The sequence below is a fragment of the Xyrauchen texanus genome, chromosome 25 (assembly GCF_025860055.1).
Source record: "Xyrauchen texanus isolate HMW12.3.18 chromosome 25, RBS_HiC_50CHRs, whole genome shotgun sequence".
Lineage (NCBI taxonomy): Eukaryota > Metazoa > Chordata > Actinopteri > Cypriniformes > Catostomidae > Xyrauchen > Xyrauchen texanus.
This window is the reverse complement of record NC_068300.1, coordinates 28,844,060-28,988,238: the sequence shown is the minus strand read 5'-3', so window position 1 is coordinate 28,988,238 and position 144,179 is coordinate 28,844,060. Positions and strand designations below refer to the sequence as shown.

The following is a 144,179-nucleotide window of genomic DNA, read 5'->3' as shown; positions in this document are numbered from 1 at the left end:
ATCAAAACCTGAAGCTAAAAATAATGAATGCTATTTTTATTCAATTCAAGCAAGCTTTAGAGCATGCAAATGCATTTTAGATAAATTTTAGTTTTATAATTCCAATTTCAATTAACACAATTTAGAATTTGTATTTCTGTTCACGATGGTGCATGCAATGGTGTGGGGTGATGACCCTTTGTTGTTTATTTGTGCTATACTTATCTCTGGATCTATCTTCTCTTTGTGGGCACTGTAGGGTAATCAGGTGAAGAGTTGGAAGCTCACACTGTTGTTCTCTGATAAAACAAATCTGGCAACCTCAATCAACTAGTAACCGTTGCACACCATATTCAGGGGACCTGTTTTCCTGGGCTCCATTCAACCAAATTATAGTCTGCCAAAAGCCAGGCCAAGTCCCACAAAAGCAAGCAAATGCAGAGGAAATTAATATAATTTCTGTTTTGGACAATCTGTAAAGGCACTCTGCAATCTGAAATGAATGTAAAAACATTTCCAGTGTTTGTGTGAATCCTAATTGCAAATAGATGTGTTTCTCCTGTTGCTAGTGCAATTTGCGCCTCATCTCGAAAGGCAAACATATTATGCCTTATGACTTATAATTCAAATAATTCATTTGAAAAAGGATGCTTTTCTGAGTTAAAACATATCACCTATTTGAAAAGATACACCTTTTTCTCAACAAAAAGGTAACCAGCACATCACATGACACATGAACGGTCCCTCACAATAATGGCATATTGCAAAGACAAAAAAAAAAAAAAAACACTAGAGAATACTGAGACCATTGTGAAGCTTTTTCTCTTGAAAGCATGTTCATACATCTTGCTCTCCTTCTTAATAAGAAAAGAAGGCATCACCTGGACTCTTTGATGTCTTTAAAGGGATAGTTATCCCAAAAATGAAAGTTCTCATCATTTACTTGCCCTCATGCCATCCCAGATGTGTATGACTTTCTTTCTTCTGCTGAACACAAAGATTTTTAGAAGAATATTTCAGCGCTGTTGGTCTTTAAAATGCAAGTGAATTGTGACCAGAAATCTGAAGGTCCAAAAAGCATATAAAGACTACATAAATGTAATCAAATTAAGACAGATGAAAAGCTGATAAAAGGTTTGGTGTTTAAATAAAGGTCAGATCAGAATGAACACATAAGAGCATCTAATGACAATTAAAGATTTGTGAAGAAGGATGAGAGAAGGAGAGAGAATACAGAGGGACAGAGGTGGAATGAGTAAATACACAAACACAATTGCTGCAGGGACATATCTGGACAGACCCTTGTCATATAATTAGATCTTGTCTGTCTCCAACCCAGACCACAGCAGTAAAGCAAAAATTGATGGTATTTTCTGACTAATCTGGGGAAAAAGAGTGTGTGTGGGGGTCAGATTTTGTAGGGAACAGCCAATGGTTACTATGAGAAAACAGCTTAAATGCGCTAAACAATGTCTACTACTGCAAAATAATGAAAATTGAAAAATGCTAAAAGTTCCCTGTGAGGGTTAGGTTTTTCATTTATGGACAGAGTTAGGATATGGGTTTGGGTTAATCTATAGTCATTCTGATTAGCTGTAACATATACTCAGACTCGATGGTAGTGTTAAACCCGGAGGTGTAGTTTATTGAGGAAGAGTGGGGAGCGGGTAAACCGGGGTGATGACTGCAGTTCGATGGATAGCGGGTAAACCTGGGTGATGACTGCAGTTCGCTGGATAGCGGGTAAACCTGGGTGATGACTGCAGTTCAATGGATAGTGGGTAAACGGGAACTAGACAAAGGAGCAGTAGAGCTTGGTTCAAGGATACGTAGGAGCGTTGGAGAGGAGAACCAGGAAGGTCACAAAGTGTCTCCAGGAGGAAGCAGGTAAGTGAGTCTGTGATCGCCATTGAGACCAGACCAAGAGTGATAGGAGAATGGGGCTTAAATACTGTGAGGTTGATGAATGTGGGAACGAGCTTCAGGTGCAGGTGATTAGAATTCGGGAGAAGGAGATCGTGGGGTGTGAGTGCTGGGAGTGTCAAGAGGAACTGTGACATTACCCCCCCTCTTTAAATGGGCGACTCCTGGCGCCCCAAGACAGAAGAGGCTGAGGAAATGGGGAAGAATGATCCCAGGAGGATGATCGGGAACTGGGAGGCAGCCACAGGACAGGGACTGGATCAGGGGGCCTGGGAGCTGGCCATAGGGCAAAGTCAGGTTGAGGAGGTCTGGGAGCCAGCCGCAGGGTAGGGTCTGGGTCTGGAGATCTGGGAGTCGGCCTCAGGGCCACATCCATGGGGAACTCCAAGGGCGGAGCCGTGGTAGGCGGAGCCATGGAAGTTTCTGGTGGTGGGGCCAAGGAGGACGGAGCCGTGGAAGACTCAGGTGGCAGGGCCATGGATGTTCAGGAGGCAGAGCCGTAGAAGGTTCCGGAGACAGGGCCGTGGTAGGTGGAGTCGTGGAAGGCTCGAGGCGGAGCCGTAGAAGGCTCTGGAGATGGAGCCTTGGTAGTCTCAGGAGGTGGCGCCGTAGAAGGCTCTGGGGGCGGAGCCGAGGGAGGCTCGGAAGGCTCAGGAGGCGGAGCCGAGGAAGGTGGTGTCGTAGCAGGCTCTAGAGGCGGAGGCCTGGAAGGCTCTGGAGGTGGAGCCATAGGAGGTACCAGAGGCGGAGTCCTGGAAGGCTCTGAAGGCAGAGCCGAGGGAGGTGGCGCCGTAGGATGCTCTAGAGGCGGAGGCCTGGATGGCTCTGGAGGTGGACCCGTGGGAGGTGGCGCCGTAGGAGGTTCCAGAGGCGGAGACCTGGAAGGCTTTGAAGGCAGAGCCGAGGGAGGTGGCACCGTAGGATGCTCTAGAGGCGGCGCCCTAGAAGGTTCTGGAGTCTCTGGGGGCAGAGCCGTAGGAGGCACGGGAGGAGGAGCCGTAGGAGGCTCGGGAGGCGGAGCCCTGGAAGGCTCGGGAGGCGGAGCCCTGGGAGGCTCGGGTGGCTCGAGAGGCGGAGCCCTGGGAGGCTCAGGAGGTGGAGCCATGGAAGGCGGAGCTGTGGAAAGCTCAGGGGGCGGAGCCGTAGACGGTGGAGCCGTGGAAGGCTCTGGAGGCTGAGCCGTGGAAGGCGGAACCATGGAAGGCGGAGCCATGGGTGGCTCTGGAGGCTGAGCCGTGGAAGGCGGAACCGTGGAAGGCGGAGTCATGGAGGAGAGCACTGGCAGAGACTGGGGGACGACCTCCGTTGTTGTGAGCATTTGCAGAGACAGGGGAAAAGGTGCCCTCTTCCTTATCTTTTTCCTTCGGCCAGCAGGGAGTGTGGTTACAGGGACGGTCGAGGCTACAGGCGCTGGCTCTGGGACGGTCGAGGCTACAGGCGCTGGCTCTGGGACGGTCGAGGCTACAGGCGCTGGCTCTGGGACGGTCGAGGCTACAGGCGCTGGCTCTGGCTCGCTGACCGTGGCAGGCGTAGGCTCTGGCTCGCTGACCGTGGCAGGCGTAGGCTCTGGCTCGCTGACCGTGGCTGCTGCAGCAGTGAATCGGCCACTGGGAACAGGATAGGGTTAGCCCCCTCCCCAAAATTTATTTAGGCGTGGAGTTACCTTGGGGACAGGGGCCGTGGAAGGCTTGGCGACAGGGGCCGTGGAAGGCTTGCAGACAGGGGCCGTGGAAGGCTTGGCAATGTCCACTGTGGGAGGAGATCCCAAGTCCTCATCCTCCACACCCACAGTAAAAGGTGAGCCGCTGAGTTCTAGTGCCATCTCCACAAAGTTACAGAGCTTCCAGTGAGGATCCGCCGGAGGCATCTGCTCCTTCAGTGCACTATTCAGACCAGCTCTGAAGAAATATACTAGAGAGTGGTCCTCATAGTGCACCAAATTCGCTAGATGGAGAAACGCATGCACGTGATCCTCGACTGGACGATCTCCTTGTTCGAGGAGGAGGATTTGCACAGCAGGTAAATCTATAGTACTGGGTCAGTCCTTCTGTAGCAAACACAGGAGTAGGAAAAAAGACACTGGGTTAGAAAACCACTGCAGTACTCCGCCACTCCAGAGTAGGGCGCTGGGTTGGTAACGGGAGTTGCGGAATAACCAGGAGAAGGAACTGCGGAAGAGCTGGTGGTTAATGGAGGTGCAGAGGGATCGGATCCTGCCGGGTTCGTGATAATATTGTTGGTCTGGTCTTCTGTAACAGATACTCAGACTCGATGGTAGTGTTAAACCCGGAGGTGTAGTTTATTGAGGAAGAGTGGGGAGCGGGTAAACCTGGGTGATGACTGCAGTTTGCTGGATAGCGGGTAAACCGGGGTGATGACTGCAGTTCGATGGATAGCGGGTAAACCTGGGTGATGACTGCAGTTCGCTGGATAGCGGGTAAACCTGGGTGATGACTGCAGTTTGTTGGATAGCGGGTAAACGGGAACTAGACGAAGGAGCAGTAGAGCTTGGATCAAGGATACGTAGGAGCGTTGGAGAGGAGAACCAGGAAGGTCACGAAGTGTCTCCAGGAGGAAGGAGGTAAGTGAGTCTGTGATCGCCGTTGAGACCAGACCAAGAGTGATAGGAGAATGGGGCTTAAATACTGTGAGGTTGATGAATGTGGGAACGAGCTTCAGGTGCAGGTGATTAGAATTTGGGAGAGGGAGATCGTGGGGTGTGAGTGCTGGGAGTGTCAAGAGGAACTGTGACATTAGCTTTATATATATATATATATATATATATATATATATATATATATATATATATATATATATATATATATATAAAATAGAATCTATGCTACTGGATGCCTTTATTTCTATAAGGAAACATGTATGTGCATTTGTGGGTGCACCTAAAGTTCATTAAAAGCTCACCCCTATTGTCCTGACTGATAAAGCAGAAAACATATAAAATAAAAATGGAAATTTTAACCTTTACAGTAAATATTGTGTGTTTATTATTAAAGAGGCCTTAGAGGCATTTTATTCTTCTGTCTTATTTGTATCTGTATAGTCTCATTACTGGTCATTTCACCTTCATGCATTTTAAGGTGATGTACTGTATGCGCTGCATTTCATTTTCTAATAGACTACTCAAGTGGTTTACTTTCTTAACCATATTCCAAATCTCTATGAAAAATGCATTTGTGCTTCATTGTGCCTGGGTAACTACCACTCATGTTTTCTTTAGAAAATATATATTTTAAAAAACTTAGTCACAATTAATATTTATTTGTATTTGTGGCCCCAAAATGAGGACATAATCTTACTTGGTTGCCCTTTTTATAGAGTAGTCATTTAGTATTTAGTGTGACACTTAAATTGGAGATGAAAACGGACTTGACTTGTAGATTTCCCACTTCATTGATGTGACAGAACACATTAATCAATGGATCCATTAATCACTAATCAATTCCAGACAATGAAGAATGAAAGCTTTTAGTTATTTGTGAGGTAGATAGAGAGGCAAAGTAATTGTCTGAGCTTAAAACATCCTTCATTGTGATAGAAAAAGCAGCACAATGACATTCAAGAGGTTGTTTAATTAACAGTGCAGTCTAGCAGGTCCTCTGTGGCAGGATTCAAGGGGTCTGAATGGAGTAAACTATATTTGAAAGGTCAGTAATATATGCCACTGCAGTGAATCCCACCAACTCAATGAATCCCACCTTTTCAGTCATATGCACTCTATCAGGTTAAGGTAAGAGGTCAATGCTTGGATCACAGCAATTAATAACAGATGGAAAATGTGTCTAAACTAGGCAAATTACATACTTTAAATGACACAATAAGGACAATGTGTGTAACAGGAACATATTTTGTAGTTTCTCATCCTTGAACTAGGCAGGACAACTGTTTGAGTTGGAGGTAATTCAGGTAATACATAATTCCTGTTGGTGGAGTTTGCACCATGCAATAGTATGTCTATGTTTGGAATTTAATACTATTGAGCATGTGTAAATTCAATTTCATATAATAATTATTCCTCGTGACATTTGTTGAGGCAATGTTCCTATGTCTTGTCCAGCCGGGCTGCCCAAAGCAAAAAGATTGCAATTGTTTTCAATTTAATTAACACAGTTTTATTGACTAAACTTAAGCTTAAGATTTTGTACTAAAGACCACATGTAATGGCCTGAGGAGTCCAGTTTTCTGCCCTATGTTGATTTTTTGTTATTGAAACAAAACGTTTGGGTGGGACAAATAAAAAATACAATGCAATATATTTAAAAGAAATGCCAAACATCTGGATTGTGAAAATTCATCAAGACCTTATGACATTACAACCTATTAAATAAATTTTACACTTTCCCCACCACCCATTTTAATTAACTTCAAAAGGCATTTAGGTCTGACAAAGGTCCATTGTGTAATTTGCTACAACTTTATGCCACACATTTTAAAATTCATGGTAATTTGAACAGAACAAGAATGTGAAAATACCAGTCTGACTCCATGGGAAAATCTGTGACAGAAATCTTATATTAAATCAGAATATCAAATCTTGTCTATGCTTTCCAAATTTTTGAACTGTGCTCAGTGGCCGAAGCTGGAACTACAATCATGTGAATGTGTAATGACCTCAAAGAATATATATTTAATTTGTTTCATGTCTTTGTTTATTGAAAATAATTTGCACTAATATGTTATGATGATTATATGCAGCAATCCTAAGAAAATATATACTGTTGGGGGCACTGTAAGAAGTAGGATTAGAGAGTAAAAATATAGAGAATAAGCGGAGTACATGCCTGTTGTGAGTGTTGAATGGAACGAGAATCCCATATGAAGGCTGGATGGAAGTGGAGTTTTGTCTGTCTGGAAACACTGAGACTGAAGATTGGGGCAGACACCTGCTAGCACCAATTCACATTGCATCCAGTGAATTGGAGAAAGTAATAATCAGCTTTAATGTGATTGAAGAATTGGTTCACGCTAATGCAGCCCTGTAGATTCCTCTGAGTTTCCTTGTGAACACACTGAGTTCATCTCTGGAAGTTAGCTCTAGAATAGAAAAAGCTGTTCTAACACTCCTGAAGAAATGCAAAAACAGCAACAGTCATAATACGTATAATTCTCCCGAGGTGCACAAGAGTGAATGTCAGTTGTGGCAGACTGAATAAGACGATTCCTCTGGGAACACAGGTGATGTTGGTGCCTAATCTAGAAGTACCTTGGCCTGCAGGGATAAAGGTAAACAAACAGCTCATTGAGATGCCTCTGAAGGATAATGACAACATCACAGTGATGGTGGAAAATACCATGGATAAAGAGGTGACTCTTACTGCATGGACAGTCCTGGGGTGTTTGCATGCAGTGGATATCATCCATCAGCTGGAAGTAAAACCACCACCTCCGACTGGATCCCAACCTCAGCCATGACAGTGTGACAATGACATACCTCCAGAGACTTGGACCAGGGTTCAGAGTGAAGAACGGGACCCTCCAGTGGACCTCATTCACTTACCTGAGGAACAACAGGAATGTGTGAGAATGCTATTGAGAGAGAATAGTAGAGTGTTTGCTAAGGATGACTGGGATACTGGATGTATTCAAAACCTTAGAATGGACAGTTGTTTGAAAAATTACATCCCTTTCCAAAAGACGTACAATGCAATCCCACGACATCTGTATCAAGAGACCCACATACAGAACTTGCTGAGTTAGAGGTGATCCAAAAGTCGATATCCTCCTATTGCTCGCCAGTTGTGTGTGTGAGAAAGAAGGATGGGAGCTACGAGAAGACACACCCTGACCGGCATCCCATCCCACAAATTCTGGAGATCCTAGAAAATCTAGGGGGGAATTCCTGGTTTGCGGTGCTGGACTAGGGTAAAGATTACCATCTGGGCTTCATGAGTAAAGACAGTACAGCATACACAGCATTCATAACACCCTGGGGGTCTTACAAGTGGTATGGATTCCTTTTGGGCTCACAAATGCACCTGCTGCTTTTCAGAGGTACATGGAAGAATGTTTATGAGTGTTAGTACATTTTAGTATGAGAGGGATAATATTTTTGTTCCTTATCTTGTTGATGTGTTAGTCTTCAGTTAGGACTGCGACCAGCACCTGGAGGACTTGAGGAGAGTGCTACAGTGACAGGAACAGTGTGGTATCAAGCTAAGACAGAGGAAATGCTACTTTTTCAAATGAGAAGTCTGCTATGTGGGCCGCATTATCTCTGAAAATGGGTACAGCATGAAGCCCAAAGAAATAGAGGCAGTGCATGCACTAAAGTGGGAAACACCAGTACTGTCTGCGAGGTGAGGAAGCTCGTGAGTTTCCTTGGTTACTACAGATCATAGATTACTGACTTTCCCAGAATAGCCAAGCCTCTGTATGAGCTGTTAACAAATCTGTTGCGTGTAAGATGAAAGGCTCAGGAAAGAGAGGAAATCCTTCCTTGCAAGCACCTCCATCACAGCCAGTAGAGTGGACAGGGAGACATCAGGATGTGCTGGAGTTGCTGATCGTGGAGTTATCAAGCCCACCAATTATGGCCTACCCAAATTTTGAAAAGCCATTTGTTCTTCATGTGGATGAATCAGAAGAAGGGCTAGGAGCCGTATTATACCAATGACAGGGAGGCAAACTCTTGAGTAGTGAGGTTATGGATCTCGGACGTTGACCCCAGCTGAAAGAAATTACAGACTGCACTCTGGGAAGTTGGAGTTCCTGGGGCTCCAATGGGCAATCACAGAGCAGTTCCGAGATTACCTGTTTCATGCAATGCATTTCACTGGCTACAGTGATAATAACCTGCTGACATATGTCATGAAGACCGCAAAGCTCAATGCAGCGGGGCAACGTTGGGTTTCAGAGCTGGCAGACTACCGATTCACATTGAAATATAGACCAAGAATGACAAATCGAGATGCGGATTTCTTGTCACGGAGACCAGTGCCCATTGAAGTCACAGTCAGAGAGTGTACTCAGGAGTGTGAGCTAGAAGTTCTGGGATGAATCAGAGAAGTTCTGAAAGCAATACAACGTGGAGAAGTGGACTGGATATCTGCAATCATTTACAACATGGATGTCTTACCAGAGGAGTTGCAGGGTGGGTCAGAGATCAATCAATGGCTAACACCTTAGGATATCAGAAAAGCTCAACAGAGTGATCCAGTCATTAGCCGAGTACTCGAGCTGAAACAGAAAGACAAACTGAAGGAACCAGAAGCTGTAAGATGACTCCTGCGAGAATAGCATAACCTGCAGATTGATGAGGAAGGTATCTTGAAAAGAAAAATAATGACCAGAACTCAAGTAGTTGTCCTAGAAAGCTTGAAAAATATGGTAAGTATTTTCATGATGACACGGCTCACCTAGGTGCTGATCGTATGGTGGCAGCAGCTTGTGTATAGTTTTTCTGTCCAAGAATGAGAGAAGAGATAGAGCAGTGTGAAAAAACAAATCGGATCATGAGAACACCACTCCAGAGCATTGAGACCACAGCTCCATTGGAGATAATCTTGATTGATTACCTGCACCTGGAAAAAAGTAAAGGGGAGCAGATTATATCCACGTGGTCATAGACCATTTTTCAAAGTTTGCCCAGGCATATGCCATCTGAAACAAGTCTGGAAAGACAGCAGCCCGGAAGATCTTGTTATTCATTTTGGTTTCCTGCAAAGATCCATCATGACCAGGAGAGATAATTCGAAAATAGTCTGTTTCAAAAGCTGTGAAGTTACTGCGGAATTAAGCACTCACGTACCACCCCCTACCATCCTCATGCAGAGAGGTTTAACAGGACACTGTTGGGGATGTTGCGGACACTAGAGGAGACATAAAATTTGAATTGGGCAGACCACCTTAACAAAGTTGTCCACGCTTATTATTCTACGGTGTATGAATCAACTAGATTTTCTTTATTTTTTCAACTTTTTGGTCGAGAGCCTTTTTCCCATTGATTTGGTACTCCCTACAAAGCTAGTCCAGAATACTTAGACTCACACCGACTATGCTGAAAAATGGAAAAGGTCTATGCAAGAAGCCTATAAGATTACAACAAAGAATTATAAGAAAGCTGCTGCAAGGGGGCAGAGGAATTACAACCGAAAGGCGTGGAGTTCTGTCCTGGAACCAGGTGATCATGTGTTGGTGAAGAACTTGTCAGAAAGAGGTGGCCCAGGAAAGCTGTGAGCGTACTGGGAAAAGCAAACTTATGTGGTGAAAGAAAGGAGAGGAGGAGACGGCCCGGTGTATGCAATAGAACCATTGGGTAGAACTGGAAAGAAAAGAGTGCTGCACCGGAACCTTTTATTACCTTGCCGTTACCTGGTTGATAAGCGGGGGATAGCAGATATTAATCATTTTTAATCAATTATCTGGTTATTTATCTGATAATAATTTACTTACTCAATGCCAATCAGGTTTCAGAAAACACTTTTCCACTACCACTGCTCTCTTAAAACTCTCTAATGATATATTTTCTAGTTTTGATGACAATCTGTGTACGGTGCCATTTTCTTAGATCTCTCCAAAGCCTTTGATTTAGTTGATCACTATATTCTATTAGATAAATTGCATGCTATTGGTCTCATGAGATCATCTTTACTCTGGTTTAATAGCTATTTTCATCATCGATCAGTCAGGGGTGTCCTACAGGGGTTGTCAGTCAGAGTATACAGGTATAGTAAAAGGCATCCCTCAAGGTTCTTCTTTGGGACCATTATTATTTTCTATTTTTGTTAATGACATGCCCTTATGTTGTACAGACTGTAATATTCATCTTTATGCCGATGATACAGTCATTTACTGTAGTAAACCCACTATCTCCGGGATAAACCTCGCTTTACAGTATGACTTTAATTCTATACAGCAGTGGCTATTGGCAAATAAACTTCTTAATAAATCAAAGTCCTACTCTTTATTATTCCATAGAAAAACCTTGGATATAGGTGAAAACAACCTTAATCTTTGTTTTCTTGATTCCTCTCCTTTAGAGTCAACAGAGACCTTTAAATATCTTGGTGTTTGGTTGGAAACTGATTTATCTTTCAAAACTCATGTACAAGCATTGACAAACAAACTTAACTCTCGTCTTAAAATACTTTATCAATCTGTTAAATGTTTTAATTTTCCGGTCAGGAAAAGAATAGTCTTACAGCTGCTTCTGCCTATTTTGGACTATGCCGACATTATTTATCAGAACTCTCCTGCTTCTTGTTTGCATTCCATTGATGTGGTCTACAACAGTCTTTGCCGTTTTGTTCTCCGTTGTCCCTTCAGGACACACCACTGTGTGTTATACAGACAGTTGTCCTGGTTGGCCCCTTCGGCCAGGAGACAGTCTCACTGGTTACAGTTTATTTTTAAAAGTTTTTACTTGAATTATCCAGTTTATCTCAAGCAACACTTGGTGCTTTATAATTCGCTATACAGCCTGCGATACAATGATCAGATTTTTTTTGTTGTTCCTAGAGTTAAAAAACAAGTAGGCAAGTATGCATTTTGTTTTAAGACTCCATATGATTGGAACAATCTTCCTCTTTTTATCCGTTCTTTAACTTCACTTACAGCGTTTCGAAGGGCTCTCGAGGAAAATCTTCGGAATATTTGTCATTGTTTCTAGTTTTGTTTGTTTGACCATGGGCTTCAATGGTCATGTGTTTATTAATTCTAATTTTTATGTCTTCATTTTTATTCATTTATTTATTATTATTGTTATTTTTATCCTCAATTTATTTTTTCTTTTTTTTTCTTTTTGTATTACTCTTAGTCCTTGACCTTGTGCAATGCTAGTCATGTGGTTGTTTCTCTATCATGTTATCTATAGGGATCGTGTTGGGTAGGGTGGGGTTGAGCATTGTGAGCTGGTGTGTGTGTGTTGTTGTGTTTTTGTTGTGCGGTTTTTGACCGTGATATTTGCTCTGCTGTTTTGGTTCTTTTTTGCTTTGATGTACTGGAGGACCCCTCGAAAGCGAGATGCTTCATCTCAAGGGGTTAATCCTCGTAATAAAGATATGTTTATAAATAAATAAAATAAATAAATAAATAAATATTCGTCTGGAAGGAAAAGGATGTCAGAGGGATAGATCAAAATGGGAAGCACAACCACGATGGAATCCTCACCATGACAGCAAAATTTTGATTTGTGGGTTCCAATGCAAAGAACAGGAACAGATCTGGATCCACATGCAGCAGAATTTCACCCTAGAAGAGAAAAGAGGAATAGAAAACCTGAAAAAGCACCTGAATAAATAGTTGACAAATCTGTAAACTTACCCAGGGGTGTCCAATGAAGAGGTGCTTGGTGATCTTCAAGGAGAGCTGGAGCAGGATGAAGGATCTGTAAGAGAAGCTGAGCATGAAGGTGGTGACTTGGCATCAGAGACTATGAGGAGAACATCTGCTAGGACCAGGCGACCTAGGAATCTTTATATATATGACACCCTGGGTGAGCCCATATTCAACCAGTGAACTGGAGTGTTTATGGGAGAAACAGCAATGTGGTGACCTGCTGTGTATGACCCCAGCTGAGCATCTCCTGAATCTGTATCCTTTATACTAAGAGTTGAAATAGTTAAGTTCAAAGTAATATTTTTTTAAGTTATCAATAGTTAAGGGTATTGTAAGGCTACAGTTTTAATAATGCTATATACATCAGAATTATAGTTTTGCGAGCTTAGGGTATAGTTGAAAGGCTGGATGAATCCTAAGAGATTAATGCAGTACTGCAGTGACATTCAAAATGTGTCAATACATTGTGGAGGTGTATGTGGTTGTGTCCATTTGTCATTAGAGGATGTTCTGGGGGGCCCACCAGCAAGCCTAAAGACAAGACACCTCTTAACTCATGTCTAATTTTAGATGATTGTAGTAATGTCATAGTTGGTTAGTAGTAGAAGATATTGACTGTATTGTTAAGCTGTAAGAAATTGTAATATGTAATGTATATTACACTGTTATTGGATTTACATGTTAACTATTTACTCAAAGATAGTAAAAACATTTTATGTAGGATTAAACTTTTTTTAGTTGGGGAGGGTGTAATGACCTCAAAGAATTGTTATTTAATTTGTTTCATGTCTTTATGTTTATTGTAAAGAATTTGTACTAATATGTTAAGAGGATAATATTTGGTAAACCTAAGACAATATATACTGTTGGGAGCCCTGTAAGAAGTAGGATTAGAGAGTAAAAATATAGAGCGGAGTTAACGCCTGTTGTGAGCGTTTAAGTTTTCCGCCCTGAATCTATCGCAGAAAACAACTGGGGCAAATAAATCTACAGAAAAGAAAAAGCTTGTCATGGTCATTGTCCAAGTGGGCAACACATGCGCACCTTTGAAACTGCATTCTTTAACTTACTTTTTTGAATGGATTTAACATCAAAGGTACAGCACATCTGATTTTCAGAAACATTTGAGAGGTAATAAAATTATTATATACTACAAAATAATTTTCCGGGGCATGAGCATTTGCCTCATAATGGCACTTCTGAAAATTGCCACATCAGGATTAGAATTTGGTGGAAAAACATTCAGAGCTAAAACATTAATTTCTGGTGTGATCATGTTGCAGACACTACAGCAAAAACCTCAGAATTGATTAACTGTAAGCTGCACTATATGGGCAAATAAGTATGTGAACACCCCAACACCACACCCCCATTGTTGAACATCAAAATAAAATGTTACTGTTAAATATTATCTAGCGATAATCAAGTAAATTTGTGTTTATTTTTTCAGCTTTATTTACTTAATTTAAGAATTTTACAGTAATATTCCAATGTATGGCAAGTGTAGATTGAGATAGCACTGTTGAGCCTTTATTTGTGAGAGTGTTTTTTTGCACATTTATGTTGCAGATTGACATTGTGACCTTCACTGCTGTCCGTCAAGCTCTGTGTCTGTGTAATTGCTCTTCTGTGTCTTTCTCTCTACTGCTCTTCAGTAGGTCAGACAGATGGACAGGGGATGACCTGCCTACAGGAGTGACGTGTTGGAGATCTGTGCGGGAGTGTGCATTTGTGGAGGTTTGTGATATGAGACACACTCATAATAAGTACATGCACACACCCACAGGCTGGATTTTGTCCATCAGAAGAGGAGAGCAGAGAAAAACACTGAAAACAGCCAATAAAATGAAACCTTTTTACGTATAAATAATTTTAGAGATGTACAAATGTTTACAAATACTTTGAGGTTCATAACATAATTTAATGAATATGCTGATTTTGTTGTTAGTTACTTAAACATAAAATTATTGCTAATATATATCAGGGTGGAGATATTTTTGAAAGTCAGTCCATTTATTGATACAAAACTAGATGTCTTAACTACAAAAAAAAAGAAGCTATTGCACAGAAAGCTAAGCTATTCCACCAACAGTTGAACAACTTCAACTCAGTTTTTCACAATTCCTGACATTTAATTGTAGAAAACATTCCTTGTATTAGGTCAGTTAGGATCACTACTTTATATTTAAGAATGTGAAAGTTCACAGTAATAGAAGAGAGAATTAATTATTTCAGCTTTTATTTATTTCATCACATTCCCAGTGGGTCAGATGTTTACACACGCTTTGTTAGTATTTGGTAGTATTGCAAATCTCCTTGTAAACCTCCCAAACCTACCCACACACACACCGGAACTGTATTTGCCCCACAGTGACCACTCTCCAATAGAATCTTTCTTTGTTGATCTTTCTTTCCATGAAATGATCTTTATATGACAGTTAATGTGTAAATAAACTCTGGCCAGTTTTAATTGTCAAAGTGGTCAGATTTGACCATTTGACCAGCATCCCACGTCATGGTCGACGAGCCAGCGTCCCACGTCATGGTTGATGAGCCAGCGTCCCACATTATGGTCAACGAGCCAGCGTCCCATGTCATGGTCGACGGGTCAGTGTCCCACATCATGGTCGACGTGCCAGCATCCCAGGAGAAAGGCTTTCATTTCCAAGTTCGTTTCCATTTCATGCCCATGTCCACGACCACGGAGGTCATTTTCAAGTCTCTGTCCATGTTCACGACTGCAGAGGTCATCTCCAAGTATCTGTCTATGCCCACGACCACAAAGGTCGTACCCAAGACTCTGCTCATGTTCATGACAACTGAGGTCTGTTCCCAGTCATCTAGGACACTTAGTTTCAAGCCTCCCACAGCTCCACCTTCCACGACTTGGCCCCACGTCATGGCCGACCAGCCTGTGTTCCACGTCATGGCTGCCAAGCCTGAGTTCCACATCATGGCTGCCAAGTCCGAGTTCCAAGTCATGGCTGCCAAGCCCAAGTTCCACGCCTCAGCCTCAGCATGCTCCATGCCATGTCACAGCCATGCCTCAGCCTGCTCCATGCCATGTCACAGCCAAACCTCGGTCTGCTCCGTGCCATGTCACAGCCAAGCACCGGACTGCTCCATGCCATGTCACAGCCAAGCACCGGACTGCTCCATGCCATGTCACAGCCAAGCCCCAGACTGCTCCATGCAATGTCATAAGCCTGCCTCTGCTCCATGGTCCAGACCTGGATCTGCTCCTTGGACCAGGCCCACCTCTGCTCCACGGTCCAGCACTTAAACCTGCTACATCAAGTCACCACAGCCCCCACCCCCTCCCAGCTCCCTCTTTAACACTGTGTTTTTGTTTTGGGGCATCTGGAGCTGCCCCTAGAGGAGGGGATATGTCATGTCTACATGTATTAATGTACCTTGTTTGGTAGTCTCATTTAAGTCAAGATTATTTTCATGTTTATTGTTCATGTTTATGTTTTTATGGCCTTTATGTTTGTAAGGACACATGCACATTTGTGAACATGAACATGTAAAAAAGCATGTAAAACGCAAAGAGTTTGTGTGTGTATGTGAGCATTTGTGTGTTTGTGTGTGCGTGGGCTTGTGTGCGTGTATATGTATGTGCACAGATCTGAGGCCTTTGTTTGCAAGTGTGTTTGTTAGTGTGTGTCAGTGCACCTGTGTGTGTGTGTGTGTGTATGTGCACGTGCACAGGTCCGAGGCTTTTATACACACATGCACATATGTGAACATAAACATTATAAACATGCTCCTAAACACTCAATTTGTCTCTTATTTTTGATCTCCCTTATTTATGTTCAGTGGCCGGTCATTTTTGACAGGGAACACCACAAGCGTGACATTGCGCCATATTGTACAAAATAAAAGCATTTAAAAACAAACTTCCTGGTTAAACATTAAAGCACACTAGTGTAATAAATAGTACAAAATGTTTTCATATTTTATTTAATATTGCCTAAATTATCCACAAGTAATGATTTTTCACTCAAAAACTGAGGTGCATAAGCTCAATTCAATGTGGCCTACGATCAATAAGTTACAAAAAGAAATAGAAAACCTGTGCTAATTGAAAGAAAAAAAGTTTCCAAAAAGATCTAATCCAATATTTGGTGATAATATAGCATAATGGGAGAAATATAAGCTATTTTTATAGGCCTGTCATTTTTGACTGGGAACACCAAAAAAATCTATTTATATAAGTTATGATACCCTGTGTGAGCAAAGGCAGTAAGTTTTAGTTCAAAAGGATAACATTAACTAACATTTTCAGGCAAAATAAAATCCTCTTCGGGTCAAAATGACCGGAACACAATATAAAGGATAAGGCAGTTTTGAACCAGTGTTTGAAACCAACATAAGTGACCACAGCTCAAGAAAACATGCATTTAAGCAACTGGATTTTGTCTCAGAACCTTATAGTTACTAAAATGTAGCCAATGTGACAACTTTGTCATTTCAAACCTGACTGAGTCTCTCTCTCTAATGTATTTGTTTTGTGTTAGGATTTTGGAATGCAGTGACATTATTTGGGAAAAATTGCAACAGGAAAAAGGTAACAGGAAATTGTGGAGCAAGATAGGTAATTGGACTGGGAAATGACACAGGTTGAATTCAAACCCATGCCCCCACAAATTCAACTGCTATTAGGTTTTAGGAGTGCATGCTCCACCCACTGTGCCAACAGTTTCAATACTTTCAATAGAAACAAAGTTAACCTGTTGATACACACCCCTTTTTGAGCAAAAACCATGAAAATGACATTCCAACTGAAATGGTTGTATTTACTGGACCCTTTGGACTATGGACACAGTTGTAGTATCTTTTGAAAGAAGATACTTAAAAAAAGGGCTTTATCTTCCAAGTTTCAGAATTAATATATGTTGTTATTTTTTAAAGTTAGAGAAGCTGAAGTTTATAGAAATGGAAGTATTTTGTGCTGAACATGTTTTTATAATCTAAAAAAACAATTAAAGAACCAAGACAACCCAGAAATACAATGTTCTCAAAGCCCCAAGTCTAAAGAAGTTATGTTTCAAATTTTAAGATGATTTAACAAAAAATGTGGTTCCTGCAAGCTTTTTTTCTCTGTAAAATCGCTGGTGGTGTACAGAGTAAAATTAAGGCTCTGCCTTTCAAGACGACACACATTCTGACTGCACTGCTTGGCTATTATGAATAAAACTAAGCCCCATTTAAAAAAAAAATAGAATTTGGAGACAGGCTCATTTTGTTTCTGAGACTCATCATATATATAAGATCATATACAGTTTTACAACATGAATGCTGCTCAGATTGCATAGTTTGTTGAAGAACAATGACGAAGGGTAATTCTTTCAGGCGAGATCTCATATAAACAATGGAGAATATATCAATATTTCTTCGATTTATACATTTTATTGACAAAAACATGCTATTGGATGTTTTTCAATGAACACTTGTCATGGACAATTGACCCAAGTGTGGCGAACTGGATTCATCTGGCGATAGATTTTTCATAAAATAGGTATGAATTCCCATTTTGATATTGCATGTTTTCATTTGTACTCCTGACACAAATAACTAAATTTTTGTTTCTAGAGCATTGCTATCGTGAAACAGAGATCGGATATCAATGCTGAACCTAATTTGTTAACATGACTTATATTTAAATAATTGGGAGTGACGTCCCTACCACGTGTGGGTGATTGCGTATCAACAGGTTAATCAGCTGCTTACAAAGCTAATATCTATTTGAACTAGAGATGTGTAAAACTACCAATTAAAAAAATTGAATAATCAACTAGTCAGTGTTAAAGACAATAATGTATAGCCTAATTAGTCTATGTTATGTACATGTGACCCTGATCAGATCAGATGCTAAATGCAGAAATTTAACATGGTGACAAATGGATATTCAACAAATAAAAGGTTTTTAAAGTAAGGAATAAAAAAGGCTCCAATACAGAACAACACAAAATCATGTATGAACTTCCTGAATGCAGAATGATGCACTTCAGTGTAAATAGAGTACTTCAGTGTGATCCTTGCTTCACATTCAAAAGCGCAGAACTGAGAGATAATATTGCGGGTACACATCAAGTTCACGACATCAAGCAGTTTAAGCCTTTTTTACTGCCACTATTTAAAAGACTTTAATCTCTCCACAGCACCTCAGAAATAAATGAACATTACTTACAGCAGTGGATTTAATGTCCGAGTGATCGTCTTGAAAAGTATTGTGGATGCACTGCTTTTCTTTAACAACAGCACATCCAATAACAGGCTGTTATTCACTTATAAGCACAGCAGGTTATCATCATGCAAAAACGCTCTCAAAGTGGTGTCTCTCAATTAATTTGAGCACTGCATCTTCTATTAAAACCACCACGGCCAAAAATACTAGTGTTATTAGTCAACCACCCTATCACATCCCTAGTTTGAACAAAACATTCATAATAGACAATGTTCTATAACAATTTTTCAATGTAACAGATTACCATATATGAAATGAAACTAATTAGTAATTGTTTTTTAGTAATTCTCAGTTGTGTTCCTCTAATGGTAGCTCCAAGAATATAAAATGTTCAATCTAAAAACAGTGTTTCTCTCTGAAAAAAGAGGGACACATAATGTCTGAGTGTTATAATTATGATGTATAATTGTGTGTTTATATATATATATATATATATATATATATATATATATATATATATATATATATGTATATATAGCGGGTTACATAGTGGCAAAATTATTAAGACTTTGCATTCTATTGTTTCTCTTCTGGGAACTTTGTGTTCTCTCTCTGATTTCTCCCCTGCATACCATATAATGTGTCGATGCTCTGCGCTCTGCACTCTGCTTGGTAATAAAGTGTGTGTGTACTTTAGTTGACCCTACTGCTTATTCTTATTTTATGAAATTTCCACAACAATCTTGGAATAGTCAGCAGGATCATCAGTTGATTGATCAATGCACTCAGCGCCGAAGGATGAAAACTGTGCACAGTCGGGGATAGAGTTCCTTTAGCCTGAACCTTCCATACAAAAGAGGGTAAGACGTGGGAACCTGAGGGCAGAACTTAGTCAATGCACGATCCACGGAGTAGAAAGATAATGAACCAGCATACAGACTCAAGCAGCAATTATCTTTCTGGTTAGAAAATTCCACTGTGATTCTCAATAGAATATCATTTTTATAATTTTTATTTAGTTGAGGAAAGACCAGGGTCAGAATAGCTGGTCTGGGACTGCAACAGAAATTCAGCTGTGATTCTTAATTAGGGAAATTTAAATATGTTATTAAGGAAAGACCAGGAATAAATGGGATTCTAAATAATTTATAATATTATTTTAACCAATGGGTTCCGAGGGCAGGTCTGGGACCTCTGGAGTTTCACCTAAAATGGGTTCGAACAATAGTAAAAAATAAAATGAATGGGTAATAGAAGAACCAGATCGATATCTCCAAATAGCAAATACATGATAAATAATTATTGTAAAGGCTGCTGTGATCAACTGCAAGTTTGTGTAGTTGAATGTGGATTTCCAAAAACAGGAAGTTTCAGCACACGAAATTGAAACAATTAAGAGAAAGTTTAAAGGAGAAGGAAAGAAGAGTAGGGAATAACATGAAGGAATGTCAAAAAAGTAGGCAGACAAAGCATGCAGTATTTCAGGCAGACTGGAAAACATATGCAGATTGGCTCATAGAAGCAAACATCAGAGTAAGTAAATGTCAGGCAGGGACAGATAAAACTAACAACATATCTCAATGTCTGAGGTACTCAGATGATCCTGACCTGAACTCAGCTCCCACTGGTCGACGTCGAGATCAGCTGAACACATGATCTGATGAAGCAATGAGTCAACCCTGGGGTTGACAACAAAGCCCCAATCAGCTAGTTTGTCATCATCAGCACTGCCACCGCCACCCGCCATCATATACAGCAATTATGAAGGAGTTCACCATCACATGTGCACCAGAGAAAGTTGTACAGTGGGCTGCAAGATAGTTTGTCAAAGTTAGTGACGTCATCAAAATCACTGCAAACATCTCCTACACAGCTGTCATTTATATGCTGCAGATCCAAGTGGACTTTTACAGACATAAATGAAGTGGCACAAAACCCCTAATTTAAAGGGCAATATAAAACATTCCTTCTTGCTCTCTGACTGCTGTCCAATAAATTTGTTGGGCCATGATTTAATGTGCGCTTCGGGCATCAGTTTGGTAGCAAGCTCCTCAGGGGTAGTTGTGGCCAGGGAGGAAATTGTTGACCCACCAGAAAACATGATGGCAAAATGCAAGACGAGCACACTGTTATATGCTTATGAATGGCAATTACACAATGGCATAAAGAGCACAGTAGGAGGCATGCTTGTAAAACTGGCACATATGTGCATGAACCAAGAAAGAACTGCCTTTATGGAAGGGCATTTAGATAGTTCAGGAGACATGTGTCAAACTCTCTCCGGCATTCGTCACACTGAGGAAACAGCATCATGAGCTAGCAGACGTACCAAGTGATTTGTGGGCCCAAAGAAAAATGATGTGGGACAACTGAAGAATGGTGAACCAGTTGGGATCACTCCTAAATCATCATACAGGCCATACAAAGAACAATTGGAAGCAAAGGAGGGGTTACGTCCCATTTTTAAACATTATTAAAGTCTGGAATAATTGTGCCAAGTCCAACATCTCCAGTACGAACTCCATTTTTTCCTGTCAAAAAGATTTGTAATGCTGGTCAGCCCACAAGATTTTAAAGCAGTTTATGCAGCTGTACATGCTCAAGCTCCAAATGTTCCAAACCCACACACAATATTATCACAAGTGCAGGAAAATAGAAAATGGTGTACTGTAATGCCATTTTGAGCATTCCAGTTGATAAAGGCTCGCAATACTGGTTTGTTTCTCATTTGAGGGAAAAACATACACATGGACCCGGTCGTCCAAGGGTACTGTGAAAGACCAGCAATACATAATGCAGCATTGAAAGACAATCTTGAGATCCTCACATTAAAAGGAGGAAGTGCACTTCTGCAATATGTGGGTGATTTGATGATCTGCTCCCCAGCTCTATTAATTCAGCTTGCTGAAAATGGGCATAAATCAAGCCTAGCAAAGTTGCAGTGGAAAAAAAAGCAAAGTACAATTTTTTGTTCATGTGATCACTGCTGAGGGCAAATCCCTCTGACCCAAGTGCAGTGAAGCAATACAACTTGTGCCAAAACCACTGACAAAGAAACAAGTGAAGAGCTTTTAAGGATGACATCATACTGTAGACAGTGGTTTCCAAATTATGCCAAAAAAGAGGCACTGTTGTCTAATTGCATACATGGTAAGGGCCTGGCTGCAAATTATAGGGTTAGTTGGACAGAGGAAGCAGAGGAAGCCTTCATTCAGTTAAAAATAGCACTGCAATCAACTCCCACATTGGGCCTACAAGACATGACAATACCATTCACATAGACAGTGGATGAAAAAGAGGGCTACATGACTTCAGTTCTATTGCAAGAGCATGGGGGTAATATTAGACCCATGGCATATTTCTCATCAAAATTATTCTCGGTTGCAGTGGACCTACCAACATGTCTGAGTGCAGTAGAGCAGAAGAAAAAGCAGAACTTGGTTTGAGGGATTAACACATTATGTGTCTATGATACTATTAGAGCAGAAAACACGAGTGGTGGTGGTGTAGTTAAAATATGAGTGATGGTGGTGTAGTTATGAGTGGTGGTGGTGTAGTGGTCTGAGCACATAACTGGTAATCTAGTAATCAGATGGATGCTGGTTCGAGCCCCACAGCCACCACCATTTATGTCCATATATCCAGTTATATCCACATATCCATATATCCACAATGTATATCCCCCACCAGAGAGACCGTTTGACCATTTGCAAATTACTTAATTGAATTGACATCTAACAAGGTTATTTATATCTGGTTGTGGTGGATATGTTCTCAAAATGGGTTGAGGCTTTTCCAACTGCAAAGGCTGATGTAGGGGCGGTTTAAAAAATTCACTTGATGGGGAATTCTGTGTTAAATTAGCAGCGATAACAGAACAGCAGAGGCCCCAGTGAAGAAACAACAATGCCCAGAGAATATAGGACGAGCGCTCGGAGGGGGGTGGAAGGCGACGATGATGAGGGCTAACCTGTAGAAACGTAATATTAATCCTATTAGCACTGGTGATAGTAATCCCATTCTAATAACCCACCAGTGACATGGGATGATATTTAGTGACAACGTGGGCACTAACAGCAGTGTGGCAGAAGACACAATGAACAAAACAGGAAAGACGCAAAGGAGGGTGAAACATGACACTGTACGCAATGTGATATCATTGCCAACCACAACACTAAAGTAAAATCTATTCTGGCAATGAACTACACTGCCCACAGTTTGAGTGGTAGCAGCACCTATTGTGTCATAATACAAGGTATGTCCCAACTGTGATCCCAGTGCCAGTCTCTTATTGCAAATTAGGAAATAAAGATCTGTGTGCCCCTGAATGTGTCCTCCATCCAGACTATGGACAACAATGGCTGAGGGTCAGTGATGACTACTGTTTGACATTCCTGAGAGCAGAAGGGAGTAAACCACCACCTTTAGTATATGTCCACAAACAAGAAACTACATATGATCTTTGTATCTGTAATATGAATTGCACGCAAGATGTACGAATTTTAAGATATGAAAGAAGTGTTACCTACCCACATCAAATAATACCATGTCCGCAATCGAGCAAAATGCCCTGTCTGATCATACCAGACCTACACAACGGAATGGAGCCAGTCGCGGACGTATTCTGGTTCTGTTTTGTCGACAAATTGATGCAAAATTTACCGCAAGTCTGGAGAGGGTGCGGCAGTCTAATGCTGCTGACTGGTTCCTTAACAGTGATTCCTCTGGATGAGTCTGCTGCCTTGGGTCCAGATCAAACTGAAATGTGAAATGGATAAGCTATGCATGGTATAACCAACAGCGGTTTATGAATTTCCCTATATAGGGAAAGAACAATTACATGCCACTTCAGTCATGGCAATTAAAAATTGGTTCCTGTTAGAACAGTAGTTTTAAATGTTTTTGTGTCATGCCCCCCGTCCCCCGTCCCCCCCCCACAATAATCAAATCCAAAAATTATTTAGTTTTTACTGAAAAAAAAGCTTTTAAAAGATTAATATAAATTGTATTTTTTCTTCATTTGACAAAAAAGGTTTTATTTAAAAATACAATAAAAGATTTATGAAAAGTTTCACACAGAAAACCATATCCTCTATTAATTTGCATTTAACAGAAAGTGTTATATCTCATTGGAGACAATTTGCAATACCTCTGCGCCCCCACTATGGGGCATGCCCCACACTTTGATAACCACTGTGTTAGAGACAATGAGAGCATCAGGAGAAGGGGTGTGTACAATGTTTAGGGAGCAGTGTTGTTGTACGTTTATACCAATGCACAAGGTTCCTGAGGGAAACTTGAAACTAGACTATCTTGAAAGGCCTTAGAGATCTAAGGGACGAGGATGTGAGTAATATGGATACTGCCAGCCAGCAGGGTTGGCTATCATGGTTATTTTCAGCAGATTGGAAAGCTGGACTAGTTAGAATAAAAACAATACTGAGGACCATCATAAGTTTACTGATGGCAGTGTCATGTTGGGTAATACCATTACCATGATGGGATAATGCATACAATATATAAGAATTCCTAGGGTAAATGATGACTATGACCACTACAATCTAAAGAAGCAAACTGATCTTTTACCAGTCTGAGACTGGGTACCACCTTTTCAAGAATATGATGATGATTGAAACATTTCTGTAAAGAACTTTGAGGTTTAATAACTTACTCAATATCACACCCAAGGCATGGACAAAGCATGGACACTGAGTGGTCAGTGCAGAGAAGAGCCAGTCTCAACACAGGGTATCACTGAAACCATGCTCTGCATTTTATAAGGCAGAGGACACAAAGAGCTCTTTGCTCTTCACCTGAGGAAACCTATGATTTATGTATGGTGACTGAGACTACTTGCAAGTATTATTAAAGACCCAGGAAGAAATTTTTGCCTCTGAGTCTCTTATTTTATGGAATTTCCACAACAGGCACCTTTTGTTGTGTTCTCACTGTGTGTTTACAGTATTCCACACTTACTTTATGCCTTTGGGGGGTTGGCTAGCCAATCAACAGATCATTGGGGCAGTAGCTTACTGTGTGGAGGTGTGTCACATTCTGAGGACTTCCCCGTTTTGGTGCCAAGTATTTCCACTTGGAAGGTATGTGTTTGTTTGGCTAACCCGTGTGATATGTATAGGTTTTTTTTTTTTAAGGTTCTCTTTTTTTACAAAAGTCACGTCTATGCAGGAATTTTAATGTGGTTGGCTGATGGCTGCCCTCCCTCAGTTTCCCTGTCTTCAGTTCGGCATCCTAACAATGTGTGTGTGCAGAGCTTATCTTCCTTGTGTGTGTATACAGCCATATTCATGGCTGTAGCCTCATATTGATGATATGTGAGATCATTGCTAAATTCTGTGGACATAAGATGTGGAGAGTAAACATTTTGGTTGTATTTGTTTTTAGGCAAATTGATCTGTGCTTTAAAAAAGCATCCCTTAGAGCCTGCAGTGCGGCATTATTGGACTCTGCTGTTTTGTTTACAGCCTATGTTGCTATATTTCCGTTATGTTCTTCCTAACCTCTGTTACCGGCTCAGAAATGTTTTAAAACTGATGTGAGAGGTAGGAGCAGCCTCTCCAAGCATACATGCTGGGCAGTGTTTTTTAACCATTATAGCAATGAGCTACAAACACAGAGAGCATCTAAGCAACAGCATAATAACCTGGAAACCACATACTAAGTCAATGCACTAAAAAACAGAGCAGATCACCTTGACAAGTGCATAGCATGCCCAAGCAACCATCCAGAACACCCTAGTTTATAAACTTTTCTTGAGCGCTGGTAATTATTCATACACGTCACACCTTAAATGTAAAAGGTAAATGCGTTTGATTGACTTTTATATGAACAGTTTTCCTGGAAAGGCAGGAGACAGATCGCACTTAACTTCTTCATTATTTAACAACTTTCATAATATTTAAGCCTAAACTTATCAAATTAATTGTCAAAAACACATTTAAATTTAAATGAGCAGTTTCTTGTCTTCTCCTGTGGAAACAGGCGATAGAGCACACATTGTCTGCCACGTGCGTCACTTGTGATTTTGATTCAGAAAAGTGATTTGCAAAATTAATCATTCAAAACGCTTTTTGAATCTTTTTGATTGGTTCAAAGGAATCAAGTGTAAAAGAAGATTTGACTGAAATTATTCTTTCAAAAATCAGACATCACCGATTTGATGTTACTGGTTGAAAAGCTTGTTACTTTTTGCAGTGTTCAGTCACAAAATTAACAAAAGTGTCTGGAGAAATTTATCGGAGTAAAATAATAAATTTTCTTTAAAATGTTGTAAAGTAAAAGTTAAAGTCCAAATAAATATTTATACTCAAGTAAAGTGCAAATATTGAAAAACTGTACTTAATTACAGTAATGAAGTATTTGTTCTTCATTACTATACACCTGGGAGCCGGTGAGACTGTAGGGCTGTAAATTGTTATTTTTGGGTTTATGTGAATTCATTTTTGTTTGTTTTGAGTGAGTCTTTGTCGTTTTGCCTTTATACTGTTTGTTTCATTTTGAGTATGGTTTATTTTTTTATTAATTTTTTTGTCTTTGTTTAATTTCTTTTTGTATATCTTTGTTACCAGCTCCCAGCTCCACAATACTTGCCAACTTCAGACTTGATCATTCTCTCTGAACACTTATATGGGGAGCTGGTGAAAATGATTGCGTTTGGTTATTTTGAGGGTTTATTGAATAATTAATAATAATTATTTTAAGTGTTTCTACTTATGTTGGATGGGTGTGTGTGACTATTAGCAGGGTAGCATATTGCTAGTTTTTATACTCCTGCTAACCATTTGTTCACCACCATTACTATCTTGTGTTTGTATTTTTTGATTGTTTACATTGAGTTACTGTTTTGAACGTTGTTTGTTTTTTGTTTTATTAATTTATTTGTTTGTTTGGTTTAATTGTTTTTGGCCCAGGGCAGGCAGGCTAGCTGTTTCTCCTTTCCAGTGGTGGTACTTCTGTCATGGAATACTGTGTAATCAGGACTGATTTCACCTGTGTGCTTGTGTGTGTGTGAGCAGGATTTGTCCACTTGGTGGTGAGGAATTGCATTTTTATATAGGAGATTGCTGAGTTTGTCGCTAGCACCCACCTGTCACTAGTAAGCCTCACCTTTTGAAATATCTATTTGTCTTTCTTTTGTGTATGGGAATTTGTAAGGGTTATGTGGGGGGTCATACAGCCATTCTAAGTGATTCTAAGTTATTGTGATACTGCAGTGTTAAATAAATAACTATTTGTACTTTTGTATCCAGGTCTCTGTGCCCTGTTTGTTGAAACCACAAACCTGTGTGTCCCTTTTCTGGATGACTGGGACGATATTTTCCCTGTGTAACAGGGTGGCATAGTCAGCTTTTTATATTTCTCAGTCTTCTGCTTTTTCCCTGTGTACTCCGCCACATATAGTACATGTGGTCTCCACAAGGAAAACGGCTTACTAGGCATACAAAATAATGTCTAAATGAACATTTTTAAATACAGAAAGGTTTCTGTGATGGTTAGGTTAAGATGTTAGGGTAGGGTGACCAGACGTCCCCATTTTTGGGAACAATCCTGGTTTTTGGTGGTCTGTCCGTGACTGGAGCTGTTTCCCGAGCATTCAATACAGCCTGCATAGTGAATTATATTACATGGCAAGAAACATAGACCAAGCAGCAAAGCCTACCGTGTGCTTTTCTTTTTACCAAACGAGGGGCTGCTCGCTATAGAGCAGGGGTGCCCACAATTTTTTGCGTGATGATCTACTTTTAAATGATCAACTCAATAAGATCTACCAACTAAAAAAACACAGTTTCATTTAAAAAAAGAAAATGCTTGTTGGGACTACTGCATGTATCCCTACATGGAATTCATCTTCTATTTAATAAAAAAATATATAATAATGTTCAATGTTGATATCATTCAATTTTAAAACTAAACCCAAAACACCTACAGATTACAATAGCCAGAGCATTTACCTTATTCTGATGACTTGCACTGAATGGAATCAGACAGTTTTGCATAATCCGGGCAGTAGCTGCTGGTAGCAGGTCTCAAACACTGCTACCTTCGCAATTTCAACAAAAAAAACCTAGTTGTCATGGCAACTGAATAAACAAAAATCACGCCTGGTCAATATTTACTTGTCAAGTTCAAGTCAGACAGAAACTAAAAGAAGGAAAGACATTATATTTATTTTTATAAAAATTTCACGAAAGTACATTTACATTTTGTGCGATCTACCAGCATTGCCTTTGCGATCGATTGGTAGATCGTGATCGACGTATTGGGCACCCCTGCTATAGAAGTTCAATTCATTCGTCTTCCTTTACTGATTACTTGGACCAGGCAATTGAAGATAATTATCGTGATTGGTATAAACTTCAATGTAAGGCACATACTAGCTATTTATTTTATGAAGTTATATTGGTATGTATTTTATAACAGGTTCTGAGTTTGGCGCAGGATTGTATTGACAGTTTGGCCTTCATAATGCTGGAATTCCCACAAAGACCACACAAGCTGTAACATGCTGGTGAAAAGTAATCAAATTAATCCCTGCAGATGAACAAATAAAATCAATAATTTTATCTTTAATCAGTGTGTGTGTTGTGTATATCAGCACTATCGGCCCACCATCCCCACTCACTCACTCCAGCACTAGTAACATCACATATTTACTCATTTGTTGTTTTAACATATACCAGAAATACATTTAAAAGAAGAATATGACATTAATAACATGTAAAAATAAATAACAATTTATAATAAAATATTTGCAAACAAATGTACAGTTAGTCAGTACATCACAGCATAGATTACATTGGAACTTGCAGGGAAACAAGTAGCAGAAAAGGAGCACCATAATGCATAAGACTTGATCAAAATAAAAGGTGGTAATTAAGAAAAACAGGTCCATGTGGTACACAAACATTGGGTAAAATAGTATTACAATATTAATAATAATTATTATTATTATTATTCGACCACTACAATTATCAACTTTACCTCTGTGTTTGAATTTTATTGAGACAAAGGCTACAGAATTCAATACAGCATGATATAGTATTCAATAGAACATGCTAAAAATTATTTCCATGATATTTTTTTATTTTTTTTTTTGGCCAAATTCACTAATGTGTTCAGACAACATAAGAAGTTTTTAAGAAGTTTTTATTGAGTAAACTAACTTTTAAAATAAATCCACTAACTGTTATTTACTATAACATTTTATTCAAATTATTATTTATTTATTTTAAATGAACTAAAATTTTAAGGCAATCAGGTTACTTACTTTTTTTAAGTTAAACCAAAATAATTTCTTACACTGCATAGTTCAACACATTACCACATTCACCATGGTCAACATACATCAAATCCGATTTGTCCCCCTTTTTAATAAGTACCAGGAAATTTAAGTTACCTATTGACTACTGAACTTGAAAAGTCCCTGTTTTTCATTTCGGAAATCTGGTCACCTTAAGTTAGGGAATAGAAAATACATTAGCTCATTATAAAATCAATAGAAGTTATTGTAAAGACACTGCGTGTGCCTGTGCTTGAGTTTTTACAGGATAACTGCTAATTGGGGCACAGGGCTACTAACTGAGAATTGGTGATGAGATGGGAATCATTAGCTTAAAGTCAGTCCTGCTTTGTTTACGAAAAGGCCACCCACTGGCAAACTAACTGCTTTGTTTGTCTTGTTTGTGATTAATTTAAAAGGGAAGTGTGTGTGTGTCTGTGTGTTTTGGGACATGTTTGTGTGTTTGCGTAGGAGTGTTTGTAATTAGCTGAAATGGGAAAGAGAAACATTTGCTTGCTTTGCTTCTGACCACTGTGATAGAAGAAATAGCACATTTGAAAATGAGCTGAATACACGACTCAATTTTTTATATAATCTCTGTCAGTAGCATTTCTGAGCGTAATCACACTTTGACAATGACAGAAAACGTGAGCCTGTATTTCTAGTAATGCTGTTTATTTTGTTGTGCTCTGTTGTTTCTAACTGCACACATTATAAAAGGCAGAGGCTATAGTATACATACTACTACTATTTCTAGTGTAAATACTGCTTAAATACTGTTTGCACCCCAGAAACACACACACACACACACACACACACACACACACACACACACACACACACACACACACACACACACATATATATAAATAATTTAATGGGATTCAACACAGTTAGTGTTTCAGAAGTGTAAACCTGTCAGGCTAGCATTATATAGTTGATAAGAAAGGTGGTTTGGAACTTGAGGACAAAAATCAATAATAACTCAAAAACAGAATTTCAAAAATAAACAGACCACTAATATACATGTTATGATCTTTATCTCTAGATCCCTTTCTGTCTCTTGGTATTTGTCCACTTCTTTTGTATGTTACATATAATTGGATTTAAATACAATTGATTACATACTGACATTATCTGAACTCAATTTGTGGCTCTCAATTTGATGTTCCAAGTAAATGCAATCTTTATTCCCTTTTTTTCTTCCTCAATCAATGTCCCATATTCATCTCCATCTCCTTGGCTCATTATTTTGGGATGTTTTTCGTAACCAATAAGCTTCAGTCAATATGTGTCGAGTCTGTGCATTTATGCTCATGGGATTTCCCACAGAATGTAGCACTTGTCCATGTTCTGATTGCAAATCGTTATAGGGCATATCGCTATGAAACATTTAGACATGTTAAGCAGCCTATAAAAACTTGACAGACTGCTGAAAAATTCATGTAGAACAATGACATTGATAGGCAAGTGTCAAGAATGCTTAACTGAAGCAAATAGAAGACAGGCAAGTGCTGTGCACCCTTGACATACTGCGGTGTTCTGTAGTGATGTGAGTACATTTTTACATAGTTTATGCAAAATATATTATATATATATATATATATATATATATATATATACATCAATTAACCAAAACATTATGAGCACTCACAGATGAAGATAACACTGATCATCTCCTAACATGGCCACATGTCAAGGTCTGGGTAGATTACATAGTAAGCAAACAATCAGTTCTCGTAGTCAAAGTGTTGGGCAGGAGAAAAGACCTGAGTGACTTTGACAAGGGCCAAATAGTTATGGACAGATGACTGGGTTAGAGCATCTCTGAAACAGCAAGACTTGTGGGGTGCTGCCAGTCAGCAGTGGCGAGCACCTACCAACAGTGGCCCGAGGAGGGACAAACCACAAACTGGTGTGTTGGGCACCCAAAGCTCATCGACGCGTGAGGGCAACGTGTCCCATCTGGTCTGAACCAACAGAAGGTCTACTGTGGCACAAGTCACAGAAAAGTTTAATGATTGTTACGGGAGTACAATACCTCACAGATCGTTTATTCTACCATGCCTTTATACCTGTTTTGTTGCCCTGTTCCAAACAGCCTGTTTTAGTGTCTGTAACTTTAAATGCAAAGGAGCTGCTTCTCCCCACACTGCTTTCTGGAAGTGGGCTGTGCCTATCCTGCTGGTGCCATGGACACCCTGGCGACATCAATGCAGATAACACGGAGAACACACTCTAATTATTAACAGTCAATCATCTTACTGAATTGTGCATAACAAAGGTTGAGTTATGAAATATGAAAAACAGCTATAGTTGTCGAAAATACCACTATCGTTTTATAACCTTTTTTAAAATAATGACTGGTTTTATTACACAGAAAATCTTCATTACATGACCACTCAAGCAGGACAGTGGAGGACGGCAATCAGTTTATATCGTAAATTAAATAGAGCTACAGCTTCATTGTTATGGAATAAGTTAGTTAGGGACTAGTTTCTATGTTACACAACAAGCATTTTTCATGCAACGTGCAAACAAGAAAATTCAGAAACCCAAATTGCAAACATTAATAAAATCTAAAGTGCAAAACTTTCGACTTGCAAATCTGAAGTTGGGTCACGGATAGTTGGTATCAATCCATCCTTGATCCTTAGCTTTGAAGCAAATCCAGCCTTGTGTTGACCATCATTGATCAAGCAGTCTGAGTTAGCACAAGCGGTTCTAGTGAGGAGATAAATATGGCGGACTGTGCGCTGCTCGCTCAGGTTTTAATGAACTACTAAGCTACTCGGGTAGAACTCTTTGCCAGCCATGAGCGGTACCTTTCCACTTTTGACATCATAAGTAGGGCTGGACTGGTAATCTGGCATACTGGGCATTTTTGGGGCTCACTTTGGGCCCGACTGGCCATCGGGAAAACCGACGGTGGGCCGCGATATGCTAAAATTAGCCGCCGTATTGTGCAGAACGGACCACAAAACTGCACTGCGATATGCAGAAAAGCACCCGCTCAACAACTTTTGGCTGAACCAGGCAGACTGTGTGTGTGTGTGTGTGTGTGTGTGTGTGTGTGTGTGTGTGTGTGTGTGTGTGTGTGTATTTGGGCTGTCGATTGTGTCAAGTATTCTCCAACAACAGTGTCCTACAAACACAACGTTTATGATGCTGAAAACCATTGAGATGCCCAAAAGTGTCCCTCTAACTTATATGTACAAAGACCATGATTAAAAATAACGCAGATGGCATGCAAGAACAAGTACAATTTTAAAACCGCCAACACTGTGGATTTGTTGCATTTTAAAAAACTTGCTCTGTTTGTTTGAGCTTTTTGATGCACCACACACAGCAACATTGGATCAACCAATGGCATAAGTTTGGGGTGGGACTCTCTGTGTTCTGATCAATGGAAGATGGGCAAAACATTTTAGTAAACAGTCCTTATTTTTTTAATTACATTTGGTCATGCTAGTGCAGAAATTACACACTTTAATTTCAAACAAAACGTGAATAGAAACTGCATTCTTTAAGAGAACTCATAATTAGTAATAAATTACTTCTTGAAGGACGGTGAGTATCATTTGCTCATGAGGAAAAAGAAAATCACATTTTTGCTATTTATATCTTCTGCCTTCAATTATTCATCTATCAGGAGAGTAATCTCTAATGCTTGCTAAGAAAATGAGATAAAAGACAGATAAGGGCTTTAATTAATTACATAGTCATCCATGAAGTGAATTCTGAAACCTTACTTTTATTGGTTAATACAGTATACCTGAATAGTCTCTAGGGATTGTTTTGTTGCTGTTAAGGGATTTTCTCACATAGATTGTCGGTACAATAGAGAGAGGGGAAGAAAAAGAGAATTAAACAGAGAGGGAGGCTTGATCTTTTGAAAGTTGAGATAAAGCATTCCTCTGTCTTTGAGGATGGAGTGTTGAAGGAGATGACTGTTCATCTTCATTTCAGAGTCACTATTTCACCAAAATGCTCTTGCCTTTTTTCTACATTCTGTAGAAACCTACAAGACCACCACCACTACCCTTATCCCCCCATTAACCACAAACTGCTGACACAACTGTCAACATTTCCATTCCAAAGCACATCCATCAGTTTTTTTTAGAATTGACCAGACTGCAGTGACTAATTTCTGAGAAGTAAAAACCCTAAATGAACCCTATTTACTTAATATATATTCCTTGTCTTATTTTAAATTATTCATTTAGTTCATGCAATTCAAAAGAAAATAAATTTGCTCCTCCTCTAAAATGATTCTCCTTTTCAGGTGAAATCACCAAGCCCCCTTGTTTTTCATCCCCCTCCCCTCCAAGCTCTTGTTATATAGGGTCAATATGTTATATAAGGACCTAGTAAGCTGCCTCCAGATTCATCACTTTAATGCATAATAGGTGTGCTTCTGACATGAAGGCTTTTCCAAAAGGTAGGTAACTTAATAATGCTGCCTCCTAAGATATCTTGTTTTGGCCAAATTCTAAGGTATCATCGTATGTATCCCTCCCTGGGTTAGGATTCTACCAAAGAAGGTAGCTGCCTATGTAGGCACCAATTCTCACCTAACTAGGTTTTGGGAAAGACCCATAAAGACCACTTTTGGGTAAAAATGCCATTAATTTATCCCATAGACAAATTGATTTTCAACGATAATTTATATACCTTTAAAGACAGACCTACCGTGAGCTATGAGTTTGTTCATCAATGGTATATGCTTCCATTGAAGCCATCCATTTGCATTATTTCCACCTTATTGTGAGCTTGGATGGGCTCGCCAGCTGGCCCATGAGAAAATAAAAAATCTAAAAATTATTAACTACAGTCTTGACCAACACAAAATATGTATTGTTTGAAAGCTTAAAAACTCTACTCTTCAATGCATGTAGGCATTATGACCAAAATTGAACAAGTGCTTTGAAATTTGCAGACAAATTAGAAGTGTTCCATTTTGATGGATGTCATATGCCATGTGTCTTATGTTGTTGGAAAGCTTCGTAGGAGTTGAATACAACCAGCTGTTTTGTTTTACTCACAGACGAACACATAGTGAGTATTAGCTAAGTTTGTGTTTTACATTTATATATCATGTGAACAGGTGTAGATTATATGCCACGTATTTGCTTATAACTTGATGAAATATAAACAGAACATAAAATATCATATTTTTACAGAACATATTATTACATAGATGAGGCGATTATCTTTCAAATGAGCCCACACACAAGGTAAACGGATGCATATATCATTAGATAATCCACACGAAGCACTGTCACAAATGGCCACCAGGAGATGGGACCAATGCAGACTCATTGAGTCAAAAGGCACTCATGTGAAATCTCATTTCTAAAATAATTTCTCCATGCTATGAAAACCTTTAGTCATTGTTGTGTTTGCATGTGTAATTAGTTCAACTTTTATGTTTTATTTGTTTGGAGAGGCTTTTGGACAAATGTAGAAATTTTTGGACACGATGATAAATTATTTTTGTATTGGTATTGTCATGATTAGGAACAAAACAAAAACATAATTTTTCAGAAAAATAATAATAAAAAAAAAGAAAAATTGGGCTTTTGAGTGATTCTTTAGCAGTTTCTTATGCTGAGAGTCTCAAATTGTATCATAATCTACATCATTAAAAGATTTGAAAAGTTTTCTTTACAATGATACCAAATACTTTAAGCTCCTTGTTTTTTGTTTGTTTTGTTTTTTTAACAAAGTTATAAGTGTTTAATTTTTGATATGCCACTGAAACCTTTCTTTCAATCTTTAAAACACCCTCAGAGCTTAAAGTGTTAAATGTGTTTTATAGCGGAAATCATAATAAACAACTACATTACCATGGTACAGCAGAGAATTATCCACCAATCAGTGAACTGCGGCCGAAAAAAAACCCTGAAATGTGACCGCCCACCCCCATGATGCACTGTGAATGACATAATCGAGTCAGTCACCATTCACCCTTAATCTACTATTTAGTAGATGGATATTTTTCCATAATCATAAAATATATTGCTTCCATACTTCTATTCAACAACCTAAATCAATAGTTTTCAGGCCCGGTTCCAGATCAAAATCTCTGAGGTTGCTTGTGAATTTAGTGGGGGGTATTCTATTAGTTATACAATAAAAAAAAACTATGTTTTTCAATTGAGGGTTCTTATACCATCAAGCACCCCATAAAACTGGGCCTGCCACCAATACACACGCATATAAAAATTTTTTTTTTTTTTAATTATAACAACAGAGAAATGCTGTGACATATCTCTGAGAGATGTTCTTTCTTCCATAATTATTAATAATTTGAGTCATTTGAATGAAACATCACACTCTTGAGCCATCGCTCTTTCAACATTCACTGAATGTTGTTCTTTTTCCATCTGTCAGTGTCTTTGCACCCTGTTTTTGGAGATATGTTATAGCACTTACCCCCACTGTTTCCTCTCATCCATTATTGGTCATTTTCTGTTCTCATCGTGTCACTCCCAGCCATTACTGGTATCAGCCATCTTCTCTCCACAAACTTTCTCTCTCTACCTATCATTTTCGGCAACTCAATTCTTCAAAACTTCCTCTTCACACCAGCACACCCCATAATTATTTCTCCTCTATCTCTGATTTTAAATATCCCATAAACCCATGCCTCACTTTTGGACATGAATGGACGTATAGGGGGTAGTCTGTAGTTATTGTGATGAATATGATACATCCTCTAAAAGTCACCTTAGAACCAGTTGGTAATTGTAAGTAATTGCAAGTTGCTTTTGAGCAAAGGTCTAGTATCAGTTGTCACTTGACCTTTGGTTTGATATTTTGTTATCTAATACAATTACATTTAGTAAATTTTAGTGTGGCTTACAGGTCCACAAACTTTTCTGGGCCACTGTACATACATTGACAAATTGGTGTTTGTCAATGCCTGAAATACTCTTTAAGCAAGGGCTCAAAATGTTGCAAGTAATGATAAACCATGTTTCCCGTTTGTTATTACTTCTATGAAAGTGCCTAATTTTGCAATTATATTGTAATATTTTACCTAAACATCAGCTTGGTAACCACAGGCTTGCAATTCTATATTGTATGTATTTGCTTCAAACTACAGATATAAACCACTGCCTGTAGGTTATCTGAAATATGAAGGGACAACAAAGTCTACAAATAAGGTAAGCAAGTATGGGCTAACTAAAGGTTAATGTGATTATTTAAACGTGTAAAATGGGACCTGGAAACATGGTTCCCTTTGGGAAAGAAGAACTGCATTGCCAACTATAATGCACTACATGAGCACAGTCATTTGTCTGCTATCTATAATATAATGCCTTGTGCAAGAGAATGGGTGTAGATATTCATTAATTTATTGATTGAGAAGTTATAAAAGTTGTGTATAAAAGGACATATTTTATCTGAAATCTATTACGTAAATATTTATCTATTCAAGGGAACTGATTCAATGTTGGCCTGTTGCCTATGTGTACACAAGAGAGAGGAAAATAGATACTTATAATAGCACATGACATCAGCGATTACATCAGTACAAGTCTAATCATGCCAGGTTTTACAACACCATGCAGGACAGATTTCATTAGCATTTGTATGTTGCAACATTTTCACATTATAATTCACAAAGTGACATTTATAATGCAATTACCATTTACTATATATGAAATACCAGTGATCAAATGAATCCAAGCAGATAGTGCTACTAATTTCCTGGCTTGTAAATACACAGCAGGATATTTCACATCAACAGGTCTAATCAACTGGTCTTCCAATAATGTGGGCAGCATTGTAATATTGATGGTTTAAGAATGCAGGCTGGATTATTTCCACGAGCTAACATAGTAAATTGAGGTTTTAATAATCAGACGGTGTTCTGCAATTTTGAGATTGTTAGAATGTGCCAATAGTTGTTCTACCACTAGCCTTGACAATGTAATACACTAGTTTTTATATGTTTAGGGGATTTCAAATATATACTGAGTAAAAAAGGTTTGTTTAGTACACTGTTAAAAGTAGTAATCTGCAATTGATACCTTAAGGTGCTATTTCAAACTGGTCTAACTTAAAATCTTAACCTCAAACGCATGTTTTCTTTGGACATCATAAAACAAGAATGTTGGTGAAAGTGATGCATTGTGTCCAAAATTAGATTTGTAGGTACAACCTAGTGTATTCTGGTTGTTTCAGACATGCTACATATTATGTATTATAATTAAATATTATTGACTTGAGACTGTATGTCAAATTTAGGTTGATAAATGTCAGCACCAAGGACAGCGCCCAACCACAGTTATTCAGTCAGTTTTTTTCCCCCACCAGCAGTGAATGAAAAAAAAGTACATTTTAGAGAGCAGACTGGTCACTTAAAGGGAAAGTCTGGGTTCAGTACTAGTTAAGCTCAATCAACAGCATTTGTAGCATAATATTGATTGGCATAAAAATAAATTTTGACTTGCCCCTCCTTTTCTTTAAAGAAAGCTAAAATATGGGTTCCAGTGAGGCACTTAAAATGGCAGTGAATGGGGCCAATCTGTCAATGTTAAAATACTCACTTTTTCAAAAGTATAGTCACAAAATGTAAACAATTTGCAAGTGAACATGATTGTAGTGTTATGCAATTGCTTAATAACCTTTTCTGTGTAACATTATAGACAGTTTTACAATTTTGTTTCCATGACAATGCGATGTAAACAAGCCATACAACACTGTAAAAATTACAGTTTAAACACATTTAAAGCCAAATAATACCCAACTTTTAACAGAATTAAGTGCTTTTGTAAAATTATAAGATTCACATTTCTGCCTCTAAACCCTCCAAAAATTGGCCCCATTCACGTCCATTGTATTTTTTTTTTTATGAAAACGAGGAACTAGTCTATATATATATATATATAGATAGCTGTTTTTGTAGGATTTAAATATATATATATTAGTAATCAACATTATACTACAAATGCTGTCGAGTGAACATAACTTGTATTGAACCCGAAATATTCCTTTAAGCCAGTCGCACACTTATTCCTTTAATATGACTTGGCCCATAGACCTTTTTCACAGACTGTGATGATACCTACGTTTATCAGCGTAAATCTAGCATTTTTTTATATATATATATTATACATTTTACAATTTTGAGTTTTTATTTATAACATTATGCTTATAGTTATATTACCCTTGAATTAGTTTTAAAAATTAATTACCACAGCTGCGAGGGGCATTGCAGTTGCTTAGAGAGTGACAGTAAATTTGGCGTCTTCTCCATCTGACTTGCTTAATCCACCGCTCTCTATTATTTTTCCTCTTCTGGAAAGCCATTTAAACGTAAGAGATTTACTTTTGGTCTTGAAGCATATGGGTAAGTGAAAATAATATTTACTATATCTCCCATTCACTGCTGTCGAAGTTTACGTTTACTAGTGCCAAAATCCGGAGTGGGAAAAAGATCTATATTGCGAGAAATAGCTTATAGAGAAATAACTCTCGTAGCAAAACGTTAATGGGACAACATTAGCACCAAGTATTCTGAACCTCGAACGCATGTTTTCTTTGGACATCATAAAACAAGAATGTTGGTGAGCGTGACGCGTTGTGTTCAAATAAGGACGCTGTGATTTATCGCCAGTGTTATGGATCAACAGGGATCAGGTTAACTGGGGATGTGCGCGTGCGCCTGAATAATTGTACTTACATTTTCAGCAGACTAGTTTAATGTGAAATGTGAAGGAGCAAAGAAAAGACGTTTTGCACATTACAAAAAAAATTGGTATCATTATTAAACCCATTTCTTTTTTCATCGATGTCTGTTCCAATGAATTTGACACAGTTTACGAGGGATTTTAACATGGTTTCACAGGGTAACAGCTGGTTGCCCATGTTAACGTGAGACATTGGTTTTAATGAGAACTGGTGATTACACATGTCACAGCAGTAAATCGCATGTGGAAGTCTTTTATTTGCAACACTAAAGCATCGTATGCTGATGTGTCAATAATATAGCCTGCTTTCAGTTGCTTTTTCTTTTCTTTGCTTCTTGGCAATTCACATTGAACAAATTTGCTGACAATGCATGTCAAATTATTCACGTGCACGCGCACATCCCCAGTTCACATGATCCCCAGTTGATCGATCACCGGTGCGCCGACACCTGAGCACGAGCACCCCTTGTAGCCAGCACTCCCACTCATGCCCACGTTAAACGCTGTTGACTCAGTACTGCAACACGACTGAAACATTTAAGGCATCGCATACAACACGTATCACTGACTTTCAGATGGGAATGCGCAGTAGCTGCTCGTTAATCTCACGAGATGAGAAAACAAGTCTGGATGCTGAGCAGCAGACTGAGACACACTGCACTCGATGTTATCTTCAAACAGTAGCTGATGTGTTACCCGTAACATACATTTTTGCAAATAATGATATATATATATATATATATATAATGACAAGTGACATCCAAAAGTTAAACGTTCAAACATCTGCATTCACTCTCCATCTCTGACACCTGTTCAGGCGCGCTGTTGTAGGCTAATCAACGTTTGGGTTAGCGCGTGCATGAGAGAGAGAGAGAGAGAGAGAGAGAGAGAGAGAGAGAGAGAGAGAGAGAGAGATGTAAGTGGCTGCTGAAGATTCGCAACAACAAGCAAGTCCTTTACCGCACCTCCCCCTCCCCTTGCGTTCCCTGAGAAAAAAACATAAATCATGTTTCTCTTTTGCCTGAGATATAGGCTACAGTAATCTGAATATCTCTCAGCTGTTGGAAACACTGTGCTTTGAGAAAACATAAAAGAATAGCGGCAACAGTGAATTCCTCGCCCGCTTACAGGAGTCGGAGGCAGCCACACAAGCGACCGACCGGGATTTGGGGGATTTCTTCAAACAGAGGTATGTGATGATCTAATTGAACGCTTTTGCTGCAGTTCAGGTCGCTAAAGCGATATTGGTAGAGATTATTGAGTACTTTTTGCCTGGTCCGGTGTGGATATTCAGTTCTAGAAAATCCGTATGCTATGTTTTCTGTATAGCCAAACTGTCAGATGTATTTCATGCGCAAACTGTTGACAGTACAGATGGTACAGTATGCGCGTGAGATCCTGCATTAGCAAATCACATCTGCACCATCAACTGTATCAAACATGTATTTATGTAAGATTTATCCTTGAGATGAATCCTTGAATCAGTGAGTGAAAACGGTTTTCTTGACCGCCTGTTGTCATTGGAGTTACTCCGCGTGCTGTCTCAGCGTTTGTTTATGTGTTCTTGTGTTTTTTTTTAATGTTATTATTATATATATATATATATATATTTTTTTTTTTTTTTTTGCGGTAGTTGTACTCATGGAGTTCCCAAATGATTCCGCCGGCTTTGCTGACCCCAGACACTTCCGTCTGTACAACGAGTCCCTTTTCCAGAGCAACTTCAGCGCCTTCAACGGGACCGACATCTTTTTCCCGCGGGGCGTCAGGATCATTATAGCCGTGGTCTACATGATTGTCTGCTTGGTGGGGCTCGTGGGAAACTGCTTGGTCATGTACGTCATCATCAGGTAAGATCATCTGGCAGGTTAAACATGAAGGAATGGGGTATTATTTAGTAATAAAGTAAATGATTGTAGAGTCCATGGGTTAAGAATAGGACCCTGCACTGTTGTGGATGTGTTATTGAGGCCCAGGAGGAAAACCCTTCACTTCCTGACAGGCTGGACAATGCAGTCTGTCAAAAGGCCACTAGGTCATGACCTTGGGACACAGTGACTGACGTTTTTATTTACACCAGTGGACAAATCAGTGCCAAAAGTGGACATCTTTTTTCTTTTCATTTTTTACTTTTGTTTTCTTTTTTTTTATTCTTTTTTCTTCATTGTTGTCTTTGTTATGAGGGAAATAAAAGTAGTAACAACATGACTTTAAAGGGATAGTTCACCAAAACCAGGTCCTTAGAATGTGAGAGGATGGTGATTAGATATTTGTAGGTCCAAAAAGCACAGATAGTCAGCATAAGAGCAATCCATCCTATCTCCAGCAGTAATCACCATCCTTTCACATTCTAAGGACCTGCTGAGCCTGGATCTATTCTACAAATCTTCAAAAGTGTTTTGCAGAAGAAAGAAAGCCATACACATCTCAGATGGCATGAGGGTGAGTAAATTATCAGAGAATTTTCATTTTTGGGTAAACAATCCCTTTAAGAATCTTTAAAGGGGTCATGAAGTGTTTTATTTTATTACTGTATTGTCTTCCCTGAGGTCCAATGATAATGTTTTGCACCAAACCAGTCACAATTCAGTAATTTATTATAATTTTCCACACTGTTTTTGTCCCTCTGTCTGAAACACTCGGTTTTGGCCTTAGCACCTTCTTAAAACTTAAATGTAAACACCCACTTTTATGATTGCTAACGTCTTGCAGCCCCTCAAATTCAGCAAACTCAATCAGAAGAGAATGAACCTTGACATTATAAAACAAAATTGTAGGGTTTACACACAACACACTTCTAACACATTGCATCTGAATATTAAACTGTTCGTCTCAAGCACAACTTTTAACACTCAGCACCATAAACTATCAAACAGTCATGACATTTAAAACATTAATTAATTAAATGGTTTACTTAAGGTTTTGAAGTGTTTTTAACTGCTCCATCCTTCAATAACAGTTCCTTTACAAAGCTTGAATCGTATTTTGACTGTTCACAAACAATTCATGCTGGCATGAGCCAAAAAAAAATGAACACATCTTAGTCCAAAGAACGATTAAAATTATGCACATACTGTAGGCACAGTGAGGTGCACATCACCGGAGACACACTGAAACAGTCAAAGACGTTCATCGTCAAAGACGTCCATTGTCAAAGATGTCCTATGTTTACATACACCAACAATTCAAAATACCACATCTGGATGAAAGAACGCATCCATGACAGAGACCACAGATGAATGAGAGAATTGCCTCCCTTTCAGAGTTGTAACTTGACACTGTGTTTTTTAATAGCGGCGAGATACATGGCAGTGGTTAAAGAGTCTGTGTAGCTCATGCTTATATACAAAATAATTCAAAATAGTCCAGATGGGTGCCCTTAGTTGTTATGTTAAGAAAAGTTAGCCACACAAGGCCTGCTCTCTCGAACTGCGTGTCAGTGGGCGTGGCCAAGGGTGCGATGACATGTTGTGGGATGTGTAAATACAAATGAGCAATGTTTTGTGATGTCACAAACAGATTTCAAAACAAGAAGTTTTAGCAGGGTGTCAACTATAAATGCTCTTTTTAGAATGGGAAAACATTTTGAGTTCTGAAATTTACAGTATGTTTGTTATAGTGCAGTTACCTCTTATATATATAAATATAAAGGGAAAATGTATTCTCCATTTCTTGACCCCTTTAGTTCATCATGATAATACATCCAGTGTATACGGCTAAGTTTTCTGTCTACCATCATCACCCTCTGCTACTTAAAACCAATGGCGGAATTCATAATTAAAGCCATAATCAAAGTATTAGCATCATGTGTTATTGCTTTCATTGAATATGATCATATTGTTACAATAACTAGCAGGTGAAATGTGTAATTAACATTTACATTTAGTCATTTAGCAGATGCTTTTATCCAAAGCGACTTACAAATAAGTAACATAGCAAGCGATTTGTCATACAAAGTTCAAAAACATCTACAGTGTCGTGTTGAAATGGTCTCAAGGTGGCTGGAGTTGTATAGGCACTAGTGCAGAAGAAAGAGACAGAGTATAATTTTTTTTTTATTGTGCACAGTAGGTGCAATTTAAGTTCAACAGTAAGCACAATTAGTGTGGATTGGTTAAGTGCTCATGGAACAGATATGTTTTCAGCTGGTTCTTGAATGTTGAGATGGTATCAGCAGATCGTGTGGATGTTGGAAGCTCATACCACCACAGTGGAACAGAGAATGTGAATGATCATAAAATTGACTTTGAGCCTCTTTGTGATGGGAACACCTGGCTCTGCTAATCATAGACCTGGAGAGTGAGTTGGAGCATAGACCTGGAGTGTGAATTAAAGTTAGAGGGTGCGGTTCAATTGGCTGTCCTGAAGGCCAGAGTCAAAGCCTTGAATTGGGCAGCTACAGGTAGCCAGTGAAGGAAATCAAGAGTGGGGTGACATGAGCCCTTTTTGGCTGATTGAAGACCAGACACGGTGCTGCATTCTGGACAATCTACAGTGGTTTATCTGTGTTAGCTGTGAGGCCAGCCAACAGAGCATTACAGTAGTCCAGTCTTGAAATGACCAGAGCTTGGACCAGGAGCTGTGCAGCATATTCAGACAGAAAAGGTCTGATTTTCCTGATATTGTAGAGTGCAAATCTGCAAGACTGGGTGGTTGATGAGATGTGGGCGGTAAAATCACCACTTCCAGGTTCTGAGCTGTTCTGGTTGGTGTTAGTGTAGTTAGGCCAAGATGAATAGTGAGGTTGTGGTCAACAGATGGGTTGGCTGGGATCACAAGGAGTTCTGTCTTGGCAAGGTTGAGCTGAAGGTGGCGATTCTTCATCCAGGCTGAAATGTCCAAGAGGCAGGCAGAGATACGAGCTGAGACTGTAGGGAGAGGCTGGTGGAAAGACAGGTAGAGCTGTATGGCATCTGCGTAGCAGTGGTAGGAAAAGCCACGTCCCATATTGATCGGTCTGACTGTTGTTGTGTATATAGAGAAGAAGAGGGGTCCAAGCACTGAACAGCAGCAGCCCCACTTTATTACAGTTCAGACTAGTGTTGTCAAAAATACCGGTACCCCAGTACCAAGTCGGTACTCAAACAAAAAATTATTTACGATACCAGAATTTCTGAAGGTCCCGGGGTACAGAGTACCGGTTCTACCCGGTACCCACGCAGAAGCGGGAACTTTCTAACGCTCACAACAAGCAAAAGATGACGACAAGCAAAGCTGCTGTGGAGCCTCAACTGAATCATGTCGAAATTAAAAGTGGAAAAAGCCAGGTAATTTGAGGCTGATGAAAAGGGAAACATCACAGATCAGCAAAAACCTATTTGTAAACGCTGCTTTCGCAATTTTCTGATGATAGGAGGGAACACATCAAACTTAATAAAGACAGACACCCGGATTTATTCAAGCAAATAAAGCAGAGCTCGGAATGGAGATCTCGGGAAAGTGATGCTGGAGTACTGGAGATAGGAGCCTGGAACACGCCGAAGCGTTAGAGAGGAGAATCTCGTGGAACGTTTGCTGGAACGAAGGAGTGAGGAGTGTTAGTTGAAAGCCAGGAAACGTCTTGGAGAAGGAGCAGGTAAGTGAGTCTATGTTCACGTGTGAGATCAGACAAGAAGTGAATCGAAGAGTGGAGCTTATATGTGGTGAGGCGGAATGATGAGGGAACAGGTTTCAGGTGCGGGTGTTTAGTACTCTGGAGAGAGGGAGCGTGGCGTGAACGTGCTGGGAGTGTCAGGCTGAACTGTTACACTTGTGACCTCTTTACTATTTCAGAAATATTTTTTATACCTTGCTCTATGATTCCACCTGTTCCATCCTTTTCTGGGATATATGTACAACATGCTTCATCTACCATTAAACAGACCCTTCCCTGCACTGCAGTGAGCTGGTCTAATACCATTCGGTTCTGGAGCTCTTTCTTTATTCCCCCTAACACTTGTTCTGTAACATTCATAAACGTAACTAAATCAAACCTGTTCATTTCTACCTGATTCATAACATTTGCTATGCTAATGGGGCAAAGAATGATTGAAAAAACTTGTCCACTCTGTCCCAGATTCTTTGGTCCTCCGGCGTGTAGTTCGGCTGTGTCAGAGTGGAGGATGCCCTTTTTGTTCGGGTGTGGGTTGTTTAATCCACATGTTGAATTGTTCCCACATGTGGTGTTTCTTCTCAGGACCTAGGGCTCCTGCGTTATGCTAGCCACTGATGCTGCGTGTTCAGCTCCTCCAGTGGGGTCGAACTCAGCAGTTACCTGTCGGTCCCTCCTCTGGTGCTGGCTTAACTCGGGCTCAAAAGGAGAGAGTTTAGTTACACTTGATGGTGTCATTCAGTTTTGGGCAGGGCCGAACGGCCCTGCTTGTCTCTTAACAAATTACTCTGATCTGGTTTCACTTCATTCAAGGCTCAATGTTGAATATCAGATTCGGATGGGTTTTCCTGTAAAAGTTTTACATCAATATTTTTACTAAAGTTTTCTGCATCATAGAAACAGTTTCTTCAGCTTGATTTAGATCTGGTCTTATCACGACTTCCTTTGAAGCCATCTTTGCTACTTAATCAGCCAATCTGTTTCCTCTCACCTCCCCTGCCATGTGGCCTGCAACCTTTATGACAGCTTATTTCGTTGGCAGTTGTGCTACTCTGAGTAATTCTGCAACTAGGTCTTTGGTGTGATATGGGTTTTCCTTCTGCTGTCTTGAAATACCTGTCTTCACCCCATATGCATATTTTGAGTCTGTGTACATGTTAATGGGTTTTCCTTTCGCCAATTGTCATGCTCTAATTAATGCAAATAGTACAGCGGCCAGTGCCTCAATGATTCGATTAGGAAGTTTAGTTACGGCATAGCCGCACTAGTATACGGAATCATTTAGCTTCGAACAGGACCCATCGATGTACCGATGGTCCCCCTCCTCCAGGGCAGATGATGAAAAATCTGGCCTGCAGGAAGTTAATTTGTTTATACGGTCTAGATTGTCATGAGAGTCATTAGAAAAAGTACCTTTGGTAAGCAATTTGTGTAAGAAGATTTACGCACCGTGTATCACGGAGGTCACCTACCTGGTGAGATGTGTGCACAATGAGAGGAACAATACGCTCTGCATCTTGCACCATCAATACTGCAGCAGCCACGGCTCGCAGACACGCAGGGAGGCCTTTGGCGACCAAATCAAGGGTCTTTGAGAGGTACGCATCTGGTCTGTAGGTGCCGCCATGGGATTGTGCAAGGATCGCTGCTGCTGTACCTGCCACCTCGTACACGTAAAGGTGGAATGTTTCACCATAGTTGGGTAAGCTTAGGGCTGGTTGGGAGCTAATGCTGCTCCGGAGATGCTTAAAAGCCATGTCCATCTCAGCTGTCCACTTAATGGGTTCTTTGGCCCCTGAGAGTGTGGCTTCTTATAGAGAGCAGTTCGGCACCCAGGCTCTTTTGCAGTTCGTGACCGAGATAGTCAACTTTCAATTTCCCATTGCAGTTTCTCTTTGGATGCTTTGAAGCCAGCCTGTGCCAGAACGTTGCAGACAATAGTTGAGGCAGCTGTGCAGGATGCAGCATCGGGGCAGAAAACTAGAATGTCGTCTGCATATTGTAGCAAACAAGTCTGTGGTGGAAGCTTTGTGTCTTTCAGCGAGGCGTGCACAACAGCGGAGAATACAGCAGGCGAGTCTCGGAAACCCTGTTGCAGGTGGCACCAAGTGTACTATTGGCCCCTGTATGTGAATGCGAACAGAGGCTGTGCGGCATGAGATACTGGTACACTGAAAAAGGCAGAACACAAGTCGACTACAATCAAATGAGTGTGATCTGCAGGTATTTAATTGCACCACCGGTGAGAGTTAGATGCCAAGTGCCATTGGCTTTCTTTCATAATTAATTGGAGTGTTATATGGAGACTTTATAATACCTTTACACAGACATTGTTGTATTATGGGATCTATACCTTCCTCCTTGTCCTTGGATAGTGGGTATTGTTTTGTAGTATACCAACATGTCAGAGCAGAGTTTTGCAACATATCTGGTCTGATATCATTGAGGCCTGCCTCGTTTTTGTTGGCGGCCCATAGTGCCTGGTTGACTGTGGCAGGGCGGAGGGCGGGGCCGGGTCGTGATCCTACACACCCGGTCCCGTATTAGGCTAATTATGCCTCCGTGAGGGTTAAAGGTAGACTGCAGGGGATTGTGCGGGAGAGAGAGATCTCTCCGTCATGTGTGTGTTTATGTTGTCTTTTAAGTTTATCATTAAACTATTATTTATATTGAAAAGATGGTTCTCGCCTCCTCCTTTCCATTGATCACATTACACTGGTGCCGAAACCCAGGAAGGAGGAGGGATAAGCCTTAGTAGAGTTCTCGCCACTACCGTCCACCCCAACGGAGCAGCCGCGGCCATCTGCCGGGGGACGAGGAGCCCAGCCGCCTGAAAGAGGACGATGGCCGCCGACCGCGAGGGGAGAAGGGGCTCCTAACCGACCGCCTGGAGCGGTCAGGGCCGCTGCCAGGGGTGCAGGAGTCGCCCACCGGCCACTGAAACGCGCCGGGGTTTAAGACCAACCACCTGGAGCTGGGGAACCGCTGCCATGGGTGAGGGAGACCCCTTCTGTTCCCTGAGAACGCGGCGGGGCATTCCGTCTGGCAGGGGCTGGAGGACTGCCCGGAGAGGCACGGCTGTCGTCCGATAGAGGGTGGAGGAGTGGCCGAGGAACAATCTGCGGCGTATCGGAGAACTGGCGAGTTTTTTTATTTTTTTTCATCTCTCTCTCCTCTCTCTCTCTCACTGACGCTCTGCGTTGGCCTTTTCCCTCTTTTAAATTTTACAGTGTTTTTGGGGGGGTACTACACTTTTACAGGAAGTACCCCCCCCCCATTTTTATTATTTCTGTTTCCCTCCCCTTGTCCCCTCCCTCGTCTAGGTAGATGGGGATGACCTGCCAGCAGACTAGACGTAAAGCACGCCCTCCCCCAGGGAAAGAGGGCGGGTGGTGTGTACGTCAGGCCGGGGGCTCCCCAGCCTGAGAGAACGAGGGAGGAATGTGGCAGGGCGGAGGGTGGGGCCGGGTCGTGATCCTACACACCCGCTCCCGTATTAGGCTAATTATGCCTCTGTGATGGTTAAAGGTCGACTGCAGGGGATCGTGCGGGAGAGAGAGATCGTTTACGGACATGTCCGTCATGTGTGTGTTTATGTTGTCTTTTAAGTTTATCTATTTAAATAACTATTATTTATATTGAAAAGCCGGTTCTCGCCTCCTCCTTTCCATTGATCACGTTACATTGACATTTGGCAGTTCTGTTTTTGCTGCTGAGGATTCAACAGACGTGAAACTGCAGACATCACCACAACATCCTGTATACACAGACTGGGAATATACTGATGGGAACAGCAATTGGAGAGAGTTAGAGTCAACTTAGCCCCAATTTTATGCACCAGATCACAACCTAATAAGCAGAATGGAGATTCTGGTAAAATTTATATCTTGTCTATATGCTGCCATACTCTGCAGGAATGTGAGGAGGTCTTTAAAAAGCATCATTGTCTCCATATGCCTAGTCTATCTGGTTCCTTTAAAGTCTTTACCTGATCTAGTTCTTCCTTCCTCTATTTGTGGCTGATCAAATTTTGTATCCAAGTCACTTTATCAATTAATATCAATTCAGTTATTTCTAGAGGTAAGGTTTTGGATAGTATGAATCTATAATCACGTCCAGTCAATTGACTGTGTCGTAAGTTTCTTTAAAACATTCACGTATTGTAGAAGATACCTAACTGTGTCGGATAATTTCTTCTTTTTGTTTTTTTGCTAGTGCCTCTGTCATAGTGGAACGATTATTACAGTTAACATTTTCATCAGTGGTATGCAGTATTAAACATAATTACAATAGGAATTTTATGATCGTAATCAAAATGTTATGGACATGTACAGTACTATTATGCCTATGCTATAATAGTGTTAATTCAAAAGTAATTCAACTTCTGTATTTCGATGTCTGAGTCACAATCGATGGTATTTCCCATCTGAAATCGTAATGGGTCAGTAGGTGTTTATTCCTTTCAGACCGTCTATCTTTTATCATGTTCTTCATTGCGTATTGGCATTGTGTTGAAAACCAGGGGCCCTCTGATCTGCAACCATGCCAATAGTTGTTTTTGATTCTATTTATCTAATGGAAATGTTAGTACTTGAGTGCCAAGTTGTACTTGAATTTTATAAATTTGAACCATCGAGGTGTGACTGTAACCATACACATATCCCATGTATGTATCAGAGCTTAAATATATATATTGTAATCTAAAAATGTCATAACTTATCAGATTTACAAACGCGGATAAAATAAGGTATAACCTTCTATGGTATGGTTCTGTATTTATATTTCTGAACGTTTTTATACTTTTCTCTTAACCAATGTTTCACCAGACAGCTTTCATTTCCAACATTCATTCAATACATAAAATATGATCTTTTCTTTATTCAGACAACAGTCACTTTCATCATATCCCTTTATAGGGCTTATTTTCACACTTGTCCCTTTATTTACAGGGCTCATACAACATACACATTCTCATATGCACTCATGCTTCAGTCATAATTCTCACACTTACAGATACAGATGCTCTCACAAGCACACCCAAAAAATGTCAAACAATTACAAACATGTAACAAACAACATACAATTCTCCAAACACTCAGTTCTAACGCCTGCTGGACTGGGCACCTTCTTCTAACACTTTTTTTTTTTGTAGAACTTTATCCGTTCTCTTCCCACCTTAGTGAGGATATGTTAAACTGCTACAGTCAATCTGAGGTATTTTACCTCCTTTCTGTGTATCTCACAGAGCAAACGCTCCCTTTCCAGGGGCACACTGATGCAGAGAAACCCTTTCCTAATTCAGTTTCCTATTTTTAATTTAAATTTTGTTTTTGATGTGCATTTGTTAAAAATGGAGTGATCAGCTCCCTTTCTGCAGCTAGCAGAGCAATAACGTTCCCTTTTAATGAGTCCAACAATACTTGTGGATGCACATACTATAGGGTTCAGAGATACCCCAACAAACAGGTCAACATAAGTTTGTCCAAAAAATTGACCTTACCTGTTTGTGAGGTATCCCAGATGAAGCCCCCATACTATATTGGATCTAGTCACAATCTCCAATTCCCCGGTCCCGTCTTTCTATGTTCGTGCCCAGTGAGGTGTAGTCGTGAGTCTGAGTCTCTGGAGAATTTGCGAAGGAAGCAGAAGGAACGACAACACACAGTGTCTTTATCCAATCTACTCAATGTTTATTAGAGCAAGCATGTCATTTATATTTTCTTGAGACAATAAGCAGCAAATGGGAAAGCGGTAACAAGGAGAAAATGGGTGTACAGAAAAGAGGCCATATACAGATGTTCCAGCCGTGATGCCTTACGGTTGACCTTGTTGGACGGGTGTGACCTTAATCAGATCACAGAAATAAGTATGCAGAACATGATAAAGAAGAAGAGAAGTCCATTCTTCCCATCATCCCACTATAATATCTATCCCAATTCCTACTTATGCACCCCCCATTATAAGATATGGCCAAACTGTCTCCCCCAATAATTTATATTCTTGTTACTGTTCTGCTGCTGTCCATTATGCACGGTTGTCTAATTGTCATTAAGTTGTTGCATAGATTACATAATGGTTTAAAAAAGTTTATTTATTAGCATGCTCAGTGGTCTAGCACAGCTGGTTAATGTCATTTGAGACAACCAATCAAATAGAAAAAGGCGAGACTAACTTTTCATAGAAGCTAAGCGGGAACCTAAGATATTATTCCAGTACCACACATCAGCAAGGTCAGCATTTCAGGTGGAAGTGTCCAACTAAACATGCAATATTTGTCCTCTATGTTGTGATGGAAATCTTGCACACACCAACAGTAAGTTGGGATGCAAACTACATACTATTTGCAAGAATGCACACTACTCACTATTTGCCGAAATTATCCTTTTTGAATTGAAATGATGTAATGTACAGTACTTCTTCGAAATGTAATTCCCAGTTGTGCATGTGAAAACATCAATGTAGCAGTTTTCTTCTTACCAGCATAAGACAAAGAGCATAATGTGAATGAATTAAATGAATGTGGTTATCTGACTAGCTTTTTAAGTTGCCTTTTAGAAAATTCACTTTACACTATCAAAAAAACAAAACAAAAAACAAACTATAACATTGGTAAGACCTGTGGCTTTGACTTAATGTAAGTTTTTTTAGGTTTGGCAAGATAACGTTTCATATATTATTAATAAAAATATTATTTATAAATAATTTACAATAAATGTGATCTTTTCTAATTTCTTAACTAATTTCTTTATGATTTGTATTTATTCTGACTTTTGGAAAACAATCTCCTAAATGTTTTTTTTTTAAAATATACCAGGATTCATGAATTGTATGTATGTCTTTATCAGGTCTGTGCTCCTAAAGGGAGCCACCAGTTAAAAGAGTAGTTCACCTATAGTTCACCATAGTATCACAGTTTATAGTGAGCAGTAGCTGTCAAGCTTAAAAAAAAGTGCAGTAATGAAAACGCCATAAAAGTAGACAGCATGACTTATATATTCCAAGTTTTCTGAGGCCATACAGAAGCTTTGTGCTGTGTGGACTACTTTTATGATATGTTAATGATTATTATTATTTCTTTCTCTTTGAAGTATGACAGCTGTGGTTCTTGATTGGAAAAGAGCTGCATAAAGAGTCATGAAGAAAAGATTCAGCTGAAAAAACAAAACAATGAAGGTGATTTTTTTCCCAAGTGAGCTAATAAAGTCATGTCATTTTTCAGATACAGCAATAATGAAAAGAAATTCAAATGATATTTGTCTTTTCTTTGAGACAGCTCATAAAAGATTGGTAATCTGACTGAAACAGGAAAATTGATAGCAGTGCATACACGGTGGTAGTCTTTTCTTGTGAACTACCCCCACCCAGTTTAAAGCCTTTATTCCATAAAGTAATAGATAGATAGATCGATAGATAGATAGATAGATAGATAGATAGATAGATAGATAGATAGATAGATAGATAGATAGATAGATAGATAGATAGATAGATAGATAATAACACATGAAGCACATTGTTTATGTTAATATTTTTCCAGTCAACCTCTGTATACAGCTTTAGAAGGCAGCGTTTTATAGCATTCGGGACACAGCCTTGAATTGTCTATCTGTTTGTGTCTGATTGTCCTGTAATGATGCTGCTCTGCACATGGCACTCAGTGATGTACAAGACAGTAATCATTGGGCAGCATCAGCTTCCTGCTCTGTCCCGAGTCTTCAGGGCTTCACCCACTCAGGCCCAGCTCACCCACCTTCTCCATTTGCTGTCCCTCCCTCACCGAATGGAAGTGTATGATTATGAGCCTAATGTATGATTGCTTGTGCTTGGATGACTGCCGTCCTATTGGATGATTTCAGCTGTGAAGTTTTCACTCTGTTCTCTCTTATCCTCGCAAACACACAATATATTGCTCTGTCTTCCACTTGCATGCTCTGTAGCGTTGTGTGCATGTGTTTGTGTGTTGGACTATGGACATAAGCGGTTAACTATGGTAATGCAAGACCATCGTTTTTACCAGTCATAGCCAATCTGAAAAATCAACCCACCGGAGGTTGAAGGGAAACAGTATATCATCATTATGATAAGCTTGTGTTATATTTGCCAAAATGCTGCTTTACTGTAACAACGTTGTTGAAAATATGTTGTGATTAAATGCATGACTGATTTCAATAATTCCATGTTTTAGCTCTGTTTGTGTCTAGGTTGGGCATGATCAACATTGTCTGATATCCAGTCAAGGTTAAAATTGTTTGGACATAGGTTTAGCTGTAACAGTAGGAAGTAATTGCTTATTTCCATGATTCATACTGTATATCATATATGTCACTGATTCCAAACCAGATGTATGCAAAGCATGTTCCAGGGTGTACTTAGAATTATTTAGACATTAGGCCCTATTTTAAAAGTGCTGGTTCTAAGCGCAGCACTATGACATATGTCATAAGTGAAAAGTCAATGGCCATGGCCATGAAGTTCTGGTATTTTTGTGCAAGCATGCACTAATAAGTGCAAGTGTGTTTGGCGAAATCACAAAGTGCTAATGAGCTGGGTCAAGTGCAATTTAATTCTGAGGTTCTTATGATGTTATTGCAGCTTCTGTATCTCAAGCACCAGCGATAGTAACAAAGACCGGGGCGTGTCCAGAAGGGTGGCAGCTGTCACCCTAAAAATTTGCTTTGCCACCCCAACTCATATGTTGCGCAACACCTTAACTCGTCCGTGTCATGCGTGGTCAATCGTGGTTATTCCTATATAGACCGACCAATCAACAAACAGTATTTCAAATTGAACCAATACAGTTATCAAAGTTTTGCTAGCCTCCAATTCAGCACTTAATTTTAGGAAAATAAGTCTAGCCATTTCACCAACTCGTACTATTATAATGAATTGCCATGAGACCGGGTTGACTTAGCTAAGTTTGTCTATAAACCTATAAATCAGAAACACACAGTTTGTGTAAGTATTGTCAAGTTGTGTGAATGACACTTGAAGCAGCATATACTATTTGTGCACATCTATGAAGGTACATCTATAAACATCTTATTTACAAGTGATGCTTTATAAGATGATATTTCACAATCGTTGTGCTTCTATGATACTTAAATTCCACCACACAAGCCTGCCAATAACTTAACTTTTTTAAACATCACAAACCCAAACAGTTGAATTATGAGAAAATTCACTGTTAAGTCTTTCTTGTGGAACGTTTCTCCATGATTGTCCCCAGAAATCACAAAACTTGTGAAAAACAAGCTCAAGTGTTTCATTAAGTGAGAGGATGATACTTTGAGAATCCGTGTTTTATTCACAGTATTGATTGTTTTTAGATTTAAAGTGAATTATTGAAAATGTAGACACTAAGAATACTAATGACAATGCAAAAAAAAAAAAAAAAGATATATATATATATATATATATATATATATATATATATATATATATATATTCAGTATAATATATCAGTTCAAAGAAAAACTTTTTGGTTTTGGTGTTAGGAATAGTGTGCTTATGAATAGGCATTAGAAGAGAGTTCTCTTCCAGTTGACTCAGCTTAGGCCTGTCAGATCGATACACCAACTATAATGAATTTGTCTTCTCTCACTGGACTGAGGACAGTACATTACAAAGAAGAATGAATATCAAGCTGCATAACAGTATTAGCACTGCCCTGCTGATGCTTGCGCAAATGCTGTTTGGCTGTTGTGATGCTTTGTGGCTGATGTCAAGTTACACTGAGCATGAGGGCTCTGGTTTTGATGGCGGGCCCTCTGCATTTTTTTGCGTATTAAAATGATTTCTAATATAATCAGATTGCTTTATGACTGCCCTATATTAGATCGAATCTTTCTGCTCTTTCACCAAAAGAAAAAGACAGTATTGTTCTCTCCCAAAGCTTGATTTATATTTGTTTATTCATGGATGTGTGTTCAATATGCCTGGGTCTCAGTGTGTCTACTTTAGTGCCTCATTAAATGTGAGTTATGCTTTTACCCCCTTTCCCTTATTAAAGTTGATGTTATGAAATTGTTACCAACAAATTAGCAAGGCTTGCAAAATCATTAGACAGTAGCAAGCATATTATAGTGTATAGTATAGCTGATGATTGTAATTTATAGGGTACAATGGGGCAAAATACCCACCTTAAAGCTGATGTGTTTTTTCTCATTTCTCAATTTAATATGCAAAGACAACTTAAAGTAAGCATTAGGTTGATTTCACAAAAACATTCCTCTTTTTGTTTAAGCGGTCTGTCCAGGCCCACATAGCAACATTGGCTTGACCAATTGTGTTAGTTTGGGGCAGGACTTTATTTAACCAATGGAATATACGGGGAGTTTTCTGGAATCTATTTGAAAGCAGTGATGCATTTGTAGGAGACAAAGATTAGAGCACTCTGAGGTGCTCAGTAGGGCTACAACTAATGATTATTTTGATAATCTATTAATTTTACGGTTATTAGAAAGATTATTCGACTACTCTGGGATTATTGCTATGATTAATCATTAGCTCTTAACCTATTATTCAGCTTGTGCCCCGACTTAAAAGGTTGTATTAAATGTGCTTACTAACAATAAAGAGGACAAAATCATCTTTTAAAAATACCTCAATGATATTCACTGAATTAAAGGTAAAAAAAAAAAAAAATACTTTTTATTAAGTTTACTTCAGTATAGAAATTAACTGCAAAAAAATCCTATTGTTATCAGTTGTTCCCTGTCTGTCACTCACCTGATGTCGTGTCGATGTAGTGACACTAGGGGTTCACTCTTGAGAGCCCCAATAACCTTTGCTTTATTCAGAAAAGGCCAATGAAAATTGGCTAGCGGAATTTGCATGGTGGCTCAGCAGTTAAGGCTCTGGGTTACTGACCGAAAGGTCGGGGTTCCAGCCCCAGCACCGCCAAGATACCACTGTTGGGCCTTTGAGCAAGGCCCTTGACCCTATCTGCTCCAGGGGTGCTGTTTCATGGCTGACCCCAGCTTAGTTGGGATATGCAAAAACAATAAAGTTGAATCTTAATCTTAATAAAAGGAGATGGCTTTCACCGCTCATTCAGACTTGTTCCTAGGAGCCGAGCGCATGTGTGTGTTCGTCCCGTCACCTTGTTTTCTGCTGGAATTACGGCGCATATCAGTGGTCACCCTCACACGGTCAAGTGTTGTACTTCTTCTGGTTGCTTCGGCACAGAGTCCACAGGTGTAAAAGAGTTTATTCTAAAAGAGTATATTTCCTCTAAAAGAGCTCACGCAAACGATTGCCATCTTTTTAAAGATGTTCTTTTGCTTTTGCGAGAAAGCAAAAGAGAACATGCCCATAAGAAAGTTGTTGTCACAGCTCTCTTCCTTCTTTGTGAAGCAGAGAGCCACCGCTCACGTTGAGGAAGAGTTATCGGTCGCAGCATCGGAGGGCGGGCTTCTGCTTTCGGAAGTGGATGAATCTTCTGAGCTCCCGCACTCGGGCAGTAGAGCTCAGGATGAGGTGGATGCTGAGATGGCAGATGTGATTGCACGGATTTGAGTGGAACCCTCTGCCCTGCCCTGAGTGTTCATGGCTGGATGATTGGTTTCTGGGCTCGTAGTGCGACTCGCGGCTGCATCCCGCCCTGGTGCCTTTCTTCCCGGAAGTGCACAAGGAGCTTGGTAAGTTGTGCAAGGCACCTTTCTCTGCCTGTACATGCTTCGCCGGCTTGTCCACCCTAACCACCCTCGACGGCGGTGCAGCCAAGGGATATGTTGAGCTTCCCCAGGTAGAGCGCGCTGTGGCGGTGCATTTATGCCCGCAGGGCGCAGCCACCTGGAGGAACTGACAAAGGCTCCCTTCCAAGTTTACTTCGTCATTAGCGGTAAAGGCTTACAATGCTGTGGGTCAGGTCACCTCTACACTGCAAGCCATGGCTATCCTGGTCCACCAGGCCAAGGCACTTAAAGATCTGCATGAAGGTAGGACTGACTCAGGGCTTATGCAGGTACTGTGCACCACAACCGATTTCACTCTATGGGCAACGAAAGTCACGGTGTGCATCCTGGGTCAGATGATGTCCACCTTAGTGGTCCAAGATCAGAACCTGTGGCTCAACCTTGCAGAGATGCGTGACGCAGAGAAGGTTCTCGATGCGCCCATCTCCCAAGGGGGGCTCTTTGGCGACACTGTCAAGGAATTTGCCCATCAGTCTGCCTCTCGCCAGGGCCGTCCTCCTACAATTTCAGAGGAAGAAAGAAACCGGGGGTTTGGGCATGGCAATGAGCGGCACCCCGTCCCAACCGTGAGGGGGAGACGGAGGTTTCCATATATATATATATATATATATATATATATATATATATATATATATATATAATTTAAATCCTCAGACAAGAAAGTTCAATTCTCATTTCTCCCAAGCCACTGCATGAAAACTATGAAAAAAAGCATGAAAACAATTTTAAAGCCAAAAACCAATCAACAGATGAATTTAATTACAATAAGAGTAATCAAACATTTACATTTAGCCCTATTACTGTCATAAATCATTGATGAATCACTCATGTTTAGCTAGTTAATTTAGATGATAATTAGAAACCAAGGTGTTTTTTTCACCCACATCTCAGTTGCAGGTGTTCTAATGACTCTCCTAATTAAAAACAGTATTTATGCATTGCTCAACAATGGCAGCTTTACAAAGTATTCTACAGCTTGAGCAAAGAAGGTGACGCATTGTAAATAAATGCCTACAAAAGGACAAAGTTCACCCGGAATTGCTCTCTATCCGATGACGACATCATAAGAATATTGCGGCTTGGACCAAGATCCTTGAGAGGGCCACAAGAAGAAACTATTCCTTAAGTCCAGCAATGCAGTTCTTAGCTGCACTGTGTTATTATGCTGTGGGAAGTTTTATGGAGTTGGTTTGCAATGGCCTGTGGCTCAGCAAGTCTTCAGTCAGCAGTGCTGTGACAGCAGTAACACCTTTGCTGTTACAGCTTATGAAAACCATGCTGACTTCCTCCTCAAGAAATCCAGCTGGCCAATCAACAGTTCCATAATATTGCCAACATCCCCAGATTGATTGGTATCATTGATGGCACCCTTATCCCATTGGCAAGTATTGTGGTGAATGAGCACTTTTTCATTTGCAGGAAGGGTTATCATTGTGGCAAAATGGCCATGATGTACACATCGCTCTTTTAAGTGGGACAGTTCAGCATTTTGGTGACAGCTGGCTGCTTTGGTAACAATGGAACTTGCGACCGTAGTTGGGTAATGATGGAAACGCACCCCAGGTCGGGAGATGTGGGTGATATTTTTAAATTTGTTACTTTATCTATCTATCTATCTATCTATCTATCTATCTATCTATCTATCTATCTATCTATCTATCTATCTATCTATCTATCTATCTATCTATCTATCTGTCTGTCTGTCTGTCTGTCTGTCTGTCTGTCTGTCTGTCTGTCTGTCTGTCTGTCTATCGTATATTGAATCCTGCTTACCAATACCTTGCTCCCCTCTTGCATTTTTCTATGTTTATTTGGCTTTGGCTCATTGTCGGTCTCTCTCTCGTCAGGACAGTGCACACAAAATAAGTTCCCGTGTAAGATGTCAAGGTTTTCTGATTAGTTGTCTCGGTCATGGCGCATTTGTTAAAGGATTAGTTCACCCAAAAATTTTAATTCAGATATTGTTTAATCACCCCATATGACTTTTCTTCTTTTTCTAAACACAAAGGGAATTTTTTTTTTAAATGTTGTGCTCAGTGATGTCATACAATGGCAGTTTATGGTGACCACCTCTTCATGCTTCAAAAGGACACTAAAGTATAATTCAAAAGTCTAATACATTTTAAAAATGTAATTAAAAACTCATGTCTTGTTCTGAAGGAATACGATAAGGTAAGGAGTGTTCAAGCAAAAAATAATTTTTCTCGCTTCAACAGGACCACCAGTGATATTAACAACAGAAAACATAACATAGCTGCACACAAACCAGAGAGCAGAACTTACAAAATATGTCTGAAGAATTTGTAGTCGAAAAATGGATACAATTCTATGCCCAGCCTTATAATTGTTTTAGTTCTCAATCAAACATAGAGATGGGGCTGAAGGTAGCTACAGGCACACCATGTCCTACTCAGGTGCCAGATGACATGCAATTAAAGTGATCATTTCTATGTTAATCAGAGTTTTTGTCCTAAGCCACTGCAGCAATACAGTCAATAGCTTGGTTTCTATATTTGGCATCGCACCGGTTAACCCTGTCCGCTACGACATGGCACCACTGCAAAATAATTCTGATAACATATTTATAACATCTGATAACATATTTAACCAACTCACTTTCTGGTTAAAACTTGGTGATTTTAGCATAGAATGTTACACCTACCGACTGTTTTTGTGGAGTTCTGACACACACACACACACACACACACACACACACACACACACACACACACACACACACACACACATGTTGGGTTTCCATGTTTTATGGGGACTTTCCATAGACATAATGGTTTTTATACTGTACAAACTTTATATTCTATCCCCTAAACCTAACCCTACCCCTAAACCTAACCCTCACAGAAAACCTTCTGCATTTTTACATTTTCAAAAAACATAATTTAGTATGATTTATAAGCTGTTTTCCTCATGGGGACCGACAAAATGTCCCCACAAGGTCAAAAATTTCGGGTTTTACTATCCTTATGGGGACATTTGGTCCCCACAAAGTGATAAATACACGCTCACACACACACACACACACACACACTCACACACAAACACGTATGACTTTTTTTCTTCCATGCAACACAATAAGGAGATTGTAGACAGAATGTTAGCTTTGGTCACCATTTACTTTCAGTGAATGTGTATTTTTTTCTCTATATTTTGAAAGTGAATGGTGACTGAGACTGTCAGTCTCTAACATTCTGTCTAACATATTTGGGTTCCACAGAATACAGAGAAATGACGATGGAATATCAAATTATGGCTGAGCTATCACTTTAGAGGTGTAGTTTAACCAAAAATGAAAATTCTGTCATCATTTACTCACCCTCATGTCATCCCAGATGTGCATGACGTCCTTTCTTCTGCAGAACACATATTACGATTTTTAGAAGAATTATTTAGCTCTGTAGGTCAGTACAATGCAAGTGTATTGGTGCTAAATGTTTAATGGCAAAAAAAGCAAATGCAGGCACCATAAAAGTAATCCATATGAATCCAGTGGTTAAATCCATATCTTCAGAAGTGATATGATAGGTTTGGGTGAGAAACCGATCAATATTTGAATAGAAGGTGCGGGGTAAATGCGTAAATATTGCGTATGACATGCGGGATGCGGGACAAAGCACACTGATATATTGCTGCACTGATTTTTAAATGTACACTTAAAAACTGATTTCACATTAGCCCATATTTACAGAATCACCCTGAAAATGACCATCACCATGTCACAGAAAATCCAGCATTGTCATTAGAGCCAAAACCTACCTCAGTGTGCTGACTGAAGTTGGAGCTGCATTTTTATTCTTGAAATATCTGCTTGTCTTGGTATTAAAGGAATGCATTGCATGACAAAATTATTCTTTTTTTACTGTGCAGAGCGAAGAAAGTGTTTCACTTAGTTAGAAGAGCTTGAGCAGTAATGTACTCGTCTTGAGTGACACTCAGTTGCACTGTGTGTAGCTGTGTGAATTTCTGCTGTCGTAAAAGTTCTCTCAATAAATTACATATTAATTAAAATGAAACCCAGTAATGTAACGACAGGAACGCCGTCCATTGTAACGAAGTAAATGTACAAAAGATTCTTTCGAAATTCACTTGAGTGAGAGTAAAAAGTGCCCACTTTTATACCTATTCTAACAACACATTCTCACACCCCAACTCGTCACATATGGACGCTAGGGCAGGACCCCTTGCCGTCGCTTATTGACGCGCCGGGTGTACCTTTGGCGTCATTTTACGACGCGTCCAGTTTTGAAACATAAAAAACCAGTTGGAGGGCCATTGTAGCCTATTCCTTTTGATTTTTATTTATCGCGGTCTCGACTCTCGACCCATTCGCGGCGTGAGCTTACCCGAGACGTGACATTTCAACGCTGCACGCTCCGGTTCGGAGATATGTAGAATGGCGTCATTTTACGACGTGTCCGGGGTTTTAAACATTAAAAAACAGTTGGAGGCCCATTGTAGCCTATTCCTTTTGATTGTTATTTATCGCGGTCTCGACTCTCCACCCATTCGCGTCGTGAGCTTACCCGAGACGTGACATTTCAACGCTACACGCTCCGGTTCGCGGAGATACATAGAAGTCTATGGGACTACCCTGCGCGTCGAAAAATTACACCAAAGGTATACCCGGCGCGTCAATATGTGACGAAACTGCCCGAAGCGTCCGTATGTGACGAGTCGGGGTGAGAATGTGTTGATTCTAAAAGTACATTTTGTTCCAAAAAGTTACTAAAGTAAATGTAACAGAGTTAATGTAGTGCATTACTACCCAGCTCTGGTCTCCTGTACTCTCTGTCTGACTGTAGAATCTGTGTGTGTGTGTGTGTGTAGTTATCTTCAGTCTCCTCCACTATTTGAATGAGGACTTCAGTCCAAACAAATAGGTCTATGCATAAAAATGCATATATATTTTGACTGCAAACACTTCAGACATGTTTTTTTAAGTTTTGCTCTCTGGTTTGTGTGCAGCTATGTTGTGTTTTCTGTTGTTAATATCGCTGATGGTCCTATTGAAGTGAATCAAACAATTTGTCGCTTGAATGCCCCAACTTGCCAGCGGCAGCGTAACTGCTGTTCTACAGCCCTGCTAACTACAGCTCGTGCACACTCATGAACATGCACAGGAGATCAAACATCAGTCAAGAGTTTCACTTAATAATACGTTAGATTTTGGTTTGTTTTTCACTAAACCTTATTGTATTCCTTCAGAACAAGACATTAGTCGCATGCAACAATTTATTAGACATCTGAATGATACTTCTGTGTCCTTTTGAAGCTTGAAGAGGTGGTCACCATAAACTGCCATTGTAAGACAACATTTTTTTCACAATTTCTTCCTTTGTGTTTAAAAAAAGAAAGAAAGTTATAGGGCGGTTATAACAACACAGGGGTGAGTAAACAATAACTGAATTTTCATTTTTGATTGAACTAATCCTTTAAGGTAATTTTCATACAACATTTGCTACAATATAATGTTAATCTGCATTAAAGACAGTTTAATTAATTTTTTCCAGTTCAGGGAATTAATTCAATGTCGGACATGAAAGGCCATCAGTGCAGCCACATGAGTGAATTTCTGCCAGTTACATGAATTTGAATTAATTTCTTGAATATTCAGGAAGTCAAGTTGTTCTCCTAGTTGGAACAAGACCTAATAGACTGATACTAATAACATACCGGAACATGTTTGCATTCGTTTGCATTTTTTCGTGGAAAGAGGCATTGGTTTAATTCAGTAGGGATGTCCCAATACCAATGCTGGTACCCATCTGACCAATGTCATTCCATAAACATTCAGCGCACAAATTAAAATCACGTTATGTCCTAGTGAGATTATTTTACCGCAAAAGCTGGGATTTAATTATATAACTATATTGTTTACATGAGTGGCGTACTACAAATGTGAACACTCGTGAATGTGTGGAGACAGTGTCGTGCGACGCCAGCTGCACTTTTAATACTCCTTGGCTCATACAGGGAACTATGTCATGAGCATCGAGCGCTCTGTGTGTAGCTAGCTCAAAAGTTGTAGATTTCTGCATATCGCGGCCCCCTTCGGCATATCGTGGTGCTGTTTTGCGGTCCTCTTCAGCCAGTCGCGACCAGTTCGGCATATCATGGTGGCCCCGTTTCAGCTTATTGCCGCCCATTCGGCACCAATTTGTGTCCGGCCCACTGGGAAAAGTCCTGGTTCTCCTTATGGCCAGTCTTCCCCTGACGTGTGTCCTGGTACCATCTATGGGACCACTGTGTTTTGCTATTTTAGGTTAAACTTGAAGAATTGGTTATCGTCAAAGCGACTTGGTCATAACAACACAAAGACTTGAAAATAAAAGCTCTGCAAAAATACTAGCTCAATTTAAATGAAAAAAGTATGATAGAAATGTAACATTCACTGTTATACTACTACTACTATTACTACTTGTACTACTAGTAATTTATCAATATTAGTTGTGTTATATTTAAGCAATATCTTACATCTGTTATGCTCTGTAGTGCAGCACTTTATTTTATAAAATATAACCCCAATGTATTTAAAATGGTGCTGTGGGGTTCAGAATAAAAGCACTTCATTTGATAAAAATGATACAATATCATGTTGAAATGTAATTTTTATACTTTCATTTGATTAAAGTTTTAATTAATGTATTTATTTAAACACCATTTTGATGCCAACATTTAAATATAAAGTTAATATGCAGTTAAGAAAAAAAAAAAAGCAGGTGTCAGAATCTGTCGACGAGTACCAAAAGTAGTGGTACTTGTACTCTGCCTCAAAAAAATGCCACCTCAGGACATCCTTAATTGTAAGCAGTTCAAGCTGAATGCACATCACCCTGCTCTTTGCACGATCTGTGCCCTTGACTTTTCCTGCTTCACTGATTATATAGATTCTATACAGCTCACAGTCATTGAGGTCAATACTTTGTTAAAGATGGTGAAAAACACATTCATACATGTGTTTCTAACCCTCTCGACCATGGCAATTATATATGTGAAGATCAATAAACAAGACTCAGGTCCTTCAAAAGCTTCAGTTCACATTACTTCAGCCCTGTTTCAATTCAGGTCCTGGTGAATTCAAAAATTATTATTAAGTTCTGTGTAATTAATGACGTGTGTCCTCATCTTCTTGTGGCCCCAGAATCATGAGAATGGTGCTAAATGGTACCACAGAAATACCATGCTTTGAGGCTCCACCAGTGGACCTTTACACAAGGAGTTCTAATACCCGTTGAGAGCTATCCATTATTGTTCGAAAGCAAAATACAAAAACTCTGCTAGCAATAACACACATCAGTGCAATTGGACTTTTGACTCAAAGTCTTATTGTTACTAAGATATAGGCTTTGTGTCAACTTCCCTGTGTGACAACTAGCCCCTATCTCCACTGTGTTGTTTTAAAAAAATGGAGAAAGATACTTTTTGTCTCAGAATGGTGTAGATATGTCATCTTTCTTCATGTGTTAATTGAGGTATGCTAGCCAGCCAAAACTAACCCCTTTGCTTCCACCAGCAAACATACATTAAATTAATACATTTCTGATGGGAAAAAAAATCTGTTTACCTCTTGTGCAATGCAAAGTGCCTCATGGATTAAATTAAATTCAAACCTTTATGGCTGGCGCTGTTTCCTGACCTCTTTCGATGTCTTTTGTTCATCTCATTGTCTTTTACTTAATTATAGGTATGCATGGGCAAACATAAAATATCCCAACCCTATCATTATGATTAAAAAGAGACTTTCTTCTCTATCATCATTTTGTTACTTTGTTGTTATGCAGACACTTTTATCTAAAATGTCTTCCAGTAAGACCATTTCCATAAAAGGTGGATGACATTGTTATAGGGTGTATTACAGTTGGCATTATTAGATTTGCTTGATTGCTTCTAGTCTATTCTACAAGGAATGGTTTTGTGGATTGTTTCATATGAATTGTGAGCTATTTTGCACAACAATTCATTAGCTGTGATCAAAGAGCTCTGCTAAAAAGGAATATCGGAATTGCTTGTGGTATATAATATTATCTCAGTTTAAACACTGTATCCAACCTAAAATATTTCAATCATATCTCCTGAATAAAACAATATCCTCTGAGATCCGTGTATTTAAAGGCATACGCTTATCTAGGTCTTTGGCTTTGTCATTTTCTAAAACTGCAGCACCCGTGCAGTCAATCAACATGAAATTAAATTATATTAACTACATTATGTGGAACACAAAAGAAGATGTAAAGCAAATTGACAGCCTTAGTCACCATTCACTTTCAAATATATCTTTTTTTTCATACAATGAATGTTGAAGTGAAGGGTGACTTAACATAATGGTGGAATGGTACAACTAACATTATGACTAATACAATATTTAGTGTTTCATGAAATAAATAAAGTCATAGGGGTGTAGTAATTTTTGAGTGAGCTATTCCTTTAAGCCAGTTGTTTGATGCTGAACATTTAGGTAAATGTATGATAATATATTTATTGTATTATCATACATGTGAAAGTTAAAACAATAATGCTCACCCTGGCTGAAACTATTTAACTTAATGACCAAGCAGTTGAAAGTATTTTGCCCAAAAATAAAAAAGGCAAGTCACTTAACTTCTGCTCAGTCATTGATTAATCTTTCTAGGTAGGTGACAAAACAGACAACACATTGTGGGAAAAGTGGTGCACATGAAGGGAGATGACTGTGCCATGACTCGTAGCAGATGGGGATGAAAGTGTTAGTTGCGTAACTGAAAGTGTGATGTGTTTGGCCCTAAACTTAACCACTCCTAGGTAGACATGCACTGATCTCAGACCAAGATGCAGGTGTTACTGGAAGAGTTGGCAATATAGGAATTGACATTTGTACTAAATTAACAAAATCATTCTCTAGCTGATATGTAAGTCTTTAAAGGTATAGTTCATCCATCATACTTTACTGTCCCTCATGATGTTCTAAACCAGTTTGATTTTCTTTCTTCCATAGAATACAAAAAGAGATGTTTAGCAGAAAGGCAAAGCTGCTATTTTCCATTTAATGAAAGCATGCAATGACTAGTTACTGTCAAGCTCCAAAATCGACAAAAAAGCATTATAAATGTTCAAGAAAGTAGTCCTTATGACTCATTAATGGGGAAATGATCCATCGTTCTGGATCGAAATATCAATTAAATAACAACCCAGATAGCAAGCAACCACTGAAACAATGTTGACGTATTACAAGGTGATGTTGATTCAACATCACTTTTGCACCCTCAGTTAATGTTGAAACAATGTTGAAATAAAACAAAAAAATCTATTTTAATATAACTGAATCAATGTTACAGTGCGATGTTGATTCTACATCACTATTGTTGAATCAACATGGAAATTTCAACTAAAAATCAATGTTAATGTCATTAAATCAATGTTACAGTGTGATGTTGATTCTACATTACTATTGTTGAATCTAATGTTAATTAGGTCATTCACGAAAATGGAGAATTTTGTGTGGTCGCGTCAAAATGCAGGTCTCAAACAGTGTAAACCTGCAGAGAGTGACAGCAGTCATTGTAATGGGAGAGTTTGTCACGTTGCTCGATTTCTTAAAATGTAATTTTTTCAACATTTTTGTTTTGTCATGTTAATAATTAGGCCAATGTGAATTAGATTTTTACAAAATAGCAATCAAGTAATTCAGCTTAACTGTTCTAAGTTTGATTTGGAAGTGTAGCCTACATAAAGAATATGGCATGAATAGCATATTTCAGGAATCACCCTCATTGTTATCGCGTCTGCATTAATAAAACCTGTTTGCCACGCAGCTGGTATTAGTAGATTTAACATGTTCACGAATCGCACAAACTCCTATCACAAATGACTGTTTTTAATTTCCGAAGTGCACCACTGAGGCCAAAAATTATCTAACAATGATCTTACATGAACAAGATCACAACTAAAGATCTAATGGGATGAATGGTCCCCTGTCTCGTGACCAAAGGGCTTACTGAACGCAGTAAGTAACAGTCAATTTAAATCAGCTGATAATATGTTGGATTATTGAATATGTCATATTATTTACTGTATATAGACTAATATTTTAAGCAGTAATTTAGCAATCATTTATTTATTCTATACCATTGATATCCATTAAAAATATTTTTTATTTGGCCTAACATTAACAAACATTATTAAAACATTATTTAAAATATTATCCATCATGGAAATCTGCTACTCTGAAGAACCGCATGGTTGCTTAATTTGTGACGTCACGGTAATTTAATATTCGCATAGTGACATTAAAAATGACAATATCAAGGGCAATAATCGACCATTATGATTTTTGCTATAATCATGCAGCCCTATTTGCATCTCTAAATGAAAGTCAAGGGGTTGAAAATTATGCAGATAAAAATGAGGAACACAAATATTAACTTAAAGTTTGCTAGTTCACCTTGATATAACACCTAGTCTCTAGGGAACGAGACGTTGTGTCGAATGAAGTGACACAAGGGGTCTTTCTTGGGAGCCTCGCCTACCTCTGAACTTGAAAAAATAATTAGCATGCCCCGCCCCTGGACATACGGTATAAAGGGAAGCAGGCGTGCGTCTGTCAGTCAGGTTTTTGCACTGAGGAGCAGAGAATAAGGTCCGGCCTTTTACAGTGGTAGGTCTAGTGCTATGGCAGGAGGGACACAACTCCTCGTTCCCTCCCTCAGGGAATGGAGGTTATGACAGTAACCATGACATTCTCCTTCTGTCACTCACTCAACGTTCAAAAACGTCCCAAAACGCCACAAAAACACCACGCACTAGTCCGTGTTACGTGAACTGCTGAGACAGGTGCAAGCAGGCTGCTGCGTGCTAGAGGTAATTGTGTCAGCTGCACTTAACTCTCCCCAATGCCCCACAAAAGTGTCATATACAGACATTAGGTTCCCAGCACCCCTGAGTGGGTGCTACATGACTAGCAGGGCAGCAAGCCCGGCAGCCGCTGGCTTTTCTCGCTCTAAGTCTCTCGCATAGGGTGTGAAGCGGCTGAGGCTATCTTAGCGCTATAAAATGCGTCGGGTAATGAGGTCTTTTGCGATCCTATTCTTTCAGGGTGAAAAAGCCCTGCGGAGGCCACATCCTGCCCAGACTAGGGGGAGGTAGCATGTGGCAAATACACCATGAGGGTTGTGAAGCCGTACGTGGGAGCTACATGGTGGTGGGCCCTGCCTGATGAGGGAGGAGCTCTACAAGCACGGTAACTGGGGGCAGTGGGACTGCCCAAGAGAGATGCGGGTCCGCCGATAGGGGGACCGTACCATGGAAAATACCTCATGGGGAGTTTTCCTGGGGAGGGAACTAAGCCCGTGGAGCCCTACCCCAGTACAGAGCACCTGTGGCTCGTAGTGGGTCTGGACGCGAATTGCTCCGCTGAATTTGCAAGCCAGAAGATTAGGGAGGAAGAATATCCAGGAAGCGATGCTTAGTGGCTAACCTGGGAGAGAAGGATCACTGGATCAACTTGGTGAAGGGCGCTGTGTGCAAGCGGAACACCCTGTTGGTTGTGCCACGTTTCCGTGTTCTACCGGCTCGAACCTGACAAAACACGGGACGAGACCGACTCAACCCTGAGATTGTAAAATATGACGAAGGTATTGGGTGTTGCCCAGGCCGCTGCACTTCAGATGTCTGCTAGGGAGGTGCCGTTGGTCAGTGTCCACGAGGATGCCACACTTCTTGTCGAGTGTGCTTGGACCTGCAAGGGGATGGGCATGGCCTGGGTCTGGTAGGCCAGTGAGATGGCATCAATGACCCAGTGAGCTAACCTAAGTTTGGAAATGGTGTTCCCTTTCCGGCGTCCTCCAAAAGCAGACAAAGAGCTGCTCAAAACATCTAAAGCTCTGCGTGCGGTCCAAATAGATATGCAAAGCACATACCGGACACAGCAACAAAAGGGCTGGGTCTGCCTCCTCCCGGGGCAGCGCTTGCAGGTTCACAACCTGGTCCCTGAAGGGGGTCGTTGGAATCTTGGGTCTCAGGATAACAGGAGTATGCAGTGGACCGAACTCCAGACAGGTGTCACTGACAGAGAACGCTTGCAGGTCCCCAATCCTCTTGATGGAAGCTAACGCGATCAGGAGGACCATCTCTAGGGGGTCTCTGAAGGCCCGTGAGGACCACTGAGAGATCCCAGGAGGGAAACAGGCTTGGCCAGGAAGGGTTCAGTCTCCAGGCACCTCTAAGGAACCTGATAATCAAGTCGTGCTTACCCAAGGACTTGCCATCTACTGTGTCATGGTGGGCAGTGATAGCAGCTACATACATCTTCAAGGTCTCGGCTGGAGGGACGGGCTCTATCGCGTCCTTGAGAAGCAGATTCGTGATCTCTGCCCGTAAATCGCTGGCCATTTCTCAGCATACGGAGGTGGAGTTAATACCGCCGAAACGAGGTGGGAGCTGGGCGAACTGAATTGTATAGCCAAGTCAGAACGGCCCCACGGACGGTGGTCATTCACCGCATCCGGGCGGTCGGGCTACTCCGTCACCCGGCAGATGGCAGCAGCTCTCCCCAGGGTGGACGGCAGTGTCGAGGACTCTGCGACGGGCATCCCTCCTCCCTCCCGGGCTTCGGCACCAATGTAACACTGTTAAGGATGGGCAAGGAGGAGGCGAGAACCGGCTTGTCAACATAAATGATAATTTAATGAAAACTGAACTCAAACCAAAAGCATAAACATAAACACACATGACGAACATGCCCGTAATTCTCTCTCTCTCGACCCTTCGTCACCGGCCGCCTTTATCCCTTGCGCGCCTCATCAGGCCGATTGGGGACCGGGCGCGCGATATTCCGAGCTGGCCCCACCCCCCTCCGCTCCACAGTTCCTTTTGCAGCTTTTAGAAGAAAAGTGTTCAAATGGGCACATCAACTTGCATTAAAGTGAAAATGTGATTTGAGATTAGAAGACATATTAGGTTATACATCAAAGTTCAAATGTGATTTGATCTTACAGGGCAAATTAAGTTGTATCTACTGAAAGTTATGCCTTAGTAAAAACTTGGTATTACAGGTTGGTTAAATAAAGTTATATTTAGTATCTTAAACACTTTCTTTAATTTCAACAAAACCAGTTCATTTAGATGTTACCACATGAAGGAGATGTTGAACTGCCAAACACTGTTTTCAGTGTGATTGTGGAGAAACAAAGTGCTCTCTCACCCTCAACATACATTTTTGTAGGATTAATTAAAGGAAAAAACGTGGGATACAGTTACCTTAGTTGTTGTTGCAGATGGTAAGTTAACACATTCTTGGAAGTGTGTCGTTTATGTGAGGAAACACAAAAAGTTTTGGCTGGTGTTTGAACAAATATACAATATATTTCAATTTAATGGTTGTGCAAAATTACCATTTTCTGACTACATTATTAAACTACAGTAGGCCTATATTATTAAGAGTGACTGAGCCAAACCAAGTGATCAACATCCTCTGTTGCAAACAACATTCAGGCCCATTTTCCTCCCTCTTCCACTAAATGATGATGTGTGAAAGGAGTAGAGCTTATTGTACTGGCTGAACATTAAGAATTTCACAGGACTATATTAGATTACAACAGCATCATGTTTATAAGGCTATATTACGATAAAGTTTGAAATTCTTATCAAAAGTTCACTCCTGATTAACATTTGATAACTTTATATATTTATATAATTTTCTGTATAGAGCGCATTTATAAAAGCACAAGTGTTGTTTGTGATGCATTGCTTCAGCGTGCACAAACAAATGCAAACAAACAAACGTTCTAAGAGAATCAATATACTGTAAGATTGTATCATGATGAAACTTGCGATTTACACTAGGGATGTAAAACAAAACTGTAATGTATGATGGAACGCTCTCGAAACGATAGCGTATGTATCATTCTATACATAAATAAATACATAACTGGTAGTAAAAATATTGCTACTGATTTATAAATGTTTTAAACCGAGCAGTGCAACATTGAGAAATACAGTCTCCTCCCCGGAGAGGCAGCGTTGAACGCTCACAGCCCAGTAGTATCCAACTGCAGAACAGACAGCTGGTCTAAAATTGTTGAGCTGAGATCTTGAAGATCGATGGCAAACTGCAAGTTGATTGCAGCGTTACAGCTTGTCGAATTAACCAAACAATGGTGTCATGTGCTGGTGCTTCATCAAACATGTTGTTTTATTTACACCGACATCACCAAGCAAACCGTGGAACTAGCAGAAATTAGAGGCAGAAACACAGCAGCAGCAAGTTTGCCATACTGCTGCATTTAACAGACAGCCTCTCCCAGCTGACACGCAGCATGATTGCATGCACAGCAAGATGCAGATGACAATCAAAAACCAGCTTATTCAAAAAGCAGACAATGTTAGAAACCTGCATTTACATGAGACTTATTATTCACTGCTTTTGATGTCAAAATGTAAAAAGGTATGAGCACAATACAAGCACATTTGATAAGCCAGTAAAAATGCCAGTTAAGGTGTTTACAACATGGAATCAGGGAAAAAGGGCAAACAAATATTTGTGCTTATCGTTTTTTGCTCAAACTGCTAAATAATATTGATAGCATATTTACATATATCACAAAGACAGAGGCCAGCCTTTTCTCAAGATTTTTTCTCTCGACTAACGCTGAATGGAGTTTTTTTTTTTTCTTTTCACTTTTAGCTTGGTCACTGGGGCCTTAAGACATTAAGGGCCAGTTTGGGTATATCTGTAACTCTAGAGTTTACTCAGTGCTAGAGTTTAGATGGTGCAAAAAAATGTCCAGTGAGCAGCAGTTCTGCAGACAGAAATGCTTTGTTGATGAGAGATGTCTACAGAGAATGGCCAGACTTGTTTGAGCTGACAGAAAGGCTACGGTAACTCAGATACACTGTACAAATGTAGTGAGCAGAATAGCATCTCAGAATGCACAACACGTTGAACTTTGAGGCGGATGGGCAACAACAGCAGAAGACTACGTTGGGCACTTTATTGGGACCACGGTTTTCCTAATAAAGTTCTCAGTGAGTGTACACCCCTATGTCTCATGCACTATATTCTAAGGCTTCTGAAGACATACTGCATGACAGCAGGTCTGAATATGTGCAAGTGACAATTATATTTAAAGGCTATTCTGGAGGAGAAGAGATAAGGCAAATATCATCTTACATTTTTATTTTTTTCCCCTTAAAAAGCTGTCTTCCAAAAACTTTGTGTATATAGTGCATGAGTCGAATTAACTACTATTGTACATTTATGGTACTTTGTTGTGTTTTGGAGCTTGACAGTCACTAGTCACTGTATGCTTCCATTGAATGGAAAAAAGAAGCTTGAGCATTCTGCTAATCATCTATTGTAGTTCATGAAAGAAAAAACGTCAAATGGGTTTGAAACACCATGAGGGTGAGTACACGATGATAGGATTATTATAATTTGTTTTTAGGTGAACTATTCTTTTGAAGATAGTGTACAATACTTTTCAATAGGATGCCAGTTCTAACCTTTGCATTCTCTTTTGGTTGCATTATCTGTTTATACTTTATAGTGCAATAGGAGCTTTATGTCCTAAGTTAAAGAAGACATTGATATAACCCAAGGTGTTGACACCTTGGGTTATAATAATAATAATAATAATAATAATTCACTGTATTGATCACTGCCTTTCACAGCACTCAATGACACCGTACATAAAAAGCAACAATTAAGCAAGTTAAAATACAAAGAACAACAAATTATTCAATAAGTCCCAGATAATGTGTTATCTGTATATAACAGATTTGTATTTATATATATATATATATATACTAGTCTTATTGCATATTTCTATATATACTTTATATTTTTATATTGCTTTAAACGTGAGCAGTAAAATTTTATAATGCATCCGATATTGGACAGGTAGCCAATGAAGTTGAATAAGGGAGGACATGGTCTTATGTACAATGTGACAATATGTTCAGAAGTACAATGTGACAACCCTTGCAGCTGAATTTTGAATTATTTGAAGATGATGAACTAATTTGTCAGGGATACCAAATAAGAGAGAGTTACAAAAATCAATACGGGATATTACCAGGGGATGAATAACAACTTGAGTGCTATGCTGAGAAAGTGATGAGTGGAGTCTGGCAATACTACGAATAATAAATACTAAATGCATTACGTAAGTGTGGCGGAATAATCCACCCATTTGGCTCGTCATTGTTGCCCCGCCTCTTAGGGCCGCCCTTCAGCCAGTCTCACGATGGGAATTGGGCGGGAGAGCGAGATTGCCGATTGACCCAGCTTGTGCCCGGGCCTTCCATTGGACAATTCCCCACCCTTTCACAAAGCCCCATTCACCACGAGGATGCCAGATTCCCCCTTTATTATGAACACTATTCCCCTTGGACATTTTACTTTTATTTAATTTTTCCAATAAATGCCTCTCCGAGGCTTGACGCAAAACCCACCGTGTCTGTCTCTTGCGCACCCTGCCACAGTGAGATATTATTATTTTGTGGACCAAAGGAGAGTAAACCATCTAATATGTCATGAAGGCTTTTTATTTTCGAGGAAGTATTAACCAGACAGTCATCAATGGTGAAGGGTGAAGTTTTGGAAAGAGTTGACTTGGTCCCAGTAACAAGAATTTCACTTTTATTACTATTAAGCATTAGAAAGTTATTAGTCATCCAGGTTTTGATGTCGTGCAGGAAGTAAGTGCAGAAGGTGGAAGGGATGTACAGTATTGGGTTTTGTAGAAATACATAATTGGGTATCATCTGCATAACAATTAAAATGTATTCAATGATGACGAAAAATATTACCAGTAGGGAGAATGTAAATAATGAATAGAAGTGGCACCTTAACTGACCTCTGTGGTCAGTTCTTATCCTGAACAAATTGTTTACTATTGGTTAGATGAAAATTATTGAAGAACAGTATTTGTTACCACAATGCTTGCCAAAGTATCAAAGGCAGCACTGAGGTCAAGGAGAAAAAGGATGGACAAAAGGCTGGAGTCAGCTGCAAGCATAAGGTCATTCGTAATATAGCAATAACTGTTTCAGTGCTGTGTTTAGACAGAAAACCAGATTGAAAAGTCTCTTTTTTACTGTTTTTTGATTATTACTCTGTAAGTGTGCTTCGAATTGAGTAGCTACTGTTCATTGAAGAATTTTCTATATAAAGGGAAGATTAGAAATCGGCCGGTAATTATTTAGATCACTAGGATCTACACCCGATTGTTTAAGAATTTTAGTAATTGAAGCCATTTTTAGTGAGGAAGGAGCAGTAGCAGTAGATAAAGAAGAGTTTATAATGGCTGTAATAATGGGGGAAATTTAGGGAATTCAGATTTTAACCAAAGTAGTAGGCAGGGGGTCAAGTTTACAAGTAAAAGACTTATACTTGATAATACCTTTTGTAATATATTCTACTGATTAAGGTTTAAAGGTAGAAAAATTAGTAGCAGGCAACCACACTTGGCTATTCCAAACTGGAGAGTTGCTAGGCACAGAAGCAGAGCAAGCCAATTGTTGATAGATATTAGCAATTTTAGAAGAAACAACTTCTGGAGGCTTCAGTTATCATGCTATCAAGGTCATTTATGTTGATATTTTTAATGTTGAGAAATTATTTACAATGATTTTATTTAACTTTTGAGAGAACAGAGACATTGGATAAGACAGGTTTGTGATCTGAAATGGGAGGTTCAATAGAAGTAAAATTATAGAGCAACACACCTGAACAACAAACAAAATCTAAAATGTGACCTTTATTATATTTTGGAAAATTAACAAACTGATTAAGGTCATCCAAAACTATCCAAAACAGAACTAAAATCCTTATAAAGAGTACTAGTGGTATTATTAAAATAAATATTAAAATCTCCCATTAGGATAATGTTAGGGGACACAGAACACAGATTTGTTAGGATGGTGGAAAGTTCAGTCAGGAAATCACTACAACAATAGTAAGAATAGATCCTTTAAGTTGTACAAACAAAATTTCTGAATATGATGGTTCTGACACAGAAACTGGAATGATTTTAAAACTGTCACTACAAATCAGTGCATGAACACCCCCTTACCCAGTACAACAGGGTTTACAAATGTAAACATATCCAGGTGGGATTGTTTTAATTAAATACAAAAAAATCAATGTGTTTCTGCTAAGTCTCAGTAAGACAAATTCAATCAAGAATTTGAATTAGAATAAGATCATAAATGAGAGAGGCCTTGTTACTAAGTGACCACACATTAAAAAGCAGAGGTGGGGGACTCGAGTTACATGACTTGACTTGAGTCTGACTCGAGTCGCAAATATAAGGATTTGTGTCTTGTTTGACTTAAGGAAGAAAATGACTTGACTTGACTTTGAATTGAGAACCAGCAACTCGAGACTTGACTTGACTTGAACTGTGTGACTCGACAATGACTTGAATGTTTTTTAATATTATTTTCAATAACTTATTATAAACAGTAATGAAATGCATTTAAAAAAATATTGCGACATCGATTAATTGATATGCAAAAATGTAAGCCCACCAGCACCACTGATCTGCATCTGTGCACTTTGTTGACAGATGATTGTCAAGTTCCCAAAATAATCTCCTTTGGATATAAAGATTTCGAATTGGACAATGTGAATAAAATATCCGATACAACCACCACAACTTCGAACATTTCAAAAACCAGTAAATCATATAATTATCATTTCATTATCCAGAAAGATTAATATGTAATTACTGTTGAAATGTTTGAGGGTTGTATGAAACTTTTATTTATGATTTATAATTAATCTCATGTTTTGTAGCGTGACAAGTTTGAAATGACCCGACATTGCCTCTAAATGTGTGTGTGCCTTTTCTAAACCTTCTCAACAGTCAACAATATAACATAACCATTTGTTGGCAATATACTGTAAAAACATAACAGGCAGATTTGCAGTCACAACAATTTATTGAAAATGTGACAAGTCGTATAAAATATACAGAATGAATTGTGATGAAATCCAAGTGCTCTCGTAGTGATTATGACTTCTGAAGATTTTAACTAATGTCCTTGAATGCAATACCTTTATGACTATTTTATATAAATGTATCACTGAAGGGAACTCACTGTCTTCAGAAAAGTTGCGGTGGCATTTTCTTTTCATATTACCTCCGTATAATGAGTAATAAAGTATTGTTTATAAGCGCAGGGCTGCTTTGTGTACAGGCGTTACCAGGGCAACAGCTATATTTCTGTTGTTCCATAAGGGCCACTTACTGTCAGAAAGCGAATTTGCATTTTCATTCAGCCCATCTGCCGTTTTTGTTTGATCCATGTGAAAATCTGACCGCATTTTTACACAGCATACACGCAGTGTTAAACATTTTAACTGGTTAATTCTAAAAATCAAAAAATTCAGAAGCTAAGGTATCTGGAAGTATTCACAATAATTTTAAGTGCCCCGATATAAATACTGTGCATGTTCATTAATGCAATTTTTTTATATATATATATATATATATATATATATATATATATATATATATATATATATATATATATATATATATATAAATATATATATATATAAATATAGTATAACACATTACTGTTATACAATTAATATAACAAAGATACATATATAAGTTCATCTTTTCAGACTCGACTTGAATTGCTTGAGGTGAGTCACTGCACTTGACTTCTCTCGAGACTTGATGGTTAAGACTTGATACTTGCTTGTGACTTGAACATGTGTGACTTGCTCCCACCTCTGTTAAAAAGAGAAAAACTAAAAACAGGAGACATAATATCTGACTTGGGCATTGAAGTCAACACAATGTGGTCTGCAGATCTTCCAGTGCATTTTCAGGACTATTGAAATATCGTTAGTGAACATTTGCAGTGAACATTTGCAGTTCAGGACCAAATCTGACTCCTAAGATTTCACTGGTTGTAATCCAGTACAGTGAGGTTGATTCAGTCATATTCAATAATTTCTCTGACTTGAATAACTGTAGAATGAATTACCAAATGTTGAACAATGTATAGGTTAACTGTTAAAATATTTTACAGTGAATTATCAACATAACAGTTTGGGTTCTTCCCTATAGCATGCACATTTTATGGAGTGACGTTCAAACCATATTAAAGTTATTGAAATTTCAATGTAAATAAAATTAAAATCCTGAAAGGAACCATTAACAACATAGCTGTGCCTACCAGTGTTTTAATTTTCAGCCTGTCATCCACTAAATTGATCTAACATTGAATTGATACCATTTGGAAAATTAACTATATTGTATTACAATTACAATGTGCTATGAAGCATGTCTGTAGACCCTCACTGGATCACAAAAATGTATTATCAAATATCAGAGTACTTCATAAAATATATGTTATACAATACTGTATTTATTTTAAATTATTTTAATTAAATGCCTTTAAAATATTGAATCTTAATGGCTACAATGGCTGTTGGGATAAATTATGGTTCCTCTGATCATTTTTGAGTAATTTCAGAGCTAATACATAATTATCGTTCCCCTTCTGTCGCTCTCTCCACGTTGTGTCGGAGAAGCGACACTAGGGGTCTCTCTTGAGCGCCGATATCCACCTCTGACCTATTGAAAAGGGCCAATGAGAGTTGGCAGTCAGTATTTGCATACCCCGCCCCCGCATACGGGTATTTAAGCGGGGCAAATACGGAAGTTTAGTCAGAAAATTTCTTCGGAGCCGATGGTCTGTCTGCAGTTTGCTGCGAGTTACACACCACATTAAAACGTTCCTGTTTCCTCTGACGATCTGCATGCTGTTGGATCTTGACGGCGCACAACAGCGGCTTTCTCCTTTACATTGCACGGCGTGCATTGTTGCCCCTGAGCGCCGACAGCGCAGACACACACACACACTGTGTATTAAAAGAGTAAATTCCTATTAAAAGAGTAATTTCTCTAAAAGAGCAAAACACAGCGGCGTTGAACGTTCTTTTCAGAACGCGTCTTTTTCAAGATGCCCTTCCGCCCCTGTGTTGTTCCTGGATGCGGTAGAGTGCTCTCCGCTTCCGACGGCCACAGGCGCTGTCTCGTGTGTTTGGACCGCGATCACACCGAGACGGCGTTTGTGGATGGTTCATGTTCTCACTGCGAGAACATGACCATGACCACGTTGCGGTCGCGGCTTGCTTTCAACAGAAAGCAAGCCACCCCAGCTGCACCCCGCATTGCTCCTTCTTCCCACGGGATTGAGGATGATGCGGTTGGCGCTGGGGGCGATTTGGGGGTGGCAGCGGGTGCGGTTTCGCCGGGTAGCCCCCCGCGAACCTCCCGTTCCCCGACACACTCGCTGGTCCCCGTCCACGCTCGCGGCGATAGCGGCTCGCCTCACGGCCCGGCTGTCTATCCTCCCGAACCCGAAGCAGATGAGCTCGCCGCTGCATCGGAGAGTGTGATGTCTTATGCCGAGGACTCCCCTGGACTGCCGCCTTCGGGCCAGCAGGCCCAGGCTGAGGCTGACGGTCAGATGTCTGACATGCTTTCCCGGGCCGCTGTAAGCGTGGGGTTGGATTGGAACCCTCCATCCTCCCCACAGCCTTTACGGTTGGATGACTGGTTCCTGGGGGCAGCGCGCCGTTCGAGGCCTCGCATCCCCCGGTCCCGTTTTTCCCGGAGGTGCATGACGAGCTGACGTCTACGTGGAGAGCCCCGCTCTCCGCCCGTCTAGGTGCCACCCGCTCCACTCTCACCACCCTCGACGGCGGAGAGCGCCACGGATACGGGGCGATTCCCCAGGTCGATAGGGCAGTTGCGTACCAGCTATGCCCCGGTAGCCCTACCTCCTGGCGTGGCCGCCCGTACTCCCATCCAAGCCCTGTAGGACAACATCCTCGCTCAACGCGAAGGCCTACAGTGCGGCTGGACGCGCTGCCTCCGCCCTGCATGCGATGGCCCTCCTGCAAGTCCACCAGGCCAAAGCACTCAGAAACATGCACGGGGGTGGACCTGATCCTGATGTGCTGCAGGAACTGCGCTCAGCGACCGACCTCGCCCTGAGAGCGACGAAGGCCACAGCGTAGGCACTCGGACAGGCGATGGCCACCCTAGTGGTCCAGGAACGCCATATTTGGCTCAGTCTGGTCGAGAGGCGTGAGGCCGACAAGAACCGCCTCCTGGACGCAGTCTCTCAGACTGGCCTTTTCGGCGACACCGTCGAGGACTTCGCCCAACAGTTCTCCGCGGTGAAGAAGCAGACGGAGGCCATCTCTCAAGCATCATGCCCCGCCGCAGACCTGCCGGTGGAGGGCCGGGAGGAGAATCCCTTGTTTTTTCATTTGCCACACCCCCTGACGGGGGCTGTGGTACCCACATTCTCAATAAGAGCTATTTCCTTTGCCTCTGGGTCACCTGGCCCGCAAATGCCGTTCTCACGGCAATCTGCTTTCAGATTACGACAGCCCCGGTACACCGGACGCGGCGATCCCACCTTCCGCCTGCCCACGACTGTCCCCCGGCCAGCCGGTTCAGACGAGTCCAGAGGACGCCAGCATCAGACCTCCTCCTCAGTCATGAACCCGCCCCCTGCCGGGTGCACGGAGCAAGGTAAGTGCTTTGAGTTTATTCTCAGCACCTCAGCCTCAGGCCGCGACAAAGCCGCCCGACGCTGCATTACCTGTTCCGCCCCGCTGCGAGGCCCCGCCGGGTACGTCCAAAATACTCGTCCCTTTGGTGCCCCTAGTGCAGAGCTGGGAAGCGTGGCTTGCGCTTCCTAACGCATCACGCTGGCTGCACCGGACCATTCGACTCAGTTACGCAATTCAGTTTGCCCGGCTCCCGCCCCCCTCCAGGGGCGTCCACTTTTCCGCAGTACACGGCAAGCATGCCAGTTCCCTGCGCACGGAAATCGCGACCCTCTTAGCCAAGGGCGCGGTAGAGCCCGTCCCTCCAACTGAAATGAGGAAGGGTTTCTACAGCCCTTACTTCATTGTACCCAAGAAAGGCGGCGGCTTACGACCAATCCTGGACCTGCGAGTTTTCAATCGGGCCTTGTTAAAACTCCCGTTCAAAATGCTCATGTAGAGAAATATTCTCGCTGGCGTTCAGCATCTAGATTGGTTCGCAGCGGTAGACCTGAAGGATGCGTACTTCCACGTCTCAATTCTGCCACGACACCGACCCTTCTTTTGGTTCGCGTTCGACGGCCAGGCGTTTCAGTACAAAGTCCTCCCCTTCGGCCTGTCTCTGTCCCCTCGCGCCTTCACGAAGTTCGCAGAGGCGGCCCTTGCCCCGCTACGAGCAGCCGGCATCCGCATTCTCAACTACCTCGACGACTGGCTCATCCTAGCACACTCTCGAGAGTTACTATGCACACACAGAGACCAGGTGCTCCGGCACCTCAGCCGCTTGGGGCTTCAGGTCAACTGGGAAAAGAGCAAGCTCACTCCGGTTCAGAGCATCTCTTTTCTCGGGCTGGAGTTAGACTCAGTCTCAATGACAGCACGTCTCACGAGCGAGCGTGCTCAGTCGGTGCTGGATTTCCTCGCTTCCTTCAAGCCAGGCACAGTGGTCCCTCTAAAACTTTTCCAGAGGCTCCTAGGGCATATGGCGTCCTCCGCGGCGGTCGCACCACTGGGGTTGATGCATATGAGACCACTCCAGCACTGGCCCCAGACTCGAGTCCCGAGGCAAGCATGGCACCACGGCACGCATCGGGTAAGGATTAACCCTGCCTGCCTCAAAACACTCCGACCCTGGACAGACCTCTTCTTTTTATGGGCAGGAGTGCCCCTGCAGCAAGTGTCCCGACGCGTTCTGGTCACAACCAACGCGTCCGGGTGGGGTGCCGTGTGCAGCGGGCACGCAGCAGCGGGCCGTTGGAAAGGGGCCCCACTGCGTTGGCACATCAACTGCCTGGAGTTGCTGACGTCCTTCTTTCTCTCAGGAAGTTCCTCCCGTTAGTTCGGGACAAACACGTCCTCGTGATATCGGACAGCACCACGGTGGTGGCGTACATAAACCGCCACATGTCACAACTCGCCCGCCGTCTCCTCCTATGGAGCCAGCAGCGACTCAAGTCGCTGCGTGCCACTCACATCCCTGGCAAGCTCAACGTCGTAGCGGACGCGCTATCACAACAACGCCTGCCCGACGGGGAGTGGAGGCTTCACCCCCAGTCGGTCCAGCTGATTTGGGAACGGTTTGGCAAGGCCCAGGTAGACCTGCTCGCCTCCCAGGAAACCTCCCACTGCCTGCTCTGGTACGCCCTAACAGAGGCTCCCCTCGGGACAGACGCGCTGGCACACAGCTGGCCCTCGGGGCTGCGCAAGTACGCATTTCCCCCAGTGAGACTTCTTGCACCGGTGCTGTGCAAGGTCAGGGAGGACGAGGAGCAAGTCACGCTAGTGGCCCCCTACTGGCCCACTCGGACTTGGTTCTCGGAACTCAGGCTTCTCGTGACAGCTCCTCCCTGGCGAATTCCCCTGAGAAAGGACCTCCTCTCTCAGGGACGGGGCACGCTCTGGCACCCGCGCCCAGACCTCTGGAACCTCCACGTCTGGTCCCTGGACGGGATGCGGAAGAGCTAGCCGGCTTACCGGCGACCGTTGTGAATACAATCAACCAAGCCAGAGCCCCCTCTACCACGCCCTAATGTGGCGCTTGTTTGCAGATTGGTGTTCTTCCCGAACTGAAGACCCGCAGAGATGCGCGATCAAGTCAGTGCTCCTGTTCCTACAGGAGAGGCTGGACAGGAGGCTGTCCCCGTCCACCCTCAAGGTGTATGTTGCCGCCATTGCCGCCCACCACGATCCTGTAGACGGCAAGTCTTTGGTTAAGCACAACCTGATCCTCAGGTTCCTGAGAGGCGCCCGGAGGTTGAATCCCTCCCGGCCAGGCCTATTTCCCTCCTGGGATCTCTCGGTAGTCTTGGCAGGACTCCAGAGACCCCCCTTCGAGCCACTTGAATCAATTGGACTCAGGGCCCTCTCTCTTAAGACGGCCCTGCTGATCGCACTCGCCTCTATCAAGAGGGTCGGGGACCTGCAAGCGTTCTCTGTCAGCGACACTTGCCTGGAGTTCGGTCCGGCAGATACGTCTGTGATCCTAAGACCGCGACCGGGCTATGTGCCCAAGGTTCCTACCACACCATTCTGAGATCAGGTAGTGAACCTGCAAGCGCTGCCCCGGGAGGAGGCAGACCCAGCCCTTTCGTTGCTATGTCCATTGCGCGCCCTGCGCATTTACCTGGACCGCACACAGAGCACCAGACGCTCTGAGCAGCTCTTTGTCTGCTACGTATGTAACCTCCGTTCTCCGAGGGGGGGAACGACACGTTGTGTCTTTCCTCCGCCATGTCGCTGAACTGAGCCACTGTTGTGGCCGGACCATTTCCGGCTCAGAAAAATCCTGACTAAACTTCCGTATTTGCCCCGCTTAAATACCCGTATGCGGGGGCGGGGTATGCAAATTCTGACTGCCAACTCTCATTGGCCCTTTTCAATAGGTCAGAGGTGAATATCGGCGCTCAAGTGAGACCCCTAGTGTCGCTTCTCCGACAAAACGTGTCGTTCCCTCCCTCGGGGAACGGAGGTAACATACGTAACCAAACAATATTTATATAGAATATCGTTAATAGGCTGAAAAATATTGAGATATCATTTTATGCATGACATTCCTTCTTCTGTGGAACACAAAAAAAGTTAGAAGTTAGTCAGCATGTTAGGGACAATTACAGCACGTTAGATTTGTAACAATATAATGGCGAGTAAACGATAGAATTTTTTATTTTTGGTGAAGGATAACTTCCTTTATATACTCTTTTATACTTGTTTTAGCCAAAAAAAATTAAGGCATTTTTTAGCATGCGAACAGAATGCTGGAAATGCTTACATACAGGTGTATGAACTGATAATGCAGAGTTTGCCAGAAAAGCAGAGGCAATCACACAAACACTTTAATGTACTTGGTAGACAGCATGTTGTGATTCAGAGGCTCCTGCCAAATGAGAGACGTGTAGATTTACGCAATCATGCTGTTATTCTATTTGGATTTGTAAATCATTAATTATGAACAGGCAGGGGCTAATTCAATTTGCTTTGTATTCATATTTTCCAGGCTGTTTGTTTTTTAATTCACTTGATGTGTTTTGCCTGTTTAAAGATGCCATAGGTTGGCTGCTTGTGTACAGTCTGTGGGCAATTAATATGAATTCTAAACTCATTAAAACTCACTTTAACAATTTCACTTCAAATTAACAGCCTCTTTTTACTTAGATAAAGCTTGGGTATAAGGAATCCCAAATATATTAGAGGATTAAAACTCATGATGTTTTTAACTGTTGTTCATTGTTGACATTTCTATGTTATTTATTAATGCAATATGCCAAGAGAGGCCATGCAGTTCCATGATTTGACCATGAGTAGGGTGTGCAACCTTACCCAGGGTCATTTATGCTTTATAAAATGGCAGAAACAGCAATATGATTAAATACAGGTAAAAGTTGTATAAAAATTTACAATTTCCCGCCGAGCACCTGATAGAATTGCGCTGGGGAAGTGCCCTTCGCTCTCCAGGAGGGAGAGCACTATGGAGACCATGTCCTGCCGGAGACCACATCCTGTATGATGTACTTCCACTGTTCGGTTTCTTTGACGGTGAACCCTGTGTCTTCCCCTCGGCAGAACTTCACTCTGCCTCAGCCATTGTGGCTGTGTACCCTCTCCATAGATAGGGTCCTCCCCAGGGGTTTCCTTCCATATGCGAACTTCCCGGTCGGTAAGTCCATGTGAGGTATTCTCTTCATGTTATCCTCCCTCCGGCAGGATGTGGTCTCCGTAGTGCTCTCACTCCTGGAGAGGGAAGAGCACTTCCCCAGTGCTATCAGGTGCTCGGCGGGAAATTGCTTAATACAGAAAACAGAAAAGGCCACCGCCTGTAGCCTCCTCTGGTAAGTGCTCTCCTCCCACCCTTAGCAGGACAAGGGTGGCACCTTAACTGACACGCTGGTAGGTCACAACATGGTTGAGCGCTCACTGCGAGGCACGCAGCAGTTTGCCCATGTCCGCTCTGCCATACCTCGTGACATGGTTCAGCGCCTGTGGCGTTTACTATAGGGACCCCTAGTGTCACTACATCGGCACAACGTCGAGTGAGTGACAGTGATGGATGCCACAGCGCTGAACCAACCACTGACATTGCCGGGACTCTCTCTCCACTCCTCAGCACAAATCTGAATGAGTTGAGCACGCCATCTGATTTTATACCCGTATGTCCGGGGCGGAGAGCAGCATTCTAATTCCACTCGCCAATTCTCATTGGCCTTTTCTGAATAAATCAGAGGTGATTGAGGCTCTCAAGAGTGAACCCCTAGTGTCACTACATCTACACAATGTCTCATTCCCTCCATCAGGGAATGGAGGTTACATGAGTAACCGAGACATTTTATAATTTTCATTATAGAATGCTGAGTGTAGCATCTGTGCTTGAAATTATAGATGCAGTCATGTAATTAAAATACATTTTTTAAATGCAAAAAAACACCTGTATAATTAATGTTTGTGGTTCCTGGTAGATTATAGCAAAAATAATAATTGTTGATTTTTGCTCTTGATATTGTAATCGCGATTATAAATATTGATTAAAATTTTTAATTACCGTGACCTCACAAAGTAAGCAACCGTGTGGTTCTTCAGAGTAGCAGATTTCAGTGTTGGATACGAGCTGTGCTCCAGTTTCTTTTAAGCATCTTTTAAGCATTAAATTGTATTGTATTAAATAGTGTAATAATGTTTGTTAAGGTAAGGCAAATGAAAATGATTGTAAATTGATATCTATGGTATAGAATAAATGTAATTATTGCAAAATTACTGGTTAAATTATTAGTCCACGTGCAGTAAATAATATGGCATAATCAATATTCAAACTTATTAACAGCTGATTTAAATCGACCAAGTTACTTTGTTAGCCCTTAGGTGGCTAAACAGGGGACCATTCATCCCGTTAGATATTCAATGGTGATCTTGTTTGTGTAAGATCATCATTAGATAATTTTTGGCATCAGTGGTTGCACTCTGGAAAATAAAAACAGTCATTTGCAATCAGAGTTTGTGCAAAAATGTTAAATCTACCAATACCAGCTGCGTGGCAAATGGGTCTTATAAGAGCAGACGCGATAACAATGCGATATTCTTTATGTTGGCTACACCTCCAAAACACACTTAGAACAGTTAAGCTGAATTATTTTATTGCTATTTTGTACAAATTAAATTCACATTGGCCTAATTATTAACATGACAAAACAAAACTGTTATACAATTTTTAATAAATCGTACACAGAAATCGAGCAACGCGACAAACTCTCCCATTACAATGACTGCTGTTGCTCACTGCAGGTTTACACTGATTGAAACCTGCCTTTCGACGCGAGCACAGTGACGCTATGCACAATGTTCTGCACTCTCACGACTGCTCTCATTAAAAACAAAGCTGTCTAATCAGCATAACAACTCAATTATTTACACCGCATCTGTGCCTTCATTAGAACAGGATTGTTAGAACGAGGACTAATCTAAGCAGCTCTGAATGGCCATTGCCATTTCATTCCTCAGTAGACATGTTAGTGATTGGTTAGAATACTCAACCTCTGCAAAAATATGTTGTAAATAGAAACTATTGACGCATCAGGAGCAGACTTAAATTGAACACTGTAATAGTCAGTTTACATGATAACATAATCGTGGCAGCCGTAATCGTAATCGCGATTACTTTTCCAAATAATTGTGCAGCCTTAGTTCCTGTTTAGTTTAAAATGTCATGTTGTATCGCTACCCAAAATGGTTTTGTACATTATTCTCTACAATACTGGCTGATATTCATTTGAAAGCAAAGGTCTGTGCTTGTTTGATTGAATATGCCCACACAGTTTAAATTGTATTGTTGGTTGTCGTTCCATTCTCTTGTCCTCTTTCATGTAAAATCCTCTCTGGGCCTGCTGGGTATTAGCTGAACCACTAGCAGAGACTGACAGAACACATATTTTTGTTGTTTATTATATTTAATCAAAGCAGAAGCTTTACAAATGCAGTGATGGGATTTATCCAGCTCTACACTAAACTAAATGTTTAAGGACACTGCAAATGTGCAAAGTGACCAGGCATTTGAAATGTCATTACTGGTTGTAGTATACTGGAATGTGATCTATTTTAGGGTGCTTTCACACTAGCACTTTTGGTGTGCACCCTGGGTTGAATGACGTCAAAGTTCAGTTTGTTTGGATATTGTGAATGCTGTTTTCCGAACTCGGGTGCACACCCACAAACCTCACTGCTTGAAAACGTGGTCTGAGGTATGGTGAACTCTGTGGTTCATGTGAACTCTGGTATTGGTTCACTGGTGATGTGGATGCAATTGTACCAAATCATGGAATGACCGCTTGTGATGATGTATAATTCGCATCTTTGCAGCCTCACAATTGCAATTATAATATAAGTATAATGCATTTTGCATACCTACTTGTCTCCAAATAAATCTCCTTCAGAGAGCAGCTCACATGCTTCACATCTCTTGAAATACATCCGCAGGCTCGTGGCAGACAATTGCTAATATTCATCACATCATTGCACATTCAATGCATCTGCTGGTGACAAACACAAGTGTTGTTCTGTGCATGGCACGTTTTCAAGGTAAATCCAAAGAAACAAAATGTAATCCTTCACTTAACACAGTAATGTCTTCTCGAGTTGTTACCTAGTTACAGTGGTAAACAGCTGCCACTTGTACTCATGTTGATGACGTAATAAGACTGCAGTTCAAACCCAAATAATATGATTTGAACAGAGACCGGGGAGGAAACAAACTTGGATTTGGTCCAAGCATCGAACCAAGTGTGAAAGCACCCTTAGACAAGGCCGTAACCATGTCGCTGTTGATGAGGTCACAAATATAATTGTCCTCTTTGGTCCTTTACAATAGTAAAGGCTATACAATTTAAATTTTCGGAATAAAGGCTTTAAATGTGTTAATGTTTATTTTTAATTATTTTTTTTTACTTCACATAGTATAAGACAAACACTGTGTATACATTGCTAGCAATATGCCTGTTTAGTCATCTTTTCTTTCTTTTTTGTGCTGATCAAAGAAAAGACAAATACAATTTTCACTGATGCAATCTGTAAATGACATGACATCAGAAAGCAAAAAGAAAAATACACACATTTATTTAATGTCCTCAAGTTGTGGGTCCATTAAAGAATACCATAAGTTGTTCATTCAGCACTAAACTTTTCTATGGCCCCAGGAAGCTTGGAATATAGTGCAACTGTTATGATGTCTTTACACTGAACCTTTAATAGTGCTTTATAGTATTTGTCCTTTATGAAGCTTGACAGCTTCTGCTCACTATAAAATGTTATAGTATGGAATAGAGCTGCTTCAAAAATCTATTTTTATGTTCCAAGAAAATCACAGTATATGGGATGTTTGAACAACATAAGGATGAGTAAATGACTGAGTATAAGTACATTTTCCTAAAGATATATGACACTAGACTGTCCTTGTCAAAACCTAAAAACTCAATGGAAGCCTCAAGTCACAGTTCCCTATCTGTAACTCTCTCGATGTTGTGTTGATGTAGTGACAATAGGGGTTGCCCTTGAGAGCCCCAAACACCTCTGCATTTTGAGAAAAGGCCAATGGGAATTGGCGAGTGGAATTTGATTGATGACTTATTGTGATGCTGTTTACCATAAACCATAAATGGAACGATCTGAAAAGTGAGTGTGACGTATTATAAAATACTAGTTGTTATGACAATACTAATGATGGCAGTCAGTGTGCTTTGATTAGTTTATTGTGCCAGCTGTAATCCAGATAAAATTAACTGGAAATGTATAACATTTACACAATGACTGGCAGCCAGTATCAATATGCATTGATTTACATGTGTATGCATTATTTCTTGTTCAGTTTTGTTGACCATTATGTTTCTGTGTGTAGTGTATATGTGATTTGCTGAAGACACGTTCAATGTTTTTCATTTTCTATAAGCGTCCTTTCTGCACAGCGACTTAAATAGCAATTACTGTCAGCTTTGAATTGCTTGATTACTTTCAGTTCTGAATAGGACAATCATCTTTATTCTATATGGGCCTGAAAAAAAACATAATTATCCTGAAGTATGTCTACATGATCACTACATCAGCGGAAGATTGAGGAGATGAGAGAGATTGTAATTTCTCTTTTTGTTCTCTTTTTGTTTCTCTCATGTTAGACGGGTTCCATTTGATGCTTGGCTGTGTGAGAAAAAAACATTCAATATGTTTCAATTTTGTATGTTGTAAAAATGTCTTGCCTAGATTGATTTTTTATTAAAAATGTATTGTCTTCAATATTGCTAATTAAAACAAGACATCCATTATTAATGAATCAAGCTTTCTTTTGCCTGCTGAGGAGTGACAGTACAATTTGATCTCGCCTGCAAATTGAAGGTGGCACACACTAGAAACTGCATCATTCAAATAACAATGTGGCATTGATGTTATCTGCATATGCTTCAGCCACCTGACCGACAGAACAGTGACATTTGACACATACAGTAACCATATCGTCTAGGTTACGGATGTAATCGCCGTTCCCTCCATCAGGGAACAAGACGTTGTGTCGAAGAAGCGACACTAGGGGTCTCTCTTGAGAGCCTTTTGCATCTCTGATCTATGAGAAAAGGCCAATGAGAAATTGGCAGACAGAATTTGCATGTCCCGCCCCCGGACATATGGGTACAAAGGGAGGGAAATGCGTCTGTTTCATTCAGGATTTTTCTGAGGAGCCGACAATGAGGTTCGGCTGCAACAGTGGCTCGGTTCAGCGAACGTCTTGTTCCCTCCATCAGGGAACGGAGGTTACATCTGTAACCTCGATGTTCCCCGTCTGTCGCTCACTTCGACGTTGGGTCAAAGAAGCATTGATCTTGGTCAGCGAATGCATCCTCTGAATTCACGGACCAGAGGGGTAGGGCCGAGTTTGTGGGATCTCCTGGGGTAAAAGTGCACGGTATTACCTCAGCGGAGCAATACCGTGAGTAGGACGAAACCTACTCAACCCTGAGATTGTAAAATCTCGCAAAGGTAATAATGGGTGTTGCCCAACCCGCTGCTCTGCATATGTCTGCTAGGGAGGTGCCCCTTGTCAGTGCCCATGAGGACGCAACACCTCTTGTTGAGTGTGCTCGGGCACGGCTTGGGTGCGATATGCTAACATAATGGCGTCCACTACCCAGTGGGAAAGCCTCTGTTTGGAGACAGCGTTCCCTTTTCCGCTGTCTACCAAAGCAGACAAAGAGCTGCTCAGAACTTCTAAAGCTCTGCGTGCGGTCCAAGTAGATACGCAAAGCACGTACCGGACACAGCAACGAAGGGGCTGTTGCTTATATTCAGAAAATACTCATTTTAAAATATCAGTAACAATATAATAATTACTGTTACTTTTACTTTGAAAATAAACTGTAATTTATCCCAAAAGTCACTTTTTACACAAGATGGCCACCATTTTAAATAGATCGACATAAACATTAAAACCACTATTTTCACAAATAACCACTAGATGATGCCATAAACATGTGAAACTTACAGGTTGTTTGGCTCGACAGCTTGAACAGAGTGTGACACATGAGCCGTCAAACGTTGTATATAATATTTTTTATTCGTTATAGGGTTAAGCTCAATCAACAGCATTTGTGGCATAATATTGATTACAACAAAAATCTATTTTGACTTGCCCCTCCATTTCCATATAAAAAAAAGAAGAAACAAAAAAAGAAAAATTCTGGGTTACAATGAGGCATCTTGAAAGTGAATGGGGACAATCTGTAAATCTGTTTTAAAAATATAGCCTCAAGACATAAACAATATGTGTGTTAACATGATTTTTGCATGATGAAATCGCTTCCCAACCTTTTCTGTGTAAAGTTATAGCCAGTTTTGCAGCTTTGTTGCCATGACGATGTAATTTCAACAAACCCTAAAATGTAACTTCAACTTTTCGGCCTGAATTGCCTTATGCACAAGAAACACCTCAAGTTCTTGAGCAGGATTTTCCATTTTGTTTGTGGGTGTAATAATAAGTGCTGAGTCATTTTGTGAAATATTTATTGGAGTGCTTGATTTGGTCATCAAAAACTTATATTTATCAGCACAGAAAAAGATTATTTGACATTATCTTCACATAACCTAATTGATATCCATGAGTGTTGCCATTCATGACCTACTAATAAAGTTAAAAGCTGTTTATTATACATACTGTAGAATGACCAAGAAATAGAAATACCCATTTAAAGCAGGATTTGCCATAAACAGACATCTCAACCATTTTTCATATCTTCTGGAAAAAAAATCATATTTGTAATGCAAGTAACAACAGAACGGAAACTATAATTGAAAAGTTGAAAAATAAAAAATAATTCCTTGCATCAGTTCATAACAGGAAAATGTAATCTGATTCTGATTATTGTGATTGGTCACACCCAACACTGCTGAGTAGCAGCTCTATATGTGCTTTGCAATGACACTGATGGGACGTCAATGTGAATAAGTGAGTATGATATTGTGTATAAGACACATCACTGTTCCATCATAAGTGTTCTTCGTGAGTGAAATCGTTTATTTACATGTAGTACTAATCAACTTGTTCTTCTCATGTCTAATGCTCTTATTTTACAAGGACTTCACTAAACCTAGTGAATATCTGAGGCAGATTAGGTGTCATGGTGAGAGTCTCCAAAAAAACCCTCAGCAAATGACGCACACACTCTCATTGGCACAATACTGTGCTGCCGCTCTATTAAGATTTGAGATATTACTCTGCAGAAGATGAAATTAAATTCCGGCAACCTCCACCCTTCCCCTTGTGACTTTTGTGGCTGCAAGACATAAATAAATCATGATACACGGCAGATCATGTAATATTTATACCACATAGTATTCATACCTTTTCCCTGCACAGATATATAATCTATGGGGAAACTATATCATAGACCAAAATTAGAGTTGAACACTATATAAACACTATTGGTGCCACTATGTTTTTATTTCCCTATACAAAACAAATCAGGATATTGATATTTCTTGTCTTCAGTTGGTAGTTCTAGCTTCCTCAGTTCATTTGTTCATCGTACGGAATTTTGATAAAATGTAATGGATTATTCTGCATTTAGAAGGGGAAGACCGTATTTCAAAAACATCAACTGTTTTTGCACCTGAAATACTATACATTCAGAGAAATAAGAAAAAAAGGACTCTGTTTCAAAGCCGACCTACAGTATGTAACCTCCAGGACTTTACCTTGAATAAATTTAATGAATAGTAACATTAATACATTTAAAAATGGCCATAGTATAAAATACAATATAAAATAAAATCACAAAAGATCAGATGCCATTAGAAAATGTTTACCTTAGATATTCCCTTCTCACTCAGAGCACTCGTGCAGGTTGAGAGTGATGTGTGCTTTCATCATGATACGTGTTGTTTCTTTTTGTCCTATCTTGTTTAAACATAGTTAATTCTATTTTAGGATGCTTGGTATACTGCTGCCTACAGAGGATGTGCTACCTAGCAAAAGCCTTCAAAATAAGACACAGCCAAAATTACACGCAGACGTGACAGCGGTCCTGACCGGTGCAAGTTCAACAGCACTCGTGGAACAGACATTATAGCGGACTTCAACATTAATCAAGATGGTGAGATTGTAATTACTCATCAGAATGGACTGCAGTTGGTAGCAGGACTGGATCGAGCATTTTTGTTGGCTGATGTTCTGCTACTCACACTCCAAAACATAAAGCTGTTTGTTTAGAGATGCACACATATTTGGTTTCCATTACATTGTGCAAACGATTTAGGTCTACAGGGTTTACCGTTGCTCTGTAGTCAAGACAAAATGTGTAATACTGGATAACTTTAGGATGATTAGGAAGCAATTTTATCAAACTACAGTCTTGTTAACACATACATTTGAAAAACATGTGCCATATGAAATTTATTTCTTTGGTAATTAACAGTATGACACAAACACTGTCACTAGAGTTGAAGTAAATTGCAAGTAATGCAAGTAAATGGAAGCGCAGCGTAGTTCTAACGGGAAGACTAGCATCTGTACATCATCACATCATTTGCTGGTTAATTCCTAGCCAATCGCATGTAAGCCATTGCTTGATAAGTCTGCTCACAATCTATCACATTGCTGTTTCATTGTGCTAACACAGGCAACCTCCACCACCCCACCACCACCAGTTGAGCCCCGTCCCACATGGGGGTAGGCTCCTCACCACTGCCTTCTATCTCTGGCAGAACATGACGGTTCCGGGTACAACTCCCTCGGACCGCCGGACTGGGCCTACGCCAAAGAGAGAGATATTACTTTCTGTTTTACTTTTATCAAATAAATGGCATCTTAAACTTCACTCAAGCCTGCGTGTCTTCCCGATAGAACTTGCATTAAACCCAAACCATTACTTGTAATAATACATATCTATGAATTTATGTTAAGTCTTTAAGCAGTCCTGTTTTGGTGGCAATGCCTGCTTTCACATTCTCAAACGTTTGAACATAATTATCTGAATCTTTAATTTGCAAACTTTTCTGTCACCTTCACACATTCAGACTTTTATCCCATGATTGATATACAGCAAAGAGCCCCAAAACTCTTTTGCTTTTATTCACTCTCACATTTTGAGGTTCAGTCATCTCTATCGTGAGTGAGATGTGGTGCTTGACCCCCTTCCCCTTGCATTAAATACAAAACTTAAGTGCTTATTTTAGACCGGCTAAGAACCCTGAAGCCTACTCTAGTGTTTTTAATTTCCTGCTGAGACCCTCCCTGAACTCCCTATTTTAGCATCAGTTAATGAACTGAGTCCAACCAATGCAAAAACTGTCTGTAGACACTCAAGCCAAGATTGTGTACAGGAGACAAGATTAGAGAGGGAGAGCGAGAGAAGGAGAGAGAGAGCTATAAAAAGTGCAACTGATGGTGTATGAATGTAGTCCTACCGGTTCCTCCAAAAGCTCACTGCAGCCTCATCAGCTCTGTGGCTCTGAAGGCTCTTCCCCCTCCCTGATCTCTAAACCTCAATTACTCTCTCTTTTCTGCTCTCTCCATCTCTCCACTTCATTGATCTTTCCCTTCTCCACTCCCCTTTCCTGCTCTTGGAGGCCCAGTGTCTAGTTTCAGTGCTGTCTGATCTCATTCTGGTTTAAAAAAAGCTGAAATGCTTTTAGTGGAAGATCAAGCACAATTCTCATGAGCCCCTTGCTTAATCCAATCCAGACTAACAGACAGGATTTCAGCCTTCGGTCTCCACATTTCAAAACAAACATTCTCTGTCCAGTGAGATTTTATTTTACTCATCCAAAAACTTTCTTTTTTTGCTATAACCAAGCCTTCTGTGAAATGTTTAATTTTCTCATTTCTGTTTGACTTGTCATCTCTGTTGCAAAAGGACTTACTAAACTGGTTCAGATGGTAACTTGCTTAAAATGACAAGGGCAGAGTTTCCTAAAAGCATCGTAAGCCTAAGTAGATCATAAACCATTGGCACCAAGGGTCTCTATGATCAACTTAAACTGGCTAAGCTTTTGGGAAATGCTAATATAAGGTTACCATTGAGCACTTTCATACTTGTTTTAACCAATCAGCACATTTCCATTTTTGGAAATTACCCCAATTTTGCATAGCATAAAACCACCTTTACCACCACAAGTGCGATAGGCAATTGCAATTGTGCACATGGCTGTTTGTTTTGTCATTGAAAGCAGAAAATTAGATGATGATTTTAAGTTTCCTGTAAAAGCATTTTTTTTTTTTTTTTGTGCTTTTTTTTATAATCTGAATTTTGGTAGTCATTTTAATATCGATGTGCTTGTAAACACAATTTGGTCTGCTCACATCTACTCAGATAAAGACAGATTTTTCAGTAATTAGTTTAATTAAAGAGAAGGTAAACTGAGTCATCTGAATAGTACAATGCTGTGACTAAAATATTGAAGGCATGTTCATTAATTATGAGCCCAATATAAGACATTTACATGTAACTACTATATGACTAAGTTTATACAATACAATACAATACAATATTTCAGCAAAAAAGGGTGATGTTTTCACTTGCTGGTTATGCTAGTTCCAATAAAAACAGGGTGGTTATTAAACACCATGCTAATATCAATAATCAGGGTTATGAAGTACAATTAAATTATTATCACAGCAGTGTATATGGCTGCCATTGCATTCATTATCCTATTAATACAGTTGTAAATATTAAAATGTTGTTTGTGTTAGAATGCGATTCAATTCGAACTTTGTTCCACCACTTCCTGGGGAGGTTCTGCAAATAACTGTATCATATTTGAAGAAATAATTTGGCAATGCTAACTGCTGGAACCACATACTTTGGGTTGAATTCATTAAACAGTTGTGCCACGTTTGTGTACAATATTTCAGCACAAAAAACTGCATCTTATTCATTAATCACCCACAATCCAGTATAACCGGCTCTAAATATTTAAATTAAGTCATTGTAATTCTGTTTTAGCACGAACATAGATCCTTTCTATTTTGATTAGACTCATTATAGATTGCACCTTATTCACAAAGCTCAGATATATTTGCCTGGTGCAATTAATGTCACGCTATAAATTAATGAATTTATTCATTTATTTTTTAAAGAGATGTTTGTATCTAGCGATCATTGCACTAGTAATTCATCAGATAATGGATAAGAGCATATATCCAGACTCACAGTGTAGTCGATCATACTTACAGCATTTTAATGAGCAACAAATTCCCAGCAAGATTGCAGTGGTCTGCTGCATCCTCCACATAACACTCAGAAGCAGCCTGCAAATTGCTAACAGCACAGTTGTTTTTTTGACACTGACTTATTTGGCTTTAGTGAATCAGTTCCAAAATAGTGCAGATAGCGTGTGCAAATGAACAATGCTATCACTGGGTGAGATTTATTTTTAGTAAATTCCCTCTTGATGTTTATCATGATTTCATCTGATGAGTTTTTGTGGTGATGATTAAAATGGGTCTATACCTGCATGACTCAGAACTAGAGGAGGATGTGTTACTGTCGCTCTTTTTCACTTCTCCTTCACTGTGTTAACTCTGTCTGGCTCTAGCTGTTGCATAACAGCTTAAAAAGGAGAGCAGTGGAGGAAAAAAACATTATATCGTCAACTAATGATGCTATATTAGAAGAGAGAGGTTGAGAGACAGAGAGAGGTGGACAATGGTAGTCATTTGGAATATTTGGAAAATAAATGGCATCAAATTATGGTTTAAAAACTCTTGAATAGATGGAGCATGATCATTTCAGGTGAAGTCAATTGTTGTGCTAAATACAGTTCACACTCTTTATACTCAGACCCAAATTCTCACCTTTTGAGCCGGTTTGAAAAAAGGAATTTTGCCTGTTTTTTATTGATACATGTCAGTTTGATTACAGAGATCTGCAATTCAGCACAAAACATTTTGTTGGACTAGGCAGAGATTAATCATTTTTATTGCAAAACATTGTCACAGTCATTTCAATTCACACTTAGTGAAATTAGTGGCTAATAGCAACATTGAGAAAGTAAATTCTTACTTGTGATGTCCAGCACTGGCACTACAACTTTAAAAAAGTAAAAAAAAACAAAAAACATTTTAGTTACTAATTTCAACACTGAGAAGTTTAATTGTGATTTACATACTGTAAATGTCAATGTCAAACACTCACAGCATCTTTTGGACTTTCACATTTCAATATCCATTGAAATTGGATTCTTTGATGTCATGTGCAGTGGAGTTGCAGCTGTCTTGAATAATTCCATCATTGGTTCATTACTACGTATGCTATCAACCTTTCTCTTTATGCTACCATCACAACACAGCTGCCTGAAAAATAATTTCCACTTATCATGCATCGTCATGGCAGTTCTTTGCTGCCATAAAAGAAGGGATTGCAAACAAAACGTTGAAAAGCAAAGCGTATTTGACGTGAAATGTCATTTTAATGGCATTGTTGAGAAGGGCTCAGGGGATCGACTTCATGTAGGCGCAACCGATCAGATTTCTCTCAAATACTGACTGGATTTTGTCAGGATAAACGTGCTGTTTATCCTGATTTATATTTTCATTATCTCTCTTCTTCTCTTTCCTAGATATACCAAGATGAAGACAGCTACCAACATTTATATCTTTAACCTGGCACTGGCTGATGCCCTTGTTCTTGCAACACTTCCATTCCAGGGCACTGATGTTTTCCTTGGCTTCTGGCCCTTTGGCAATGCCCTGTGTAAAGCTGTGGTCTCCATCGACTATTATAACATGTTCACCAGTGTGTTCACCCTCACTGTGATGAGCATGGATCGATATGTTGCAGTGTGCCACCCGGTTAAAGCCCTAGACATGAGGACGCCCCACAAGGCCAAGGTGGTCAACATCTGCGTGTGGGTCCTGGCTTCTGCCATCGGGGTCCCGGCTATGGTACTTGGAGACGTGGAGGATGACAATGGTGAGCATGTGTCTGTGTGTGTACAGTTATGTGAATGGTCAAGATTAGGGCTGTCACAGTTACTCAATTTAAAATAATTACTCGATTAAAAAAAAATCCTCAATTACAAAATTGCTGAATCGACAAATCGAAAATAAGGCGGAAGTGTTGCAGTCAATAGACAAGGGTCCAAACACATAAAGAAAAGAGGTGCAGCTGTGTCAGAGCACTAAACTTTAGATTGGAAAAGCAATGCAGGACCTTAACCCTCTGGGGTCGACGGACGCGCCGGTGCGTCCTGCTGGATATTTTCATCATTACAGCAGAAACATCTTAAAATACTCCGTCATTTTGGGGTATACAGATAAGTGTAAGACATCATTAGAGTCTATAAAGGGTTTACTTTTATTTGTGTACCCTCACAATAACAACAAAATCTTGTGCTTTTGTAAAATAAAGAAAATAAAAAGGGTGAGCTTTCAGCAGTCTCTGTGTTCACGAGCAGATTTTAGAAACACGTCACTAAAATGAACTGAAACTCTGCAAATACTTATCACACAAACATAAAACATATGTCTACAGAAAGCTTAAAATGTCTACTTTTAAATAAAACTATTCAAATTTAAAACAAATATTCTCCTGCAATGCAATCTGTTTGAAACCAAACGATGTACAGTTTTTACTTGGATATCTAATTATCTGTATTGTGATCCCACCCACCAGCAGAGCGCGCCATTCATACGCTAATGTGCTGAGATGATCAACGCAAATGATAAACGCCCTGACAGTGTTCAGAGGTTTGATGTAAACAATTCATTCATTTTACTGCGCGTTTGCAACGATACACAGGCGAGAAAGCTCCAGGATATTAAGGAAGAGTTAACATTTTCCTCAGAAGAAGAGCGGGACACCAATGAACGTTTGTATTTTGTAGAGAGACTTGATCCAGCCGAGGATACAATTTCGGACGAGTATGTCATTTAGTTTTCATTAGTTGACATGCTATTTTATATAAACATGTACATATTTTACTAGTGGGACTGTTTCCAGACTTGCCAGACAGGATTCAGAGTATTGACATTTGAAATATGACTCCTAATAAGCAAGTTTTAGTTATATTTAAATACTGTTTCGGCTAAAGCAGGTATTTAAATTGTATGCTGTATGATATAAATATGATATGTAATATGATATAAAAATATGAATGTTTAGATTATATTTTATCTAGTGTTTATAATGCCTCATTATCATCAACAAAGCTTGTGCTTGCAAATATATGTTAGGGTTAAATTAGTAAAATGCACTTTAAATATGCCCATATTAGAAAATCAGCATATTATAATGATTTCTGAAGGATCATGTGTCACTGAAGACTGCAGTAATGATGCAGAAAATTCAGCTTTGATCATAAATTGCATTTTACAATATATTCAAATAGAAAAAGTCTCGGGTTACATATGTAACCCTTGTTCCCTGAAAAACGAGATGCTGCGCTGAAGAGCGCTTTGGGAACACGTCTCAGTTGTGACCAGCTGTGAAAATGTATGCAACATGTCAATGAACATTGACTGGAATTTATAGCCTCTGCCGATGTAATCATTGGACGCACCTGGTGCATAAGGGTATTTTATATTTATATTTGATATGAACAGTATGTAACATGTGCAATGATGCTGCTTAACGCAAGAGAGAGAAAACATCTCACTCAATTACTTTATTACTGTAAATGTTGTATTCCGTGTTGCATGTAAGTTATAGTTAAAAAAATCCAACAACCAAATAAAATGCCATTTATATCGCCCTAAAATAGTTCAACCATGAATATAATTCATCCTAAAAGTCAAGATTGGTAGACAGACATTGTTTCTGAAAAACTAAAAAAAAAATATTTCCATGGCCTGTATCCCCATATTTGAGTTCCAAATTGAAATGGCTAGATCGTGTTGAACTAGATAAAGAAAAAGTAGATCTTGCATTTTAAAAAAAAAAAAGGTGGGCACAATGGAGTAGCCAATCACTGTCAGCTTGTAGTATATAAATATTATATATCTGCTTTGGGTGTCTGTTGGTTTTGGTTATTTTTTGCACAATTGTTTTGTTGTTATTTTATCGTATAGTGCATCAAAATGTATGCTAATGAAAGCATTTTAGCCAAACGTGACTTCACCTAGACAACTTTATGCAATAAGAGTTATTAACTAATTATTAATTATAGTACATTACTCGATTACCACAATAATCGATAGTGACAGCATTAGGTAAGATTCATTTAAAATTGACACTTTTTTGTTTCTTTATACACATTCCTGGTTGTATTGTGCTAAATTTTTTCATAATCATTCATCAAAATGTAATAATTTGCTCTGTAATAAAGTGCCTTTCTTTTTTTGATTGACCTAGGCCAAGAAAACTTGTTTACCAAAACCCAAATAGCCATTTAGGTTTTATTTTGGGGCTATTTAGATCTAACACTTTCTTACGCTAAAACGAAGCAAGGCGATGTGCATAACACACTGTTGAAGTTCTTATTTACTTGACACGGTGCCTCAAAAACACTCTGGCAAGAAACGCTGAAAACACAGTGGGAGGCAGTACAATGTTCAAAGACATCTGTCTAGCACATGTTTACATAGGAAAATAATTGAAAAACAGCATGGATGGATGCAAAAATGCAGTCAGTGTAAATGGCCCCTTTTGGCTAATGTTGCAGAAAATCTGGCCTTTCTTAAACTGTGCCAATAATTAACACAGTATCAGTAATAGCAAATAACAATGAATTAAAAAGAAGTGTGACCATTGGGATACATCAAGATATTTTTAAAGGTGAACTTGACTTAGAGACTTCATGTCCTTATAAAAAAAAATTCAAGAGTGGGCAACAATGATTTTTCGGAGCAGGCCAAAATCACAATCGTTTGAAAACTTTTGAAATGTTTTCATGCCTGGTTTTGTTCTGTTATTGAACACTCACTTTTCATGATATTATATTATGATAATATTTATGCAGCTCTAAAAAGAAAGCAGCCATTTTCCTGTCACATGATTTAGTACTAGACAGAACGACAAATACATTCACCTGGGACCTACACAGGGTCATACCTCAAGAAGTTGGTTGAAAAAATGTCAAGAGTACATCTCTGTAAATTCAAGGCAAAGGGTGGCCACTTTGAAGATGCTAAAATATAACACAGTTTTGATTTATTTTGGATTTTGTTTAGTCACAACATAATTTCCATTGTTCCATTTATGTTATTTATTTATTTACTTTTGAATTGAATGAGAAAGTGCTAGTGCTTTGCTGGGAAACAGGTTTAACACCATGAAGACCTTATTTTCCTTCTGAATATAAATATTTGTGTGCATGTGTATATGGAATGCATTTACAATGTTCATAAACATTTTTTTGTAAATATATTTGTTTAAATAAACAATGTTTATGTTATATTATTTTAAATTTGCCCTCCAAATCAAAAGATAACAATTAGTTGGTTTTTTTTTCTTGGTTTTTTTGCATAAGGAAAATTACACCTTTTTTTATTAGGACAATTACGTTTTTAGTTTTTTTTTTAATGCAGAAAAGAAAATTACTATTCTTATAACCATAATGTGTCTGGACATTTTGCTTTTGATGTTTTATTTATTTATTTTGAGTTTAGTAAATATTCTCAATGGTGATTTTCATTAAGCCTCTTATTCAGTATTTGTTAGCCTCTTATTTAGCATAAATTAAATGAATGCTATCATAATTTAATAATAATAATAATAATAATAATAATAATAATAATAATATTATATATATATATATACAGTGGGTACGGAAAGTATTCAGACCCCTTAAATTTTTCACTCTTTGTTATATTGCAGCCATTTGCTAAAATCATTTAAGTTCATTTTTTTCCTCATTATTGTACACACAGCACCCCATATTGACAGAAAAACACAGAATTGTTGACATTTTTGCACATTTATTAAAAAAGAAAAACTGAAATATCACATGGTCCTAAGTATTCAGACCCTTTGCTGTGACACTCATATATTTAACTCAGGTGCTGTCCATTTCTTCTGATCATCCTTGAGATGGTTCTACACCTTCAATTGAGTCCAGATGTGTTTGATTATACTGATTGGACTTGATTAGGAAAGCCACACACCTGTCTATATAAGACCTTACAGCTCACAGTGCATGTCAGAGCAAATGAGAATCATGAGGTCAAAGGAACTGCCTGAAGAGCTCAGAGACAGAATTGTGGCAAGGCACAGATCTGGCCAAGGTTACAAAAAAATTTCTGCTGCCCTTAAGGTTCATAAGAGCACAGTGGCCTCCATAATCCTTAAATGGAAGACGTTTGGGACGACCAGAACCCTTCCTAGAGCTGGCCGTCCGGCCAAACTGAGCTATCGGGGGAGAGAGCCTTGGTGGGAGATGTAAAGAAGAACCCAAAGATCACTGTGGCTGAGCTCCAGAGATGCAGTCGGGAGATGGGAGAATCACTGCAGCCATCCACCAGTCGGGGCTTTATGGCAGAGTGGCCCGACGGAAGCCTCTCCTCAGTGCAAGACACATGGAAGCCTGCATGGAGTTTGCTAAAAAACACCTGAAGGACTCTAAGATGGTGATAAATAAGATTCTCTGGTCTGATGAGACCAAGATAGAACTTTTGGCCTTAATTCTAAGCAGTATGTGTGGAGAAAACCAGGCACTGCTCATCACCTGTCCAATACAGTCTCAACAGTGAAGCATGGTGGTGGCAGCATCATACTGTGGGGGTGTTTTTCAGCTGCAGGGACAGGACTGACTGGTTGCAATCGAGGGAAAGATGAATGCGGCCAAGTACAGGGATATCCTGGACGAAAACCTTCTCCAGAGTGCTCTGGACCTCAGACTGGGCCGAAGGTTCACCTTCCAACAAGACAATGACCCTAAGCACACCGCTAAAATAATGAAGGAGTGGCTTCACAACAACTCCGTTACTGTTCTTGAATGGCCCAGCCAGAGCCCTGACTTAAACCCAATTGAGCATCTCTGGAGAGACCTGAAAATGGCTGTCCACCAACGTTTACCATCCAACCTGACAGAACTGGAGAGAATCTGCAAGGAGGAATGGCAGAGGATACCCAAATCCAGATGTGAAAAACTTGTTGCATCTTTCCCAAAAAGACTCATGGCTGTATTAGATCAAAAGGGTGCTTCTACTAAATACTGAACAAAGGGTCTGAATACTTAGGACCATGTGATATTTCAGTTTTTCTTTTTAATAAATGTGAAAAAATGTCAACAATTCTGTGTTTTTCTGTCAATATGGGGTGCTGTGTGTACAATAATGAGGAAAAAAATGAACTTAAATGACTTTAGAAAATGGCTGCAATATAACAAAGAGTGAAAAATTTAAGGGGTCTGAATACTTTCCGTACCCACTGTATATATATATATATATATATATATATATATATATATATATACAACAGTGATATTGTCATATAAATAATGCTTAATTTTTCTTATATTTGTCTTTTGATTTTGGGGTGAAATATGATATGGATATATTCTTGACAAGTTTTACGAGATTCTTTCACATCTGTGTACCATCTATGAATATGTGTGCATGACTGCTCATTTATAATTTTGTGTTTGTGTGACACATAGCCAAGGTCCTGCATCTGTGCTGAACATCGCTTCAACAGCCTCTTCTCTTTTACAATCCATTATTCATGAGCCTAATACAGTAGGAATAATGGATAAGCACATTTAGCTCAATGTAAAATACCTTCTCTGATCTCTGGTTTCCTTCTTTGTAAAATAATTCCCACTAAACCAACACAGTATAAATAGGACACTTAAAATGCAGATTAAGGCTATACTTGTAATATATAATGCATAGATTTGTGCATTTTGTAGTATACACTCACTGAGTACTTTATTAGGAACACCTGTACACCTACTTTTTCATGTGATTATCTAATTATCCAATCATGTGACAGTAGTGTAATGCATAAAATCATGCATCTATGGGTCAGGAGCTTGAGTTAATGTTTCGACCATGGCATGATTGTTGGGGCCAGACAGGCTGCTTTGAGTATCTCTTTAACTGCTTATCTCCTGGGATTTTACTCAGAATGGTGCCAAAAAAACAACAACAAAAAAACGTCCAGTAAGTGGCAGTTCTGCGGATGGAAATGCCTTGTTGATGAGAGAGGTCAACAAAGAATGGCCGGACTGGTTAGAGCTGACAGAAAGGCTATGGTAACTCAGATAACCACACAGTACAACTGTAGTGGGCAGAATAGCATCTCAGAATGCACAACACATTGAACATTGAGGTAGATAGGCTACAACAGCAGACGACCACGTCGGGCACTTTATTAGGACCCTAGTGTTCCTAATAAAGTGCTCAGTGAGTGTATACTACAGTATAAAAAAAAAACAATGCACAGGTTCATTTGATATTAGTTGCTTTAAAAAAGTCAAATTGAACACAAGTTGTTAGTTTGAATCAACTGATATTTTTTTTAAATGAACAAATGCTGTATATAGTTTCATGATTATGACTAAAACATAGAACACACACAGTCCAATTTAGATGATCAGTATCCCTCTCAGCAGAATGTTCAGACAGCTTTCTTTAATAACACTCAGTTCTTCTCTCTTTTCTCCTCCATTGCCAGGCTGCAACATATTTATTTATTCATAAATTTATGCAAGTTGTGTTTTGCTGCCTTTGACACTAAAAGGAAAGACAGAATGAAACAGAGATAGAGGATGAGAGAGATTTAGACATGGAAGGGTGTGGAGAATAAGTCTGTAAACAAATGTCCAGCCAATGCGGCTGTTAAATCCATGTTTAACTTCTCAGACAAGCTTCTCTGCCTTAAAATAGCAAACAAACAAACAAGCAGGCTCAAAAGCAACAATGATTCACTCTCCATTACTCCATCACTCTCCAGAGTGTTAACATTCAATCATCACACAAAGTGACTGCTTGGTGCAAAGAACTTGAGTAATATCAACTATTAATTGTGATTTAATCTGTGAGTTTGTTTGTTCTTTATTGAGCTTGACAACATGGAGTCGACTATTTATTATATGGGGCAGTGGTGGCTCAGCGGTTAAGGCTCTGGGTTACTGATCAGAAGGTCAGGGGTTCAAGCCCCAACACCACCAAGACACCACTGTTGGGCCCTTGAGCAAGGCCCTTGAACCTATCTGCTCCAGGGGTGCCGTATCATGGCTGACCCTGCACTCTGACCCCAGCTTAGCTTAGCTTAGCTGGGATATGTGAAAAATAAATAATTTATATGCAGAAATGTATGTATAATGTGTGACAATTGATCAATTAAATTAAATTTAAGAATCCATAAACACTAAAAACATATTTACTCACTGTTATTTCCACCAGTTTTTGAAGGTCAGGGAAGCATGCAGATTTATGCCTGTCAATATCCTTCTGTTCCAAAATACTGATGTGATTTGAGTGAATGATTTTTATGATAAGAAGGCAAAGCAAATTTGAAATTCAGGCTGCCAAAATGATTGATTTTAGAGGAGAAGACGTGGTTGTGTATGAAGGAACTGTTCTCTCTGGAATGAAATGCAATCTCAGAGCAGTTGCCTCTTGTGTGCAGATGCACTAGTGAGGGATCAGCTCTAGCGCTAGTTCTACACCAATATGATGCAAATCTGCACATAGCTTACACAAGCGAGACTGATGGAGATACAATAGAAAATTCTATATTGTGTGGAGAAGAGATAAATATCACATATTACTTTGGGGAATACTTTTGGCATCCCTGATGGCATTCAAAAAAGATAATCATAATAATAGCAAGGTCAGAATCAGTGGCGACCCAACAGAGGAGGAAAGGGACTGAGCCTCTTGATTGTAACAACAAAAGTGATACAATTACAGCTGTTTTAAACATTTGCCTACTAACATATGTAACTCAGGTGCTTTAAATGGAAAAATATGTATATATTTTTTTTTTTCTTTTTGTCATGCGGCGTAGCCCAGGTAATCACTGTATGAATCGGTATGAATCACTGTATGAATCCGTATGAATGCATAGAGCCCCATCTCATTAGTAAATCAACCAAACACACACATATTCAAATCATACAGCGCCATCTGCTTCTGTCCAAAATGCAACCAAAAAAAGGCAAAATGGGTGCAAATTTAATTTCCACATACATAACCAGAGGTTACAATTCAAGCCAATCAGCTTTCAGTGTCACATTAATGTGTTATCAAGACTGCTTGTGGTTAACAGGACAGGTGAAGGTGAAACTTAAAAAAATTGCGAAAATATCGATGAATTAAAAATTATTGGAGGCTCTAACAACACATGAAAGACTGATTGCCTATATTAATATACACTTACTGAGCACTTTATCAGGAACACTAAGGTCCTAACAAAGTGTCCAATATGGTCTCATATTCACATATATGGAGCTATTCTGCTCACTACAATTGTACTGAGTGGTTACTGGAGTTGCCATAGCCTTTTTGTCAGCTCCATCCATGCTCTGTTGACCTCTATCATCAACAAGGTTTGTCTGTCTGCAGAAATTCTGCTCACTGGATGTTTTTTTGTTTTTGGCACCATTCTGAGTAAACTCTAGAGTAGGGATGGGCACGAGTACCACACGAGTTTCCATGTTAAAGGTCTAACATAATGTGTCATCCTGTTGGACTTTCTCCAGTTGTAAGGTGGAAATTCAGACTCTTCGAGTGGAATGGAAAGCTTCATGAATCATCACAGCAACAACAATATGGAGCATCACGGCTTTCCCCACAGGAGAGAACACTTGGGTTGACACACACTCTCTCTCACACACACGCACGCACGCACACACGCAGCACACACACACACACACACACACACCAGGCGTGTGGCAATGGACTCAATGTGCTGAAGCAGAGCATATACAGCAGGAGAATGTTTCAAACAGCTAGACAGAGTGCAGATAAATGGAACTGAATGCAGCATCTTCAAAACTGAACTTCAACTTAATATGCATATTAAAAACGCTATGGTTAGGGCATCTGCTGTAAAGCCAGCCGCAATTTGAAAATAGACAGTTCAGAGAGTCCCTAAAAAGCTGGTGCGCACTTACTAAGATTACTATGGTAACCTGAAGGAAGAACAGACATATGCATGTTGTGCACATACTTTGAGTTAGGCAGTGACTCTTCACATAATTACAAAATATGATGCATTATATTTTGATAATGAAATCTTTTGTACATTTTGTAACAGATTATTTTTGAACAGCCTATAATAATGAATAGACAATACACCGAAACAACAAGACACAATGCAGCAGCCAAAGACATGTTATTATATATACAGTTATGCACATGTCATTGCCCCTCGAGTACTCAACAAGTCATTATTCCAAGTACTCGAGTAGTCAAAATGGCCAAAATGCCCATCCCTTCTCTAGAGACTGTTATGTGTAAAATTCCCAGGAGATCAGCAGTTACAGAAATACACAAACCTGTCTGTCTGGCACCAGCAATCATGCCACAGGTGAAATCACTGAGATCATATTTTTTTATATTTCTCCCATTCTGATGGTTGATGTGAGCATTAACTGAAGCTTTTGACCCATATATGCGTGATTTTATGCATTGCACTGCCGCCCCACAATTGGCTAATTAAATAATCGCATGAAAAGGTAGGTGTACAGGTGTTCCTAATAAAGTGCACAGTGAGTGTTTAAATCATATATAAATTTAACTCACTGAAGCAGTGGAGGATGGAGTTGGTGTTACTGTATGGAATGGGGCCCTCCATTCATTTAGAAATGTTTGCATTAATCATAGTCTGTGTAGCAAATCCCATATTTCTAGGGAATGAGTAAGCAGAGAAGGTGTACTCTGTTCAAAATAACAGTCTTTATTCACACAAGATCCTCCCTTTTCATTTGAACATTCCAAAATCACACATACACACACACAGTTTGAAACTCAGCTTGTTCTCCCCTCTGCCACCATCTCCTCCTCTTTTATCTCTGTGTTACAGCTCACTAACAATACAAACAGGTGTTAGCACTAAATCCTTAACCACTAAGCTTTCCCGGACCTCACTATCCAAAAATTTTCATGCGATCACACAAACGCCTCCACATACCCCCACCGCCCGACTCAGGCCAGGGAGCTGTCAGGCCTGCTACCGATCCCCCCATTCCGAGAAAGATCATCAGCCACAGCCATCTACGCCCCCGGCCTGTGGACCACCTTGAATTTAAAGGGCTGAATTGCCAGAAACCAATGAGTGATCCATGCGTTGGGATCCTTCATGCAGTGGAGCCATTGGAGCGTGGCGTGATCCGAACAGAGGTTGAAGGCCCTCCCAAGCAGGTAGCACCTGAGGGTGAGGACCGCCCATTTGATGACCAGGCACTCTTTCTCTATCTTGCTGTACTTTGTCTCTCGCACCGAGAGCTCATGACTAATGTACAGCATGAGGCACTCCTCTCCCTCCACTACATGGGATAATACACCCCACAACCCCCTGTCTGATGTGTCCGTCTGTAACACAAAAGGGATAGAGAAGTCAGAGGAATGCAAGAGTGGTCCGCCACAGAGTGCAGCTTTCACTTGTGTAAATGCCTGTTGGTATGGCTTTGTCCACTCGACCGGTCTGGTGTTCCATTTTTAGTAAGATCAGACAGCGGGCTGATGACATCCGAATATTTAGGTACAAACCTACGATAATAGCCAGCCCCAGGAACTCTCCCCTCCTTTTTGGTCTTGGGTCTCAGACATGCCACCATAGCTGCTGTTTTATAAATTTGGGGACACACTTGTCCATGACCCAAGTGGAAACCCAGATACTTTACTTTCAACCATACAATTGCATACTTCTTCAGATTTGCTGTGAGTCCCGCCCATCTCAGCGATCTCAGGACATCCCTCAGATGCTGGCATATGCAGCGTGCAGGTGGAGAACTTTGTCCATGAGTCGCTGAAACGTAGCTGGGGCCCCAAACAAAGCGATCAGAAAGGTAATGAATTGGTGTTAGCCAAATGGAGTGAAGGGGTTCTGCCAGTATCCCTTTGTTAAATCCAGTGTCGAATAAAAGTGAGCCACACCAAATCGATCAAGCAGTTTGTCAATGCGAGGCATTGGATACGCGTCGAATTTAGACACCACGTTAACTTTTCTATAGTCCACACAATACCATCCCGTCTGACTTCAAAACCACTGGGCTGTCCCTGTCACTGTGGGACTCCTCGATCACACCCAAACCAAGCATGGCCGTGAGTTCTTCCCAGACCACTTTTTTCTTGTGTTCCATTAACCAATAGGGGTGGGAACGTACCACCACTCCTGGAGTCGTCTCAATGTGGTGTTTGTATGACCAGGTAGAGATAAAAACACGTCTGAAAATTCCTTTTACAACCTGGTAACCGCATTGAGTTGGGATGGTGAGAGGTGGTCTCCACAGGGAACTGTGGTGGTTGAATGGGTGATTTTTGATTACACCTCCAGACCTTACTCCGCCCTCTCTTGGATGACTGTTGCCAAATCCGTTCATTTGACCTCTTAGTCGACTTCCCCAACTCGCTGTGTGACCTCAAAAGTCCCTTGCCACTTGGCTAACAATTTAGAGCTTGTTGTGTGTAATAACAAAAGGACCTTATCTTACTTTGTGAATTCCCATATCTAAGTGCCCCTGTTATACAGCCGGGAACACTGTTCCTGGAGAAAATTCTCCTGTGATAGTTGCCTTGCATTGCGTTTCCTTGTGTTGCTTGGTTCTTTGGCGTTTGAAGAATGTTTGTTCCGTCGATGTCTTGAACTCTTTTATGATCATGGATAGTTATTGTCTGGATGAAGAGAGGCCTTCTGCAAGGAGGTCTCGCGACTCCCGTTGGGTGTCTGAACCGTAGAGTAGAGAGTGAGAGGCTTCCTCGGGACACTTGTTTCCCTGGGCTCTACGTGGCATGGAGGATGAGGAACTGATGAGGCAAGAGAGCTGAAGAAGCGAGGAGACCAATAATAGCTATCTATTGGCTCTGTGGGGGATCTCTCTGATCTGTGGAATGTGATATTGTATTAATTTAATGGCTTTGTTCTTGTATAATTCTACAGCATTGTATAATTCACCAAGACTAATACAAAGTGATGCCCCCATGCCGTCCATTCTAATTGCTGACGAGGTCCATTTCTTTCGAAGGGGACCTCGATCAAAGGAAGAGGGCACAATGGGGCTTTTGGAGTGGCCAGTGGATTCACCAACTGACATTTGTGACATTCAGCACACCAACTGCGTACATCCCCTTGAATGTACCACCATGAGACGGTTCAGTGTCTTATCTCTCCCTAAATGTCCTGCCATCAGATTAAAATGAGCTGCCTGGAAGACCATTTCCCGGCGACTTTTCTGGATTAACAGCTGGGTTGTATCTGCTTTTTATCGAGCATCCTGCATCACTCGATACAACCTATCTTAAATAACTGAAAAGTAGGGATAGGAGAGTGCAACACCAGGCTGAAGCTTTTGACCATCATTTACTCTCACTTGGTAAAAGGCGTGCCTGAGAGACTCAACTCTTGTCTGGTCCAGTGGGAAATCCCCCATGGAGCAGACGAGTCCTCACTTCCCTTCAGATTTCCCTGACATAGCTGACTTTGATGGCTCAGGCAATGCCTCCCCAGCCAGTGCTGGACAAATCCCACACCGGATTACCCTATTGCAGAACCCATCTGCACACATTCCCTTGAATATTGTCTGAAATGCTGGCCAATTTGTGCCCAAAATCAGCAGATGGGTGAGGTGGGGACTAATTGCTGCCTCTAATCTATGTTTTTGTCCCTGGAATTGAACAATAACAGGCACTAAAGGGTATTTATGTATATCCCCATGCACACACCTCACCTTCTCCCAGCATGCTATACCCAAAGCCTCACCTTGAACCAAGCTTTGGTGAATCGAAGTCTGATTACAACCTGAATCCACCATGGATTGATATGTACCCCCTTATTCACTGGTATATGGTTGATGCTGGATGTGTCCAAGTTCCCCGCAGTGCCAGCACACCGACCCAGACCTTACCCCCACACCTGCGGCCCCGGATTTACAAACCTGGCATGGAGCGGGAACAGAAACAAAGGAGCTCGGAGGAATAGACGTTCAGGCGGTCGACAAACTGCTCCAGCACCACCAGGTTGACGATTTCAGTGGTGCCGCAGTACTCAGCCAGTAACCACCTCCGACAGGCAACACGGAGCTGTTGGTTGAAGGCAAACCGGCGGCCAACTCACCAAATGTCAACGCCCGAAAGCATTGATGTTGCTACTCCGGGTTATGGCCAACCCATTGCAGGATGGCTAATTTCAGGTCCGAGTACTCTGAGTAAGCTGAGCCTCCCCCAACAGCAGCAGCAACAGACGGGCCACCAACTGCATGCGGAACTATCCCAACCCCTACACGTTATGCTTGAAAAGTTCTATGATGGCTTCGGGATCATCTTTTGGTCCCATTTTCACCAGCGTGATCTGAGGCACAGCAGGCGTGGTCGGGGTCCCTGCTAGTGTATCCCCCTGTGACAGCAAGCTCACCTGTCAGTCCTCCACCTGAGCTTGCCTAAGGGCCTGGAACCATAGTTCCTGTTCCGGCCGCAGCTCTAGGAGGGCCTGATGTTGCATCTGGTGGATGTCTTTTATTTCTGTGTCACAACACACTGCATAAAACAAGTGTATAAAAAAAAATACATATAAAATAAATAAATCTTCAGGCACTTTAACAGAGTTTGAAGGTCCCTGTTTCCATGGGTCATACCATTTGTTTATGCTATACCACCAATAAAAGATTTTCAAACACATCTTACCACTAATATTTGGATGTAATCAAATTCAGTAGATTTGACCATGGCACATTCAGAGTCACTGATAGTCTCAAGTGTAAAGCACTTATGAAAATCTATGAAGGTAATATAGTGCCTAAATTATTTGCATGCGCAGAGTAAGATTTGTAAAAGCGTGATAGAAAACATTTTGTGCACAGATTACGATTTGTGAAAATGTAAATCAAATAGCAAGCGTAAAAATGTATTACATGCACACAGAACATTTTGTGAAGGTATAAATCAAGTTGCAATTTTAGCAATACTTTAATGCACATAAGTGTAATTCATGTGTTGTGGATGAATTGGTGTCATGAACAGCAAAACGGATTGACCGCATAGAATCAGTATGTATGTGTAAAATAAACTAATGCAAGTGTGTAAATGAGTTGTGATTGTGGCATAAATATTTTCCAGAAATAATCCGGTATACACTATTCTGTCTTTGCTTTGTTGAGCTCACATTTTGGCATGATTTTTCTCTGAAAAGAGTTTTGCAAGAGCAAGGGAGATGTCAGGACTTCCTGGCTCTAGTAACCAATGAAATTAGGTTTCCTTGACCAGTTTACTCTGACCTGAATATTAGGGATGCTCCAATCAGGATTTTAACATCCATCTCAAATTTAATTTTCATCTAATTGTCTGATGCTGATCATTTAACTTTTTTATCAGCAGCTCTGTCAAAAATGTTTGTATGTAAGCTTTCTGCTCAATGTCACCGTTAAATGGAAGTGGAGCATAGTTCTAGCGGGAAGACCAGCAGGTGTACATCATCACATCATTAGCTGGGTAACTCCTAGCCAGTCGCACGTAAGCCAATGCTTTATAAGTCCGCTCTCAATCTATCACATTGCTGTTTTGGTGTGCTAACACTGCAACCTCCACCTCCCCACCACCACCAGTTGAGCCCTGTCCCGCAGGGGGGTAGGCTCCTTGCCCCTGCCTCCTACCTCCGGCAGGACATGACGGTTCCGGGTTCAACTCCCTCGGACTGCCGGATGGGGCCTATGCCAAAGAGAGAGACATCACCTCCCTTTTTACATCTATCAAATAAATGGCATGTCAAACTTCACTCAAGCCTGCGTGTCTTCCCGATAGAACTGATTTTCCCTGTTGAAAATACCATAGTTGTTGCATACTATTTGCTGTCAAAAATAATTATTTATTGTTTTGGTTGGTTGAATAATTAAATAAACAAAAAAATGTGGTTCGAATCCCGGCCCACACGGCTCCACATGCCGAAGTGACCTTGGGCAAGACACTGAACCCCGAGTTGCTCCCAATGGCAGGCTAGCGCCTTGCATGGCAGCTCTGCCACCATTGGTGTGTGAATGTGAGTGTGGATGGGTGATTGGGACACAGTGTAAAGTGCTTTGGTAACCTCTAAGGTTAATAAAAAAGCGCTATATAAGTGCAGACATTTACCATTTACTACACGTGTTACTGTTAATGCTGTTTGCTCAGCAATCATTTAATAAAGACGTTTGAATTATATACCATCTAGGGATGCACCGAAATTTCGGCCACCGAAAATTTTCGGCCGAAAATGGCACTTTCGGTTTTCGGCCGAAAGAGAAAAAAGGCCGAAAATATGAGCCGAAAATATATACCTCCTTGTCCCGCCCCTCAGTGCTCTGATTTCACTCTGGATCGATCTAGCCCTTATCACGGCGCTACCAAACACAGGCCGATCATGTCAGCGGTGTGGAAATTCTTCAGAGTTTCTGATAAGGACATCAAATTTGCGATCTGCAGTGTTTGTTCAGCAGAACTTTCAAGATATATATACACAGAGTACAGCAAGAGATTCTACAGGAAAGAGCCCCGATCCACAGCAGTGCCACAACTAGCGCAGCTACAACACAACTTGAGACGTATCAAGCTGAACTACGCAAGAAGCTACAATCCCCTTGACTACGGTCGCATAAACAAAGACCGCTTTCCTTTGCTAGCGGATTGCGCACAGGTATTTATCTGCCCAAGCACCAGCACAGAGAGTGAGAAACTGCAGCATCTCATGTTCTTGATGAGCTTTCTGACAGGAGAGACTGTCAGAATGTTTAGCAACTTTTGTTCTTGAAGAGAAACCTGTCACTTGTAGTTAAATAGAAAGCGGTCCAATATGATGTGTATAGCAATTACATTACACTTGTTCTTCACTTGAGGATACATCTGTCGTTTACAGTTGAGGTTGGATTTAGTTCAATTACTGCTGTTTTGCACTGTTGTTTTGCACAATAATGTTCACTTAAAGTGTACATATGTTTACATAAACAGAATAGAGCACTGATCTATATAATTATATATTATAGTTATATATAGATCAGTGGAATAGAGGCCCTCTGCCATTCTGTGTTCTGCCTTTTTGTTTTAATTAAAATTACTGTTGCATATTTAAAGTTTTTGAAAGATGCTAGCTAAGTTCATTACTTGACTGTTGTTTTGCATATAATAGTTTTCTAAAACTTTACATTATTTGGATAATTGTTAATAAAATCTGTAAAATTAGTTTTTTACAGAATTGAATGAAGAATAATATTTAATATAGTTTTAATATATTTTTTGTCCAATATTGGTGTTACTTTCAATAAAAGTGTGATTTATTTTATTGGTTTGTAGTTTTTCAATTCAGATTCATTAAATTCATGAAATTAATGAAAAAGTATAATGTTAATACAATTATACACAAAAATATATATATATATTTTCTTAAATAGGTAAAAAAAAAAAAAAAAAAGTAAATTTCGGTTTCGGTTTTCGGCCAAGTGCATCCTGGATTTTCGGTTTCGGCCCAGAATTTTAATTTCGGTGCATCCCTAATACCATCATGTATGCTGTGTTATTATTATGATACCTGTGCCTGATGGAGACTGAGATGCTGTTACCACAGATGATAATAAAAACCACTTCATGCAGAATGTGCTGGTTTAGTGTAAATAAAGTGCTTAGCACACGTATGCAAACGGAAACAAACTTGGAGCACTTCTGTGACTCTGAGCATGAGATGAAGCTGTGGAGCATAGAACCTCTCTGAAAACCCTGTAGTAATGCTCTAACTTAATATAGACTGAACAGAGCATCCAAAATAAACTTTAAAAGCTAGCAGACTATTTATTTATTTAATTAAATAATAATCACACTAGGTCAGATTGCGATTTTATTTTGATTAATTGTGTAGCCCCGCAGTGTATATAGTCACGAGCAGAACTGCTTAATCTACTTTCTTTTCTTTATGTGAAATAACAAGCATTTATTACTTTTGGACAGTCATAAAATCACTAAGTCTTTTTTGAAGAACTGTTCATGGAGACTGCTGTTGAGCTTTTTCTTTTTTTTCTCTCTCACATGGCTATTATTGTTAGAGATTGACTGCTATTGATGTTTTACTATCGATACCAATTATTTTTATATTCTATAACCAATATACTGAGCCAATATTTAATAATAGTTTTATTCATGCCTTTTGCATAATGGTAACCAAATAATCATTAGACTTCAATAATAAAAACATAATATAATTGGCCTGTGAATATTTCATATTTAATATAATAATATATACATACTACACACACACACACACACACACACACACACACACACCCACACACACATTTTAAAAAACAACTTTACAAAGATGTACATTTTACCTCACCCACTTATTGGAGCCCATTTGAATTTGATTATAATACAAAATAATTCTGAATTATTATTATGATTAATATGAGAATGATACTTGTTTTGCACAACAGTAATATATTTCGGTTATACTATTTACTTCACCTTCACCTGGAGCTTTTATTTTGTCTGAAAGCTGAAAGAGCAGTGTATATTTGACAGTTTGCAATGTTGCTCATTACAAAACTGCTGAAACACTGTTACCTCCTTTTCTGTGATACATCTCCCTTTTTGAATATGTAAAATAAGTTGTTGTGGTACAAATGTTTGGAATTGCTTGAATATGTGAACCTGCAGCAGTTTGCTAACACAAAGCTCATGAACCACTCTGAGACCACATATCATGAGTCCCGCACCTACAGCAGGTCACCCGTTTACTCTGAAGTGGACACAGACCATATATTCATTTAATTAAATCACAGCTTTTTGCAGTTTAATAATCACATATGATAATACTGATACTTTGATGTTATTTTTATTAATTGTGCAGCCCAGAAGCATTGTGAAATTGGTCTAATTGTGTTGTAGCCATACAAAAAACATTTAAATCATCTCGATATTCCTGATATTGCCACATTTTATATTGGCAGAAAAATAATTGTGATAATATTGTGAATATTCAATGTACCGTCTGCAAATCCAGCTGCAAAATGCCTTCACCAACATCACACACCAGCTCTTTTCTTCTATATGTCACTATATCTATATATATGTCACGCTTTTGCTGAAAAGCTGGCCATTGGATTTTAGATGGTACCTCAGGTCTAGCCTCTCATAGCTTGACCTTTGACTTGTTTTGTTATTTGTCCCATTTAGGGGCAGACCTATCTGACATGATATTACAATAATTAGAGATCGACCAATTATCGTTTTTACCAATGTTTTTAGTGGATTTACCGATAAATGGTGCCATCTCATAGTAAATCCGATAAAAACATTGGTAAAACGATAATTGGTCGATCTCTAATTATTGTAATATCATGTCAGATAGGCCTGCCCCTAAATGGGACAAATAACAAAACAAACCAATATCGCTGTCTAATATGGTAGTTCTTGGCCAACACTGGTCTCACATCAATATTTGTGTCAGGTTAAGGGTCTATGCTTTCTGAATGTCCAAACCCCCCCAATGGCCAAAGCTGTAAATATTTGTGCGAATGCGCAACAGTACTAAGACCAAAACAGAGAATGTGTAAAGAAAAAAGTCTGTAACACACTAATTTCAAATGTCATCATGTTGCTTGACTATAATATGTTGTAAAGTGGCCAGATCTTATGCAACATGTCAAAGGTCAAGCTATGAGAGGCTAGACCCCACGTACCATCTAAAATCCAATGGCCAGCTTTTCAGCAAAAGCGTGACTTCCGAGACATAAACATAGGTGAAAAAGCATTTTTTGCCCCTAATGATTGATGGCTGTTTCTTGGGAGTGTGGATGAAGCACTTGGGAAGTCCGGCTTCACACATCTCAGGGAACGGACAGGCTTGTAATGTTCTCAGAGGTAGGCTGTCAAAAATGTCAAGAGGAGTGGCAGTGAGAAAATTGTTAACTGTGAAAAACATCATTTTCTCTAAAGGGCATTTTGATTCTCTGAATAAACTGAATGTTGTCAAATATTGTCGAAGGACACTGTGGGATTTACATACTGTAGACTTGATGACAGATTGATTTTAATAGGGCAGATATTTTTAGATGGGTATTTCATATTTTGGATATTTACCATCAGTTGGCACTGGAAGTGTTAATAGCACAGCGTTTTTAAGTATTTAATGAAGATGTCCTAAAATATTTGATATAAAGACAGTGATTTGTGGGGCAAAAGATTTCAAACACTATGTGTTGTATTCATTCACCTAAAATGGCGTGGTAATTATTTTAAATAACTAAGAAATTTCAATCAGTCAGTCTATAATATAATTTGTTCAGAAAAATTTTAATCTATGCAGTGGATTTGGTGCTTAAATAGAATGTTCCATGATCCATTAAATTGAAAGTTTTAGCTTTACAGTTGAGGTTCTTTCGTCTTCCTTCCATCTTGAGTCATTTACCTGAATCACTCATAGTTGCTGGAAGAAGTATGTGAACCCTTGGATTTTTCTTATTTTGTAAGAATAAATTACTTAATCTTCAATTAGGTCATAACAATAGAAAAACATAGTCTGTTTAATTGAATAATACAAACAAAGGGTTCAATACAAGTTAAGCTCAATCAACAGCATTTGTGGCATAATGTTGATTACCACGAACATTTTATTTCACTTGTCCCTCCTTTTCTTTTAAAAAAAATAAATAAATCTAAAATCTGGGTTACAGCAAGGTGCTTACAATGGTAGTGAATAAGGCCAATATATAAACGTAAAAATGCTTATTGCCACAAGACACAAAAAATATGTGTGTTAACGTGATTTTAATGTGATAAAATTGCTTATTAACCTTTTTCTGTATACATTTATAGGCAGTTTTACAACTTTGTTGCTATGAGGCTGTAACGTTGTAAACCCTAAAATGCTAAAATGGCCGTAAAATGTATGATGTAAACAACTTTACAGCTCAAATAATACACAAGTTACAGCTCAAATGACACAATTTTTAACAGAATAATGAATGCAAGGACTTTTATAAAATTATAAGATTCACGTTTCTGTCTTCAAATCCTTCATATATTGGCCCTTTTAATTTTAAGTGCCTCACTGTAACCTCAATTTTTGCTTTTTAAGAGGAGGGACAAATCGAAATATATATTTCCCTACATTTCTTTAAAAACAGCAAAAATCAACATTGTGCCACAAATGCTGTCGACTGAGATTTACTTGTATTGAACCCGGAATATTCCTTTAATGCATTGAAATTGGAGGTTTAGATATGAGCCGCCTTGACCAATAAATACAATCACACATTTTGATTTCTTCAGTTTTTTGCTCTTCACAAGAAGCAGTGTTCACATACTTCGTCCTGAAAATGTAGTATATCGTATTAACTCCAAATATCCTATTTTGCCCATATTGAACATCATTTTTATTGTTCTCTCTCTCTCTTTTATTGTACCCCACTCCCCCAGGCACAGCCATTGAGTGCATTTTGGTTCTACCAGATCCTCGCAGTTACTGGGACCCTGTGTTTGGCACATGTGTTTTCCTACTCTCCTTCCTGGTTCCTGTGGCAATCATCAGTGTGTGCTACAGTTTGATGGTGAAACGCCTCCGCAGTGTCCGCATTCTTTCTGGGTCCAAAGAGAAGGATCGCAACCTTCGTCGCATCACCCGCATGGTGTTGGTGGTGGTAGCAGCCTTTGTCGTTTGCTGGACTCCCGTCCAGATTATGGCCCTGGCGCAGTCGCTTGGCTTTAACCTAGGCAGCGTCCAAACGGTGGTCTTTATGCATTTCTGCATTGCCCTGGGTTACGTCAACAGTAGCCTCAACCCAGTTCTCTACGCATTCCTTGATGAAAACTTCAAGCGTTGCTTCCGCGAGTTCTGCCACCCCTCGCCATTTGGTGCAGATGCGCAGCAGTCGGGTCGCATGCGCAATATTGCACGCGAAGTGGCCTACAACTGCAAGACTGCAGACGGGAACAGTAACCCCGCATGACTAGGTGTGGAGCTGCCCCTGGTCAGCCCCGAGCCACAACCCAATCCAGGGACAGGAAACTCAAACTCTGAGTTGACTCAAATTACAAATCTTTAGCACCACAGTAACCTCTGCCAGGTAGGCGGGGGAAAGGAGTGAGGGCGGAGTCAAGCTAAATGATGATGCTCTTTTAGGGACAAAGGGGCTCAATTTACAGTGTCTTAATTGGACTTGGATGTTATTGTCTACAATTTTGTTCTTATTCAAGATTTATTACCCTTTCTTGTTCAGTGTTGCAAGCTTATATAGATGCTTTATATGTCATTCTTTACAACAATCAATGTTTCTCTTGAAATGTAAAACTGTAGGATTACTTGGCCTTAAATATAAATCTGAATCTATGGATTAAGTGTACCAGTCCTTTTGTGTGATATTGACAAGTGTTGGACTTCTATATACACTACTTTGTGTAAAAATAGTATATAGTTTATGGACTGTACTATATATTATATAACTGTATAGTTATACAAAAGACACAAAAGCTGAAACTACAGAGACTTGTAAAGCCTGATTGTTATTTTAAAAAAAAAGTTGCTATTTTTATTGGTTCAATTGTACAAAAAGCAAAAAATATTTAGATCATGTATGTTTGGTAGCACAGATTCAAGTGTAAAAATATTTGTAAAGTAATGAAGCAGTATTGCAAAAAAGTTGCAGTTGCGTTCTATATGTGCATAAAACAAAGTTAATTACATTTGAGGTTTAGCATTGTTGAAGACGTCAGACAGCATTACCTCCAAGGAATTTTTCTAGAATGCTTTCTGCTCTGCTCTGCTTGGTTTCTTGCTTTGTTATTAAATACAAACTCTTTTCAAAGAGAAAGACAACAAAGAGCCAGCACTGTCATGGGTTTACATTACAGACCACTGAATGTGAAAAGACCACAAAGACGCCAAATGTAAAACAAATATATAAATTGAAAATGTCATTGAAATATAAAGAAACTGTACACTTAAATGCTTCATCCTGTACAATTTAACTTGATATTGTGATTGTTTGTTGACTTGCTTATTTGCTGCATTGACTGGCTGATCATCTACTTGCATATTTATTTAATATTGGTATCATATTCTGATGTACTGACACAGCCTATATGGGAAATCTTTTTTTCTCCTCTGCAGTTGTTAAAAGGCACCTCTGTGGCTTGCTCACAATTTAGTCCAACTTTGAAATTCTGACATTATTTACTTTTTTAAAGAACTATTTAAATTTTTAAAGAATGTTCATGTGGTTATTTTCCAATGACAGTTCATATTGAGCAGGTCTGTCAAGACAAACAACACCATAAAGTAGTCCATACAACCTCTGCGCCATATTCTTCGCCAAAATCATACCTTACGCTGAAGTTTTCTAAAGTCATTCTCCATTCGCCATATTCAAAGTTCTTCAAGTTCTTTTTATTTTTATAGCACATTTAAAAACAGCATCAAGGCTGACCAAAGTGCTGAACAATACAAAATTATAAATACAAAGTTATAAAAACACACAACAATTCAAGACCAGGACATTACATGCTATTAAAAGCCAGTGAAAAGAGATGAGTTTTAAGAAAAGATTTAAAAACAGATGATGAATGTGACAATCTGATACTGATAGGCAGACTATTCCATAAAATAGGACCCACAACCAAAAAGGCTCTCCCTCCTCTACACTTTAGCCTCTAGCGTGGGACATCGAGGAGATATTGATCACCGGATCTCAGACTTCTAGGTGGATTGTAAAGATGTAGTAAGTCTGATAAGTAACTGGGAGCTTGGTTGTGTAATGACATGTAAACAAACAATAACATTTTCAAATCAATTTTAGCTTGAACCGGCAGTCAGTGAAGTGATTTTAAAATGGGGGTAACATGATCGTACATCCGACCTCCTTTTAGAAATTTTGCTGCTGCATTTTTTGAAGTCGAGCAATAAGAGATTTGTAAAATCCACAATAGAGAGAGTCACCGAAGTCCAAATGAGAAGTGATGAAAGCATGAACTGCTATCTCCAACGTCTTCTCAGACAAAAAGGGTTTAACTTTATAGAGTAGACATAGCTGAAAGAAACTTGGAACCTATGACAGCACTAATATGTTTGTCAAATTTCAGCCGGATATCAAACTCGACACCCAGGTTCCGTACTTGAGGAGAGAGGAAAGCATTGAGATTTCCGCAATCAGCATTATTGACATCAAAATTGTCTGTAGGACATTTCAAAATGTAAGAACCAATGGCATATGGCATCAATAGGGTTTGGAGGGTTTCATTTGAAATGTATTTCTCTACAGATTACAGAATACATGCTGTAAAATGTAATTTGTAACATATTCTGTTAGATTACTCAAAGTCAGTAACATATTCTAAATAGTTTGGATTACTTCTTCAGCACTGGTAGATTTTTTCACTTATTTTGACGATAAAAACTCAGTACAGTAAGACAAAATACACATGTTAAAAGATCAATCAAATTTATCTTGTTTTAAGGATTTTTAGATATTATTACAGGAAAACAATAAAAAAATTATTAGCAAAAGTACGATTTTTGCCCTAATATCAAAGGTCTTACTATAAAAAAAGAAATTATGATCTAAATAAATTTTCTTGATCAAAATATGATCGTGTCTGGTAACATGTGCATGTAAAATGGCTAGAAATAGCATTTTAGCTTAGCGTAAAGCTGACAATTTACACAAGGATTATTTCAATTTCTTCTGCTCCAAACTTACTTCAAACATACTTGTAACACATCATAAGAAAGTGTTTCACCGCTGTTCAAATGCACTTTGGATCGCATCATTTATATGGATAAATGTTCCCTTTACAAAAAGCTTCACTACGATATTGCGCTGCTAAGCGCTACGGGGAACAGGTTTTGCTGTGAGCCGAGCTGAATAATGTGTGGAACACGTCAATGAACATTGACCGGAATTTATAGCCTCGGCTGATGTAATCATTAGATGCACCTGAGGCCAGGCTATAAATGGATACGTCACCAGGTGTCGTCAGAAACTCTTTTTTCAGAGCGATTCTGTTTCTGTGTGTTTCACAAACCCTGTCAAAACTTTCTTTCCTCTGTTAGAAGTTAGAATCAGTTAGGCAGTGTGCAGTGAACATTGTTCTCTTCTGTTTAGAAAAAGTGTGGAGTGGTGGTAATGGACTGAAAGCACTATCTGGTAATCAGAAGGTTGCTGGTCGATCCCAGCCACCACCATTGTGCTGAGCAAGGCACTTAACTCAGGTTGCTCGGGTTGCTCTGTATAGTGTACTGTAAGTGTGGATAAAAGCGCTGCCAAATGCATAAATGTAACGTAAATGCAATGACAAGAGAGTGACTGAAGCCTCTATATAGCTGAAGACACACATCAGTTTTGCTCTGTTTGTTTGGTAACATGCAGCAGTCGCGTGCAGTGCGGTGCGACACTACGCTTGCTTTAACATGCAGAGTGCAGCACTCACGCTTCGAGTCAGCACAAAAAAAAAAGAAAAAATCGTTCGTGTGGCTCTTGCATGGATGTGGCTGAGGAGCAAGAGACGGGTTGATCCCTTTCTCTCACTCTCTCCCCAAACCCAGCTGGTCCTTCACACATGATCTCGGCGCTTCTTGGTCATGAGGTGGATCGCGATTCTCTTCCGCCTCCGAGCTTTCCGTCCGCGATAAAAAAATCTCACGGAGGAAATTGCTCGATGTTGTTACTCGTCGCGGTTGCCAGATTGGACTGGCCTCGCGAAAAAGAGACCTCCAAACGCTCCAAATTAGGGGATATATTTTATCTTCCAGTCTAAGAAAGGGAACGCCTCATGGGTCCCTTCCTTCTTTGATAACCTCCATGAAGAGCTTTTTAGCTCATGGAGAACCCCCAAAAAATATATATATATATATATATATATATATATATATATATATATATATATATATATTTCCTTCCCGTGTTCGCATACCCTCGGCGTCATTATATTCGACTATCGTGGGTGCTGAGGCACGGCGGTATTCAGTGATGCCGCCCGGTCGAAGAGACGCTATGGGCTATCTCTCGCCGGGCTCGGCATCGTCACTTAAGAAGCCCTCTCTCCCCTCAAAGCCTTGTAGGACAACCTCCACTTTAGTGGGAAGGGCTTATCAAGCAGCAGGTCAGGCTGGTGCTGCTCTGCACACTATGCTGTTTTACAGGCGTACCAGGCTGACCCCCTGGACGATCTGAGTTTGGGTTCTGCGCTTGATGAGCAAGCCGCAGACCCGCCTCGGTCCTGACTGATGGGAGGCTCAAAAACAAAGCGTGTCGAGTCATGCTCCTCCTCCCAGGGATTGGGGACAGTCTCGCCGCCCTCGCCAGCCCCGAAGCAAGACCCAAGAGAAAACCTAGATTAGGGGGTGGCTCCCCTCGGGACAGGGCGCGTGTTTCACTTCACCCCTTCCGGTACCCCCTCGAAGCCCCCCATTCCCGCCACCTCTTGGTGTTTCGGGTTGCAGAGGCTTCAATCAAAATTGGGTGTTTTCGCTGTTCCTGCATCTTATTCAGGACGCGAAACACCCGACGCACTTCTATACTTCATTTAGAAGTTCTGCCACAACATGGAAAGTTCCTGAGGTTCACTTCCGGGGGCGAAGTCTTCCAGGGTCAGGTTCTTTCACTCAGCCTAGCCCTTTTTACCCGCACATTCACAATGCATGATGTAGCGCTGGCTCCTTGCGACTCGGGGCATCTGCATTCTGAATTATGTAGACGACTGGCTGATTCTAGCGCAGTTCCAGGAACTGGCAGTTCAGCACAGGGACATCGTCTTAGCTCATCTGTTTCTCTGGGGTTGAGGCTCAACGCCAAGAAAAGCGTCCTCTCTCCCACTCAGAACACTGTCTATCGGGGCATCGTATGGAGTTCAATCTCAATGCAGGCACAACTGTCTCCCGCTAGGATTGAGTCCATTTAGATCACCCTGAGCAAAGTCAGGCTAGGTCAAGGTTGCACTGTTATCAGTATCAATGATGTCCAGGTCTCAGGGCGAATGCATCCACAGTGATCCCTCTGGACCTTCTGCTCATGAGACCGTTTTTGTTGTGGCCAAAAGCCAGGGGATTCTTCCAAGGGCCAAAACCCCTAGGCTAAATAGGGTTACGCGCCTCAGGCTTCGTTCCCTTTCTATGTGGTTCAGACCCCGGTTTTCTGCCTTGGGTCCCACTCTAGGTGCTGTCTTGTTGTCGCAGGCTGCTAACGACAGACGCCTCCCTGATGGGCGGGTAGCGGCCTTAAGTGGTCAGTCCAGCTTAAGGGGATAGGAGGGTCAGTCAACTTCGGTTGTCACGGTCACTGTCTCGGGTTGATGGCTATATTTCTGGCCCTGAAATACCTCCTCCTGAGGCTGCCATGTCTTGGTGCGGGTGGACAATGCAGCGGTAGCCTCTTACATAAATCATCAAGGAGACCCACGTTCTTGTCAGCTGTATTTCTGACATGTTGGGTTCTCCTTAGGGCCCAGGGCAAGCTCCTGTCACTCAGGTCAGTTATATCCCTGGATGCCCGTATATGGGAGCAGATTTACGGTCCAGACAGAAAATACCAACGGGGGAGTTAAGAACTCCACCCTAAGGTAGTAGTTGCCCAGAGTTCGCCAGCAAGGGTTTTTGCCTCTTACTGATAGCACCATGCTGGCCGAACAGGGCTTGGTTCTCAGAGCTAATCTCTTCCCTCGACAGCTCGCCTTTGGCGATGCCGAACAGGAAGGATCTTCTGTCTCAGGCACAGGGCAATATTTCATCCCTGCCCCAAATTGTGGAATCTTTCATGTTTGGCCCCTAAGGGTACCAACTGAGGAACACAGGGCTCTCTCCTGAGGTTATCGAGACCTTTTTAAATGCCGGGCTTTTTCCACTTGGAACAAGTTTGGGTGAGATCTTAGGGCAGAAGAGGACCTCTTCGCCTCTATGAATAGTGCAATGTCTCCTCTACTTCTCCCTGAAATCACCCAGCCCCCTTGAGTCTGGACGTTAAGACACATACATGACCCAGAATGCGTCTGTATGCGTTTCTTTCCCCGGTTTCTCTGCTCCCGGGAGTCTTGGCAATGTTCACCAGCAAGGGTCTTGCCTCCTATTAATGGCGCTGCGCTGGCTGAACAGGATATGGTTCTTGGAGTTAATATCTCTCCTCGACGGCTCGCCTTGGGCGATTCCGAACAGGTAGGACCTTCTTTCTCAGGCTCGGGGGACATATTCATCCCCGGCCCGAATAGTGAAACCTTTCATGCTTGGCCTCTGTAGGGTATCAACTGAGGTTCACAGGGCTTTCTCCTGAAGTTATCGAGACCATTGCAAGTGCTAGGGCTCCCTCCCTTGGAACTGATCTGGGTAGATTTTACAGGGCAGAAGAGGACCTCTTCGCCTCTGTTGATAGCGCAATGTCTCCTCTACTTCTCCCCGAGTCACCCAGTCCCCCCCCTCGGGGGTGCTGATCGTGGTGGCGCATACATGGCACAAATGAGCCTGCATGCGTTTCCTTCTAATAAGTTCAATTACAGAACCAGCTAACTGCCAGTTTGCTTCAGTTCTGGATTTTCGGTGGAAAGAACTGTCAGCGGGCACTTGCCTCGCCACTGCCAGGTTCTATGTGGCTTCCACTTCGGTTTGCCACGCCTTGGTGGGCGGGGTGCCCCTAAGAGGCATCCTTGCTAGGACCTCTTCATAGGGTAAGACCCCCTTTTAAAACCTCTAGAGTCAGCGCTTGGTAGACTTCTGACTCTCAAGATGGTTTTTCTTATGGCAATTACGTCTCTGAGGAGACTTGGGTACCTACAGGCTCTGTCTCTCTTGCCGGCCTGTTTTGAGTTGCCCCAGGTAGGACCAAAAGCATTCTTTGCACCCTCACCCTGACTACATGCCCAAGGTGCCTTTCATGACCCTTGGCCGGTTATTCTCTAAGCCTTCTGCTCCCTGCCGCTTGTAACGCCGAGCAGCTAAGACTTCTCAGACTTTGTCCAGTCTGTACCCGTCAGACTTATGTCCACCGTATTTGCTAGTGGCGTAAAATCAGGGCAGCAATTCTTCATTTGGAAGCCGTGACTGGGTGGTGGTCACGTCCTGACAGACTATGTCACTTTGGGTGAGGGACATTACTGCCCGGGCCTACGAGGCGCGCGATCAAGCTTCGCCAGTAGGTTTTAGGGTGCACTCTACCAGAGGGCTCTCCTCCTCTAAAGCCTTTGCTAGAGGTCCCCCTCTGCAGCAAGTTTGTGGTGTGGCAGGTTGGTCCTCTCCGCTCACATTCATCAGTTTTTATGACAAGTTTGTGTTGCGATAGGGTTCTCTTCGCACACATTCATCGAACTTTATGGGTTAGATGCTTTGCTACTCTGGGCTCTTATGCCCTTGAGTCGACATCTCAGCTCATGCCTGAACAAGTTTGTGATGTGGCAGGCTGGTCCTCTCCGCTCACATTCATCAGTTTTTATGACAAGTTTGTGTTGCGATAGGGTTCTCTTCGCACACATTCATCGAACTTTATGGGTTAGATGCTTTGCTACTCCGGGCTCTTATGCCCTTGAGTCGACATCTGAAGCTCATGTCTGAGACCTCTCGCATTTTTGTGAGTACACTGCACAACCGTAGGGGTCCGGACAGCCCCAAGTGCAGCGGCGTGGGTATTGCGTTCCCCGTAGCGCTTAGCAGCGCAACATCGTAGTGAAGCTTTTTGTAAAGGGAACGTCTCGGGTTACATGTGTAACCCTTGTTCCCTGAAAAAAGCGGAACGAGATGTTGCGCTGCTTTGCCGCACTGGGACGTCCCAGGACTGCTCTTCAAAAGAAGTATCTGACGACACCTGGTGACGTATCCATTTATAGCCTGGCCTCAGGTGCATCTAATGATTAAATCAGCTGAGGCTATAAATTCCGGTCAATGTTCATTGACGTGTTCCACACATTATTCAGCTCGGCTCACAGCAAAAGCTGTTCCCCGTAGCGCTTAGCAGCGCAACATCTCGTTCCGCTTTTTTCAGGGAACAAGGGTTACACATGTAACCCGAGACGTTTTCCATCTGAAAGGACTAAATATTAAATGAAACAAAGTACAATAAAATGCAAAGTAATCTCTTCAGTTATCAAAATACATTTTGAATGTAACTATTCAAATTACTTATATTTTGTATTTTAAATGCGTAATCCCGTTACATGTATTTCGTTACGCCCCATGATGTAAAATTCAACACACAATTTTTTTTTATCTAAACACTGATTTGAATAAGATTTCTGAGCTTCAGTTGATGGGGAAGATTACCAGTGAATAGCAACATACATTTTGGTCAGATATGGCTTCAGAAAACCTGATATAGTGCACGAGTCATATGGTTTGTTTTATAGTGCTTTTATTGTGTAATTTGTCCCTTTGAACTCTTGAATGGAAAAGATCTGCATAAATATCTATATATATATATAAAAAAACAGTTTATGGGTTTGGAACAGCATTGGGGTGAGGAAATAATTTCAGAATTTCCATTTTTGGATTACCTATTCCTTTATGGGAACTAAACGCAATTGAGCACTGCATATCTCTGATATTTACATATAAATACAGTATATGCTGTAACATTATGACAATGTTATGATTTATGTATTAAATCAGGCTTTCATATAGGGTCAAAACAATTTGCTGTGTAATGTTTTAAAAAAGATGGAATATTATATTTCTGAACAGAAATTTATAAATGCATGGCATTCAAAGTAAGTGGCACATCAATGGCTCTGTTCTGCATCTCGGGGCTTCATTTCAGTTTTTGTTTTTTATTAGAGTATACAGAACCTTGAATGTCAACATGTTCCCATGAGATTCTCAACCATTTGTCTAAAAAATGTAATCAATGGTCAGTGGAATTTTTCTCTGGTGAAAAACATGCGCTTATCGATATAGCGGTGAAGAAACTACTTTAACTCTCCAGTTCCTTTACCATATTGAAACCAAAGACTTTTGAGATGAATCCAACCATTACATCCTGTTTCACTCTTTTAATCTCTGCAGATTCATAGTAAAAACAACTAGTTCATATATTATTTACATAATGTCAGCTCAGCTCTTTACACTGTTGCTGCCTTGTATTCAATCAGCTTTGTATTTTTAATGCATCATACTGTAGGAGTGTTAATGCAGCAACAAAGCTAATCATACAATTACAAAAAAAACTACAACAAAAAATCTCACCCTCAAAAGAGATCTTTTATTTTGCTCTTGCAGGTTAAAACTGATTTTTTTAGACAGCTGTGATGGATTGCTGCCCACACATGTGAGCAACATGTAAACATATTTACTCAAGTTGCTAACTGCAAAAATTAAACAAACGCGACCCTAAAATGAGACATACTGTATTCCCAACTCCAGAAAACATCTACTCCTGTTGCATTTCATCAATATTTTATGTTTTCATTTCTGTTGCGATGGCAACACAATTTCTCAGCCTCATTTTATTTCCCATTTCAGTAACATATGGACTTGGGCAGATGTTTTGAAAATGTTTAAGTCTGTGATATAAGAGATTAAATTAGAAGTAGGTCTAAGCTGTTTTTCTCAAACTAATGTTGATCTCAGATCAGACACTTTTTAGTTAATTTATGTTTAGCAGAACATGAGTCTCAGAGGGATCAAGGCTTGATCAGATTAGCCCAACCCCCAAAATGTAAAGTTGGAAGTACACAATTCTCTAAAATGTCACACTGTAAAAAAATGCTGTAATTTTCACAGTAAAACCATTCAGTAAATGACTGAAATTTGTTATTAATTTTGGGTATCAGTCAGATTACTATAAGTAATTGTATAATTACAATCAGACAAAGAAAATGCATTAATTGTACAGACATATATTGCGTTTTGCCATTATTAAAAGCCTGATATGTTTCATTTTGACCCATTTCGAAACACACTGCTTGCTTCATAATGCTTCGAAACCTTTACAAATCATTTGTTTTGAATCAATGCTTAGGAGCGCTTTTCCAAGTCATGTGATTTCAGCAAACGAGGCTTCATTGCATCATACTGTTTCAAAACATTTTTGAAATGTTTTGTGGTTACACTAGGTCATTAATCCCACATTGAAACACTAAATCGATGTTAAATGAAGGCAGTAACTGACCTTGAGTCAGTTCAGCAACAACGTAGGTTTATAAAATGAAATTTTGGCTATTGTTCGTCTCAGTTACTGTCGTAACCTCCGTTCCCTGATGGAGGGAACTAGACATTATGTCGATGTAGTGACACTAGGGGTCGCCCTTGGGAGCCCAAGACATCTCTGATCTTTTAGAAAAGGCCAATGAAAATTGGTGTGTGGAATTTGCATGCCACACCCCTGGACATATGGGTATTAAAGGAGCTGGAATGCAACCACTCATTCAGGTTTTGTACTGAGGAGCCAGGACAGACACAACATCTTGTTCCCTCCATCATGGAACGGAAGTTACGACAGTAAATGAGACATTCTCCTTCTGTCACTCACTCGAAGTGGTGTCGATGTAGTGACATTAGGGGTCCCTATACAAAATGCCACAACTAACTGAACTATGTTATGGAGACATGAAGACCTCTGTGTGCCTCATAGCCAGCGTACCAGGTCGTCACGTAACCTCCCCCAATGCTCTTGAAAGTTGTCAAACAGTCCCCTGCACATCAGGGGCAAGTCAACTGCTCAAAAATAAGGACAAGCTGACCCATCTGCGGCCTCTTCTCTTTTTTCTCCCCAAAAGGAACGAAATCGTTCAGTTGGGGGCCAAATAAGGTACACGTCGGGGGGTGTCCCTCCAAAGAGGAGGATACCGCGGAGACCCCACCCCACCCAGAGAGGGGGGGAGGCAATCGAGATGAAATACATCACATGGCCTTACCGAGTCCATTCGGAAGCACGTCATGTGGAAGGGTCCCCTGGTAGGTCCTACCTGAGGGGGGAGGATTTTCTACAGACACAGTGAGACCTCTGCCCAAGGAAGATGCGGTTTACCAATGGGGAAACCACTTGCGGAAAATACATAACACAGGGTTACCAATGGGGTAACCCAAAAAATGCATCAACCAAAAATAAAAAAAATTGGCTCCTTAGTGAAAAACGGTTCCCAACCCCTGTTCTACTGCATACATCTTCAAGGTGGAGGGGGACAGCCGCCCCTCCAGCCTCTCCTGCAGAAAGGAAAGCACTGATCCAACTGCACATCTCTGAGGGTCTACGCATCGGTAAGAACAGCACTTAGCGAACAGACGGCATACAGACGCCTTGTAGTGGGAGCCATGGCATGAGTGATCGTGTCTACCACTGCAGGTGGTAGGCCACTTAAGTTTTCCATGTCCCGTCCAAGCACCAGATGTGGAGGTTCCAGAGTTCTGGTCGCAGGTGCCAGATTGTGCCCCATCCCTGAGAAAGAAGGCCCTTCCTCTGGGGAATTCGCCAGGGGGGTGGCTATCACGAGGAGGGTTAGGTCCGAGAACCAAGTCTGGGTGGGCCAATAGGGAACCACTAGAGTGACCTGCTCCTTGCCCTCCCTGACCTTGCACAACATCTGTGCAAGTAGGCTCACTGGGGGGAACGTATTCTTGCTTAGCCCCAGGGGCCAGCTCTGTGCCAACGCATCTGTGCAGAGAGGAGCCTCGGTCAGAGCAGGCAGTGGGAGGATTCCTGGGAAGCTAACAGGTCCAACTGTGCTTGACCGAACTGACTCCAAACCACCTGAGATTGGAGTCTCCACTCTCCCCTGAGCGTGACCTGCCACGACAGTGTGTCCGCTGTGCTATTGAGGTTGCCCAGGAAATTAGTGGCTCACAAAGATTTGAGTCACTGCTGACTCCAGAGAAGGAGACGGCGGGAGATTTGCGACATTCGACGAGAGCGTAGGCCATCTTGTCGGTCAATGTACACCACCATTGCCATGTTGTCTACACGGACCAACATGTGCTTGCCCTGGATCAATGGAAAAAGCCTCCACAGGGCGAGTAATACTGCCAGCGTGATGAGCACACTTGAGTCTTAAGCCAGTGCTGAAGCGGTTATATGCATATGCATCAACCCGAGTGACATGACCACTGCTGAGGATGCCATATGTCCCAGGAGCCTCTGAAATAATTTCAGTGGGACCGACATCTTCTGTGTGAGAATTCTCAGATAGTTCAGCACGGACTGCACACGCTCGTTCATGAGGCGTGCCATCATTGAGACTGAATCTATTTCCATACCGAGAATGCTCTGAACCAGTGAGATCGTGCTCTTTTCCCAGTTAACCCAAAGCCCCAGGTGGCTGAGGTGCCTGAGCATCAGTTCCCTGTGTGCACACAACAGGTCCCACGAGTGAGCTAGAACCAGCCAGTCGTTGAGATAGTTGAGGATGCGACTGCCCACTTCCTTAACGTGGCAAGGGCTGCATCTGCGACCTTCGTAAAGGCACAAGGTGATAAGGATAGACCTTGTACTGGTATGCCTGGCCCTCGAAAGCAAACTGCAGGAAGGGTCTGTGGTAAATCCTAGACATGGAAGTACATGTCTTTCCAGTCTACCTCTGCAAACCAATCTTGATGCTGGACGCTCACTAAAATGCGTTTTTGCGTCAGCAAATGCCCCTGGTGGCGCCCAGGGGCATTCTCTGCACAATGCCGGTGCAAGAGGGAGAGAACCGATGTAATGCACCATATAACCTAACAGCTTCACAAGAGACTTCGAGGTGAATGGATTGACAGAGTAATTCAGCTCACAGACCACAACCGCTCTGCTCCGAAGAAAGAAATCTGAATGAGTGGTTGCATTCCAGCTCCTTACATACCATTATGTCAGGGGAGTGGGTTGCAAATTCCACTCGCCAATTTTCATTGGCCTTTTCTCAAAGATCAGGTGTCAGGGGCCCAAGGGTGACCCCTAGTGTCACTACATCGACACAACGTCAAGTGAGTGACAGAAGGGGAACGCACTTTCACTTTCTTACGTAAAACCCAATTTGGGATTTACAAGGAAAGCTTTACATTGCAGTGAAAAAGGCATTAGTCTTTTTGTCTTAAGCACTTGATATATGAGTTCGAGTCCCACACTGTCCTAGTGAAGACATTTAATTTTCACATTTATTGCTCAATCTAAGCATATATATATATATATATATATATAGAGAGAGAGAGAGAGAGAGAGAGAGAGAGAGAGAGAGCTACTGTATATATATATATATATATATATATATATATATATATATATATATATTTTAATTATACAAAAAAGTGGTGTTGTTTTAGAATAAAAATAGCCTTGGGAGTAACCAGACTCACTGTGGGGGCCAGTTCCCCTCTGGCTAACATCATGAATATAATGTAAATATTACTTATGTATAGTTAAATTATTAAACTAAGTAAGTGTTAAGGGTCAGTGTTTAAACATTGATTTTGTTTGAACTATAAGATTAATGACCAATGTCTTTGAAGTCCATCCTGGAATAACTACAAAAGTTCACATAGATCCAATTGTAATTGTTAATTGGCTGATGAAGGATTTTGTTGCCATTCTTAGTCTATGCATTCCATTTCAAGATCGTAGTCCATCAATAGACCAAGGTGATGCAGGCAGAGATCAGGGATGTGAAACGCAGTTCAACTTGGCTGTAATTTCAGTGAGGTTTGGTGTGGTCCATCCTAAATCCAAGGTTCAGACAATGGCATATGAAGTATCCCATGTCTTATGGTTGGAGTTGGCATCAGTTCATCCTCAGAAGTCCATCATAATAAAAAATAGGAGCCAGCTTGCAACCACTCTTTCAGGTTTGTGCTGAGGAGCCGAGACAGAGTCCTGGCCATTTCAGCAGGTAGTTCTGTGTTGTGGCAGGAGGGACCCAATGTCTCATTCCCTCCATCAGGGAATGGAGGTAACAACAGTAACCAAGACGTTCTCTATCTGTCACTCACTCGATGTTGTGTCAATGTAGTGACACTAGGGGTCCCTATACAAAACGCTGTAACCAACTAAACTGTGTTACGTGGATCGGCGGTGAAGGTGCAGGCAGGCCACTGCGTGTCTAGTATCAAGTGCACCTGGCCCCATCGTAACCTTCCCAACACTCCTATATGTCGCATAGTCCCATGCACCCCAAGGGGGGGACAAGACGTACTTACCATGGGAACAGGCCGATCCAGCTGTTTCAGCCTTTTCTCTTCTTTTTATCCCAAAAAAAGAATATTCACTTAGCTGGGGCCAGATGTATTCGCGTCGAGGAAGGTTTTCTTTTTCCCCATGGAGAATAAACACTGCAGAGACCAATATGTCAAATGGACTTCACCAATGAAATCAGAATAAGGCCCAGGTGATCTATACACTGTAGCAAGGACAAAAGACGACATAGATTTTTATTTTTAGCTGACGGTGTCACATTAAGCATTATTAGTTCAAAAGACTTACATTTATATCCTGTCCTCTGAGTAACACCCAAAAACATCACTGTAAATTATAGCAACACCTCCTCCTCAACCCTTCAGATGAGGCTCATGTTTATAACAATAACCTAGGGGAGTAGATTCATTTAAACTAATATATTCATCTGGTTTAAGCCAGGTTTCAGTCAAACAGCGCGCATCCAATCTATGATCTGTAATCATTTCATTAACAATTAGTACTTGGTTGAAAGAGATGTAATATTTAGGAGCCCTACCTTTATATGATGTGTATCTTAAATATGTTTTGTAGGGCTCACAGTTTAGAAGCAGGTTTGGTTATTAGCTATAATTAATAATTATCATAGATAACTATCAATTATTAATGTCAAAAGAACATTGATTAGAATCAATGTTAGCATTTTAATCCTTTAAATCAACAATCATCAAATTTGACAGAATATTAATTATTATCAAAGATAATAATGAATTATTAAAATTAATTAAACATTGATTACACTTAACACTAGCTTATTGATCCTTCAAATTCAACAATCATCAAAGATAATTGTCAATTATCAAAATCAATAGAATATTAATTAGGATTAATGTAGATGGGGCACCACCCTGGAATCAGGGACTAATAACCAGACAGTATAACAGTCTCAATGTTAGACGCATGTAGAACATGTGTTCATCCATCGTTTGACTCTATCTCGGTTCATCCTCGGTTGAGTAACAAAGGGAGACCGTTATCTTGCTCTGTCAGTACGTGGCTGCTGATTCTCGATGGCTGGCGGAGAAATCAGCGACATTAACTTGACTGAAGAGGGAAGGGGATCCTTCTTTCTTCACTTCTGCAGGCAAACGGATGAAGGTGCGGATTGCTCTGGCGGTTTCCTTCGGATCCGTTAAAGTGTTCGGTGGAACACAATGTAATCTCAACTCGTCCAGCGAGATGGAGATTGTATGGCCGCAGTTTCAAGTTGCACATTACTTCATTTTGCAACAAGGCAACACCTGAGAGCAGTGATGACTGCGTCTATGCATGGCGAGCGAAGTCACTGGAAGCGAGGTAGAGACCGATTTTCGCGGTATTTCTATTCCGGATGACATCATAGTTGAGGTGCGTTCTGTTGAGTGCCTCATCCAATAGGAGTTGAGAATTCGATCCTTTGGAATTTCACACAGTTGTAAAGTGAGCAAGGCTTCTTGGGATTTGTAGTCTGTTTTGTACTCCCTTTGTTTGATTTTGGTGCGGTTTTTATCAGTAAGATTTATGAATTTATTTTTGTGGGCCTCAGTCAGGCTTTACGACTGTGTTAGGCCTGCCTTTGTCTTGTATCTCAATACATGAGGCCCTACAGTTTGTTTTGTTCAAGTTTGACCTTAATCAAATTTTTTCTAAATTATTTAGTGAGGGTTTTGTGCTTGGTAGTTCAGGGAACAGACACAGTCTCTATATGATATCTAGGTGATACTATCTCTATATGTTTTAGTTTATGTGACCTGTGTGATGTCTCAAGGCAGCTAGAAGACGTTCGGATTAACCAGATTTCTGCTTCCTGACCTGGGCCCCAGTTAGTCAAATACTATCATTATTAAAACAATGAGCCAAATTATTAGAGAGGAGAGTGGCACCTTCCCTGGAGGGATGGAGTCTGTCTCTCTTTAGCAGGTCAGCTCTACCCCAAAAATTCTTCCAATTGTCTATAAATCCTATTTTATTCTTCAAACACCACTCAGACATCCAGCCATTCACTGACACTAATTTACTATTATAACAATTTTAGAAAATGTACATTTAGCATTAGCCAGCACTTTTAAATTTGATTTGATGTGAGACGCTCTGGCACCTGAAATGCAATTAACAATAGTGGCTGGAGTCTCTATTTCCACGTTCCTTACAATAGAATCGCCAAATAACAAGGGCTCTTTCAACATGATTCTCAGTGTGTGCATCACTGAGTGGGGAGAATCGATTGGAAACCCTAACAGGAACGGGAGAGTGGTGTCTCTTTGCTGAGCGAGTAAAATGCACGTAGTTTTATCACGATAAAAATAGAAAGCGAATGCAGATGGAATATGCGCGCAGTTAAATCGCGATAAGAGAATAATGCGAGGAAAAACCTGATGCGTGCTAAAAAATGGCAGATGTTAAGGATTTAAGTCTGAAAACAGATTGTAGAGGATTGCGTAGGAAGGACAAGGGAGGCAGGTTGCTCCAAAAAAAGGTTAGACATTTTAATTAGTCAAGTCAGCACTTTATAGCTTCAAAAAGTAACGTAGATTTACAAAGTAAAATATCTTCCAAACAGGGCTCTCTCAGTCTCTGACTCTCTCCTGTCTGGTGGTTCTGTGGCCGTTTATATGCCGCTGTCCCCATGCTCATTGAAAGTAGAGACAGGTGTTAGACATAATTTAACTCAGCTGCAAGTGCCCTTACCGCTTTCTCTCTCCGGACGGGTGCTTGACCACACCCCCGCTGCCACATACACCCACCACCCAACTCAGGTTGGGGTACCATCCGGCCTGCCTATCACTCCCCCCCATTTCTGGAAAGGAAGTTAGCAACAGTCATCTGTGCCCCCAGTCTGTGGACCACCTTGAATTTAAAAGGCTGGACTTGGTGAGGACAGCTTACGGCTGATGTACAGCACCGGACGCTCCTCCCCCTCCACCATCTGCGAGAGTACAGCCCCCAGCCCTCTGTCTGAAGCGTCCGTCTGCAATAGGAAAGAGAGAGAGAAATTAGGTGCATGTAAAAGCGGCCCCCCTCAAAGTGCGGCTTCAACCTGCAAGAATGCCTGTTGGCACTGCACTGACCACTGGACCGTGTCTGGAGCCCACTTTTTAGTGAGGTCAGTCAGCTGACTGGTGACGTCCAAATAATTAGGCACAAACCTCCTATAGAAGCCAGCCAGCCCCAGGAACTGCTTCACCCCCTTTTTGGTCTTGGGTCTCGGGCAGGTCACAATCGCACAGTCTTAGACTGAGCACATGCAGCGGACGTTGTGGTGTAAGTGGATGGAATTTGTAAAGACTGAAACAGAGAACATCCTTCACTGAAGATGTAAGAATAAATACATTTTGTGACAATATACATAAACCTACATAAAAAGTTAATGTGAAATCAAAGAATTATTGATATAGTAGATTACTGCTTGTTTGCTAATATGTTAGCGCTTTTTTATGTTTTTAAATGTGACTTAAAATAGCATGCATTTCTCTTTGTATTTAAACTTCATACATCAGCATGACCTATGTAACCTTTTCACCTACATTGGTGGCCAAAAGTTTGTAATAATGTACAGATTTAACTGTTTCACCTAAGTGGTATTCAACTCATCACAAAGTATAGTCAGGACATTACTGATGTAAAAAGAGCCCATCACTATTTGAAAAAAGTCATTTGTGATCAAATCTAGACAGACCCCATTTCCAGCAGCCATCACTCCAACAACTTATACTTGAGTAATCATGCTACATTGCTAATTTGGTACTAGAAAATCACTTGCCATTGTATCAAACACAGTTGAAAGCTATTTGGTTCGTTAAATGAAGCCTTTTATTTTTTTTTTTTTTAGTTGCCACAATATGCAATAGATTGGCATGTTATTAGGTCAAACATGGCAAAAAAGAAACAGCTTTCTCAAGAAACTTGTCAGTGAATCATTGTTTTGAGGAATGAAGGCCATACAATGCTTGAAATTGCCAAAAAAAGAAAGATTTCATACAAAGGTGTACACTACTGTCTCCAAAGAAAAAGGACAACTGGCTCTAACAAGGACAGAAAGAGATGTGTAAGGCCAGAAGTACAACTAAACTAGGATAAGTACATCAGAGTCTCTAGTTTGAGAAATTGACACCTCACATGTCCTCAGCTGACAGCTTCATTGAATTCTACCTGCTCAACACCAGTTTCATGTACAACAGTACAGAGAAGACTCAGTGATGCAGGCCTTATAAGAGATTTGCAAAGAAAAAGACACTTTAGAAACAGAAAAACGAAAAGAAATAGCTTGGAGTGTGAACACAGACATTGGACAATAGATCATTGGAAAAGAGTGTTATGGATCTTAACCCCATTGAGCTTTTGTGGAATCAGCTAGACTGTAAGGCGCGTGAGAAGTGCCCGACAAGACAGCAACATCTATGGCAAGTGGTACAGGAAGCATGAGGTGAAATGTCATCTGAGTATCTGGGCAAACTGACAGCTAGAAAGCCAAGCATCTGCATAGAACATTTTGAAGTGGTTTAAGAAGTTCAGATATTTTTGTTTCAAATTGTAATAGTAATTGTTCACATTATTAATGTCCTGACTATACATTGTGATCAGTTGAATGCCACTTTGATGAATAAAAGTACCAATTATGTTTTGATATATTGGTGCATAAACCAATTTTAATATGATGTATATGTGTGGAAAACATGTCTTGAGTATTTTAAACTTGCAGATACCATGTATTGCTTAGAATCAGTATTACAAATTTAAATGCCATGTTGAATGAGCCTGTTTAAGTAAAAAAGCGTATGTGATACATTATTTATTTTGAGATTCTGTGGGTTTGTTCTTATGGATTAATGGTATTCATTTTATTTGTCTAATTTTATCAGGTTGAATAAAGCCTTAACATTGATTTTATAATCTTTGCAGGGCTGTAAACAATAATTTTTGCAATTAGCCTTGTTAATAAAACACAAATATTCTGTTTGATTTGACAATTAATGTCTCCTTGTGGTGTGCTTTGGCTTTGAAGGTGTTTTGTCAGAACCCAACCATTGGAAACAATGCCACAACTACAAGGATGGTCAGCAAAAAAAGTGGGAAAGTAGTAGATAAGAAGCATTCCATGAACGTCTGTGTGTGCAGTCTGCTAAGAAAACTGATGGACTTTAAATGGCTGTGTGTTTAATTTTGTTGTTACCTTGATTTGAGTAGATATAAATTGTAAAAAAAATATACATGTGCATATTTGGGTGAAACATCAGAATCAGAATCAGCTTTATTGCCAAGTATGCTTACACATACAAGGAATTTGTCTTGGTGACAGGAGCTTCCAGTGTACAACAATACATACAATACCAAAAACAGCAGCAAGACATAGGTAATTAAAAAAAAAAGAATAAAAAATAAATAATTATACATATACGTACATACACTCACCTTCATACATACCCACATACACACACGTAGAGCAAATCTATTACAATCTGTTATATAAAGAACAAAAATACAGTATATTATGTACAGAGCAATGTATGTAATGGCAGAAGTGGATATGTTGGATAATATAAATAGACTTAAACTGTGTATTGCACATAATTACTGCTCAATGGGGCAATTCAATTGTTCATTAGATGGATAGCCTGAGGGAAAAAACTGTTCCTGTGTCTGATGGTTCTGGTGTTAAGTGCTCTGAAGCGCCGGCCAGAAGGCAACAGTTTAAAAAGGTAGTGAGCAGGGTGAGTGGGGTCCAGAGTGATTTTTACAGCCTTTTTCCTCACTCTGGAAGTGTATAGTTCTTGAAGGGGGGAGGGGGGGGGGGCAACCAATAATCCTCTCAGCAGACTGAACTGTCCTTTGTAGTCTTCTGATGTCTGATTTCATAGCTGCACCAAACCAGACAGTTATTGAAGTGCAGAGGACAGACTCAATAACTGCTGAGTAGAACTGTTTCAGCAGCACTGGTGGCAGGTTGAACTTCCTCAGCTGGCGAAGGAAGTACAACCTCTGCTGGACCTTTTTCACAATGGAGTCGATGTGTATCTCCCACTTCAGGTCCTGTGAGATGGTAGTGTCCAGGAACCTGAATGACTCCACTGCTGCCACAGTGCTGTTTAGAATGGTGAGGGGGACAGTGTTGGGGTGTTCCTCCTAAAGTCCACAATCATCTCCACCATTTTGAGCGTGTTCAGCCGTTCAACCTCCTTTCTATATGCAGACTCATCATCATCTCGGATGAGGCCGATGACAGTGGTGTCATCTGCAAACTTCAGGAGCTTGACAGAGGGGTCCTTGGTGGTGCAGTCATTTGTGTAGAGCGAGAAGAGTAGTGGGGAGAGCACACATCCCTGGGGGGCACCAGTGCTGATGGTACAGGTGGTGGAAGTTAATTTCACCTGCCTCACAAGCTGCTGCCTGTCCGTCAGAAAGCTGGTAATCCACTGACAGGTAGAGGTGGGAACAGGGAGTTGGTTTAACTTAGTCCGGAGTATAGCTGGGATGATTGTGTTGAAAGCCGAGCTGAAGTCCACAAAAAGGATTCTTGCGTATGCCCCGGTCTGTCCAGATGTTGCAGGACGTGATGCAATCCCACGTTGACGGCATCATCCACAGACCTGTTTGCTCGATAAGCAAATTGAAGGGGATCCAGAAAGGGTCCAGTGATGTCCTCCAGGTGGGCCAACACCTCAAATGACTTCATGACCACAGATGTCAGGGCGACAGGTCTGTAGTCATTAAGTCCTGTGATTTTGGGTTTCTTAGGGACAGGGATAATAACTGAGCGTTTGAAGCAGCATGGTACTTCACACTGCTCCAGTGATCTATTGAAGATCTGAGTGAAGATGGGGGCCAGTTGGTTAGCACAGGAACGAAGGCACGCTGGTGAGATGCTATCTGGGCCTGGAGCCTTCCTTGACCTTTGCTTCCGAAAGACACGGCACATATTGTCTTCACAGATCTTGAGTGCAGGTTGTGTAGGAGGAGGGGGGAGGAGGGGGGTTGCAGGAGGTGTTAATGTCTGTGTGAAATGAAGGTCCGAGTGCGTGTGGGGTGTGAAATTGGGCCTTTCGAATCTGCAATAGAACACATTCAGGTCGTCAGCCAGTCATTGGTCCACCACAGGGTTGGGGGTAGGAGTCCTGTAATTAGTAAGTTGTTTCAGGCCACTCCACACAGATGCAGGTTCGTTAGCTGAGAACTTGTTTTTCAGCTTCTCAGAGTAGCTTCTTTTAGCCACTCTGATTTCCCTATTCAGTATGTTCCTGGCCTGATTATACAAGACTCTATCCCCACCCCTGTAAGCATCCTTTTTGGCATGACGAAGCTGTCTGAGTTTTCCTGTGAACCATGGTTTATCATTGTTGAATGATAAAAATGTCCTAGTAGGGATGCACATACCCTCACAGAAACTGATGTATGATGTAACAGTATCTGTGAGCTCGTCCAGGTCTGTAGCTGCAGCTTCAAAACACTCCAATTAGTGCAGTCAAAGCAGGCTTGTAGTTCCAGCTCTGCTTCATTAGTCCATCTCCTTACAGTCCTTACAACTGGCTTTGTTGATTTTAATTTCTGCCTTTAGGTCGGGAGAAGATTTACCAGACAGTGATCAGAGAGTCCCAAAGCTGCACGTGGGACAGAGCGATATGCATCCTTTAATGTTGTATAGCAGTGATCCAATATATTCCTGTCTCTGGTGGGGCATGTAATGTGCTGTCTGTATTTGGGCAGTTCGCATGTGAGATTTGCTTTGTTAAAGTCCCCAAGAATAATAATAACTGAGTCCGGGTATTGTTGTTCTGCGTCTGTGATTTGATCAGCCAGCTGTTGCAGCGCTATGGTCCCAGACGCGTTTGGAGGAATGTAAACACTCACCAGAATAAACGAAGAAAACTCCCGCGGTGAGTAGAGCGGCTTACAGTTAATAAAGAGCTCTTCCAGATTAGGACAGCACATCCTCTTTAACGTTGTTACATCTGTACACCAACTTTCATTTATGTAAAAGCATGTTCCACCACCTCTCGTTTTCCCCGTTAACGCAGCGATGCGATCCGCTCTGAACAGCTGGAAGCCCGGCAGATGTAATGCGCTGTCCGGAATGGCTTCACTCAGCCAGGTTTCAGTGAAGCACAGTGCAGCAGAGTTTGAAAAGTCTTTATTAGTATGTGTGAGAAGATGTAGTTCATCAGTTTTGTTGGGAAGAGAGCTGAGATTCACGAGATGAATACTCGGGAGTGCAGTTCGAACACCGCGCTGACGGAGTTTAACCAGCGCGCCAGCTCGTCTCCCTCGCCTGCGTCTTGTAGCACGTCTAAACAACACAGCAGCGCCTCCGACTAAAATGTCCAGCAAAACGTCCGAATATTCAAAAACCGGGAAAAGATTATCTGGTATGTGCTGCCGAATGTTCAGCAGTTGTACCCAACAGTATGTATGTCCCTGTAATTCTTGTTCACTGTAAACTACTGTGATTTCACAGTACTAGATTGACAACTTATTTGCCCATAAATTACTACAGAAGTCCCAGAAAATTATTTACAGAGGGCAACCTATCCACAATATTCCCATGATTCCCATAATAAAAGTTCCACGATGCTTTGCGGGAGATGTGGGTGGAACTTCTGGTTTAGCGTAAACAATCGCTATGTTATATAATAATGCAGCATTAAAAATGACTGACACTTGAGAATATTGCTCACAGAATTATAGCAAGGCAATATTGTTCTTCCTAACCTATCTGTTAATGATTATGGATTTCAGGATGATGGTCAAATATTGCAAATTGAAGCATTTTAGTTATTTATTGAGTCTTTATCCATCAATGCAAGAACCTGAGCAGACCATGAAAAGCTATGTAGCTTATTAGCGCCTTCACAACTGCAGATAAATATGTTTATTTTAAAGCATATACTGAGTCAGAACATGAAGAGTTTGTTGTACTTATGTACTTAATGCAGATACTAGAGAGGTCCAGACAGTAGGATGCTTGTGTATTACAGGACTCAGGCGATGATAATGTCATGCTGCTGTTTTTCTGATAATACTTTTTTTTTTTTTTTTGTGGGAGATAAATGCTCAATCTAGCTTTATAATCGTTAGTTTAAATACATCATCTATGTATCTAAATGCTATAACCTACATTAAATGTTTTAGTGTTAACTGACCAACTGATCCTGTTGATAGATTTAATTTATTATTATTGTGTAGGAAATACCACACAATAAACTGTACTGTACAAAAAGAAGTACATGCAATACAAAAAAATTGGTCATACATTATAAACGTTGCAAACTAATATTATTTATTATTAAATGCACTGTACAAATACATTTAATTGATACTGAATTAATGTTCCACTGTTTTCCAAATCACCTTTTCCCCTTAAAGGAATAGTTTGCTGATAATTTACTCATCCTTAGGCCATCTAAGATGTATCTGAGTTTCTTTCTTGATCAGAACAGAATTTAAGATTTTTAGGATTTAATCTCAGGCCTCCTTCTTTAAACAATGCAAGTGAATGTAATCAATTTTTTGATGGTCCAAAATGCATATTTAGGGTGCATCAATATAATCCACTCGAAAAAATAAAGTTCTTCTGAACCCAAATGATTCATTCTTTTTAGAAATAAAACAATACTTATTTACTTTTTAACTACAAATGTTAGCTTCCTTACACCTCTGTGATGCATGCTCATGAGAGGGATGGCATAAGCTTGTTGGTAAGGTCACGCATGGAGGAGAAGGCAGGAAGTGTGTCATTGTTTATAAGAGAATGAGCGCTGTACAAAAGTTGAATCGTCTTTGCTGTAGATTTGTATTTGTATAAGTGTATTATTTAAAATGGTCATTTAACTTTTCATCAATTGCCTATACATGATCATGAGCGATTGAAGCTCTGGCTTATCGCGCTGAACCTAGATATTAGAACACCCCTACATTCTCTCAAATATTGGAGGGTGTGCAGGGAATATTTTACCCATGAGTATTTCAGACCATCAAAAGAAACAAAGAGTCGATATCTGATATCATCGGCTGTGCCCATGCTGTTTTTCCAGCAAACTAAGGTATGTGTGAAAACGTTGTCACTGTAACGCCTCCCTCTGGCTCTGCACTTCCCTCAGCACTCAGCTCATCACACAATTTTAATTTACCGCACCTGCACTCAATTCACTCGCTCATCACTGTCAGCATAAGTTTGTGAAGCTTCTCTTCTGAGTGATATCACTGTGTAAATCCTGTGAATCTAAGTAAACATTCTCGCACTTCGTTTCACTAACTACAATGTGTGTGGCTTGAATTCCTGGAAGTCATATAGCCTATATATTTCTGCTAAAGAAAAAGCACAAGTAAATAACGGCTTTGCACCGAAATAAAGGATGGTAATTTACTGCCGTATTTTTTTTATTATTATTATTTGGAACTGATTATTTGTTATTTTATATTTTACATTGTTTTGAAATTGTTTTGGACTGTTTTGGTGTGTGAATGGTGCTTGGTCTGTGGTGTTTGCAAGTTTATCTTGTAAACAATGACACGCTCCCTGCCTCCTCCTCCATGCGTGACCTTACCATCGAGCTTACATCATCCCTCTCATGAGCATGTGTCACAGAGATATACTGAAGGGAACATTTGTAGTTAAAAAGTATATAAGTATTATTTTGTTTCTAAAAAATATTCAATAGTTTGGGTTCAGAAGAACATTATTTGTCGACTGGAGTCGTGTGGATTATTTTGATGCACCCTAAATTCACTTGCATTCACTTGCTTTGTTTAAAGGAGGAGGCCTGAAATTAAATCCTAAAAATCTTACATTCTGATGAAGGTTTGATGAAGGAAAGAAACATCTTGGATGGCCTGAGGGTGATAAAATATAAGCACATTTTTATTTTTGGGTGAAATATTCCTTTAAGGGAAGACACATTCTGCAAAATCACTCAAAAGAAAGTAAATTGTAGCCAGGAAAAATTTAGGAAAGAGGAAACTCATAATACAATTAATTTCAAATGTGAAAGAACATCTCACTACTGTACATGTCTCATCTAATAATGATGGTCTTCCACTGTAGAATATATTCATTTAGCATCACTGCACGAAAACAGTTGAAAACATTGTCACTACTCACAGTTCAGGGAAAACGCTGTTCCTTATTATGCTCAGTAATAATGCCATTTCAAAACACGTGAAGCATTCACAAAGGCCAGTGTTGAATAGAAATGAACAAACTTTCAACATTTCTAACTTTCAGCACATGTACACACCTGTTAGCACAATAATGCTATTTTTCATGTAATTCATTGCACATCCTTGATGTCTATCGTAGCCAGACTGTAACAGTGGATAATATAAGTAATCCCTGTAAGGGCCCTGGCCGTTTATTGCTCTATGGGGAGAAACATAGAGAGAAAAGAGGCCCAGCCAGGCTCGGCCCATTCCCAGGTTGGCAAGCGTCACCTTGTTCCCCTGTTTAGGGTAACCAGAAGGACTCCAATGGGCATCGGGGAAGGGTACGTGCGGTCTGTGCACATCAAAGACCTGCCGGCTCCTGTGTCAGCAGTACACGTACACGGCTCAGCGCATGGCGTGATTTAAATTGGACCCCTAGTGTCGCTTCTTCGACACAACGTCGAAGTGAGCGACAGACAGGGAATATCTAGGTTACATATGTAACCGCCGTTCCCTGATGAAGGGAACGAGATGTTGTGTCCTCCCGGCCAAGTCGCTGAGCCGAGCCACTGTAGTGGACGGACCATTTCCGGCTCCTCAGAAAAATCCTGAATGAACTCCCGTATTTCCTCGCCTTTATACCCGTATGTCCGGGGGTATCATTGGCCTTTTTTCATAGATCAGAGGCATATTCGGCGCTCAAGAGAGACCCCTAGTGTTGCTTCTTCGACACAACGTCTCGTTCCCTCCATCAGGGAACGGAAGTTACATCCGTAACCTAGACGTTTTAGACAAAACTTACTTTTGATGATTGTTAGGATAACCGTTAACTGCACATTTTTAAGACATCTTACAACATTTAAAAAGCATGAATCTACCTGTATGACATGCAAGCAAGTAGTGACCGTCAACACACAAAACGCCAACCAATCGCACTTCCATTAACCAACCGAAAATTCTGCCCACCTAGCGAAATACAGTGGACTGAGAATATTGTGGATATCTTTACTGATGGTTTGGAGCTCCCACCCCTTTTTGGAGCTCTGCCTGCAGCTATATCCTTCTTGTAGATTATCTGCCCCACATGTTTGAATATCTACATAAAACAGTGAAACACTTAAATCACACTTTGAAAAACGCAGGATGTCATTGCATTTGATAAAAATATGAAACCAAGTGCCATTTGCAAAGAATTGCTTGTTTTATGATTTGAAACTGAACACATAGTTTTGTGAAACAATTTTTTTGAAAAGTGTTTGTACTATATGTCTTCAAAATAAATTATACTTGGTTTGATATTTTGTTATCTAATGCAAAGACATAATTATTAAGTGTGACTTAAGTGTCTAAATTAGAGATGCACCTATTGCAATTTTCTTGGCCGATTTCGATTTCCTATTTTTTGCAAGTGTGACCTGCCGATACCGACAGTTCTTTCTAAGAACTATTATTAACCACATATACAAACAAAATCTACCTTTCTTCAATGCAACTTTTTATTTTCATAATAAAATAAATTATTAAACATTACAATTTCCCCCAAACTGCACTAAGTTACAGGATCTTCTGTCACTTAAACAACTCTCAAAATAAAGTGCTCTGTGACTAGAAAGAGGTAGAAATAAAAATTAACTGCAAATAAGTTGCTTTATATAACAGATGTCATTTTCCACTATTTTTATAAATGGACCTTTTTCTTTATTACTCGTTTAACAAAACAATTCCAAAGATCTGAAAAACTGAAGTGTCCAATACGCTCAACTTACGTTAGATGTACAAATATCAGTTGTAAAACTGAGCACTGCTTCGGGAACGGCTTGCATACCTGTCAACACTCAAGTTTTTCCCGGGAGTCTCCCGTTTTGTTATTTCTTCCAAAAAAACTCCCATAATTTGTATGGCCCAAACCACGTTATATGAATAATCACATCAATATATTATTCCAAGGTGGTCCAGTTGCCAGATCTTGAATGAAACGTATCCTACTCACACAATCGACACATCATACAAATTACAAATAATTTATGACCACAATCTGGCAACCTACAACCCAGTTGCGCTGTTGATATCTGCGCAGGCAGTAGACGCGGGATGTTAAATCAAGCATCACTGGTAGATGGGAGGAGAAGACTCAGCTGGTGCTCCGGTGAAAAAACTAAATATACATGTACATTTACCAACAGCTGGATGGAAGAATTGAATTTCATATCCCGAAGCCATATCGACAATGCCCACGCCTTTTGCAATGTGTGACGCACTGATTTTAATATCGGACACGGTGGGAAAAATTAAGTTAAATCACAACGGCACAATTTGTATGTATTTAGCCTGCCTCTGCCATCCAGCACCCCCCTTCCCCTCTCCCAGATTTGTGTACCCAAATGTTGACAGATAACAGGCACGAGGAGTACCTCCTACTCTGTACCGAGGAAATTTATCAGATTTCTGAACCCTTTGTCCTCAACTATGGAGAACAGCTGGTCATCCAGGGCCATGAATTCCATAATTTTCCTCGTAATTGCTTTGGTATTTTCGCTGCTCATACTAAGGAATGATAGGAGAGACCTAAGGAATGATTTGTCGCCGCTGGCAACAAAACGGACCGGCTTGGAATCGGTAAGACGTGAGGCTGACTGGCCGGTCACCGGTCCGGGCCGA

The 144,179-nt window shown here is 40.4% G+C and overlaps 1 protein-coding gene across 1 annotated transcript; it reads left to right on the top strand.

The window, feature by feature from the left end:
* Positions 1 to 39,396: 39,396 nt before the first annotated feature.
* Positions 39,397 to 116,862, top strand: LOC127619321 (delta-type opioid receptor-like). Its single transcript, XM_052092199.1, has 4 exons — positions 39,397 to 39,572; positions 40,017 to 40,233; positions 94,818 to 95,170; positions 115,735 to 116,862. The coding sequence occupies exons 2-4, from the start codon at positions 40,025 to 40,027 to the stop codon at positions 116,262 to 116,264; spliced, it is 1,092 nt and encodes a 363-aa protein (XP_051948159.1). The 5' UTR covers positions 39,397 to 39,572; positions 40,017 to 40,024; the 3' UTR covers positions 116,265 to 116,862.
* The last annotated feature ends 27,317 nt before the right edge of the window (positions 116,863 to 144,179 follow it).

Coding starts and splice junctions, on each gene's coding strand:
- LOC127619321 (XM_052092199.1), top strand. CDS start 40,025: ATGGAGTTCCCAAATGATTCCGCCGGCTTTGCTGACCCCAGACACTTC. Junction 40,234..94,817: donor GTCATGTACGTCATCATCAG/GTAAGATCATCT, acceptor TCTCTTTCCTAG/ATATACCAAGATGAAGACAG. Junction 95,171..115,734: donor AGACGTGGAGGATGACAATG/GTGAGCATGTGT, acceptor CCACTCCCCCAG/GCACAGCCATTGAGTGCATT.